General features: G+C 39.5%; 1 protein-coding gene across 2 annotated transcripts; it reads right to left on the minus strand.

The window, feature by feature from the left end:
• Positions 1–9000: 9000 nt before the first annotated feature.
• On the minus strand, positions 9001–106225 carry LOC111147410 (dpy-19 like C-mannosyltransferase 1). 2 transcript variants are annotated; one of them, XM_022503417.1, is made up of 23 exons: positions 105928–106225; positions 87749–87773; positions 87031–87118; positions 83284–83421; positions 81224–81344; positions 80415–80508; positions 59033–59090; positions 51252–51343; positions 49036–49135; positions 46589–46666; positions 39317–39403; positions 37071–37130; positions 36456–36536; positions 31062–31163; positions 26561–26632; positions 24315–24364; positions 21879–21903; positions 20802–20921; positions 19244–19418; positions 18394–18493; positions 16901–17026; positions 11638–11811; positions 9001–10257 (listed from the first exon to the last, which is right to left on the minus strand). In XM_022503417.1, the coding sequence occupies exons 1-22, from the start codon at positions 106223–106225 to the stop codon at positions 11655–11657; spliced, it is 2247 nt and encodes a 748-aa protein (XP_022359125.1). In that variant the 3' UTR covers positions 9001–10257; positions 11638–11654. The 2 variants fall into 2 exon arrangements, with proteins under 2 accessions (XP_022359125.1, XP_022359124.1); XM_022503416.1 differs by having other exon boundaries at positions 9001–11811.
• Positions 106226–136526: the final 30301 nt, after the last annotated feature.

The raw sequence follows: 136526 nt of genomic DNA on the forward strand, positions 1-136526 counted from the left end.
GGGCGGGAGAGAGAAGAATGATAGGGAAGATACTGGCATGGTAGGAAGGCCAGCCAGCATGATTAACAATGTCGCATGTGGCAGGATCCCAAGAAGGAGTTTATTCTCACAGTAAACGGGAGACTGAACTCAGAGAGCTGGCAATAACCTGATCAAAAATTACGATCTCATTTAAACCTCACACCCAGACTGTGAGGACCTATTATCCATATTTTAGAGACAGGAAAACAGAATTGGACATGTTATTGCGTTTGCCTAAGCTCATGCAGCCTTGTATAGAGACTGGTAGAACCAAGCTGCCTACCCCTCTCTGACCCACTCCAGCTCCTGGGCTCCTGGCCAGTCTGCTTGTGATAAAACTTGCACATCCCTAAACCTCACTCTCTATCTCCTTGGGATGGCAGGGAATGCGACTTATTTCTTTTCTAGTGTTCTCCCACTACCTGACATGCAGCAGGTACTCAAGGTGTAGACACTAAGTTGCAACCCCCACCCCCTACCCCCCCAAAAAAAAGAGAAGAAAAAGAAAGAAATAACATCCTATTTAAGTTCTGTCATGGAGAATATTTTCCAGATAGTTCACAAGTTAATTAATTTGCCCGAGATTACATAGCCGGAATGTGACCCAGACATGCCTCAATAGCACATTTACTGTGGACCCTCAGCCAGCCTCCCAGTGGTTGCTGTGGGCAGAGAGATGGCAATTCTTCTCCCCCAAGGGTGAGATCCCAAAGTCAGGGTGAGATAGCAGGCAATGGGAGGTTGGGTGAAGGAAGAAACCAATAAAGGAGTCAGCCATTCATCCAAAAAAAAAAAAAAATTTTTTTTTAGCACACAGACTGTAAATGATAAAGCCTCTCAACTTCAGGAAATTGATTCTGGCAAAAAAAAAAAAAAAAAAATCTTTGTTCAGCTTGATTCTTCAGCTTGATTCCCATGGGGATCTCTGGGTGATAACAAAAGCTCTGTGGGCCTGGAGTCAACAGGAAACAACAGTAATTGTTTTGTTTGCACAAATGTAAAGTGAATGTCCTGTCATCTGGCACCAGAAAAAAATTTGGTTTGAGTCTCAAAAGTAAGAACTAAGGAGCACCAAGAAGACACTGAACTAGAAACCCCAGCATGCAGAGAGCACACCCAGAGAGGCACAGGGCCCTGGCTCTCCCACAGGCAGCGCGCTTCTCTGCTGGGGTGTGTGCGGAGTTGACATTGTCACATCATTTCAGCCTCCTCATCTGCTGCCATCATGGGTAGGAGGAAAGGGAGGCAGCTGGCATTGATTTTACTCTGACTATAAAACGTTCACATACAGTACCTCATGCAATCTTCTAACAGCCATAGGAGACTGGTACGATTTCTACTCCCCGTTTTACCCAAGGGGAAATTGGGCTTTCCAGAATGTAACTGACTTGTGCTGGCTCATAGAGCTAAGTGTCAGAGCCTAGATTCCAACCCAACTTCAGTGTATGATCAAGCCCATGCTCTTCTCACCTTACCCAGGTGACAGGAGTGCCTTGGGCTAGGACCCAGAGAGCTACTTTCTAATTTCGGCTCTCATACTTGAGTAGGAGTGTGAGCTAGGCAAATCGACTTCCCCTCTCAGAGCCTCAGTTTCTTGATTTGAAAACATTTGTTAACCTTGACCATGCCAGTCAACATGTTCTTCTAACAGTCTGTGGTTTTGTTTACCTAAGTGGCCACTGCTGGCTTTTTAAATGAGACACCCGTTTCCTTCATCCTTCTTGTCCCTTCAAATTGAACTTCACATCATGCACAAGTCTTAAGGGAAATCCTATTTACAAATTGTGATTGCCAGAGAAATTGAGGATTTCTTCTCTACTTCCTGTCACACCTATTGGGGATTGTTCTTTTCATGTGGGTTAGCATCTGAGAGTGTCTACCTGTTTTTCCAACATTGAATACTTGTTGACGAATATTTATAAAATGTTTACAGTATAAATAATTACCAGTGGTGCATGGGTGGCTCAGTTGGTTAAGCGTCCGACTCTTGATTTCAGCTCAGGTCATGATCTCAGGGTTGTGAGATCGAGCCCTGCATCGGGCTAACACATTTGGTGTAGAGCCTGCTTACAATTCTCTCTCTCCCTCTCCCTCTGTCCCTTCCCCCTGCTCTCTCTTTGAAAAAGTATAAATAATTATAATAAAATTACATCTACATAACCACTACCCTATTTCAAGGAACATAACCTTCAACTCTGAAGACCCCAGTGTACCCCTCTTCCACCCATCCTTTGCGAGATGACTACTAATCTAATTTTGTATTTATTATTCACTTGATTTTCTTTGTATGTTAGCATGTTTCAGGTCCTTAAAAATAGATTGTTTAACTTTACATGTTATTGAATGTCCTGTAAATAAACTCAAAATTTGCATAATTTCTTATGCAAATTAGATTTTTTGGGCCTAATAATAGTCCCCTGAGAGTCATCCAAATTGTTGTCTATCGCTATTTTAAATATTTAGTAAGACCCTTTATCTATCTGTTCTATTATTTATTCCAGACACATGTATAAGTGAGCTCCAGGTTTTCGGCTATTATGAACCCTTGGCAATGACCTTCTTAGACAATGTCTCCTGATGCACATGTATAAGAAATTTCCTGGGGTATATGTCTAAGGAGTGGAGAAGCTAGGTCATAGTATGTACATTCCCAATTTTAGCAGGTAATGCCATTTATTTCCAAAATAGTGACCTTCTACAAAGAATAAAGGAGACTGTGCTTTTCCACCTGTTTCCCAATGTGTACATTTTTTAAACCAATGTCCTGTTATAAATGATATTATTATGGTTTCACTTTGCATTTCCCTGATTATGAGTAGGCTGGATTTTCTTTAATGATTCTGGCTCATTCACATTTCTTTTTCTGTGAAATGTCATGTCTTCGGTCTCTTTTTCTAATGAGTTATTTGTTTCTTACTGTTCATCAGAGTTCTTTATTCTGGATGCTAATCAAGTATTTTCCACACATTATGGCTTGCTTCGCTTTCTTTATATCTTTTAGTGAACAGAAGTTAATGACCCTAATTAATTGATTTATCCTTTCTTCTAAAGGTTTTTGATTGTTTGCTTTTGTTTTGGAAGTCCTTCTTCTTTGAGGAATTCCTCCTTGAGGGCATGAAGATATTACCCTATGCTATCTTCTAGGTTTTCTAGTACTCTCTCTCTCCTTTTTAGGTCCTTCATCTATTTGCAATGTCATTTTTATGTATGATGTAAGGTAGGAAAATAATTCATTAATTTCCATGTAGATAACTAGTTGTCAGCCTCATTTGTTAAATATATGCACATTTGTTCTTGAGCTATCCTCTTTTATGAGTCAATTTGTATATCCTTGTGCCATGCTTCTTATCTGTTGTGATAAATCTTGTTATCTGATAGGAAAATATTCACCTATTTCATGTCCTTCTTCAGACTTGTCTGGACTGTTCATCCTTGAAAACTTTACATTCAGATTGGAAAGCTCCATAAAAAGCCCTATTGGTATGCTGATTAAACTATAGGTCAATTTGAGGAGAGCTGGAATTTTTCTATCTTATGTCCAATTTATTCTTAGGTTCTTGTTTGTATCTTTGTGCATATAATAAACCTGGACTTCCCTATTACTGCATTAACCCCACTCTGCTATGGGTATTAATGTTATAATCACCTAAAAAAAGGAATTCCCTAATTGTCCATTCTCCATTTGTTTGTATAAGATTGGAATTATCAGTATCTTGAAAGTGTAGTAGAACAGACCTATAAAATTGTCTAGGTTATGTTGTTTTCTTTAAGGGCAAGATGTTTCTTTAAAATTATTAATTCATCTTCTTTGCTGGAAATGAGATTGTTCTTAATTTCTATTTCTTCTTGGGTCAGTTCTATTAAGTTGTATTTTTCTAGAAATTTAACCATTTATCTAAGTGTTCAAACTTACTGACAAAATTGTTCAGAATATCCCCGTTATCTGTTTACTCTTTGCAGCTTCAGTAATTTGCTAATCCTAATATTTTATGCCTCCTCTATTTTGTCTTCATTATGAATGATTTTAAATAACCAACTTTGGCCTTATTGATCTCTGTTTTCTATTTCATCAAGTTCTGCTTGTTATTTCCTTTCATGGGCTGGGGAAAGGGGATACTGCTATCCTTTGTTTATATTTCTGACATAGATAATTGAATTCATTTTTAGTTTAATGTGCATTTTAGACTAAATGGGAAAAAAGTATACTTCTAGACATTCTTTAATTATACTGCACAAGCTGTGGTATATAATTGTTCTGGTTTTTTTTCCTCAAATTTTTTTCAGTTTTTTGATCATGGATTACATAAAACTTTTTGTATTAATTTCTAACATAAGGGGTTTTCAATCATGAGTTTGTTTTCAAAGTGCTATTTGGTTCCACATATGATCAATTTTTTTTTTTTTGGACAAGTATTAAGCACTCATCTATGCCAGGTATTGTTCTTGGTGCTTGTGTTACATCCCTGAACAAAACTGACCAAAAATTCATGCCTTTCTGGAGTTCACATTCTATTGTCAATTCTTGGAAACGTCCCACATGCTTACCTGGAATGTGTATTCTCCCCTTGTTTGGTGCAGTTGTTTTAAGTATAGTCATTAAATCAAGATTCCTTTTCTTATTACTTGAATTATGTATATCCTTACTGACTTTTTTTGCCTGCTTATTATATCAATTTCTAAGAGAGGTAGGTTAAAATTTTCTGGTTTGTTTGTGAATTCATCTATTCTGTTTTTAATTACCACCATAGGAGGTATATCCTGTTGAAAGACAAGAAAACTGATTCTCAAAATGAGAAACATATCTTATCTCACAAAGTTTGTAAAAATGGAGCCAGGATTCCAACTTAGTTGTCTCAATTATGACAATATTATGTCACTGTCATGTTTCATTTAATATCCTCATATAGCAACGACACATCAATCGCTCCCCATATGGGAGGAATTTCCTCTATTATACTTTAACCAAATTCCTAGAGTTCTCTGCTTCTCGGCCAGCAACAAATCTTAAGCCACACAACCTAAACCAGGCCAGTGAGTCCTTCCTCTTTGTCATATTGCTTTTTAAAAATAGTTCTCTGGTGACTAGTCATGTCTGAATGTATCAAAATAACTAGCCAGAATATGTCTTGAAGTTAATTTTTGTTTTGCTCTTTGTCAAGGATATCCTTTCTCCTATATATATTAATCTCATCTAAAGGTACTCTGAATGTCCTTATTATTTCATCTCTGCCTCTAGAATATATAATCTTCCATTTCTTTTAGTTCAAATAAATAATTTTTAGTGCTATATGGAATTTACTGCATTGTTTTTTTTGTTTTTTTTTTTTAAGGTTTTATTTATTTATTTGACAGAGATCACAAGTAGGCAGAGAGGCAGGCAGAGAGAGAGAGAGGTGGAGGCAGGCTCCCTGCGGGGCAGAGAGCCCGATGTAGGGCTCGATCCCAGGACCCTGGGATCATGACCTGAACCGATGGCAGAGGCTTAACCCACTGAGCCACCCAGGTGCCCCAATTTACTGCATTGTTGAATGAAGTATGATTTCCTTATTGAAAGAATTTATTGTTGAATTCAATTTGTATGAATTTATTTGTTGAAGTTGAATGAAGTATAATTTATTTCAAAAACATTAAGCATTACTACATGCCAGGAACGGTGCTAGGAGGCACTGTAGATTCAGAACATAGTTAGATAGTAAGATAGAAGTCCAGGACACAATGCAGTAGAAAAAGTCTTGTTATATGTGTGGAATATAGGGGTTATAGGAGCATGGGCAGTGGGGGCAGGTCACTCAGCCAAGGGGTAGTCTGTCAGGGAAGGCTTCATGAAGGAGGTGACACTTGAGCTGCATCTTGAAGTGAAATACAGTCCAGGAAAAAAGAAAAAAACTGTCTGGGAAGAGAAGAAACATACTTCTCCACACTAATATTAAATGGACAGTGATTTTTAAAGAAAATTTATTTTAATTTTTTGCCATTATATTCCCATTTTTCACTGACGCTCTACACAGGGTTTATGAATATGAGACATCTACTCCATGGCAGGGATCTCTAACTGAACACAGCATTCTTTCCACAGCATTGAGTCTACTCAACATGAGGTTCCATGATTGATAAAGTAGAAATAGTCCAGCATCCTTTATAAAGGAAAGTATATATGAGAGAAACTTGCTGACCATTTCTGATTTGACTGGGTGGAGGAAATGTGGAAAGGGTGGATCCAGAAGTGAGGCAGAGAGGCCAGGTTCTAAAATATCACTTGGACAGTTTTAAAAGTCCCAAATCATAGGCCACACCCTAGACTGATTCAGTCCCAGACTCTGGGGGAGGGAGGAAAAGATTCTATTTCCGAAGCTCCCCAAGTAATTTCCAATGTGCGGCAAGTTTGAGAATGACTGCCATAAGGGGTCTTTGTCAGAAAAAGTCTAATTCATTATAGATTTAAAGGGCTGGAAGAATTACCAAATTGCACTTCCTGGGGATTATTATTTTAGGGCAAAAGGGAGGCCTCTGATCTGGACTCTGGTCAATAAGCAGATACCAAAAGTGAAGACCTGAGGGGTCTGGCCAGTGAGCAGGGGATTGTCACCCAGAGGCAGAGCCAGAGATGTGAACTGTGTTGATAAAACCAAGCTGAAGAGTTGCCTTTGGGCACTTCTTTTTTTTTTTTTTTTTAAACTAGTTTTAGTGGCCTAAAGCCAACTCTACTTAAAAATGGTCATTTCTTGCTTTCATTTCTTTCAATGTTTTTAGAAATGGCTAAGTACAAAAGCTTTAAGGGCAATTGGCATCACAACTGAATGAGCTTAATTTCGCTACATTGAACTTTTTTTTCAAGGCATTAAATTTGCATACAGAAAAAAAGCCCAGGTACTTAAAAATCAATGAAATGATATTATGCTCAATTAAAAAGAACATGCCTGCGTAAACAAAATACTTGGTAGTACTACCATTTATTTGAAAGTCATTTTGACAACATACTGCTTCTTAAAGTAATTAGAATTTGGGGTTAGAGATAATGGAGTACAGAAAACACTGCCTTGAAAGCAGAGCCAAAGTCAATACCATCCTAATCTCTTTGCACAAAAAGGAAAATCTACCTTTTAACTACACTACAATTACTCAAAATCTTAAGAGAAAAAGACTTCAACTTGTATGTTCACTCAGAATTTTTCAATCTCTTATGGAAGGAAAGGTTAAAAGAAAGAATTTTCAAGACCTTCCTATGCCTTAATGTCCTTTTCAACTCCAAATGTAAAACTGTATTTGCACTGATATAGTACTGTGAAATAAAGACCAATTCAAGAATGTAATGAAGTTTAAAAGCAGCTTCTCTTTTCTCTGCACAGGGAACAATTTTACTGATTTAAATTAGAAACTCCTAGTTGTGGGGAAAGGAAAAGGGAAGGCAGAAGAGAGAAACAGGTGATCCGTGACTCAAAGCTTGTCCTTAGCTGCTCTCTAATAGAGGGAGAAGATTGAAGATTTCTGGGGCCAAACAAAGGTAATAAAGTGAAAACTGGAGTTCTAAAATCCACACACATCATTGAATTTATCCATTTTCTTCTAGATAAAGTAATTTTACAAAAGGAAGTTCGATTTTAAGGGATTTCTCTCGTTTTTATTTCTCAACTGAAAAGAAAGTGTTTGAAGCCCAGTCTAGTTTACAGTTTCAAAGTATTTGAATGATCATAGCCACCTGCTCAGCAAACACCATGTAAATAAGCTTCTTTAACATTCTGGTTAAAAAATACCTTATCTGTTCTTCACTCCTCGCAAGTTCCGTTGAGGCAATGCCCCCAAAAGACAAAGAGGGGGCTCTACAAAATTCAGTTTCCAGTAGAGGGACCGTGTAGCCTATCATGTGGGATAAATGCTGTCAAGAAGGGAACTCCCTCTAGAGGCCAGCCATCCACATAGTCTTGCAATCCATGAGAGCAGCCGCTCTCCTGTGGTCCCTGGACCAAGAGCATGAGCACTACTTGAGACATGGTTAGAAATGTAAACTCTTGGGACCCGTCTATTTAGTCCATTTGGGCTATCCTAGAGACAACAAAAATTTATTTCTCACAATTCTAGAGACTGAAAGTCCAAGATCAAGGTGCCAGCTGATTCAGTGTCTGGTGAGAGCCCTCTTCCTGATTCATAAATGCACCTTGTAGTTTTAACTTCACAGTATGGATGGTCCAAGGGAGCTTGCTTGGGATTCTTTCATATGGGCATGATCCTATTAGTGAGGGCTTTACCCTCATGACCTAATCACCTCCCAAATGTCCCATCTCCGAATACAATCACCTTGGGGTTTAGGATATCAACATATGAATTCTTGGGGGACACATTCAGACCACCTCACCACCTGAAGAGAACTGAATCAGAAGCCTCTGTGGTGGGGGGGCAGTGACCTGGGTTTTAACAAACCCTCCAGGTGACTCTGAGGCACACTGAATTTGAGAACCACTAAACTAGAAATGCTTCACTCCCAAAGAGCTCAGAGAAGGAAAGTGTCACTGTGTAAAGGAATTAATTATACAGGCATGAACTAAGCTAAACTGTCTTTCCTCCAAGCAGATAAATAAGTAGATAAAGCTGATGCTTCTATCAAGCAAAAACATGGAGATATAATTTAGGAAATATAGGACCACACTACAGTTTAATTTATGAGAAAAAGCTTTCAGTAACTCTAAAATTATCCCCAAACTATGACTTTAAAGGATAATTGTGTCCCTCAATGTAAATGCTAAAGTAATGTAAATGTGTAATGGCATAAATACAGAAGAGTTTGGGTAACCCCAGTATCTACAGGGCCCCACTGAAGAGGACTAAGCAGTTTCATACACCCCACTGTTGGAACTCTTCCCCACCATTCAGTACTACAGCCTGCCACACACCAACTTCATGGTTATCTGACTACAGAATGACCCTGAACATATTTTAAGGGTCAAGGTAGAAATGAAAATAACAAAATAAAGCCATGTTCTAGATTTTTCATGATCTTTTTTATTGAACATACATAGTACATGTAAAACTGGCATAAAATTCATAAAAATACGATACTTCCATGTGATATCCCTTTATTCCTGATACAGCCTTTCACATTCTCCTTAATATCATTGTCCTATTTTAACACGATACTTTTTCTGCGAAGCATTTTTAGAGGCTTTTCTGCGTATAGAAATACTGCCCCCACTTTGTTTTTTCATATGCCACAACAAGAGCTATTTTTACCACCTCCTTGCCCATCCTTACCTTCCTCATACTAAAGCAAAAAAATATTTTCAAATGCTAAAAATAAGTAGAATACTGAGCTTTAATACTGTTTTGTCATGTATATGGAAACTACTACTATTCTATGTTCCCATAAAAGATACTGATCTTCTACAGCACCGGCTGCTACCAGATGGGACCAAGGCTGAGTATGCCGTGTAACCCAAGTCCTCTGTTCTCAACTGGCCTAAAATACACTCATAGCTCGCTGGTGTAGTTATGTTAATAAATACCGTTACAAAAGGGATTCTCATGGGGAGGGGAACAACCCAAATTGACCACTTTTAACTTTTCCCACCATATGAAACAGTCAAAATGGTATTTTAATGTTTTTCCTGTACAGAATTTCCAATCATTACACGTGACCTCATCAGGAAAGGAATGATTGGAGGGTGGGGAGAAAAGACAGTGACTTTAAAAGTACAATTTTTAAAAAACCGGCAGCGCTGCGTGTAGGTGACAGCCCTGTCGGCGTGAACAGTGGCACAGAGAGCGGAGCGCGCTTCCCTCCCCCCGCCCACGGCGACTCTCAGCCACCTCGGCCTCATGTGCCCTCTTCCCATTTTTCCGGATTGCTGCATCATTGCTCAAATTCTACTCCTAATCCATGACTCCCCAGCTGCTTCCCTATTTTCTGAAACTGGCAGAAGCCCAAGAAATAAAAGTCACGCAGCGAGCGAGGAGGAGGGGGTTGGCACCTGAAGACACTGTCGGCAGCTCCCGCTGGAAGGAGGCTCCCTGGAAGCGGAAGCGCGGGCTGTGGGGCAGGCTGGGGGCTGCCCACTCACCAGCCCAGGCTGTCCTTGCAGCTCTCTGCTCTAAGCAAGCTAGTGCTTCCCCCAGACCAGGCTTGTCCTTGGGCTCTGGTGAGAAGGCAGAAAGGGAACAGCTCTTCAGTGGCTCCCAGGAGTGGGCACCGGAAACCATCTCTGAGGACTCAGGTCTCAAGGACAGTCCACAATGAGGTTAATCTGCCTGTGGTTAATAAAGAGAACACTGTATAATTAAATGTGTAGTCCATCAGAGTCATGGTTTGCTTAGAATTTAAAATCTTAAAACCATTTCTCAGAACTATGAGGATTCACCGTTTTGAAGAATCTCATTTCACACAAATTAACTTCTAAGAAACAAAAATTCATACTAGGAATTCAGAGCAGGTTTGGGAATCTTTTAAAATAAATAAATAAGAAGGAAAAAACTTAAAGAGGAAGGTTGAGTATATTCGTTCTTCATACTGAAATGATAGTTTTGGGGATCAAAATTATAACGTAAGGCTTAAGGCTTTGTCTTACTAAAGACAGGCGATTTAAAAAATAAAATATAAAATTTCCATTCATTTCTCATTATGGGTTTACTTTTTTGACAGAAAAATTAGTCATGTTTTACTGTATCTTAATAGTAAAAGAAAAACTACACATACTACAGTCTACTGTTCCACTGTAATTTGTGTCTATTCAAATACACACTAGTTTGCAGATGCATCATCATATTGGGTCTTTCAAAATAGCTGTTCTTAAAACTACAAACATGAAAAAATTTTACAGTGGTTTAAAGGTACTAAAATATAAACATCTGAGTAATACCAAAAATCAGAAAAACACAATTGCCATTAATTTTTTTTTAACCAAGAATAAGTACTTCCTAAGCAACTAAATGAGTAAATAACACTTATTTGACAAAGAATGCTGGGAGAGAAAGAGGGAGAAAGGAGAGAGAGAAGACACGCTAATGCCACAGGGTTGGTAATTACAGGAATTTGATCCTGACCACTAGATCCAAAAATCTGGATTAGTAATGGGCAGGAAATGCTTCATTAACAAGAGCAACAATAAACAAAAGAACATGAAGAAGTGAAACAGAGAACTCCACATAGCAAATACTCATGTCTGCCCCATCTACTCTTACGGAAGTTGTTGACAGGGGCCCGACATGACGGAGGAGCTTATGACAGTCATGGAGATGTCCAAATGACAAGAGGCAGAAAAGGAAGCAAGGGCCACTAAGAGTCCATACACTAAAATCAGCCCCTACAATGGTCAGAACTCACGATATTTTCATACCTTTCTTGTCATGAACCATCATATTTCTTACACAGGCAGCTTTGCTCACTCACTTTAGCACAAATATTTAAGTCAGGTACAAACATATACTCATTTGCATAGCAAATTTTAAGGGTGCATTGAAAGAGTAACCAACTGATTAAGGTATAAGTATTTTTACAATCAGAACAACATTTGAATTGACGAAACAAAATGTTTTCTATTTGAAAACAGTTACCTATAAAAGTTTTTGGGATTTGAATTAAAAACAAGGCATGAGTTATTAGCAAAACATTAAAAACCATGACTGATGTACTTCTCTGTGGGCAGCAGTCATTCTTCTATAACTTCTAAGACTTTGTAAACACTGTTCTGGAATACAGTGGTGAAGTGTGGCTTGGAATCCTTCACCAACAGGTTACATAAGGGAGGTTTCCCAGCATTAGCAGGATCTTCCACGTCCCAAATTTCAGGCATACTGCACCCAGGCCTAGAGAAATGAAGGTACAGATTACAAATCAAAGTACATGAAGCAAAAGCACACTTTTTAAATTCCTGCCCCCATTTCGTTTTTTCTATGTAAATTAAGTTGGTTAAAAAAATCCCATTGTAGTTATTTATATTTATTTAAGCTGCCATAAATTCTCTTTAGAACAAGGTGAATGCAGCAAAGTTGACTATAAAAGAAAGAAACAGACATACAAAAATACATGAATTCAGTTGGTGGGGTAAGAACCATTTTGCTTAAATTCTGCCTCAGCTACTTAGCAAGAATGTGGCTTTGGATAGCTCATGAAGTCTCTCCCGACATTTGTCAAATGGGAAATACCCATTATGTGGGCGTGTCATGAGGACTTACAGAGAGAGAGAGAGAGAGAGAGAGACTGTATCTAGCTAGTGCTGTGCCTGGCACACGGTAAGAGGTTAATATATTATACTGACTTAAAAATTCTAATTGACAGATATGCTTAGGTCAATTTATGCAACTTCCCACTGCTGTCTCCTAGAATGAGTCAATTTAAAGAAAATCCAGTGGTGTTCAGCTCACATCTTAGCTAAATGCACAATTAAATTTTAAAAGCAATATATTTTATAAAGAATAGCAGAAGTGAAATTGGTATTGTATGATATTTGTCCCAATAACTTCTGCAGATAATTGTAACATTTATTTTCAATCTAAAGCAGTGTTCTAGATATAACTGTTGGCTTTCAGAAACTAGGGTTTACAAATTTCTTTTTTTTCCTTTTTATTTTTTTTTTTGGTTTTTGTTATGTTGACGATTTTTGTGTTCTTATATTCCAAAATGTGACTCTTTTTTAAGGATGGTGATTTTTATGTCTCGTATAAAGAAATCTTCCCTATCATGATATCACGAGAATATGCATTGTGCGTTCTTCTAATGAAAGTTTTAGAGTTCTGCTTTTCACAGACCTATAACTTATCTGAAATTATTTTTTCCATATGGTGTGAAGTAGAGATTTAAAATAATTTTTTCCATAGAGATAGCCCACAGCTCTAGGTCCATTTATTAATTATTATTTATCAAATCCATCCTTGCCCACACCACTCAGTACCTGGTACAGTGCTTTTGAATCTTTATTACCGGTTTTATAATGACCAGTGGAACAACTGATTCAGGCAAGAATCAAGACTGGATGCAAGAGCTAGCTGGTGAAACGCTGTCGAGAAAGAGGACAAACATACAGCCTCTAAGGATCTCCACAGATCTCTTACTAATTCTGAAGGAGATCTGCCTCCTTAACAGATCAAGCGGTCAAACTTAAGCATCACCAATGATAGAACAAAGTGATCTCTACCTCCCCAAGTGACTTATGGACTGTAGACAACCCTTGTGGGGTAATTAATATTTTTGCCACAATTTGCTAAACTCGATCTAGTCATGCTGAAGGAATTAGACAAATCCAAACATGGAACATTCCTAGAAGACCACTGGCCTGAACTCTTCCAAACTATCAATGAAAACAAAAAAGGTGAAAGGGTGTTCACAATTTCTTATGGGCTATTTGAGAAATTAAAAAAAAAAAAAAAAGAAAAATGCAAAACACAGAAGATTACAGAGAATTGGCAATTGTTTAGGTTTTGTCATGGCTGCTTCACTTTAAGAGAAAAAAACATTTGCAGCATGTCCTTTTTATTCCCAAAGGCAAGCCACTCCCCTGCTCTGCACCACAAGGCAAGCACCATGGCAGGAGTACATGTGTTCTTGTCTTCTTAATAACGTCTCTAATTTAAAGGTAACTACCATTCCAAAACTGTCAAAATATAGGCCTATCAAAATAAAAAAAATGAAAGTCACTGTCACTTCCAATGCCATTTCTCAGAGGTGGCCTGTGTACACAATCTAGCACCCATTCTGCAACACCTTTTTAATCCAAGTTCAGACACATGTGCATATAAACGTAAGCACGGATTTATATACGTAGATGCTCCCGGGTTGCTTTTACAAAAATGAGATTATTTTGGGACTCCTCACTTGGCAAGAAAATGTGGCCATTTTTCCACCTCAGCACCTAAATATCTGATTCATTCTTTTTAATAGATGCTAGTACGTCTATGTATTAACGAACTACTCTTTTATGGGTGCATATTCTGTTTCCCATTTTGCCATTGTAAAGTGATGCTGATATAAACTTTCTTGTGCTGGTATCTTTCTGCAAGCTAAACTTCTAGAAGCAGCACTATCACTACACCACAAGGCTATACAATTTTCACTTTGTCCCTGTCAGATTATCTCCCAGAAGGTTTTACTAATGAGTGTTCTCAAGAAGAGTATAGAGGGCATTTTTTACACACCCTCTCTGACATCAGATTCTAAAACACTGAGCACTTATGATACTAAGACTGGGCTTGGGTTTTCTACCACTTAATTTCCTCACAGAGGCCGAGGCCCAGCTGTGACTGTACTGCTGGCCATGGATGGTAAAGAGCACAACACCCCACAGAGAAAATGGCCTAGTTCCCGAGTTCACCTGCTTTCAGGAAAAAGAAAAGGCTAAGAGCTGCCTTCATGAGCTCTTTCGGCCTAAGTGTAACACCCTGTTGTCTTTATCTGAGTTTTCTGAAGCTCCCCCAGGAGCCAGCCAGCTACAGCTTTAAATAGCATTATGGAAAATGGGAATAATTTTCTTCTGAATTCATGTGTTTTAATTTTAATGTCAATTCTATTACTGGAATTAATGAGAAAGAAAGAAAACTAAGAATAAAGCAGTAGTTAATTAAAAACCCATCTACAACTTGCATTTGAGTATATTTTCATACTTGTATTTGAAAACAGGGTATTAAGTATTTAAAGAATAATCAAGCCACACAATTAAAGCCACTGGTACTGAGATCACATAAATATAGTGCTCACCAATGTGCTGGGCACAATTTAAATGATAGATATATACAGAGTCTCTCTTCCCTTTCCTCTCCTACTGAGTCCCCATTTGTTCTCCCTGTTCTGACACACTTTTCTGTTCCAGTAACCTATAGATGTCTAAGGCATAACTGACATGGACAGTGGGGGCCAAAGCATTAAAGATCCTAGCTCTGATAGAAAGTTCTGTCAAGAAACTCAGTTGTGCTACTGCACTAAATATTAGTCCTTCTTCCCTTTCAGTCCCCGGCTTGGTTCCCTGGCAGAACAGAAGGTACAGCTTGTGTTTTGTTTCAAGGTTTAAGCAAGTGCACCTGCCCAAGGTTTCCTGAGATTTATTATCAGTCTGGCTTAAATCTTGCAGTATATGAAGAGTGTTTTTTTAGTTACTGAGGAAAACAGATTAGAAAAAGTCACTTCCTTAGCTTCCTCCTCTCCATTCCTGCTGGAAACAACAGGGGCAAATCCAGGTCCAGATGGGGAAATCGAGCACACACTCCCACCCCAGACTCTCAGTCTTAGTGCCCATAAGTGAGTGCTAAATGGAAATGATCCAAAGTCAGTGAATTCACTGCTGACCTTGTTTAGTGTACAAGATTTATTGCCATATTTCCTAAGTTTGTCTTTCATCCCTTCTGGTATACAAAACAGTGCTCTGCCCATCAGAACATGAGACCACTACAGTGAGGCCAATCCAAGGAGCTGCAGCAACATTTTAGAATATAAAGTGCCCCGGCCTCTGCAATTCCCACATATTCAAAACACTATGCACCGTCTAGAAAATGAAGACTCTTGAATCAAGACTCATCATTAGCTTGGGGACAAAAAGGTCACAAAGCATTATTTTTATGTTCCAGTAACCTATAGGTGTCTCAGGCTGATCACTGAACTAGAGAGTGAAGCCTAAGGCGATAAAAGAAGATCCCAGTGTGGGTGGAAATCTCCAATCTACGTTCTCCTGATTGCAAATGTCAACCCACCATTCATTTATTTTACAATGTTCTCATAAAATTGTTATGAGAGATGCTTGTGACTTTTTTGTCCTAAGTTTATATAACCAAGTTAATTAAAAGTGAGAATATGAATTTTAAATATATTCTTCTGTTCATAAGGAACTAAAACATTTTCTCAATTATGACTCTAAGAACATTTTGTATAGATCCTGATTAAATTCAAGTCACCTGGGACCCATTCATAGGAAAATCATTTAATAATCAACAACTTTGTGCGTTTCCTTGTGGGCAATGCAGACAGCTACTGTATCACAGAACGATTCTCACTCCTGAGTCAATATTTAATTATTTTGTCTTAACATCCTTGTGTATCACTGAAATACATGGTGAATAAGTATGATTAAGCCACAAATACAGCAACCACCAAAAGCCTCTGTTTAGTTAAAGAGTAGTGAGAATTTTTAAAATAATAGTATTCCATAAAATACTCTTGATCTGTAATGAAACTACTCATGCCTGTGCTCCTCGTGGAGCCAGTGCTCTGGTATTTTAATAGCAAGCTACTATCACCAGTTGTCTAGTCACCCAGGTGCAAGATTTCTAAACAGTCGACTTCAAAATTCATATTCGCTTTGAAGATCTTACTAACTTTTGCTATCCTCTGCTTAGTGGATTTCTCTGAGTGGAAATAGTTTTTAAAACTATAAACCCAAGAGAATGTGGGTCACGGTAAAGTTAATTATTTCCCCACTCAAATCAGATGTGGAACAGCAAGAAAGAAGGGTCGCTGTAAGGTGACGCTGGGAGGGGGGGCCTGTCCCTCACAGACACGGTACAGAGTTGTGGCGTGCGACTCTCAGCTGCCTGCCTTACTTCATTATAGTGAGACTCACCATTATTCAGTTGCAGACTCTGCAAGTATTTTTAAAAGAAAATACATCAAACTTTAAGTTAAAAGTTTTTAAAAATATCAAAGGCAAATATGAGCAATTTGGGAAATTGTCAGTCAGTACCAATATAATACATTTAAGGTAGTGTATGCATGCAAATCATTATAAAAGAAACATTTGTAATGACTAGAAAGGAAAGAAATTCCAATTCAAATAATGATCTAAAAAGTTTTTTTCCACTTATACTGCGCTGAATGTTACATATATCTCACACATACGAGTAAAGCACTTGCCAAAGACTGAATTAATTTTTCATGTCTTGTGAATATAAAATACTAACTGTGTTGAATACTCACTTGGATCTTCTTATACACCAGGACTCTTCTAGAATGTAATAATTCACTTGTAACTTTATCAATTCCTGCTTCACTTCTTCGGCTGCTTTTCGACTATACATTGAGTAAACTATTTTCGTTCTGGCTCTTTAAAGAAAAATAATTGGGCAGAAGATTTTCAAAATTAAAAGGATGCAATCAATCTATTTGGAAGAAAGCACTGAACGGGAACAAGAGGAAAGACTCCACAGAAGAGTCATGTCAAGGGGCGCCTGGGTGGCTCAGTGGGTTAAAGCCTCTGCCTTAGGCTCAGGTCATGATCCCAAGGTCCTGGGATTGAGCCCCACATCGGGCTCTCTGCTCAGCGGGGAACCCGCTTCCTCCTCTCTCTCTCTCTGCCTGCCTCGCTGCCTACCTGTGATCTCTATCTGTCAAATAAATAAATAAAATCTTTAAAAAAAAAAAAAAAAAAGAAGAGTCATGTCAAGAGAATTCTTCATAGAATTCCTGCTTCGGGGCATCGGGGAGGTCAAAAGAAAAAGCAGAAGCATAGCATAAGAGTCCTGGGAGAAGAGGTTCGGTTTAATGCATCTCTGCATTTCCAAACTTAGTCTTTCTGATTGTTTGCTTGCTTAGTTTTGTTCTGTATTCTCTGTGACCCTATCACACATGAGAAGATGGCGCGCTGTGCGCAGATGCACACAAACATGGCTACCAGACTACGTTAAGGCTGCAATGCAGTCCCAACTTCGACAGCAGCCAGAACTGGCATTAATAGCTTTCCATTTTATTCCTAGATTGAGGAAACAAAAAACAAACTAAATTTATTCAACACAATTGTTCTGGAAATAAGCTTACTGAATTTAATTTTTAGTGAAAGATTTTTTATTTATAAAATAGAAGTTTCATTGTTACACAAAAGAACAGATTAATAGGATTCACCCAATCACTTAGGAAATGAATAGCTTGACCTATCCCAGAAATTGCATGAAAATTAAATCTATGTCCTTTTCAAAGAGAACACAATACTCTAACTTATGAAAAATATTAAGAATAAAAACCAAGATCATTCTAGTAGGCTATATGGGTGAAAATCAGAATAAAACCCTCTTTGAATGGGATTCCATTTCAACTGACTCCTCAGAATTCAAGAGAAATAGCCAAAAGGAAAGCTTAATAAAAGCTAGCGGCTCATGAATCTTCTGGGGAGCTTAAGGACAGTGATGCTTAATAAGGAACTTGACATCTTGCAGCCCTCTTGACCTGCAGAAGACGGACATGCTATGATTTCATTCTGAAGCCTAGTAGAGAACCCCAAAGGTTGTAGTTTTATTGCCCAATAAACAGTTTTGTATCTGACTCAGTCCTCTTATTTCAGCATTGTTTTCTCCCCTAATTTTATCAATCCCTGTTCACCACAGCCTTCTAGAAACACTCCTCATTATTTTACCAGTTTCCTCACTCAGGATCTATGTGAGAAATTTGTTTTGGTGATGTGAGAACTGTGTACTAACCTTAACCCTGCATCTTCATAGTGTGGATGGTTCACAACGGGCCGAAGCGCAGACAGCTTCACACTTGCCATGGTGGGCATGGCACCCGCAAACACCGCGTCTGCAAAGCAGCAAAGGCAGTCTCAGGAAGACATTCAGTGAGCATTACAAGGTCTCCTTCTGGTCAACGCGGTCACTTCGCAGGTGAGAAAGGGGAGGCCCAGTGAGGTTCACGACTTTAAAGATTCAGTGGAAGACCCAGACTGAAGTCAGCTGGCCGGTAAAATGGCTATCACCCTCCTGGTTTGGGTAAACCATTTCCTTTGGAAGTTAGAGCCTTCTCCTTTCATCAGTGAGGAATTACGGGGTGTGGGTTTGTTTGCTTGTTTGTTTATTTTTGTAATGTCCTAGACATTTTTCCTGCCTCCAGGAAAGAAGTGTTAGATGGACTAGGAAAGTTTTATAGCACCAAGAATTCTGGAAAATGATTTAAAATGCAGTCATCTGATACTCAGATAACAATAAAATCTCCCGTGAATAAAATGTCATTTTCCATGAGTTTATTTCAAGAAGGAATGTGCAGGATTAAGATTAAAAACTCTTTCGGAAAATAAGCACAAAAAAAATTATTGTAAATCATGCCACAGAAGTCTTTTTGAAAAACAAAAACATTAGAATTTATGGGGAAAAAAACCAGAATAGATTACTAAAAAAATATAACATTTCTTTTGCAAACCATTTAAGTAAGATTGACATCTCTCTTTTTCTGAATAACCTAGAAGCAGCATTGCCTACAAAGAGTAAGGTCATTGGAAGTAATGTGGGTTTAAGATTTTGCAGTGGTATATAAAACTATGGAGAAAACACATACCTGGTTTAGTACTGTATTTGATCCATTCTATAAGTTCTTCTTGTGGCAAATTGCTGAACTCCCCTACAATATTCCATTGGGTTTGCAGATTTGCTGAACCTTGTATTGACATTGCTGCTAATACAGCAAAAACAACAGCACCAGGATGTACTTTGCAAAAGAGCCATCCAAACAGCTGAAACAAAATGAAGACTATGTTGATAACTGTTAGTACAAAGCAGCCTGCATCCAATCAACAAAAATTCTTCCCAGAGAAGAACACACTCTCTGGTAGAGTCCCAGATAAAGAACTAATTATCCCGAGAGAAAGTTCTAGAAACAATGACCAGAGGGATTAAAAGAATTTTGCCATTAGCCTTACACAGATGGGACATAATTTAAGAAGCAGTTCTCTCAATTTATTCTAATTCCAGGTTCAGGTAAAGCCAGGACCACCTCCGTAATTTGCCAGGCCCAACGCAAAATGAAAATGTGGAGCCTCTTATTCAAAAATTATTTAGAAGTTCAAAAGAACAACAGAAGAGCATCCAAGTAGGTGTAGGGTCCTTCTGAGGGTGGGCCCTCATGTGTTTGCAGAGGTTCCACACCTGTGAAGCCTGCCTGGTGCAAGGTCCTCTATCTTCAGTCATGGTGCAGGTTGGGATTTAAGAGGCAAGGGTTCCCATTAACCTCATTTCCTGCCCCAGCCTGGAGGAGTCAGGAAGGAAGTCTTCATCCCTAGGTCAGGCCTCAGGTAAGCAGTGCTTCTCTAATACAACACCACCATTCTGACTGGGAGTCTTGAGACTGGCTGATATTTTCATTTAAATAGTCCACACTCAATAACACTTTGTCCCTATCATTCTCTCCTTAATTTCTCTACATGTCTGTTTTTTGAGGGCATATATGTTTTTTTGCTTTTTGATTTCTCTATTTACCATTCTACCCTCATCCCTTGAACATGCTATAGATGCTTAGTAAATATTTGCTAAATTTAAGAGAACTTCTGCTGCTGCATCTTGGCTAATGGTCTGATGAAAAGGGGATACTGTGTAGAAGCATAAATCTGTGGATACAGAGCAAGGAGGCAGTTGGCCAGGAAAAATAAGTAGCAAATAACCAAAATGGCTTACACTAAATTTTAAAAAAGTCAAGTCAGGGATGTGCATACAAATGTATACTCGAGTGAAAAAAAGGTTTTTAAAGCTTGATGCCGAAAAAGAACATCTATTTGAAAGTAAATGCAACTTGAAATCACTGGATGGAATTCTTTGGGGTAGGAATAGCAAAACAATAAAAAATTATTTCTACAATGGAGCTCTGTTTTCTATCAACATCTGTAGAAATCATTCATGAATTCAGCCTACACTACTTGACATTTATTGTATGCCAAACACTACTTTAGAATAAATGACCTTCTTTGGCCTTTGCCCTTTAGGAAAAATTAATACAAAACCATGAAGAACTTTCACTACAACAATTTAAAGACTTTTAACTCAATATTATTTTAGGGCCATTCAATAACAAAGGTGGGGGTAAACTGATCATAGCAACTATAATTCCAACATAACCATCTTACCTGTCTTGAACAGATCAAGGAAGCCATAACACACATGTGTGGTGTCAAGAAGAGTTTTAGTCTCATAATTAAAATACCGAGGACTGTATATGCTAACAGCTGCAATGCATGATAAACTAGCTGAAAGAAAGAGAAAATATTTTTTCATTCCTACTATTTGTGAAGTTTAATATATTGTTAAATAGATGAATATCCAGAAAAGGGCAATTTTTCTTAGTAACAATATTTTGATTTCTGAAATAAGTCTTAAAATTCACTTTCAAACTTCTCCATTTTATTAGAAGCTAAAATTATAAGTCAGTACTGCAAGTGGTTTTAGAATTTTGCTCAGAGTTAAGCCTGCAGTTAATAAAGCCCACATTTCTGAATCAACATTGGTGCTACCATCAGATTAAGACAGGAAAGTGGTAAACAAAAATAAGTACTGTTTAAGAACCAGAGCTCTGCCTTGGAGTAGCCATCAAAACCAGGCTGAAATGTGCAATACAGTATTATTAACTGTAGTCACCAAGTTGTTGCTAAGAGAGTAGATCTTAAAAGTCCTCATCACAAGAAAAAAGATTTTTTGTAACTTTGTATGGTGATGGATGCTAGCTAGACTTATTATGGTGATCATTTCACAATGTACACACATCTGATTAATTATGTTGTATATCTGAAACCAATATCATGTTAATGTCTATCATACATTTATTAGAAGTAAACAAAAACACAGAAAGGAAGGAAGGGGGAATGGGGGAATGGGGAAAGGGGAAAGAAAGAAGGAGGGAGGGAGGGAAGGCAGCAGGAAGGGAGGGAGGAAAACAGGTGGAATCACCAGGAGATGGGAGCAGCAACCATTCACACAATAAACTGGGTTATCATGAGGATGAGCAGAGCAGACCAAACGGGTTTCCTACTTAACTATTTTAACAAATTAATGGTTGTGTTTGTAATAGTCTCATAAAAACACATACAGACCTATTCTGAAGATGATTAATGACAATTACCAATACCTAGAAACTGGAACTAGGAAGAGAAGTCCAAATATACACAAACATTAAAATAAAGAGCATTTTAGTAATATTGAGTCTTTACCTCTCCGTGATCAAACTGGTGTTTCCTGAAATGGAGTAAGAAATACTACTATTGAATCATTACTGAAGCACTTACTTCAATCATTTGCATTATTATCTTACAAATATGAGTGTTGTAAGTTGCATATACAATATTCCAAGGACACATATATGTAAATAAAAATAACAATTATGAACTGAAACTGATGTCACAATCTTTTAAAGGACATTTGATTTTTTTCTAAAGGACAATGTTGCATACCCTGAACATTTGACTACATGGACAATTACTGGGCCAACAAAAGGCACACTATGGTCTATCAGATACCTCCCTGGGGATATTCTGGAAAAAGAGAGAATGATGTGAAGGGAAGCCTGAAGCCTTCCTACTTCCACACCCTTGCTTCTCATCACCAGTGGTCTCTGAGCTCCCCCATAAACTATAACTGCTACAGACATCATTCAGGAAACCACACATAAAAAAATGTTTTCAGCTGGGGCTTTGGAATATACAAATAGCCACAAAATTCCCCCTTTAGTTTTGCTTGACAGTTTTAATTTCCTGAGAAAATATACATGCTTTAATGCCTATATGCCCTCCCTACAACTCCCTCTGACCCCACAACCCCTCCCCCCACCATCCCATTTCTATGATCATCACAGTGATGCCAGCAATATTTTGGAAATGGGAATCTAGTCATGCCAATCCTTACTTAAAACCCTCCAATGGATTCCTTTTGTAATTAGAATAAACTCCCAAATCCTCACTATGCTTCCCATGGTCTTCCTGCTTCTCATTCTTGAAACTCATCATCTACCACATTCCCTCTCAGTCACCATGCCCCAATCACACTAGACTAATCTTACTCCGTCAAACATTAGGGAGACACTCATATTCAGTGCCCCTCTTGATAATCACTCCTATTCCATTTCCCTGTTTTATCTCCTCTAAAGTGTTCATTCATTGGTTTCTTGATTACCAACTGTCTCTCCCTACTAAAACCGACCCCTCAGGACTACAGGGTACAAACCCATCCATCCTCAATCCCATTGAGCCCTGATGGCACTGGAGATCCGGCAGTAAATAAGACAAGAAAATACCTGTCCCCTCACAGAGCTTACACAAAGTCAAGGGAGACTAACAAAAAGCAAATAAGCATATGTCACATAGTGGTAAGTACTGTGGAGAGAAAGGAAACAGGGCAAAAGATGCCAGGAGTGTGGGTAACTGGGAAGGTGTATGTCAAAACATGTGGTCACCAACTGAGGGACATGTGAGCAAGACCTGAAGGAGAGAGTTTGAGATTGAGCATTCCTCAGGCAGACAGAAAGTGCAGAGCCCCATAATGGGAAGGTCCTTAATGGGCTAACTACAAAGACACCATGACTAGAGAAGAGAGAGGTAGGGGGAGAACTGCGGTGCCATAGCAGACAGGCAGTGTACCAGTGTTCAAGTGTAAATGGTGATGAATGCTGAGAGAGAAGATAAAGCATGTGATGATGGAGAATAATAAGCAAGGAGACAAGGAATCTCCTCAGAAGTGATGGTCAGGAAAGGCTTCTTGAAGGAGGTGACATTTACACAAGAATTAAAGGAGTTGGCCACATACAGAGCCAGGCTGTGGGGAGCAGAGGGCAAAGTGATGAACTTAGGGTACAACCAGGGCAAAACCACAGAGGCAGGAAACAGCCGCCATGGCTAAAAAGCAGAAAGGAGGTCCATGGGACATGAGTGCAATGGAAAAGAGGAAAATGAGAATTTCCTTTTCTCTCAGTTGTCTCTTTGTGTCTTTCACTCATTTTTCTAATGAGGTTTTAGCATTTTTCCTATTAATTTGTAGAAGTCCTTTATGTACGCCAGTCATTAGTCCTCTGTCATATACTGTGAGTATTTTCCCCCATTTTTCTTCTTCTTTAAACAATGTTCACAGTATCTTATCAAACGAAAATATTTATCTGGCCAACCTTTTTAATCTTTCCTTCTAGCTTACAGGTTTTATGTCATACTTAACGAGGTCTCTAATCCTAAAATTCTAAAAATAATCTCTTGGTTAATATTGAGGTTTTATTTTGTTCCTACATTTAAATCTTTGCTCCATCTGGAATTTATTCTGTGTAAAACATGAAGTATGGAATTAGTTTTATATTTCCCTGCTCTTCTCTCAAAAGACAGCCCATTGGTCCTAAAACATTTTTTGTTCCCTACTACTGAAGCACAAAGTTGTATCCTTCACGTATAGATTATGAGTAGGCCCACAGTCAGATTGTGCAGATGGAATTTGAAGTATGAATAAGTGATATTCTGAGCTCTGCACTGATAGGCAATAATGAGAAAAGCAAAGACGAGGAATGACAATCGAAAACACTAGTTATCAAATGCTGAGTGTGCAACATCAACTATAAAAATACACTGTAAATATCTACTTACTAATGTAAAATGATTAAATAGCATATTTACCTTATATGTGTCTGTTGTTTAGTTAAGACACCCCACATATCACTAATAATCTGCAAATAGATTTTTTAACACTTTAGAAGAGCTGTGCTGGGAAAAACAAAATTTCAACTAAAGTACCTCTTAAACTTTCAAACATCTACTTAAAAATGTAAGAAGTATGGAGATAAGAAATAATTCGGGAAATAATTATAACACCAAACTCTTCCATTTATACAGTACTTGATCATCTCTAATATCCAACAACCCTGTTCAGGTAGATTACATTACCCTCATTTTGTAAATGAGCAAACAGACTCAGACAGAGTAGATGATCTCCCAGAAGGTGGAGAAACTAGAAATCACTGCGAAGCCCTGAAACCCGACCTTCTGGCTTCCAATTCACATTCAGTAAATTACACCATGCTGAGGTTGTTGGCAATGCCTCTCCTCAATCATATATACTCATATCTGGACAACGAGCTTGGAGACTGATAAGTACAACTAACCAAACACTGAGTTTGCATATTTAGCAGCAACTGGAAGGTCATCGAATCTGAATCCTACCCCAGGGTGGGTGTCCTCTATGACACTGCTCGCAGGTTTTCACCCACCTCCTGGAAGAACCACCCAACTGCTGCTTGAGTTTGTCATGCTTTCCCAGTCTCCAGACTTTTTCTGCTCAAAAATCCTTCCCCCTAGAATTGGCGATGATTCTAAGAAGCCAAAATGAGTATACTCTTATTTCCAAGTGGCAGGCTTTTAAATATTTGAAAATAATTATCCTTTTCCCCTTTGAATCCTTCTTCTTTAAATCAAACATCTGAGCTTTTTTTTAACCTGATGTAACTGTTTTCATCATCTCTAGCCATCCAGGTTGCTGTCTTTTTAACGCATTCTGAATTGCCGGCATCGGTATTCTTTGATTACCTACGGGGTGCACACGCACATAAAGTATGCAAAAGTGCAAAGGAAGCACAGAAGCCAGCATAGAGCAGAAACTGATTGGCAATAAACTCATTAGATTTGAAAAGCTTGTGAGACTACAAAGCTGAACACGACACAACACCCAATAAGGCAGGAAAGGTGCCGAGTCGGTGCTGAGTCTGATTCTTGCTCTTCCCTTGCTTTTTAATGGACACAATGTGAGTCTGGTAACAACCTCTCTGATCTTCTAAAGCTGCATCTGTCAAATTGGGGATAATAATATCCCCGACAGGGCTGTCAAATAAGCAGGGACAATAACACATGCGATATGTTCAGGGAGAGTACAAATATATAATGTGAACAATAATTATAGCACAGAATATTCTACAAATACATAACACTGTGTTAACACAGAGATCACTAACTACAAATCAGAAAACCCTTAGGGTCTATCATCTGTTATCTTGATTACAGATTAATCTTTATTCATTCTCTTAAAACACTTGCAGTTCCAGAATTTGCCAAATGTTAAAAGAAAAAAGAGAATATCATACCTGTTTTTTGCTAAAAACTGGAACTTCCCTGACCTGATTCAAATCTTGGCTTAGAATTTCATTATCAAAGCCAAGTTGGGAGTCTAACAATTTTATCGATGTTGGTAATACATTATTAATATTCTATTTTCTGGATCAATAATAATAAACTTGATCCAGGACTTTGTGAGCAAGGCACGGATGACTTAGAATGGCATATTTTAAATATTTTAGTGAAATATTACATAAAGCTAAAAGTCAGTCAGTAATAATTTACAAAGACAAAAATAACTGTATCTGGGTCAATATGGTCTCTTTGATCATGTCTTTCAAAAATACATGACTATCAAAACTTGAACCATCCTTTTCCTATGTCTATTTTATGCTGGTAGACAGTAGAATATTTTTAAGGCTTGTAAATGTTCATCAAGGGCTAGAAGTGAGAAAATACAGAATATGTTTCAACAAATCCATATAAAACATTGTGTCATTAACATATAACTTAAGATACTTAACTACTACATAGAAACAAGAAAGTGTTTTATTTTAAGAAAGAGCTCTTGAAGGGTACCTGGATGGCTCAGTCAGATGAGCATCTGACTCTTGGCTTTGGCTCAGGTCATGATCTCAGAGTCATGCAATCTAGCCTTGCAACTGGCCCCGTACTCAGGGGGAGTCTGCTTGAGATTCTCTCTCCCTCTGCCCCTGCCCCTCCCCCCTCTAGCCCACTCTCTCTCCAAAATAGATAAATTAATAAAAAAGGAAAAAGAAAAAGAAAGAGCTCTTAAGAAATGGATGTGATAGACCTACCTTTTTAATGATTGCAATAAACACAACCAGAACGACTGGAAGCAACAATGTCTTTGTATACCTCAGTGGAGTCTGAAATTCAGAGATGCTTTGTTAGAGGAAAATATTATTTTCAGACAAAATTTCATTTCCAATAATGAAAAAAATGAATTTTAAAAAGTGTAAACAGAGCCTTCACCCATTTGAGTCCATCCAATATACCCACTGACTTGAGTCCCATCATAAAAATGAAGATGAATTACCATAGAAACAAACTTCCCCAAAATGTTGAGTTGAAAACACAAATACAGTCCCCAAACACTTGTAAGTATAAAATATGACTGGGACTGGAAAGATTATTGTTCCTTCTTTGTACACTACTTTTCTAACTAGAGAATTCAACTTAATATTCACCTAAGATCAGCAGAACTCCTTTAAATGGCATGAGCTTTTCCTGTACATTTGGTGGGGGGTAAAAATCTTAACCATCGTTCCAAGACACACACACACACACACACACACACACACACACACATGACCCATGTTTACAAGAGAAATAAAAACATTTTTACCTTTCCTTAAAACTACAGGAACAGTTAATAACAAACCCCTACAACTGCAATCCTATATATTTCACAATCATTTGAAGTCATAGTCTTAACTCTAGGCTTGAAATTTCTAAATTGCAATTGATTTGTTTACCACCAACATTTACCCTCACAAAAATAATCCTATATCATTGAGTTAAATAATGTACACTTTCCCAAATGTTTATCAAGAGACATCTAGTTTCAACATATTAACAACACTGCTACATTTTAATAATATAAAATATAAGTAGTATTTTCTGATTTTCCCTCTCATTAGTCCACTTTTCTTGCTTGTTATCCCATATTAAACAAGTAATTTTGATAATTTATTAGCCCCCAAATGCATACTTCACCGAAGTCTCATTAAAAGGAGACTTTTTTGTTTTTATTTTACTATTTACCTGTATAAACATTTGCACAATACTTATACGTTTAAAATATATTTATTTCTATTTTGTAAATTTTTAATTGTCTTAACCTCATAAAAATCATATAACCAAAAGTATTTTATTATTCAAAAATTTAGACATTTGCTAATAACAACTAACAATAAATGTAAGAAAAGTTGTGAGATTCGGGTGTTTACCTTAAAAAGGCAATGTATCAAAATTGCATTTAAAGTATTTAACAAAATTTAACAAAGAACTCAAACAATTTTAAAATTATATTCCAAAACTTTGTTTTAAAAATATTTTTTAATATTTTTCTTAAGATGAAAAAATCAGACTAGCATCAAACTTCGACAGCAACACTTAGAACAGAAGATGGTGGAGTAATTTATTTAAGACAGTCAAGGAAAAACACATGAGCCAAAGATTTTGTATCTAGCCAGAACTTCACATATAAAAGCCACTGATAAAATATTTGAACATGTGAAAACTCAGGGATTATGGATCCTATGGCCCTTCCTGAGGAATCCAATGGAGAGTAAGCTTCACACAATCAAGAAATAGGCATGAGAGGCTTCTGTCCCAGAACATGCAGCATTAAAAACACCACCTACAGAACTGTGACAAGGGCAGGGATACAAAGGTGATAGAACAGCATGAGTGGTTTCGTGTCTAGATACTGAAGGTGCAGTGGGACTCCTACAGTGGGGTCAGAGGGGAGAAGTAAAATAATGTAAAATAATGTCACTGGTGACTATATGGGAAGTAAAATATTGTCACTGATTATAGTATTACAATAAATTAGAAATGGGGGATAAGAAGTGACTAAGTTCAGTGTAACTCTCCGTAGGAAATCAACAGAAGGGACTCGAGTTAGTATATAAAAGAATTAATATAAAGGAAACAAAGTATACAATTTCCTCAATTCCAAAAGATCCAACAGGGAGAGTATAGGCACATGGACAAATACAAAGGAAACAAACCACACAGGGAAAAGAGTAGGCGTGTGTGTACATGTGTGTGAGCTTTAGAATTATAAGCTCCTTTTCCACGAATTTTTTTGTTTTATTCTAAGCATAAAAGTTATACATGCTCAATGTAAAAATTAAAAAATGCAGAAAAAATAAAGATGACAACCAGTTTCACATTTTAATCAGTTATCAAAATTTCTTCCCCAATGAGTTTTCTGTTCATATCCTTCCCCCATTTCTGCATGTGTGTGGGAGTGAGGATGTATTTTTGGTGGTGGAGAAGGGTAGAGTCCTCGGTAATTTTTACTGATTTGGACAATCTCCGATACTCACTACATTAATCCCTAGTTTCATTTGTTATATTTATGGCAAGAGTCATCCCAGTTAGTCATTTGCTTTTTAATTTTTATAATATTTAATGTACAGATGTTTTAAGTTACATGCAGTCAAATCTATTAATCATTCTCATATGTGCTTTGGACAGCTATTTGCTCATTAAAAAATGAAGCTAATACTCATTGAAATGTCTCTCAAATTTATTTTTCAGGCTTCATTTAATTTTGACACATTAATTAACTGAATTGAAGTTTATTGCATAATGTGACATAAGGCTTTAACTTAACTCCTCACCCCAAATCCCATTTTTCAAGTATTTATGAAATAATACATTTTTAACTGTTTATCTGTGCTTCTCTCTTCATTTCATATCAAGTACATACACATAAACACAGTTAAGTACATACACATGGGTCTATCCAAGCATTGTCTATTTTTGGCCATAAAAATGTTCCTTAGAATTGCTGTACTTTAAATAGTATTGCTCACCATTTCTATATCTAGAAAGGAAAGATCCCCCTCTTTGTTTTTACTCAGTCAGTTAAACGTCTGACTGCTGATCTCAGCTCAGGTCAACCTCAGGGTCATAAATTCAAGCAGAATACAATTAAAATATGACTACTGCATAAAATTTCAAAGATGCAAATTGCAAAAAAATTAATCATTAATTATCTCTCTAGTCAAAAACCACTGTTAAAGTTTTGCTCTCTTATATCTTATTCTATGCATGTTAATTATAGGTAAATAAGGGCATACCATTTGTTCATTCCATGATACATGTCTTTCCATATCAGTATAATATCATGACAAACTCTTCCTTTCTCCCAGTGTTTGGGTGTATCATACAATGGATGCCTTCTCGGAACAGGCACCACACTGTCTCTATAGCACAGCCTTGGGAAGATACCTACAGAGATGTGGAATACCAGGCTGCAAACAGCTTTGCTATTTTCTTCAAATTAACTGAAGTCACGCTATGCCTCAATAAACAATTTCTTCTATTATCTCACTGATGCTGCATACTATCAGGTTAGAGTGGCATGAATATCCTCAATAACGCCAAAGGACTTCCGCCATATCCTCCCGCTCTACCGATATTTACCCTCTACTTCCTTTACCACTTGCTTGAAGGAGTCTTGATTTTCTGTGAACATGCATTTGAATGTCTCGCAAGACACTCTTCTTTAGTATCTTCCGGCAGGCTCAATACTATCATTCATACACTATATATTAGCCATTATCTGTCAAAATTTGCCAGAATCTGGGAATGAAGACTGACAGGTCACTGGAACAAACAGTACATCTGCAGGACGTGCTCAATTCAGAATGTCTGCTTGGTAAGAGTGTGCAATGGGGTACACTATCATCCCCTGGTCTGTAACTCAGGACACAGACGTAGCCACCTAGCAGGATCAGGGGAACTAGAGTATTGTTTGTGTGTGTGCAAGAAATACACACACAGAGCTTTGAAGGAAAATGTCTCATAGATAATAAAATATAATAAAATTGGGGCCACACGGGTGGTGTTAAAAAAGACACACACATCTATATATCTCTATCTATATGTATATCTGTAACTATATATACATAGACATACATGTTTGTTGAACCAAGCCAGCTCACTGATCGCTATGACATATTTTATACAAAATATCATTAAAATGTCAAAATCCTTCTCTACATATCTCATTTGGTTCTCACAGTATCTTTTCGCAGCATACCACTAGGAACTAGTAAGCCATGACAGAAGAACAAACGAGAGTTGCTTGTCCAAGAACCTCAAGTACTCTTGCAGACTTCCATCTCACAACGCCCCACGCTACTCTCTGCTTTCTTTTTAAACATCTGAATACAGTTTTAGAAAGAAAAACACTGTTGGAATGAAAAAGTTGTACTCAATGATATTTCAGAGCAATGAGATTATTCAAATCAACAACCACAGAGTGAATGGAAATGCGAGAGCTCGAGAGCAGCATCCCTGAAACGAGGCTACTTGAAATGCCTCCGTGTTTACTCATCCAAAACACTATTGCTAGTCTGAAGGCATGCTTCTCAATTATCAAAATGAGAAAAGACCATACTAACAGTAGTAGGGATGTCCTCCTCCAAGCCATCACTTTCCTTTCCTTTCCACTGAGGTAAGAGCACAGAGGAGAGTCTGAGATAAGAGGAGCGCCCTTTATGAAAAATGAATGGACCAAAACCTGAGGAAGGAAAACTAGAAATTGCATCTTACCTCCTTTTCCATAAAGTCAAACTCTGCTGCACAGGTATACAATAAAGTATCAAAATCCTTGTAACTGAAGAATTTTGATGTTAATAAGTTGCCAATATGAGCCTAGGAAGGAATAACGTGGGGTACCATTAGATTATGCCATATATTGTAGTAACGCACTTTAATCTTCATAGTATCTAAAAACAGCTTTCACTATATCGCAGAGCTCGCTGTTCCCATGCTAGACTTGCTTCTGTTAAAGCACTGCAACTTCATGGTTCCCCTTCTTTTGCTGGCAAATGATAGCTCCAGCAACGCCCGCCTTCCACGATCCATCACCAGCAGACCAAAGGCTTTTTTCCCCTGGGTTTTCCCTGCTCAGTGTGCTGAACCTGACAAAATACACTGTACAACACCTCATCTTCCTTAACCTACCATGGGGAGCAGGCCTGGTAACACACGCAGACCTCTGTCAATCCTAAGGGACAGAGTGCAACAGAGTGAAAGAAAAGAAAACATTAATATCAATTTCTGAAAGGGGATTAAGGGATGCCTGGGCGACTCAGTCAGTTAATCGTCCCACTGTTGATCTCAGCTCTGGTCAACCTTGGGGTCATAAATTCAAGCACCACCCACACTGGGCCCCCTGCTGGGCATGGAGCCCACTTTAAAAAAAAAAAAGACTTTGAAAGAAGTAGAAAATGGGCAGGCTTTGGAAAAACATCCACCTTTAAATAACGATCAGTTATATGTGTAATTCTTTACATGCTACCCAATACAATGACTGCCATATATGTAAAGACCTTAAGTTCACAGATTAAAGGACAGTTGCTCAAACTGGATTTCAGGGAAAAAATTCAAATTTTATATTGTCTACAAGACACATGTTTAAAACAAAAGTATGTAGAAAGGTTGAAAATGGAAGAGGATAACAAATAAGATAAAATTGAACCAAAGAAATCTAGGTTAGCAAACGTTAACATCTCACAAAACTGAATTCAAGCAAAAAATAAATGAAAAGAGACAACAAATGACATTCTATATTCATAAAGTGAACAGCAAAGACGGGTCATATGTATCATGAACATATCTGCAGTTCACGGTATAGATTCAAAGGGTATAAAGAGCTGAAAAAACTGTAGGAAGTAGGATAAGTTGATCGTGGTCACTGCAAATGTTAAATATTTCCTTTAAAATAGAAAAAGCAGATGACTGTTAATATAACACCTGAATATTATTATTAATATGCTCATGGAAAACACAAACTTCACAAACAGAGAATACATGTTACTTTTGAACATAAGTAAAATATTTTTTAAAAGTTCATATACCATACCACAATACTTTTCAAAGAATCAATATAATACAAATTATTTTTTTTTCTAATCATAAATGCAATAAAATTGTAAGATGACTAGAAATGGCTTTGAAAAATCTTTTTGGCTAGAAACCAAATAACATAAAACTTAATAACCTTCAGACTAAAAAGAAAATCTCAAAATAGTTTGTAAGACACAGAAAAAAACACTACTAATAGGGATATTTATAGCTCTAAATGAATTTATCAGAAAATAAAAGAGGTTGAAAACAAAAGAGCCAAGCACTTTCCCTTGAGCATTAGAAAAAGCTACAGAACAAGCACAAAGACATAAGAAACAAGGATGACACAACTTGGTGACAAAGAGCAATTCGGCAAAACCAGAAGACTCAAAAAAGGGTGGTACTTTGAAAATATGAATATAGTAAATAGAAAGCAGGAAAAACAGCACACAAAAAAAACCCTCAAAAACCAGCTCTTTATAGGAGACTAACACAATCTTCATTCTGAATCCAAATAAGGAAGATAATAAAAGAATGTAAAAGACCATTTCACATACATGCAAAAATTTTAATAGGAATTTTCACTAAGTGAAACCTACAACAATTTTTCAAAAAAACATGATCCATTTGATGACATATATGAAATAGGTAAGTTTCCTCTAAAGACATAAACAACCAATAACTTCCTAAAGGAAGTGGATTTGTAGTAGAAAATTTTCTAATGAAGAAAACTCCAGGCCCTGAAGGCTTCACTGTCAAATTCTACCAAACACTGTAGGAAGAAATAGCATCACCTTTATATAAATTCTCTTTGAAATAGGAGATTGGGTGTGCTTGGGTGGCTCAGTCGGTTGAGCAACTAACTCTCTTTTTTTTTTTTTAAAGATTTTATTTATTTGAAGACAGAGATCACAAGTAGGCAGAGAGGCAGGCAGAGAGAGACGGGGAAGCAGGCTCCCCGCTGAGCAGAGAGCCCGATGTGGGGCTCAATCCCAGGACCCTGGGATCAGGACCTGAGCCAAAGGCAGAGGCTTTACAACTTAGCCACCCAGGTGCCCCCCAACTGTTGATTTTAGCTCCAGTCATGACCCTGACCCTGACCCTAATCCTAACCCTAACCCTACGGGTTAACCCTAAGTCATGAGCTGGAGCCCCATGTCCGGCTTCACACTCAGTGGGGAGTGTCTCCTTGAGATTTTCTCCCTCTGCCCCTCCCCTGCCCTGCATGCACTCACACACATGCGTGTTCTCTCTCTAAAATAAATAAATAAATTTTTAAAAAAAGAAATATGAGATTGAACACTTCCCAAGAATTTAAGGAAGCTAGCATTACCTTGAAACCAAAGCCAGACAAAAACATTGTAAGAAAATAAAACGACAGACTAATAACCTCCCTTATATAAAAATCTTTAAAAATATCAACAACCAATCCAACAATCTATAGAAAGAATAATATATCATGAGCAAGTGAGGTTATCCGAGAAATACAAAGATCAACACTCAAGAATCAATGAAAATGGGGACTTTACTTCCTAATGGCAGAGGTGGAAGCTGACAAGTCCCCTCCCCCAATAACACCTATAAAATTAGAAAAAAACTGTCAAAAACAACCATATCCCATTTTAGAAAGTGACCAAAAAGAAAACAAATTGAGAAGCACTCATCCCTACAAAATCTGATTAATTCCGAAGGGAAACAGTGGGTGTCGGTGGCATTCGTGCCTGGAAGGCTCCCATCCACCCTCAGCAGCAACGACACTTCCCGGGGTTGGTAGGCCCAAGAGGTCCACAGGGTGGGGCTGGCTATGAGAAGCAGAACCTTTGCTACGGGAGGGTGCTGACTTGTTTGGGGGCGGGGAGCAAAAAAATCTATACTCAGAGACACTGTTAATAAAAGTGTCAAACAGCAGGCAATGCTTTGCCAGCCTAATGCTGCATCATCCCTGCAGTGAACAGCCCACTGGCAGACGAGCTAGAGACTTTACAGAGATTCTGGAAATGGGAAAACCAACAAGGGGGTAAACCAATTCTCCCATCCCTGGTGGCCTGGAAAACTGCACACATAGGCTGAGGGATCCCGGAGCCCAGCTTCTTCACAAACCTATAACTGGCTGGGAGGTGGCATGCAGATTCACGGAAGACAGAGAGTGGAAGAGAGGAAAAGATGGGGCAAACTTGATGTTCAGATGAGAGTTAACATAGTGAGCCCGATGCTATCCTTGAAAAATCTGCTTTCAAAGCTGGTATTTGGCTGGCATCAGGGAACTTAGATTTCAGATGGCTCCTACCAGCCTAAGTGAGAAGGAGCTATGGCTCCCTGTACCTAAAACACTCTGGTTTCTTCGGAGCACCCACATTCCTTCTGGGAGTCTGGAATTTCGATACATGCCAGGCAGAAGGTGCCTATGTTACCAGCCCCCAGCAAAAACTATGTGTCTCTAAGTACTGACTAAGCTTCCCTGGTAAACAACCTCAGACATCTACCAAGGAGAGTGTTGACAGGAGCAGGGATGGGAAGTCAGGATGTACTGAGAAATGGCTCACGTGGTTCCTAAAGAACAGGGCAGTGTCTAATTATCTTAATAGAGAAGGGTGAACGGAAATGCTTCTTAAAGGCTGTGTGGCCTTGCCAGTCTCTTACTTTAACCAATGTCACAATTCAGAATTTATGAGCTGATGTCCTTGATCAGTGTTATAGATTTCTAGAAATACTGAAGTTGCAATTGAATTACTTCTAATTTGTTTGGTCCTTGCTAGAACATCAGGGTGTGACAGAAATCACAACATCACTTTTACCTGTATCAGTACCATAACTGGATAGTCTTCCCCAGAGAGGAGACAGATTCCACTCCCCTCGAACTTGGGATGTCTCCCTTTTCTTCCTACTCATTCTCTGTATCCTCACTACTCAATGACCTTGTAGCGCTCCTCTTCTCAGCAGACTTCCAGGAGCCTTCCCTGACTCTTCTCCTGTGCATTCCTGCTTTTATCACAGCGTTTATTACATTATATTAGAGCTGCTATGTATGGTCCTGAAATCCCACTAGACCGTATCTTACTCAGTTCTGTATCTCTAGGATACATTCTATCACCAGGTACATACTGAATAAGTAAATAAGTAACTTTAGACCATAGTTTTCTACTTTCTACAGGTTGTAGATTGCCCAATGAACAACCCAATTGCTTTCAATCATTTTAAAGCAAAAAATTCCCTTGTTCAAATGAAAAGCTTCATAATTGCCCAGTGTGTGAGAAATTAAAGCACAACTGCCCTGGGTGAAAGGCTGCCAGGGAGGTTGGGAAGTAGACAGACCCCCACAGAAGGTATGCAAATTCCAGGACTTCACAAAACCCAGTTTCAGAACTGTAGCTTTAATCTATTATGAAGGAAAGATAGCAAATTAAAATAAATTACAGAAAAAATATGAGGTTTGCTTTACTTTATGTTGGTTGTTGTGCTGCTTCTTCTTAAAATTTAATCAATGTGTTTACTAAAACACCAAAATAAAATAGGCAAAGAATAATTATGAATGAGAAGAATCCTTAAGGTTATAAAGCAGAATTCTTCTCATTTTATTTTCTCTCCTACCCAAACACTAAAACAAAATAACAACAAAAAACCCTTCTCTTAATAAGACTAACTTGGATTACATTACCTATAAATAAATCTTTCACAGCATCGACCAGGAAACGGGCTTGGGGAAATAAGACTATAATATGGTCTATAGTTTTTAAAGGCTCTGAAGATGGTATACTGATGTGTTACCAAAGGATTATAAAGAAACCAGAGAAAAATGACTGTATATACCTTAAAATTTGAGCTCATCTTTAGAGCTTTCTTGCTTTAAAATTTTAAAATCCCTGTGATACAGAAAGACCAATTAAAATAACAGGATTGAGTCAAGAAATTAATATTGGAGAATAGAAACTATACAGTTATATTTGCTTTCTATTATCATAACTATATAAAATAATAAGTGAATAGACTTCATATTAGAATTTGGCTTAAATAGTGGTACTTTAATAACTCAAGTAATTCATTCTTAGCCTGTATGATTCTTCACAAGTCTTCCAGGTTAAAGAAAAATGTACTTACATCATCAGCAATGCCAAAGATTTTAGATGTCAAATACTTGAGCACGATGGTTCCAAACAACCAAAAACATCCTTGGATAACCTAAAAAAGGAAAACAAAACAAAACAAAAATAAACTAATGCTTCATACAGACATTCCTTAGACATAGCCAAGGAAGAAAAAAATCAATGCTTTAATCACATGTGAAATAAATATTTCCATACCCCCAAAAAAGATGCTAAAAAATGTAGCTTAAAGAATGTTATCCAAAATCAAGGGGCTATCACCAAAAATAAAAATATGTACATATGATACTATCAAAATTATAGATTTACACAGCAATTGCAGTTACATTCCCCTTCTACTAACAGTCTCTTACACATGCGCTGCTCCCCAGAAAAAACATAGATGATAAAATAAGTAAAACCAGAATACTTCACCTACCCAATATTAATTTTAACTTGCCACATGAAAAGGGCAATTTGGCACATTAAAACTGAGCCCTAATTATGTCATAAAGTTGTTAGATCTCCTGGATTACATAAGAATAGCTAATTTCCTTAAAAGTAAGACATAAAACTGATGATATATTTTAGGAAAGGAAAAATTTATGCATTCAAATAGATTGATTCTTACCCATAAACTAAGTTCGGATACATTTATTTTCAGGAAATACGGTTTCATTTCCAGTATACCCTTCATGGAGAAAATAACATAGCATACAGAAAGACCAATTAAAATAACAGGATTGAGTCAAGAAATTAATACATACTTACATACATAAAGTACCAACAAACATTTCTAAATAATAAGACTCTCAAGAATCTAAAATTCAGCACATTGTCAACGTTCCATATAGCATTACAACAAGCTCACTGACTTTAAGAAATAGCCGTGTTTTATCCAATGTAGATTAGAGCAGTTAGTGACTTCGTAAAGTTGAAAACACAATTACCAAATATAAATTTCTATGATGGGATTTTACATCTCAGATTTACCTCAGAAGTAGTATCATTCATACACACACACGCGCGCGCGCACATGCACGCGCCTGTGTACTATTATATATAGTATATAATAATTTTAGACAGGTGTCTTATAGTTGTAAGATTTAAATTAAAAATTATCAACTCTTAGAATAAACTACAAGTGAGTTTTTAATGGATCAACTAAATACTCCTCTTCTACCAAATCTTTTCTCTCTCTAGGAAATTAATACACTCCCACATATGGTACCTATAAGGAACTAAATCTACTTCAAACTTGGCAAAAATATGGTTGGAGATCAAAACAGAAATACATGAACTCAAATTAAATCTTTTCAGAAGTTTCTGAATATCTGAGAATACAAAAAGTATTATGATTTAGGTTTCAAAGAGATTACTACAAATAAAAATAGGCAAATGTGTGTTTATAGTTATACATGCATACATTCTCTATATTCTGTAACCGTTGGCATCATTTATTTTTATACACCCAAATATGAAATTTACATAAATATGCTTAATTCATACCCAAGACACAACTTACTGTCAAGCACCTAAAAGAAAACCTGATACATTATAGGTCCTGGAATGAAGTTTCCTGCCAAATGTACTTAGGTTAGATTTCATTGGCACCTGAACACAAGTTTCAAGAGTCACGTACTTTAAGTAATAGCAGGACTTGCCTGTGAACACATGTAAATAAAGAACCGAGTGTACTGTTACATTTCCTGATTACAAACAGAATTCACTGACTATAAGAACTATCATTAATCTCAAAGCACAGCAACTCCATTAATGATTTTTTTGGCATTGCTGAAAACCCCATATGCCCATATGCTAACTGCTAACATCTGTGACTAAGCATACTTGAGCCACACAACATGAAAAGGGAAGCAGTCCAGACTAGGAAGAGGCATATTCTTGGGAAACAGGATCTTAAATATTATTTGTGAAATGGGACAAAGAAATACAAATTTCCCAAGTTGTTCATGGGTTCTAGAAATCAAGAAAACCAAAATAATCTGGGTAACTTAAACGATTATTCGAGAAGCAGAATATAGTTCAATTAAGACAGTACAATGCACTTTTGTCTTCAGGAAAGCAGCCTAATACTATAGCATGTGCACTTGAAATATAGGAATTTTTTTTTCCTTTTAGGTTAACAAAACCTTGTAATGGTGAAGCCTATTCATAAAAAAGCCATACCCACCTCTGGAAGTCCTTAAATTTAGGAAGACTTATATTTAAGTGATCCTGCCAAAAGTGGCAGGAGTTAGATGACCTTTTACCTTTTGCTCTAATTCTAGAAAACAGTCTCCCAATTATTGAAATCTGCTCTTTGCAGTGCTTTAGCAAAGCATAACGGAGTCATCACCTGATTTAAACTACCTTAATATTTTACACAAATAGACACAAAGAGTTAAAAAAAAAAAACAAAAAAAACTAAGAGAACCCAAGGCCCCAAGCCTCTGATCACAGCGAAATCAGGAGAGACTGCTATGAGACACCACAGGGAGGCAAGGGGGTCAGAGAATGGAGCAGAAATAGGAGAAAAACTGCAATGGGGAAGAAACAAGAAAAAGAAGAAAGCACAAAACCTTTCTAAAATGAACCCTGGACCAAAATTCATGTGACAGAGAAGACAAGGAAAGAGAAAGGGCAAAGTAGGGGCCGAAGGCAAGGTGCTATGTTGCTATGTTCATATTTCCGGTATGAACTCTTGTGTTCCTTTCCTGTTGGGGAAGGGAATACTGGAACACTTTATTACATATATACAAAATCAGTAAAAATGCCTGAGATAATTCTTATAAAAATCCTTCACCAATCCCAAGCCAGTGATTAAAAACTGGTGAACCATTAGTTTCAAAAATAGCCATGTACTTAAGAGACACTTACCCAAATAATTACCAAAGAGGAAGCATAATAAGAAGTTAATAACATTGAGTTTCCAAACATCAAAACAAAACAAAGTGCAAGAGAAATCTGGAAAAATCCAAGAAAAATATAATTAATGCACATAAAAGAACACAGATTTTTATTCTGAAAATTGCACATGCCCATGATGAAATTCAAACCATATAAAAGGGGATATACCATGAAAACAGCCCACGTCCTATCCACACTTAAAACCCAAAAGATCGCCACCATCAACAGTTTCCTGTGCATCCTTCAACACATTCACAAGTACAAAGTCTAGTTTGAATTTTTTAAAAACCACAAGTGGAAACCTGGCCCATACACGATGCTACTGCTTGCTTTAACTCTGTTTCAGAGAGTTTTCCGTATGAATCCAAACCAACCTAATTCATTCTGTTGAATAGCTGAAAAAAGTACAGCACTCTAGAGTCATACCATAATTTACTGACCAGTCCTAGGACTACTGCTGAACAGGTAAGTACTTTCTAGTTTTATTTTGCTGTTATATGGTTTTCCCTATTACAAACACCGCTATGATAAACATCCTTAGGTGTGTATCTTAGATACATGTTAACACACTCATGAGATAAATTACTAGAAGTGGAATTGATGGATCAAGGGTATACACACTTTGAAATCTGAAAAAATATTGACAAACTGCCATAAAAAATACTATACCAATTTACTCCTTCACCAGTAGGACATGAGAGCTCCTGCTGATACACACTCTTATCAATTCTTTAAAATGTTTGACCATCTCATCCAAGAAAAACATCACTTCACTGTTTCACTTTTCCATCCTTTTAATACTTGGTGAGACAGAGCATCTTTTCTTCTATTTGTTGTTTTTATTGTGGGTCTGAATTGCTCATTCCTACCACCCATTTTTCTATTGGGTTTTAGCTATTTTAAGAGCTCTCTTTATATGTTATGAAAATATCATTCCTTATCAGGCAAATACATTGTAAATATTTTTCTGAGTTCATTTTTATCTTTGTGGTATTTCTGTATTAAAGTTATTTTCCAAATTTTTATGTTAGTCAAATTTATCGTTCATTTCCCTTAGGTCTTCTATAATTAGAAAAGTTTTTAAAAATAAAATAATCCATGTTTTCTTCTAGAAGTTTTATTTTTGATCCATATATTTGAATTCCCATCTGCATTTCAGGATCAGCTTAAGGTTCAAAAGCTGACATATTTATTAGAACCACTTTATTCAATAATGTACATCATGTCATATTTAGAGTTCTATCTGTCCACTGTTGAATCTTTACATCCAAAAATAACACATGTTGTTGCCATTTAAGTGTTCCTTTACATTCATGGGGGGGTGCAAAATTTTCCTCGTATGGATCCTGCATATTAAATTTATTTCTAAGTGTATTATTTTTGTTATTGTATCGGGAATCTTTTCTCATCATATTTTCTTTTTTTCCCCTTTTTTAAAAGATTTTATTTATTTATTTGACAGACAGAGACCACAAGTAGGCAGAGAGGCAGGCAGAGAGAGAGGGGGAAGCAGGCTCCCTGCTGAGCAGAGAGCCTGATGCAGGGCTTGATCCCAGGACCCTGGGATCATGACCTGAGCCGAAGGGAGAGGCTTTAACCCACTGAGCCACTCAGGCACCCGCCTCTCATCATATTTTCTGACTGCATATGGAAACATTATGTTAAATACGCAGAAATGAACACACTCATTGTTTCTAGTAGTAATTAGTTTATTAATTTTGGTTTTTTGGTATTCGAAATCATATCACCTACAAACAATATTTCTTCAACTTCCTTTCAAATTTTCAAAAGCCTTATTTTTTAGTCAATTGTATTAGTTAATATTCTTGGAATAAACCTAAGTAATATGCATGGCAGTGGCATATTTGTCAAGCTTCTGGCATTAATGGGAATACAAATATTGATTCATCATTTTGTGTGATGCTACTAGCTTTTGAATTGACGTATATGTATATATTTAAGATTGCAATGAAACACTCATCTATTTTCATTTGATTGAGATCTTAAAATCAGAAATAGCTACTGACTTATCAAATGCCTTTATAACATCAAAGGAAATGATCATATTGTTGATCTTTTTAAAATATATTGATGGGTAAGTTATATTGATATAATTTCTAATGGTGTCAAATCATTCTTGCATTCCCAGGAACGAACTTAACTTTTCATGGTATGTTATTCTCCTGTACTTATGAACAGGTAAACAACTAAATCCTCAAAATTTTATAACAATAGCTTTTTCCCATAAGAGCTGAAATTTAAGACAAACTCTAAACTTTCCAAATCAATTTTGGCAAAATTTAGCAGAATAACATCACTTTGCATAAATAGATTCATAACCAAGAATCAGGTAAAGCAATGCCAAGGGTATTCAAGAAAAAATATAAGGCAGTATCAAAAAAGGAGGTGCTAAAGGTCTGGAGAGAGATTTGAGGTCCATTCCTACCTCAGCAGCCAGTCTGGTCAGTGCGGTGCTCAAATGCTCCAAAGGTTTTGATTCTCAAGTTAAGGGAAAGCCAAAAGCCCTTCCCACACCTCCAGACCCTCTAGGGCCTACCCCACTAACATCTGGGACCTCATTTCACATTATTCTTCCCCATCTCGCTCCAATCCAGCCATCTTTTGCACATCCTAGAACACAGCGGGTACACCCCCACGGCAGAGCGCTTCTGCTTGCTGTTTCTCTTACCCTAATGGCTGGCTACCTCAACTTCTGAATCTATCTCCATGTAACTTCTCAGAGCGGCCTTGTCTTTGCACCCTTTTCAATTCCGACCTCCCCTACATACTCAGCAAATCCCACACTCCTTGTTCCTCACTAATGCCTACTAACATTTAACGTAACTGTTTAACTTACATATTTGTTTTTTTGTACTCTAGAATATATGCTCCATGAAAGAAGGGTTTTTTTTTTCTCCTTTGTATTGTTTTTATCACTGCCGTTTCCTTAGAACCTCAGAAATGTTTAACAAACAACTGGGTGCTCAAAAACATGAGTGAATTTAAATTCAAGGAAGTAAATTTGAAAATTAATAAAGAAAATTGAGAACTTAAAAGGTACAGAATCGAGATTATTACAAATTATTTAGTATTTGTGTCTTTTTTGAGTATCTGTATTTTAGCAGGTTCAAAAACATAAGACAACACTGTGAATGACTTATGTTAGCGAACTTTAAAACTTAGGGATAATTCCTAGCAAAATAGAAGTTACCAAAAACTACTCAAGAAAAAATCTCAACTGTTCTATTATTGTGAAATAAGTTAGATCAATAATTTAAAATCTGTCCACAAAGAAAACAACAGACCCATATAGTTTAGCAGACGAGAGCCACCAAACTTTCAGGGAGTATTCTTTCTAATCTCACACAAAATCTACCACAGAAAGGAAAGGTAGGGGCACTTTACAATTAATTCTATAGGGCTAAAATAAATCTGATACCAAATCAGCCAAGTGTAGCCAGAAGATCTTGGGAAAATGGCAGGAATCTATCTCCTCACCTAGACAACAACTATGTTGCCCAAACTTGTCTTAATGGAACTATGTGGGAACTCAGGAGTCTCCCAAGACTTGCAACTCCCAGGAGAACGCTTCGATGGGAAACTGAGCTATCTGCAGTGAATTTCAGCTCTTATCTCAGCAGCCGCTGCCCATCCCTCACACACCAGCCCAGATGTAGACAGTCCTGCACAAGTTCAAAAGCATAGTCAACAAAAGCAAAATAAACAAGTGGGACTGTATCAACCTAAAGAAAAAGCTTCTGCACAGAGAAAGAAATGATCCACAATAGGAAGACGCAACCTACAGGATGGGAAGAAAATATTTGCAAACCATCTAGCAGACAGAGTTAATATTCAAAATATGTATGTCATTTTCACAACTCAATAGCCAAAAAGCAATCAAAAGCCCATATAATCCTATTAAAAATGGGCAGAGGACTTGAACAGACCTTTTCTAAGGAAAACACACAAATGGCCCACAGGTACATGAAAAGGTGTTCAGCGTCACTCATCATCAGGGAAACGCAAATCCAAACCACAATGAGCTGTCACCTCACAGCTGTCAGAATGGCTATTATAAAAAAGACAAGAGGTTAGTATTGAGGAGGATGTGGAGAAAAAGGAATCCTTTTTCTCTGTTGGTGGGAATGTAAATTGGTACAGCCACTATGGAAAATAGTGTGGAGGTTCCTTAAGAAATTAAAATTAGAACTACTATAAGATCCAGCAATCCCAAAGAAAATGAAAACAAGTTTTCGAAGAGATATCTGCGCTCCCATAGTCACTGCAGCATTATTCACAAGAGCCAAGACATGGAAACATAAATTTGCATCAGTGAATAAATAGATTTTGAAACAGTGGTATGTGTGTGTATATATACATACACACACATATATACATGATGCAAAAATTATTCAGCCATAAGATAGGAAATCCTTCAATTTGCATCAGCATGGGTGGATCCTGAGCACATCAGTATGCTAAGTAAAAAAGCACATTAAGAAAAAGACAAATACTGCAGGATTCCACTTACATGAGGTACCAAGCAGAGTTAAAATCATACACATAGAAAGCAGAGTGGGGGTTTCCAGGAGCTGGGGGCAGTGGGAAGGAGAATAGGGAGTTATTGTTTAATGGGTATAGAGATTCTGTTTCCCCAGATGAAAAGAGTTTGGGAGACGGCACTGGTGGATGTAAACACTGAATGAATATACTTAATACCACTGATACGTACACTTATAAAGATTAAGACAGGAAATGTTATGTGTATTTTATCACAATAAAAAAATGTGAAAAAAAATTCCTTTTTGGAAACAATTCTGTATTTTTTTCCTTTATGTAACTATAGGGATTTAGACATTTGTAAAGGGATAATGGAAGAAGATATTCCACAGTAAGAAACCAGTTCCATAGTTAGTAAGTCATACCGTAAAACATAAACCATTCACCCAAGATAGGTCCTACTACAAATTAAACCTCTGTAATGTTAGTACTTTTATAACTGTAATTGAATCAAACAACTCATCCACAGTTACCTATGTGGCCATGTGGCTGACTGACTCTAAATGCTAACCAATTATTCTGATTTTTTACTGCAATGCAAAGGAAAAAACAACAGCCATATTAGACAGTTTTGGGGAAAAAAAAGCCAAGTGTAAAGGAAGGATAATTACTGTCCAACCCCGTTCATGAACAAAGATTTAAAAATACCAACAAACAGCAGCAAAGTGTATCCAGCAATATATAAAAGTTGTGTTTAGCCCAGAAAAGCAAGGTTTTCTTAATGCAGAATATCAATTAATATAATTCATCGCAGTAACATATTAGAGGGAAAAACACATAGGATCACGCAACCAGACACGGAAAAGTGTTTGAGGAAGCTTAGCTTTTATTAATTTCTTTTAAGAAGTGCTCAAAGATTGAGGATATGTTAAAAGGACAAAGAAGCCAGCTTAAAGCAGCTGGTCAAATCAGGAACAAGTCAAGCATAAATGCATAAAAATAAATAATGAAAACAGTAGATTATACTGCAGCAAATAAAACAGATGCCATTTTCTCTTGGATATAAGAGAGAAACTGGTAAAATGAATTGAATAGGAACGCTACAAAAATAGGAATGTCACAAAAAAGGAAACACAAAGGGCCCATAAACATATCAAAAGACCTTTGGCTTTATTGAGAATCAGAGAAAATGCAAATTAAGGCCATAAGATACCATTTTATACTCACCCATTTTATGATAAAATTTTAAAAGAAGATGTACAAAAATATGAGCTAAAATATTATACATTACTGTTCAAGGTAGTCCAATCATCTTTGCAAAACAACGTAGGATTAAATTAAAAAGATGAACATGGATATAATTTACCACCCAGGAATTCTACTACCAGGTAAAGACCCTAGAGAAACTCTTAGCATTTATGCCTCAGGAGGAATGTGTGACAACATTCAGTGTTATTCAAAGAAGAAAAAAATAAGGAAAAAAAAAAAACCCTAAATGTCTTTCAACAAGAAAATGGACAAATAAACTGTGCTTTATTTATAGAATGTAAAATATAAAGGGAAGAAAATGTCTGAAATCCGTAGCATCCAAATCTCAGAAACCTAAATAAAAATATAAGTCTGATAAACAGATACCATTTTTACAAAACTTAAAAACAATACTAATATTTAATAATAAAGATGTATTATTTAGGAATACATATATGGTAAAGTCATAAAGAAAAGCAAACTAGTTATAATTTAAAAGGTCAGGATGGCTGTTCTCTCTAGGAGAAGTGAGGGGACATCCCCAGGGCACACAAGGGCTTCTAAGCAGTGACAGTTCTAGTGTTCAGTTGGGGGCGGGGCTCAAACTTGTTCATATGATAATTTTGTTCATAACTTCCCTATACATATTATAATGTCCTTTTATATGTATCAATTATTAGAGAATAAAAAATAATGTGGCATATTATAATAACATCAAAATTTTAGGAAAAAGAAAACATCAAAATTGTAGAGCTAATGACAAGAAGACATGTTTTTAAAGGGTAAACATTTCCCAAAATCAACCATCCAGTCTTAGTACCAAGAATATTCTTCATGACATCTACTTAGCTAACTACCCCCTCTCCCCCCAATCTTTGTTACATTCTCCTCTTCTCAGTAAGACCTGCCCTCACCACCTCATTTGCTATCTTAATCCCCTGCCCCCTTACACTGGCCCTCCTGATCTCCCTGGGGTACCATGAGTTGTTCTTTTCTTTTTTTTTATCATCCTTTATTGCCTTCTAACATACTATATATAAGTTGCCCATTTACGGTGTTTATTATTTATCCTCTGTCCTCTCACCTTCCTCCACTCTACCAAAGTGTGATTAACATGTATGTGGGGATCCTTGTATTTCTATTCTGCAGTATGACCCACACACCTGGATAGTTGGTGCACAGCAAACAAACATTCTGTTTCATTTTAACAGAAGCCTCTTAGATAATATACCATTCCCTGTTTTTCTCTCATGAATTATCTCTTTTACTTATAGCAAGTCAGGCACAATCTCAAATCAGATAATATGACCCAAATTAAAATTTTCTGGGTGGCCTATTTAAAACATGGCCTTTAATTATATCACAGCATTTGGATGACACTTGTTTTAGTTATGGAATCCTGTCACAACTAGTTTCAACCATGTGCAATACAAATACTAATCAGGAGTTTGTTTTAAGGTCAAACTAAATGGAAAAAAAAATTTAAACCATTACCATGTGTATATAAATGATCTTCCGTAATTTGCATATATCAATGTATCCCACAACATATACTGCAAATAATGAAGCAATCTGAAATTTAAAAAGAAGTTAAATTACAAATAAAAATTACATATGTAATGAATAGCTATAAGAATGAAAAAAAGATTATTTTTTATTGTTTTCTCACACTGATTTGTATTTATAGTCAAAAGGAATTTTTTTTTCTCTCTCTCTTTTTTTTTTTTTTTAAAGACTTCGTCTACTCAACAGAGATCACAAGCAGGCAGAGAGGCAGGCAGAGAGAGAGGAAGAAGCAGGCTCCCCGCTGAGCAGAGAGCCTGACGTGGGACTCAATCCCAGGACCCTGGGACCATGACCCAAGCCGAAGGCAGAGGCCCCAACCCACTGAGCCACCCAGGCACCCCTCAAAAGGAATTCTTTAATTTTCCTCTGACCTGTCAAATTATTACTGAATATAGTCAATATATTAATATAACAAATACAGATTAAATTTTTTTCTTCCATGAACAGCTCTCTCAATTAACCTTGTGAATTATCTACTTTGTGGATTATTCAAAAACAATACTCACTTTAATGTCAGGGTGACTCTACTGCCAACATGTACAATTACAAAGTGCTTTTTGCCCCATCAAGAAATATGAAAATTTAATTATAACAGATGACAATTAATACATAATTGGGAAAGGTACATTAAACTCAAAAGTAATTGCGTAATGCATGTGTGTAAAAATGCATTAAGTTCTGCTCATTAGTCATTCTTTACAAGAATCTCCATTAGTGTTCTTTCATTTATATAAACATTCAAGTATTCGTTATAATCAAATTTATCAAATTTCAAATTAGAAGGAGTACTTTCATTACTTTTAACTTTCTTTAGAGTTTTGAAGAAACCTATGTAGGTGTTGACCAAGAATTCAAAGAGTACTGGAGTTATTTAGGTGAATTAATTGATTAAATGATGATGATGTACCTCTTAGTAAAATGTAGTTACTATGCCACACAATGCCTCTCCACCCTTCTTCGTGGAGAAAGCAACTCAGATTAAATCCCATGCTTCCCCTGCTACACAAACGTGGTATAAATAAGCAGCAAAGTAGCTGAATACTTAAAGATATAACTTAAGTTTTATTCATTCTTTTTTTTTTTTACCTCCAAGCAATCTAAGACAGTTTTTCCCATGAGCAAGAAAAACAAGATTTCCCTTTCCCCAGATTTATCCATGGGGAACACTGCATTGCTGAAGGAGACTCGTATGACACTGTAGCTGTGAGGAAGTGTGCCTTGTTACTCGACATAAGCCCCGCACTCCATGAAACACCTTCTCCCACTCACCCCCCCAAAACTCAGGTCATCACCCCTAGCTGGAAGACATGGGAACTGTCCCTTTCTACCCCAGGACCAAGCAATACACTGTGGACCTACAAGGGTAGAATCTTTAAGAAGTGTCTTTCAGGGACCTTTTTTTGTTTCATTTTCTTTTCAGGGACATTTTTAACCAGGAACATTTAAAATGTCACCACGCTAAAGAAGACAAAGGAATCTAAAAGGTAGGATCAAAGAAAGAATTAAGTACAAATAGATTCTTTTTTAAAAATACTGAAAAAAGCAGCTAACCTTCCTGACATCTTGCTAAGTACCAGCACTGCATTCACTCTTATACACATTTTCTCATCTAATCCTAACCCAGTGAAGCAGATTCTTTTATTTTCTTTATCTCACCAATGAGAAAACTGCAACTAAGCACAGCTAAGCAGTCTGTCCAGGTCAAAGTGCTAGTGGACAGAGTTAGGATTCAAGCAAGACATGTCCCAGAAGATTGCAGAACAACTCCAAGCTGCTTTATGTGAACATGAATAAGGACAGCAGAGCGAGGAAGCAGAAGTTGCTGGGGGTGGGAGCAGCACAGGGAGAGCCTGGCACACAGTTTACTCCCTCTCTCAGCAGGCACCTTCACCTAGCTCCAAACACCTCTACTTGAAGGGAAAGGGAGGCAAGAATGCACAGAAAAATGACAAATTACAGACTGGTAGAGGAGTTATATGAATAAGAACTATTTATTTGTCTTATGTTATCCTACATGCATTTATCCTATGTGTAAGAATGCACAGCATTCGTCATAAAAGAACTACATTTATTTAAGAGAAATGCTTGAAGTTATAGCGCTAGTCCTCTTTTAAGGACACTAACAATACTGAATAACAAAGGATTCTTACTGATTTGAATTCAATAAATGCATTCTACTAGTAAGTAAATAACTAATATTCACTAGTAAATAAATCTCACGTATTTCCCTACCCTGAACTTTCTTTAAAAGTGTTAACTGAAAACATTTTAGGACTTAGAATCATATAAGATCTCAGTTCTATAATTTTACACAAATGAGTTCACAAAATAAAATACACCAAGCTTAATTCTGCTTAAAAATCCAAGTACCTTACCTGAGTAAGAAGTACAAACTGAGCAAACTGCCATGGAAGCATGAAAAATACATTGGAAATGCAGAGTGCAATCAAGCTTCCCCTGTAAAGTTTTGTAGCCCTTGGGAAGAGAAAATAAATATCAGTAAGTTTGACCACAGGGTATTCTAGCATGGGCCCAAACTGCTGCAAATTAGGATCTCTAAACATGATCTCATTATAACATAAACCAGACATAAGAAGAACCAGTGGGTTCGAAATTATACTTCCTGACACTCAATTACAACAACTTTCCATGAAAACTAAATGCCCATTATTACTGTAAAAACAAAGCTTGCCAAAGACAGAGAGGGCAGCTGGGTCAGTACATCCATTGAATTTTGTCAAACTCTATTTTGGTAAATTCATAATCAAACATATTTAATGCTGCATCCAATAGCTTCATTTGGAGAGACAGAGAATGTCTATAAAAAACCAGAGAGAGCAGCATATTCCAAGTGTTAGCAATGTTCTGCAGACAAAGAGAATTGAGAATATGGGCCGAGCAGTGGGCAACTCCGTGGAGGATGTGAGGGGACAGCTGGGTCCTGCACGGAAGAACACACAAAAGAGAAGAGGTGGCAAAGGCCAGGGGCCAATCTGGAGTCAAGGCCTCTCTTTGGTCCTGACTTGCAGTTTAGGGGGTTTTTAGAAAGGTGAGGTAATTTTATCTCTCATGCTAGTTTTTTTTTTTTTTTTTTTTAAAGATTTTATTTATTTATTTGACAGAGAGATCACAAGTAGGCAGAGAGGCAGGCAGAGAGAGAGAGGAGGAAGCAGGCTTCCTGCTGAGCAGAGAGCCCGATGTGGGGCTCGATCCCAGGACTCTGAGATCATGACCTGAGCCGAAGGCAGCGGCTTAACCCACTGAGCCACCCAGGCGCCCCTCTCATGCTAGTTTTAAGAAGTACTTTTCTCCTAAATCGCTGAGCTCATGTGAAGCCCCCAAAACACTTAACGCCTTCGCAAAGTGAAGTGTATATGCAGCATCTCAAGGTTACTAGGTCTGCACCTTAAAGAAAAGCTCCTCAGGATAAACCTACTGGGGCACTAAGCACCACAAGATGCCTTTCTTTACTTCCCTAAGTATCCCTTCTCCAAGGACATCCCCATCTGCTATTCTAATCCAACTCTTTCTATCATGTCCCTCAATCAAGTCTTTTTAAAATCTAGGTCACCTATTTGTGAGCTATGAAATCACTTTATTAGATAAAAACCCGAAAGTTTTAATGGAGTGAGTACATCCCACATTCAGAGAGAGGCCTGTCTAGAAATACTACCTAAGAGACAAGTCCACATAATTGCTCTACTGCTGCTAAAGTCAGCACAGGGGGAAATGGACCATCCAAAGGGTTTGGTGTAACAGACTTCCACCAGCTTCTCCTAAATTCTGCAGATCTTAAAGGGAGTTCTTAGTCTGAGCCATCTTCAGATTCTCATCATGCTTCATTCTAATTTTTTCCATAGTCCCCATTTTGTTTTATTTTTACCCTCTGAATCAAGGTAGCATCTGTCCAAACTCAGTATTTGTCGACAGAAAGGGGAGCGAACTGTTTTCAGTCCTATTCTCTTCCACTCATATGGTGCTTGAATCTCTGTAAGGTCTCTAGCTGAAGGCCAGATGAACATGGGAGAACCCAATCCAATCCTGAATTTCCAGCAGGAGTTTTCCTAGTTTAGCTCTGGTCTACTGAGTGGTTTCTTTCTAAGCCTACTATCTGATGCTCAAGGATGCTAAGCAAATATAGGAAAAAGAATAACATGTTAACATACCTCGCCACGATTACTCTACAAACTGTTCTTTCCTCTGAAGGACTCTATCATACAGGTCACTCTCTATTGCCATCAGTCTTCCCCCTTCCTCCTGCCTACTTTCTGGGAAGCTGTGATAGTGGCAGAGAATGACATAGGAAAGTGGAGATGGCAGAAGTGAAAGCAAATTTGCTGCTCCTTGAGCAGCTCTGTGGGCCACTAAGGAAAAAGGAAGAAGACTGGAGGGCAGACGAAGGAAATGTTTTCGGTAGTAAATATTTTGAAGTGACATGCTTAAAATAACCATGAATTCAACTTACCAACATCATCTTAATTTTTCTTAATTACACTGACTGTTTTTATTATGGAAACTTAAAAAAAATCCTAGCTTAAGTTTACTCAGTGCAAAACAAACACACCAAAGACCTAAGGAGAGTCAAAGTTACCTGAGAATGTGAGTCACAAGCAACATCTGAAGTACGAGGAATGGGTAGGAGAAGCTTTCCCGGAGGGGTGGTGTCCACATCACACGAGTGCACTGAAAACACAATTCGTAATGTATGGTCTCTTTGTGAAATTTGTTAAGTAAGACATAGTAATCGAAAGCAGCTATTCATAAACACAAAAAAGTTTTTCACACATAATTTAAATGGTACGTTGGAAAACAAGCTGCTAGGTTTTCCACCAAGAGCAAAACTGAAAAGTGAGAAGGAAACATTATTGAGAGGGAGACACACATGGCATAAGATCTTGTAAAATATTAACACGAACTGTCGACAGCAAATACCAAAAAAATTTAACTAGAGCCTAAAAGGAAAGTAGGGAAAGTACCAGCCAGAAAATGTTCTGCCAAAACTAAAAACATTTCACTGGAATTGGTGTATAAACCAGTTTACTTTGCCCTTCCACTTGAATTTCAGCAAAATATCCATAACCAATACTTGAAAACTCTTTGCAGTCATCAACGTTAGCATTTCTATTCACAATGCTCCTAAAAAAGAGCACTCGATTTCTGTTTTTACTTCTCCTTTGCCCAAACTACCCTGGGCTACGAAAATTTAAAAGGGGAAGTGGGGTTCAAATACAAAATAACAGAAGTCCTAAAATGTCATGTACCATCTCTACTGAAGAACTCACTTCGGGCATAATTAAGTAATGTTGCATCCCATTCTCTCTCTCCCTCTGCCCCTCCCCCTACACACACTCATGCTCTAAGATAAGTAAAATGAAAAAAAAAAAAAAAGTTCCATCCCAATTTTAGCAGTGTACCATTTTTTGCATCTACACTAATAAATTAATAAGTCTACCTTTCAATTAGAGGAACACTACACTGGATGAAATATAAATAATCTGATATTACCCCAACTAAGCTAGTCACACTAGAAGAAATCACGACATCTTTCAAGTCAAGCAGTTAAAAACTATATGGAATTACAAAGACCATACTGGAAATAAGCCTTTCCTTTATTTTAGCTCTATCTCGGACTATTAAATCTTTCTACTATTGCTATAGAAAATTTGAGCCAATTTACTTCTCTTTTTAACCAAAATTCACTATCCTCTATGAGATTTAACATAAATATTTATAAATGAAGTATACACACAAGAGAATTCTGAAAAAATTGAAGAAGTCTTTTTTGATGTGTATTTTTTGTTACTGGAACACAATTTTAAAAATCTGTTGGTTCACAAAATTAACTAGAAATTTCAATATGATTGATAGTAGAGATATATAACCACAATTTACAAAGTTATCAATCTCTGCGCAAAAAACAAGAAGAGAAAATATTTTAACCCTGTAATGTACAATTAGAGAATTTTCTTCATACAGACTGTTCACTCACATTGTTTTGTTACCCAATTTCAACTATGTTGCCATCCCTTAGAAATTTGTTTCTTTTAATAGCTAAAGGCACTCAATTCTCTCAAATTCAATCACACCCTTTGTAAAGTAGGATGAGAAGGCTAAATTACAGAATTGAAACAAAGAGCAAGATCTTTCGCCTCTACAATGTTAAGAGTGAATGAACGTAAATATGTGAAAGCTTCTTATTGTTTCTCCAATAACACAACGTACTTCACTAGATCTGCTACAAACATAATTGCTGGTCCAGATGACCCCACGTAATCTGAAAACAGTAAACAGATTTGCTTTAATCATACCTTAAGCTTCAACAAATAAATATCGTAATTATAATACAGTTCTCTATATAGGTGGACAGTTCAGAACGCCAATGCCTTCTAAAGGCATTATCTTGAAATTCAGGAATTAAAGAAGGGAATAAATGTGCGAACTCCTTCACAAGGCATTATATCACTGTATGAAGCACTCAGGCAAAATACAAGACATTCCTCAATGGTGAAAATGAACTCAATGAATATCTGACTTTCCTTTAACTGTCCTCTTAGAGTACATAATTTTTAGCACACATTTCAAAGCACTGAATAACGCTGCGGCATAATACTGCCTAGATATTGATAAGAACAAGCTCCTATTGTCTCCTTAGAAAGCCTGAATTTTAAATCATTTACTCGAGAATCAAAAACCAAGGAATTTTAGTAATAGGGAGCTTCATTTGTCAAGCTTTACTTTCAAAATAGCTCACTTATACTATTAGAAATCTACCATAATGTAATATACTTCTCTCCTTAATGTAAAACTAAATAGGGGTATAACTAACTACTGAATTATAAATTATAGTTAGCATCAGAGAGATCATATTTAAGGTTTGTTCCAAGAGTTTTGACTAGAGGAGACATTTGTAGGATTAGTTATAAATTGCTGTTGGTATAATGTTTAGGTTTAAAACAAACTGTCCCACTTCTGAATGCTACACAGACTTACTAGTTATAATAGTAAGGAATGCTTTACATTCCTTAGTGTTAACTACAATACTGTGTTAAATCTTGCACTTACAAATGCTTTCAAAAAAACATATGTGGCCAACATGGAATTAGATCTTCAAAAAAGAGAGAAAATGGGAAAAACAAAATATATGAAGAGAAGATACTGGTTAAAATTTTTCCAAAACTGATAAAAACAACAACAACAACCCATAGAACAAAGACGTTCAGTGAGCTGTCAACGGGGCACATACAAAGAAGACCACATCTAAGTTTATTACCATCAAACAAATAAAAAACGAATATAAAAAGAAAGTCTTCAAGCCACCAGAGAAGAGACACTCCACATGCAGAGTGACAATAAGAACGATAACTGACGTCTCATTAAACAACGGAAACCAGAAGACAATAGAATGACATTTAAAGTGCTGAAAGGCAAAGATACCAACCTAGAATTCTTACCCAGCAAAAATACACTTCAAAAAATGAAGGCAAAATACAGACATTTTTAGACAGGCAAAAGCTAAGAGACCTTGTTGGCAAGAGATCTTCACCACAATGTTAAATAAAGTTCTTAAGACTGAAGAGAAATTATACCAGATGGAAACCCAGATCAGTAGGACAAAAAATATTACTGAAACCCAAACACAAATATCCAGATGTGAAAGACTAGGTGATAAAAAGGGAAGGAAGTATGCAGGGCAAAGGAGACAGTGTGTACCAAAGCCCTAAGGAAGGAAAAGGAATAGTCCTCTCTGGGAACTAGAGAAGGAAGGATGGTGGGACTGAAGCAAAGAAAACAGCCTGGACAGCAGTGAGAGAACCAGAGGGGCCCAGGTCATGAAGTGGGCTGTAGGCTAGGCTAGTTCTACTACATTCTAGGCAGTTTTCATCTAAGCAATACATATATACTCATCTAAGATCAGCACACTCTTTTTTTTTTTTTTTTGTGGACTTTTGGAGTTAATGCAAGTTTAGTGTAAATTCACAAATCCATAAGCACACCTCTCAATAGCTTGAATAAATAATGCATCTTGCACTCATACTATTTTCCAAATTAATGTAAAAAATAATTTAAGCTGCATCACTCTTCTGCATGTAACCCTCCAATGGCCTTTCCACCTTCTTCAAATGAAACTTACAATGACAAGCAAGGACTAGAGAAAAGGCTCCTTCCATATCCCACTTCCCATTACTAACTGGCCTCATTTCTTCCACTCTCTGCTCCTGTCACAAAAGCCTCCTTGCTGCTCCCCATATAAGCCAGTATTCCCCCACGTTAGGTAGAAGATGGTCCCACTTTCACATGATTATCTACAAAGACAGGGATCTTTGCTTTACTGACTTATCAACAAATCCTAGGCATCTACAAGTACCTGGCATTCAGTAAGCCCTCTGTATACACTGTCTTTATTGAGCTGAATAAAAAGAAGAGCCAGAATAAATGTCCTGGCCCAAATGGGACCCCACAAGAAAGTGAAAAAAGAAAGGGACAAAGGGAAGGAGGGAAGAAGAAGAAGAAGAAGAAGAAAGAGAAACAGAGAGAAAGGGAAGAGAAAAAGTTTCACAAATTAGCAAGGAAAGATCTCTGTACTTTTCACTTGTGAAAGATAAACCGTGGTATTATCTTTGAAATCCTGCTTCCCTAAGAACCATCTGTGCTGAAAGAAGTTTGGAGAGATTACTGATTAATCAGGAAACTTAGAATCCTGTCCCGGCTTCACAACCTTGATTCAAACACTTAACCTTTCAGTGCTTCCAATTATTATACAAACTGGAACATTATTATTTACTACTTATCTACCATACAAGAACATTCTAAGGATTAATGAGACTCTCTTCAAAGTGTTCTAAGAATTGTTTTCCAAATCTTACATAAATAACATAAATATGTCAATAACCAATTAGAAACAAGGACAATTACATGTACATTATCTCAGTTCAGTTAAAAAATACTTAAGAAACTAATATGGGTCAGAAATATGTTATGGGTAACAAAGAAAGGTTAATTAGATATGCCTCTAATATGCCTCTTTCATATACTACTTAGATTTACTTAGGTTTCAAAAAAAAAGGGGGGGATTTTCCTCCTCATAAATGTGCCTATCTTTTTATCTGTGAGCGTATTTTATATAAAACACCATCAATCTTGCCTGGTAATAACTTTTCTAAAAATCTCATCATGAAAAAGTTAAACAAAATTACTTCACATATAATGAATTTTTAATAGTCAAAAATTAAAGATAAATATTATATCTCATTTTTTTCCATATACTCCTCTAACTGCTTTCCAGTCAGCATGATAAAAATCCGACAGCATCAAGCCATGGAACATACATCTGATCTTGTAATAAGGAAGGATTTAAAAGGCAGAGCAAAACTTTTGGCGTTTCTCTTAGCAATTATTCTCAACAGGGACAGAGTCAATATTTAATAAAAAAAGCTTGATAAGTGAAAACATCAACATAATTTTTATTATGAAATGTATAGCCTCAATATTATTGATCATTACTATGAGCAATCAGTGAGTTCTTCCTTACATCTTCACAGGTTCCAGATTTGAAGGTTTCAACTTCTGTTTTAAATCATTTGATTAATCCCTTTTTATTACACATCTTGCAGTTCTTTTGTTGAGGCCAAAATTTTCCCTTGTAAAACCATCTGAGTGAAAGAGTATTTTCAAAAGTACATCATAGTCTATCTTAGACTCAAATACAGAGTGAACTGAAAAATGGAAATAGAACTTAAAAAAGCAAGTAACAACTCACAACTATTTTTTGGTATGTAAACCACTCATTGGCATGATTAGCATAACTCTCTTAAGAAAAAGGGATACCAAGTACCAGTCAGTAACCCACCAGCAATTTCAGTGAGTACATTGTGACACTCGAACAGAGTTCACTAAATGTGGGAATGGGTACTACCACAGCAGATACTTCCCTCATATAAAAATTATAGACTTGGGGCAACATTTTTAAAATTTAGGAAAATAATTGGGTCTCAATCTCACAGTCTGAAAACCAAAATAAATATTAAATTATTTTAGTTACTTAAGTTCTTATTTTACCCAAAGCTACAGTTTATTCCCTCAACTTTAATGTCTTTACAAATGGTCCCTTTTCTACTCGAAAGCTAAGTTACTGATATAAGTATGATTCTCTACTTGACTATTTCAGTAAAACTGAAATTCTAATTCTAATCACATTAGTCTACCCTCTCCTAACTAGAAAGTGATGTGCAAGCATGTCCAACTTCTGCATCAACATGGATAGCACTGGAGGAGGTCATGCTAAATGATGCTAGATGAAATAAGTCAAGCAGAGAAAGTCAATTATCACATGGCTTCACTTATTTGTGGAACATAAGGAACAGCATGGAGGACATTAGGAGAAGGAAGACAAAAATGAAAGGGGGGGAAATCGGAGGGGGAGATGAACCAATGGACTCCGAGAAACAAACTGAGGGTTTTAGAAGGGAGGGGGGTGGGGAGATGTGTGAGCCCAGTGATGGGGATTAAGGAGGGCACGGATTGCATGGAGCACTGGGTGTTATACACAAACAATGAATCATGGAACACTACATCAAAAACTAATGATGTACTGTATGGTGATTAACATAATAAAAAAAAAGGGAAAATTTTTTAAAAATTAAAAAAATTGTTTTAATTTCCTAAAAAAATAAAAAATTTAAAGATTTTGAAAAAATAAAAAAAATAAACAGACCAAATAGCTGAAAGGTATCCAAAAAAAAAGTCTATCAACCTGAAAAATGAACTGAAATAGTCCAAATTTCACTGGTATAAACTGAAAAGACTTTGTAAGGAATGATGCTCATGCTACATGAGTATCAAAATTTTAAGAAAAACGTAAGATCAGGAATTGACAGCCTCTAATTTAGACTGAGGATAACACAGTAGACCTTTCTGCTTCACAAATAGTTGTCGTTAAAACTGCAGACCTTGACTTCAAATTTTTCTCTCTTTCCTCCAATGTCTTATTGCAAACATTCAAAGCTGCTCCTTTCCTTCACTCTTAAGAAGTTACTTCCAATTTCTTAGGTCATTCTCACAGGATCTGAACCTCCACAAGTTCTGTGTCTATGCTATGACATTCAAAAGCATCCACAGTCAAGAAGAGGCAAAAAAAAAAAAATCCTTTTTTTTTTTTTTCTGTAAAAGTCAGACCATGCCATATTGCAATGATTTGTCTCAAATGCTCTAATTTATAAGACCATTTTAGCTTTAAATTTCTGTGATTCTAAATATTAAACATGTGTTGGTTCAATATCCATTAGTAATCCACTGAACAATAAAAAAGAAGTTCAACCTTGACTTTACAGTTCAGTTTTATTATGATTACTCTTAGGCTTTGTAACATGTGCATATTCAAATAGTATACACACTGAGTTTATAAATGCATAAGGATTAATTTACTTCACACAAAACAAGCTGAAGACCTTTCTTCTCTTTCTCTCACACAAGATTTACCATGAAAGAAAACCAGGTAGAGATATATTAATAAAAATTCATTTACAACTACAACTGATACAGTGGAAGGATTTCATTGGTATTCTGAATTTTTATTAGAATTTTATCTAAATTAAGTTATTAATAATAATATAAAGTAACAGTTACATAATGGTTACTATGTGCCAAACACTGCTCCAGGCACTTTACACTTATGATTCATTTAAAGTCCTCAAAAATCCCATAAGATAAGTACCATCATTACACCCATTTACAAAGTGGAAACTAAGGCAGGTGAGGTTAATGATTTGCTCTGGTTACAGAGCTGCCTAACAGTAAAGCCGGGATTTGAACACAGGTAGCTTGGATCCAGAGTCAATATTTTTTACAATAGTGTTCTCTTTAGAAAACCCTTGGATATGTGCAAGTTTACAGGTATAATATAATATTCTGAAAAGGAGACTTAAGAATACAACCAAGTGTAATAAGATGCATTAAAATAGAAACATACTATATAGCTCCTACCAAAAAAGTTATTCCCATACAAGTAAATTAACTTTATCCATGGTCAACTTATTTCTATTATAGCTAAACATGAACGTTCACACTTTGAAATTATATAAAGAATTGACCCAGAGCCACTATTACTTCAAATCACTAAGAGATACATCACATAAAGGATATAATGTTCATGCAAAGTTAACTTAAGAAAGTACTAGTGTTAAAATTTGAATTAAAATAAGACCAAACATTTAAAGAATGCTACCATGGACTACATTTAAATTAAAATTAAAAAAGAAACCTGTAGTTCTGGAGGTATAATCTCCTAAAATTTTTAAAGAATATTTGACTTACTACTTCAAGAAGAAACTTGTATTTCTAAAAATACAATTTTGAAAATAGGTGTTGACAACCTACCTCTCCATGATTGAAAAAGAAGCACAACACTGTAACCAGGCCTCCCAATCGGCTGCCGCTAGAAAAGAAGATAAAGAACATAACTCAAAGAACAAAAATCCAGGTCGATCCTAATGAAACCATGAAATAATAGAATATGACAAACTTCTAGTTCTACACAAAGTGTTAGCCACACTAGAATTCTACTATGCTTATTTACAAAACAGTTTATTTCCTTTATAGTATCATTAGTCAAAATAAGTTTCATTTTTAAAAAGGCATCTTCCATCTTCTAAAAAAGACAGTGAATAAAAAATGGTGACTAGTCATGTTACCGGGCATCGTGCAACCTGACCTTTTTCTTTCTCTCTTTTTTCTTCTTTAGTGCCACATATTTGTGTCCTCTTGCAGTTCCCAAACTATTTTTCTAGGGACACATGATATACATTCAGGAAAGAGGACAGAAGTGCAGAAAAAGTCTTTGTGGTCATAAAGGTAGAAAACACCACACTTGGAAATTCAGAAAGCAAGCCAGCACATTAAAGATTTAATTAATTTGGTATTTCCCAAGACCCATCCCAAGCTACTTTCCTATAGAACATGCTTGGAGAACACAGTTTACAAAGTTTCATCTTTCATCTGTTTTTAGAAACGTGTAAAAGTACACAAATATCAAAATAGGACCATCAGGCTTCTAACTCTAGCTAAGAAATCACAATGCCATAGTTTGGCTGTCCTAACAAATAAACCTTCATTTGCTTGGGTAAGAGTAATGCAGGTCCCCCACTCTCCTCCCACCCTGGCCAGAAGCATCTGGATATAGGAAAGAAAGGCTGTTCTAGGTTTGTTCTGTCATTTCTTTCACTTTGCTCTTGAGATCTTCTACTCTCTTTAACTCATGCTGTTTTCTCATTATTTTACCCAAATATCCTTCCTTCTTTCTACACAAGCATGTGTAGAACACAGACAAGCCAGGGAGGTAACAAGGAATCAGACACAGGTATTCTAGGCTATGCTACTTATTCCAGGGGATGTACAAATGAGGAAACACGGAGGAGATAGAGGAGATGGCTGGGCTAACCCATGGAGAGAGCACACACCCCTTCCGCATCCCTCCCAGCCTCCCAGGAGACAGGGGGGCTGGCAGTCCCAGCACAGGGGGCCGGTCAGGCTCAGCACAAGACGAGGGGTAAGTCTGCATGTTCAGCAGCGAGTGGTTTATGGAGTTGCCATTTTCCCTACAGAGTCTCCAGCCCCTTGCTGCTCTAGAGAAGAGATGGCAGCACGAGAAGTTTGAGGAAGGGGGTTGTCTGAAATACCACCTGCATTTAAGGACAGAGGTAACAAGGGAAAACAGAAGGGCTGCAGAGTCGTGTTAAGGGATCATGGGAAGCTAGAAGACCACAAATTTACAGGACACTAATGGAACAACTGTGCGATTTTTCTTTACTGATTATCAACCTAGACCAGCACAAATGAAATATAAAGGGGCAAAGAAACAACATTTTGGCCAGAAAATGGCTGAAGTGATGAATCCACAGAAATAAGAGGGACAGATAAAGGAGTCAGAAAGTCATACAGGCTGGGGAGCGGAAGACAGGGCTCTCCCCTCAGAGGCCCAGCACACCTTAAAAAATCAACCAACAGGCCAACACCAGGCTTCATGGCAAGTCATAAGAAATTAGTTAAGTGTGAGTTATGGGTTAAAATAAATAAATAGTAATGTTTTGAACTTATGCCAACAAGGCAGAAAAGTGCAAAGGTCTATATATTTTGAAAATTGTTCTCCTCATTGCCACCCTTCTCTCAATCCTATTCATCCAAGATAATCAATAACATTTCTGTGTGTGTCCACCTGCCCAAATCTTTCTCTATACCCATATATTAATGTGATCACATTATTAACACCTCCTTAAAATTTGTTTTTTCTAATTCATCTATTATAAAGATTATTCCTTTTTTTTTTTAAAGATTTTATTTATTTATTTGACAGATACCACAAGTAGGCAGAGAGGCAGCAGGCAGAGAGACAGAGGGGAAAGCAGGCTCCCTGCTGAAGCAGAGAGCCCGATGCGGGACTCGATCCCAGGACTCTGGGATCATGATCTGAGCGAATGCAGAGGCTTTAACCCACTGAGCCACCCAGGCGCCCCTGAATGCTTATCTTATGCCAGGTTTTGGGGCTACAGTGATGATAGACATAATCAAAGTTCTTTTTTTTTTTAAAGATTTCACTTATTTATTTGACAGAGAGAGATCACAAGTAGGCAGAGAGGCAGGCAGAGAGAGAGGGGAAGCAGTCTCCCTGCTGAGCAGAGAGCCTGTCCGATGCGGGGCTTGATCCCAGGACCCAGGGATCATGACCTGAGCTGAAGGCAGAGGCTTTAACCCACTGAGCCTCTCAGGCGCCCCTGTAAAGATTATTCCTAATCAATACACATAACCCGAGGCATCCTTATTAATAGATGTCAAACATTGCATAGGACAAATGTACTATAATTTGTTTAGACCTTTCCCTATTATCAAACATATAGATATTTTTAAATTTCTTACTATTACAGAAACATGTTAAAATAAATATCCTTGTACATGTAAATATTGTTGTTTTTATTCCTACAGGACAGACCTAACTGTGAGACTGCCAAGTCAAAGACTGTGAACCAGAAAATGCCATACTAGTCCACACACCCCCCCACACACACAGTGTATGAGGTGTCTGCTTCTCCAGAACACATCATCTGATGTGTCCAGACCCTTTCATATTTTGCCCATTGGGTAGGCGGAAACTTTTTTTTTCACTGTTATTTTGATTTGTACCTCTTGCCTACTAGTATGGGGCATCGTTTTTATGGGTTTTGGGGACAATGTGCATTTTCTCTTCTGTGAACTGCCTGTTTACATTCTTGTCCATTTTTCCATTGGATCGTCTATTTCCCTATCCAAAGATTAAGAGTATCAATTTTTTGACTGTTATATGTGTGATTAAGTCTTTTGATATAAGTTATGGTGTATTCTGCCAAAAAGAAATTTTAAGTTTTATGTGGTTAAATGTCAATATTTTCCTTTATTTCCTCTTCATTCCTTGTTTTGTCTGTGAAGATCTTTCCTACCTCAAAATGACACAGTGTTCTAAATCTTCTAGTATCATTGTATTTTACATTTAAATCTTTCACCTAGAGAAATGTATGTATAAAGCCCTAATTTTGTTCTCTTTGAAACAGATAGCCAATTATGCTAAGACCATTTATCTAATAAACATTCCTTTTTCCAGTGTAATGAAATTCAGCCTTTATCATACATTAATTTCTCACAATACTAGAATCTGTTAATTCCAGTCAATTGATTTAATTCTATATTTTCTATATCACAATGTTTTCATTACTATAATATTAACATATGATAAGGAAAATTCTCCACCCCTAAGTATTCTAACATTTTATTTAATTTTTTAAATTTTTTATTTTTTTGTTAATATATAATGTATTATTAGCCCCAGGGGTACAGGTCTGTGAATCGCCAGGTTTACACACTTCACAGCACTCACCACAGCACATACCTTCCCCAATGTCCATAACCCCACCATCCTCTCCGTACCCCCCTCTCCTCCTGGCAACACTCAGTTTGTTTTGTGAGATTGTTTTGTGAGATTATGGTTTGTCTCCCTCCTGATCCCATCTTATTTCATTTATTCTTTTCCTACCCCCAAACCCCCCCATGTTGCTTCTCAACTTCATCATATCAGGGAGATCATACAATAATTGTCTTTCTCTGATTTACTTATATCGCTAAGCATAATACCCTCTAGTTCCATCCACGTCATCAAAAATGGCAAGATTTCATTTCTTTTGATGCTGCATAGTATTTCATTGTATATATATACCACATCTCCTTTATCCATTCATCTGTTGATGGACATTTATGTTCTTTCCATCTAACATTTTTTAAAAATTTTTATTTTTTAAATTTCTTTTCAGTGTTCCAGAATTCACTGTTTATGCACCACACCCAATGCTCCATGCAATATGTACCCTCCATAATACCCACAACCAGGCTCACCCAACCTCCCACCCCCCGCCCCTCCAAAACCCTCAGATTGTTTTTCAGAGTCCACAGTCTCTCATGGTTTGTCTCCCCCTCCAATTTCCTCCAACTCCCTTCTCCTCTCCATCTCTCCATGTTCTCCGTGTTATTCCTTATGCTCTACAAATAAGCGAAACCATGTGCTAATTGACTCTCTCTGCTTGACTTATTTCACTCAGCATAATCTCTTCCAGTCCCGTCCATGTTGATACAAAAGTTGGGTATTCATCCTTTCTGATGGAGGCATAATACTCCATAGTGTACATGGACCACATCTATACTCCATAGTGTATATGGACCACATCTATCCATTCATCCATCGAAGGGCATCTTGGTTCTTTCCACAGTTTGGTGACTGTGGCCATTGCTGCTATGAACATTGGGATATAGATGGCCCTTCTTTTCATGACATCTGTACCTTTGGAGTAAATTCCCAGTAGTGCAATTGCAGGGTCATAGGGAAGCTCTATTTTTTTTTTAAATTTTATTTTTTATAAACATATATTTTTATCCCCAGGGGTACAGGTCTGTGAATCGCCAGGTTTACACACTTCACAGCACTCACCATAGCACATACCCTCCCCAATGTCCATAACCCCACCCCCCTCTCCCAACCCCCCTCCCCCCATCAACCCTCAGTTTGTTGTGAGATTAAGAGTCACTTATGGTTTGTCTCCCTCCCAATCCCATCTTGTTTCATTTACTCTTCTCCTACCCCCTTAACCTCCCATGTTGCATCTCCTCTCCCTCATATCAGGGAAATCATATGAGAGTTGTCTTTCTCCGATTGACTTATTTCGCTAAGCATGATACCCTCTAGTTCCATCCACGTCGTCGCAAATGGCAAGATTTCATTTCTTTTGATGGCTGCATAGTATTCCATTGTGTATATATACCACATCTTCTTTATCCATTCGTCTGTTGATGGACATCTAGGTTCTTTCCATAGTTTGGCTATTGTAGACATTGCTGCTATAAACATTCGGGTGCACGTGCCCCTTCAGATCACTACGTTTGTATCTTTAGGGTAAATACCCAGCAGTGCAATTGCTGGGTCATAGGGGAGTTCTATTTTCAACATTTTGAGGAACCTCCATGCTGTTTTCCAGAGTGGCTGCACCAGCTTGCATTCCCACCAACAGTGTAGGAGGGTTCCCCTTTCTCCACATCCTCGCCAGCATCTGTCATTTCCTGACTTGTTAATTTTAGCCATTCTGACTGGTATGAGGTGGTATCTCATTGTGGTTTTGATTTGTATTTCCCTGATGCCGAGTGATATGGAGCACTTTTTCATGTGTCTGTTGGCCATCTGGATGTCTTCTTTGCAGAAATGTCTGTTCATGTCTTCTGCCCATTTCTTGATTGGATTATTTGTTCTTTGGGTGTTAAGTTTGCTAAGTACTTTATAGGTTTTGGACACTAGCCCTTTATCTGATATATCATTTGCAAATATCTTCTCCCATTCTGTCAGTTGTCTTTTGGTTTTGTTAACTGTTTCCTTTGCTGTGCAAAAGCTTTTGATCTTGATGAAATCCCAATAGTTCATTTTTGCCCTTGCTTCCCTTGCCTTTGGCGATGTTCCTAGGAAGATGTTGCTGCGGCTGAGGTCAAAGAGGTTGCTGCCTGTGTTCTCCTCAAGGATTTTGATGGATTCCTTTCTCACATTGAGGTCCTTCATCCATTTTGAGTCTATTTTCGTGTGTGGTGTAAGGAAATGATCCAGTTTCATTTTTCTGCATGTGGCTGTCCAATTTTCCCAACACCATTTATTGAAGAGGCTGTCTTTTTTCCATTGGATATTCTTTCCTGCTTTGTCGAAGATGAGTTGACCATAGAGTTGAGGGTCTATTTCTGGGCTCTCTATTCTGTTCCATTGATCTATGTGTCTGTTTTTGTGCCAGTACCATGCTGTCTTGATGATGACAGCTTTGTAATAGAGCTTGAAGTCCGGAATTGTGATGCCACCAACTTTGGCTTTCTTTTTCAATATTCCTTTGGCTATTCGAGGTCTTTTCTGGTTCCATATACATTTTAGGATTATTTGTTCCATTTCTTTGAAAAAAATGGATGGTACTTTGATAGGAATTGCATTAAATGTATAGATTGCTTTAGGTAGCATAGACATTTTCACAATATTTATTCTTCCAATCCAGGAGCATGGAACAGTTTTCCATTTCTTTGTGTCTTCCTCAATTTCTTTCATGAGTACTTTATAGTTTTCTGTGTATAGATTCTTAGCCTCTTTGGTTAGGTTTATTCCTAGGTATCTTATAGTTTTGGGTGCAATTGTAAATGGGATTGACTCCTTAATTTCTCTTTCTTCTGTCTTGTTGTTGGTGTAGAGAAATGCAACTGATTTCTGTGCATTGATTTTATATCCTGACACTTCACTGAATTCCTGTACAAGTTCTAGCAGTTTTGGAGTGGAGTCTTTTGGGTTTTCCACATATAGTATCATATCATCTGCAAAGAGTGATAGTTTGACTTCTTCTTTGCCGATTTGGATGCCTTTAATTTCTTTTTGTTGTCTGATCACTGAGGCTAGGAATTCTAGTACTATGTTGAATAGCAGTGGTGATAACGGACATCCCTGCCGTGTTCCTGATCTTAGCGGAAAAGCTTTCAGTTTTTCTCCATTGAGAATGATATTTGCGGTGGGTTTTTCATAGATGGCTTTGATAATATTGAGGTATGTGCCCTCTATCCCTACACTTTGAAGAGTTTTGATCAGGAAGGGATGCTGTACTTTGTCAAATGCTTTTTCAGCATCTATGGAGAGTATCATATGGTTCTTGTTCTTTCTTTTATTAATGTGTTGTATCACATTGATTGATTTGCGGATGTTGAACCAACCTTGCAGCCCTGGAATAAATCCCACTTGGTCGTGGTGAATAATCCTTTTAATGTACTGTTGAATCCTATTGGCTAGTATTTTGGCGAGAATTTTTGCATCTGTGTTCATCAAGGATATTGGTCTGTAGTTCTCTTTTTTGATGGGATCCTTGTCTGGTTTTGGGATCAAGGTGATGCTGGCCTCATAAAATGAGTTTGGAAGTTTTCCTTCCATTTCTATTTTTTGGAACAGTTTCAGGAGAATAGGAATTAGTTCTTCTTTAAATGTTTGGTAGAATTCTCCTGGGAAGCCGTCTGGCCCTGGGCTTTTGTTTGGAGATTTTTGATGACTGTTTCAATCTCCTTACTGGTTATGGGTCTGTTCAGGCTTTCTATTTCTTCCTGGTTCAGTTGTGGTAGTTTATATGTCTCTAGGAATGCGTCCATTTCTTCCAGATTGTCAAATTTGTTGGCGTAGAGTTGCTCATAGTATGTTCTTATAATTGTCTGTATTTCTTTGGTGTTAGTTGTGATCTCTCCTCTTTCATTCATGATTTTATTTATTTGGGTCCTTTCTCTTTTCTTTTTGATAAGTCTGGCCAGGGGTTTATCGATCTTATTAATTCTTTCAAAGAACCAGCTCCTAGTTTCGTTGATTTGTTCTATTGTTTTTTTGGTTTCTATTTCATTGATTTCTGCTCTGATCTTTATGATTTCTCTTCTCCTGCTGGGTTTAGGGTTTCTTTCTTGTTCTTTCTCTAGCTCTTTTAGGTGTAGGGTTAGGTTGTGTACCTGAGACCTTTCTTGTTTCTTGAGAAAGGCTTGTACCGCTATATATTTTCCTCTCAGGACTGCCTTTGTTGTGTCCCACAGATTTTGAACCGTTGTGTTTTCATTATCATTTGTTTCCATGAATTTTTTCAATTCTTCTTTAATTTCCTGGTTGACCCATTCATTCTTTAGAAGGATGCTGTTTAGTCTCCATGTATTTGGGTTCTTTCCAAATTTCCTCTTGTGATTGAGTTCTAGCTTCAGAGCATTGTGGTCTGAAAATATGCAGGGAATGATCCCAATCTTTTGATACCGGTTGAGACCTGATTTAGGACCGAGGATGCGATCTATTCTGGAGAATGTTCCATGTGCACTAGAGAAGAATGTGTATTCTGTTGCTTTGGGATGAAATCTTCTGAATATATCTGTGATGTCCATCTGGTCCAGTGTGTCATTTAAGGCCTTTATTTCCTTGTTGATCTTTTGCTTGGATGATCTGTCCATTTCAGTGAGGGGAGTGTTAAAGTCCCCTACTATTATTGTATTATTGTCGATGTGTTTCTTTGATTTTGTTATTAATTGGTTTATATAGTTGGCTGCTCCCACGTTAGGGGCATAGATATTTAAAATTGTTAGATCTTCTTGTTGGACAGTTCCTTTAAGTATGATATAGTGTCCTTCCTCATCTCTTATTATAGTCATTGGCTTAAAATCTAATTGATCTGATATAAGGATTGCCACTCCTGCTTTCTTCTGATGTCCATTAGCATGGTAAATTCTTTTCCACCCCCTCACTTTAAATCTGGAGGTGTCTTCAGGTTTAAGATGAGTTTCTTGTAGGCAACATATAGATGGGTTTTGTTTTTTTATCCATTCTGATACCCTGTGTCTTTTGATTGGGGCATTTAGCCCATTAACATTCAGGGTAAGTATTGAGAGATATGAATTTAGTGCCATTGTATTGCCTGTAAGGTGACTGTGATTGTACATTGTTTCTGTTCCTTTCTGATCTACTACTTTTAGGGTCTCTCTTTGCTTAGAGGACCCCTTTCAATATTTCCTATAGAGCTGGTTTGGTGTTTGCAAATTCTTTCAGTTTTTGTTTGTCCTGGAAGCTTTTAATCTCTCCTCCTATTTTCAATGATAGTCTAGCTGGATATAGTATTCTTGGCTGCATGTTTTTCTCGTTTAGTGCTCTGAATATATCATGCCAGCTCTTTCTGGCCTGCCAGGTCTCTGTGGATAAGTCTGCTGCCAATATAATATTTTTACCAGTGTATGTTACAGACTTCTTTTCCCGGGCTGCTTTCAGGATTTTCTCTTTGTCACTAAGACTTGTAAATTGTACTATTAGGTGACGGGGTGTGGACCTATTCTTATTGATTTTGAGGGGGGGGTTCTCTGAACCTCCTGGATTTTGATGCTTGTTCCCTTTGCCATATTGGGGAAATTCTCTCCAATAATTCTCTCCAATATACCTTCTGCTCCCCTCTCTCTTTCTTCTTCTGGAATCCCAATTATTCTAATGTTGTTTCGTCTTATGGTGTCACTTATCTCTCGAATTCTGCCCTCGTGGTCCAGTAGCTGTTTGTCCCTCTTTTGCTCAGCTTCTTTATTCTCTGTCATTTGGTCTTCTATATCACTAATTCTTTCTTCTGCCTCATTTATCCTAGCAGTGAGAGCCTCCATTTTTGATTGCACCTCATTAATAGCTTTTTTGATTTCAACTTGGTTAGATTTTAGTTCTTTTATTTCTCCAGAAGGGGCTTTTTATATCTCCCGAGAGGGTTTCTCTAATATCTTCCATGCCTTTTTCGAGCCCGGCGAGAACCTTGAGAATTGTCATTCTGAACTCCAGATCTGACATATTACCAAGTCTGTATTGATTAGGTCCCCAGCCTTTGGTACTGCCTCTTGTTCTTTTTTTTGTGATGAATTTTTCCGCCTTGTCATTTTGTCCAGATAAGAGTAGATGAAGGAGCAAGTAAAATACTAAAAGGGTGGCAACAACCCCAGGAAAATATGCTTTAGCCAAATCAGAAGAGATCCCAAATTGTGAGGGGGGAGAAAGGGGATAAAAAGAGGTTCAGAAAAAAAAAAAAAAGAAAGAAACAATTAAAAAAAGAAAACCAATAAAGAAAAAATATAAAAAGGAAAAAATATATATATATTAGATAAACTAGTTAAAAAACGTTAAAAAAAGAAAAGGGTAAAGTTAAAAAAATTTAGCAGAAGAAGAGAAAAAAAATTGAAAAAGAAAAAAAATTAAATTAACTGCAAGGCTAAAGAATCATGGGGAGAAAGCCATGAGTTCCATGCTTTGCTTTCTCCTCCTCTGGAATTCTGCTGCTCTCCTTGGTATTGAAACTGCACTCCTTGGTAGGTGAACTTGGTCCTGGCTGGGTTTCTTGTTGATCTTCTGGGGGAGGGGCCTATTGTAGTGATACTCAAGTGACTTTGCCCCAGGCGGAGTTGCACCGCCCTTACCAGGGGCCGGGCTGAGTAATCTGCTCGGGTTTGCTTTCGGGAGCTTTTGTTCCCTGAGCGCTTTCCGTAGAGTTCCGGAGGACGGGAATGAAGATGGCGGCCTCCTAGTCTCCAGCCCGGAGGAGCCGAGAGCCCGGGGCCCCACTCCTCAGTGCGCCCTCAGAGAACAGCGCCCAATTACTCCCGTCACCCTGGCCTCCGGCCGCGCTCCGAGCTGACCGAGCCTGCGACCGGTTCAAGGTAACCCCGAGCTCAGAGCTCACTCCTTGGCTCTGTCTCTGTAGCCGGCTTCCCCCTTCTAATACCTGTAAGCTCTGCGACACTCAGACACCCCCGATCCTTCTGTGACCCTGCGGGACCTGAGGCCACGCTGACCCCGCGTGGGCTTCACCCCGGTTAAGCCTCTGGAGTGATGTCCCTCAGCGGAACAGACTTTTAAAAGTCCTGATTTTGTGCTCCGTTGTTCCGCCGCTTGCCGGGAGCCGGCCCCTCCCCCGCGGTCTATCTTCCCGTAGCTTTGGATTCACTTCTCCACCAGTCCTACCTTTCAGAAAGTGGTTGATTTTCTGTTTCTAGAATTGCAGTTCTTCTCTTCGACCTCCCGTTGGATTTGTAGGTGTTTGCAATCTTTAGATAAGCTATCTAGCTGATCTCCCGCTATCTGAAGTAGTCTCAGCCTGCTACTTCTCCGCCATCTTGACTCCTCCCCGGAAGCTCTATTTTTTTTTTTTAAAGATTTTATTTATTTATTTGACAGACAGAGATCACAAGTAGGCAGAGAGGCAGGCAGAGAGAGAGAGAAGGGGAAGCAGGCTCCCCGCTGCCCAGAGAGCCCGACGCGGGGCTCGATCCCAGGACCCTGGGATCATGACCCGAGTCGAAGGCAGAGGCTTTAACCCACTGAGCCACCCAGGCGCCCCCGGAAGCTCTATTTTTAATTTAAGGAATCTCCACACTGTTTTCCAAAGTGGCAGCACCAATTTGCATCCTGCCAACAGTGTAAGAGGGTTCCTCTTTCTCCATATCCTCTCCAACATGCATTGTTTACTATCTTGTTAATTTTGATTCTAACATTTTTTAGGTAATTCTAACCAGTGCCCCCTCTCACACACAAAACACACATAAAAAAGTGCTGGATTTCTGATCAGAAGGTCATTAAATTTACATATAATTTTGGAAGAACTGTCATTTATGTGATGGTAATTCTGCCCATTCAGTTGGATGGTATGTCTCTCTCCATTTATTCAATTCTATTTCTTGAAATAAAAACGTTATGGAGAAGCAATACAGCCACCAGATATCTAGAGCTAAAACTTCTAAAAATATGGGGATATGATAAAATCTGATCATAGTATAGTATTTTAACACTTTCAGACTTTGGCAGGTCATATAAGCTAAAGAAAGCATACTAAAGATTTGAATGAGATTATCAATAAACTCAATTTTATAAATCTATATAGTATTTTGACTATATATACAGAAAATATACATGATTTGTATAGCATCTGGAACACCTGGCTGGAAAGACTCCTCATTCTCTGGTTATAATCCAAAAACAACCTACACAAGAGAAATTAAAAAACAACACCACCACTTTGGGAAATTAATATAAAATTCCCTTTTAAAAATGTCCTGAACAGAAAAAGATTCAAAACTGAAATTTTACAAGATCGAAAATTTTTTAATGGCAGAGTAAAGAAAGGGACAGGGATAAAAAGAGGACAAGGACAGAAAAATCCCAAGTCCAATTTCCCAACCAGATCTCATGATGAGGTCTGCTCAAGAAGTCTTTGATCCATACTCGACTGCCATATGACCTGTGGGGCTCTGGGACTGGACATCTTCCCAAAGGTAGAATCAGTGTGACATCACTCTCTGTTCACTAAGTAACTGCCAGACAGGTCGTCACCCAGCATCTTCCACAAACACAGACAGCTTTGCTTACCTAACCAGGGAGGCAGATTTTCTGGTACACTTTCATGCCCTGCATAGCTAGGAGGGGAGAACAAAATTTGCTTATCTACAATAAATATCTGACTTACGATCATTATGAAGTGGTGTGACTTAAAATAACTCTAAAATAGCATCCCCAGCATTTTACCTCCTTTCCTGCCAATCCTTATAGACTAGCACATAGGTCATTTTATTTTGCTAAACAGAAAAGATGTAATAATCAGAAAACTTAAGACTGATTTTTTTTTTCCATCATAGTTCATCAGTTGATATTTCAGCATTCCCTAGTGGTTAAAAAAAGAAGATTCTTCGGCAATACTACCACCATCAGAAAATATGAAAGCTCCCATTGTGCAAATTTTAAAATAGTCTAAGTTTGCACATTTACTCATCCATCTCATTCACCTTTTGAGCCTCAATTTCCTTGGGTATAAAATGAAGGGGCAAAAGATCTTTAAAAAATTTTCAATTCTGACATTTAATAATTTACAATTCTCTTCTTTCTCACATCTCTAAGTATCATGGATTCAAATCAATCATCATATTTTGGCAGGCTTGGTTAATCACTGATACTTGTATCTCGATTTACCAAAAAATCACAAGATGTACAAAGTTCAACATTCAAGGAGAAAAAGTAATCACAGTTACTTCAGAACGTTATTAAATAACTCTTGGAGTGAGTTAAATTAAATAACTTCTGCTGCATGAATGCTAATGAAAGAGAAAATGAAAGAATAATGTAGAAATAATTGAATTAAGAGAATTCCAGTCTCAAGTTTGAGAGGTAAGGCACAAGCACCTTGCTAGCCAGATGAAAAAGTGCCCAGCAGACCTGCTGAGAGCTAAGCATCTTCCCCTAAATTTACACATGGATCCTCTGGCTTCTCTAGAGCATAAAAGAAAGCTGCAGAGAGTAAAGGTGAGGAATAAGAATGATAATCAGGAAGGCAAGAAAAGGTCTCAGCTTAGTCCTTCCAGTCTAATCAAGTCCTTCCAGGCAACTAATTAAGGCCTTTAATTTAACTCTTTGTCCACCAGGGCCAAGAAACAGATGATTTTATTTACTAGACTGAACTTCCCAGGTCATCATCATAGCATGCATAGTGCCTAATACTGGGCCTGAGCCTTGTCTATGGCACAGAGTCAAAAAGTATCTCAGCAGTAAATGAAAACATAAAAACTATCCAACCAAAAGTAGGCTGGCATTCCTTTTTGAGGAGAGGGGACACTGTCAGACAAACACACCACACTTCTCATCACTGCCATCCTTGATCACTGGCCTGGACACACTACCTGCTCATCATCAGAGCCATGGGTTCAGTGGAGTGTCTACTGTGACCCAACCACCACACTGCTTGACTCCCCATCCAGACCTACTACTGTGCCCTCAAGAAGCTCCATTGCATGGGGAACAACTTCCTTCCAGGAAACCTTGGCCTCTACTCAGATGCTTCCTTCTCCTCCTACCATGAAACCCTACCCTCCTCTGAGAAGAAGTTTCCCTTTCTCATGGCACCATGCACCTATATGGCTCAAGGCCCAGAGATAAGGCTGAAGCTTCCTCTATTGCTACTTTCAGACATCATCTGGGACCCTTCATGAAAGCCTGCTCCTCTGAGCTCATTTCTCTCACTTGCCTCCTCACAGAAGTTCTCTCCTAGTACTCCAGCTCATTCTCCATAATTCACAGCTGTTCTCCTTCGTCAAGGGCATGTCTAGAGTCTTAACTCACAGAGTCAGGGTCCAGGATCCCCTGTTCCTCTTCTCCATTCCCTCTATTGCACTGAGGTGGCTTTTTGAGAACTTTCTAATGATCCTTTTTATGAGCTTCTCTAGACTTAATGTCTGCTGCTCTGTATCACTGTGACCACTCTGATCTGTCTCTGATCTTCCTCCTCTTGAATATTTACCTTTCTCTGTCTCCACTCTGTTCTCCATGGCTTCTCAGCTCTTGTCAGAAAATCCTGCCCATTCTTTTGTAGACACAGCTAGTCATCAGAAAATGCCTTTTCTTCCATAGGAGGAACCAACCAGTCACCGAGCATAATGTATTCATCTTCTGATTTTCTACTCTATTATTTTCTTTGGTCATTGAAAGTTCACGCTTCTTTGATACCAGAAAGAATTTTTTTAACTGTATTTTTTTTAAGATTTTATTTATTTTGTTTATTTGACAGACAGAGATCACAAGTAGGCAGAGAGAGAGAGGTGGAAGCAGGCTCCCCACTGAGCAGAGAGCCGGATGCGGATTCCATCCCAGGATCCTGGGATCATGACCTGAGCCGAAGGCAGAGGCTTTAACGCACTGCCCCCCCAGAAAGAATTTTTAACTATTTTATTTGTAGATGTGATCCAGAAGCCCTGAAGGCATTGTAGATTAATCTATATGCCAAACCTTCCTTTAAATTTTGCTAACATTCTCCTTTCTATCCTGAGTAGTGAGAGTGAATAGTCAGTTAATATAACCAGTTTCTCTATTTTCTTCTCATGATCCAGCCAAAGTTATCTATGAAGTGACTCAGTGTCCTTTTTAGACTCTCCGGCAGAACAGAGTAGCTTTTCATGTCAATTATTTACATCAATCAATATACACCTCCCCCTTCCTGTACCTATTTTAAGGCAAAGCTGAACTTCTTATTCTTTATGCCAATTTAGCTTTGCTTCCATTGTTTTATTTGAGATTTGTCTGTTGTTCATGCTTCATTAAAATATCGAGCATTACTGTTTATGCAGTCTGGATTTTTGGCTAAAAGCATGTCTTAAGTAAGCTATGAATTACACCTGCTCAAACTTTTTCAACTCCGTGTTGCTGTGGGTTGTTTAGTTTTGTTGTTTTTTGCTGTTGGAATGTTCTATTAACTCGGCCTTCTAGCGCATCTTTAATCATTTGGTCTAACAGTTGTATATGAATATTTAAAAGACAAGTATTTCTCCTTAGTATGCATAAATTGATGAAAGTTATTGGTTGAAAATACTGGCATCTTTTCTCTAAAACCTGTCCCTTTTTAGGTCATTATCTCAGCAAATGACATTTAACCACACCGTTTGCTGCCCAAGTCTGACCTCTAGGATCAGTAACTTTCCTGTGACTCTGTTTCCTCAGAGTTACCTTTTAAAGTGCTAGATACATATTTCTTCAGTAAATAAACAATCTTAAGACTAGAATCTGAAAAAAAAAAAAAAAGTGGAATCTGCAGAGTAAATGCTTCAGATGAGTCCCTGAAAAAAATATTTCCTAAATTAGTAAAATTCTAACAAAGCTTATGTGACAGATAATGTATCATTTTTGTGTCTTTTGTAAATAATAATCAAGGGGTTAGGCTTTTTTTCCCCAATAATTTGTTTATTCATTTCATTCAATTAAAAACTACTTTCTGAAAGCAGGCATTCTTCTAGGTGACTTGCAAGCATTAATTTATTGTATTCTCACATAGAAGACAATGTCTCCTACCTCATTTAGGTGTTTTCCCTCCAACCATGGCGCTTCTTAAAAATTCTATAATTTTGTATTCCAGTTAACTTATGAAACACTTCATTTCCCTATTACAACCCTGAAAAACCTTTGTTACATTAAATTTTCTTTTACATCCAAAGGCAAACCAAAGAACTGGCAGTCACTCTAAGTTCTTCCCACATCATTTATTCAAATTATATAAAAACTCAATGTTAACAGGTTCCACCCACAATCTGGAGCTCCCATACAGCTTTTTGTCCTCCAATCTCAATCATGAAAGCCTAGGATAGCCAGATAGCTAAGGGAAACTTCTAACATGGTAGGTAAAGACCAAAAGAATTAAAAAAGTGAACTAGAAGATACCAAATTATTTAGGGAGGAAAAAAATCACTAGTATCCTCAGAAAGAAAGATACTGAATCCATGAAACAAAAATAAAATACTGTTTTTTTTTTAAAAAAGGAGCATTCAAAGAACAAATAAAAATTCTTGAAAATTAGAAGATAACAAATGAAAAACTGAATAGAAGAGTTGGAAAAATAAAGTTGACAGAATTTCCCAGAATATAGAAGAGCAATGATATTAAAAATGGGAAAATACATGAAAATTAGAGGATCAGGAAATGCAATATCCAAATAACAAAAAGTTCTGAAAGAGAAAACAAAAGGACTGAAGTAAGTGAAGAAATAATCCAAGAAAATTTCCCTGAAATTAAGGGCATAAGGTGCAAGACTGAAACAACATGTCACATGCCCAAGATAATATGGGAACAGACAGATCTAGAGCGAGACTTGTTGTGAAATTTCAGAACCACAGAGACAGAAGATTCTACAGTTTTTCAGAAAAAAAAAGGGAAGAAAAGGTCACATACAAAAATTTAGGATTCCGAATAATTTAGGAATGCCTGAATAGCACCACATGAAGCAGTAACAGTGTGAGGACTTCACAATTCTGAAGGAAAATGATTTCCAATCCAGAGTTCAATACTCAAGCAAAACTATCAATCAAACATGAAGACAAAATAAAGGCATTTTCAAACATACATGGATTCAAAAATTTACTTTCCATCAATTCATTCTCAAAAACTTCTAGAAGATGGAAGATGTGCCAGAGTAAAAAAATAAACCAAGAAAGAGGAATACATAGAATATGGCATAAGAGATCCCATCATAAGGGATAGTGAAGGAAAATGCCAAGGTGACAGATGTACACCAACAACAGAAAGCAGTCAGACCATAATCAAGTACGGACTCGTGCCCAGATCCTCATGTTTTATTTAACCTGAGAATAATGCCCCAGTGAGCCTGGACAGATTGTTGTCTATATTTTGTCTTGGCTTCTACATGCCTTACTGCTGGCATCAGCTAAAGACACTCATTTCACCTACAGAAATTGTTCTGCTTTGGTATGCTCTTGAGAGCCAGGGTACATAGTGGTGAATTTGGAAACAGGGGACAACTCTTCCCATCACAACATTTCTGCTGGACATTCAGGACCAGGCCCACACTGCATTTCTTCCAGATCCGCCTGCCCTACATGCCAGGACTAGCTCATGACCTTGCCTACTAATGTCCTAGGTAGTTGGACTCCTGATTAAAAACCTATATATGATTTCTGAGGCCCAACCATACACAATGACAAAGGTTTACCTGACAGGCCTCACTGAGACAGCTACCCGCTTCACACACACATGGTTCATGGTCAGTACAATGCAGTCTCTGAGGACTCAGGATGCCCTGGCCAGTCATGCCCTCCACATCTTTGCATTCCTAACCCCAGCACCTTCATTTCTAGGTCTCTTTATCTGAGACTTTGGGTGGAAGTCCACTTATGGAAGGGTAAAAGGGGGTAACCCTGAAGACACTTTTCCCCAGTCTGACTCAGTACCCAGTACTTTTCCATTCCTAGCCATTTTCCCCTCGCCTTCCCCCCTCCTACCTCAGTGTCCATAAAATGCTGGAGCCTTTTGTTCAGGGCTTCCTCAACAGCGAGATGACCCCCATGTCTGCACTAATCCCTCGATCTCAGCCCGGGTACTGTTCCAGAGGGGGAAGTGGACCAGGGGAGTCTGTGTTTTTTCCAATTTTAGAATCTTGTTACACCATCACAGTAAGTAATAGAAGGCTAAACTCCTTTGTTTTTAGCTTATTGCTTTAAACGACTACCCCAGTACCTGGAAGCTGAACTCCCCATCCTACCTAGCTCAGCGGAGCTCCTAACAGTCCCTGAAGGTTCCCTCCGGGAGCCCTCCTCCCTACAGAATAGAGACTTACACACACCGAGTCTTAAGAAACTGGCCTCCAGAAACTGTAGCTGACACATGTCAGGGCATCTTATAAAATAAATAACTATAATCATGGATTAACAACATGGCTTTTAGAAAATAATAAAAACAATGTGTTTTGCTTTTAAAAATACTAAAATACTGAGAATTCCAGAAAATGAGGTACAGCATGAATAAGTTGTATTTGCAAAAAAAATCTGACTTCATCTCCTCAAGTCAGAGCTTGGCAGCCCAACCCCACTTCACCATTTGGCTGTGTTTTCTATTTTCTCTTCCACTTTCATTTTCTGTGAAATGGATTGGCTTATCTGACTTCAGAAAACTTATATCTGTACTATCTTAAAAGAAATATGCTTCTGGAGTAAAAATGTCATACTCAATCTGCCTGTAAATTTATATAATACAATTTATAAAAAGATTCTAACCACAATTATAGATATCCTCCTCTTTATTCTTAACCCACATGTTAAGAAGTCTGCAGCTTCATCCCACTTTAAAAGTTAGAAGGGTGGCAAAACTAACCACCAAGGAAGAAAACAATAAGAATTACCTAGCAATTTTGTCAAAATACCTAGTATTTTGAGACCTCTAAAAATACTCATGTCAAGAACATTTTAAAAAATGATGAAAAAGACTGATTAAAGAAGTGACAGAAGATTTTATTCAACAGAGTATAAAGCAGGATCACCACTGGAATCTAATTTACACACCCACCCTCCTCAAGGCACAGGGCAATAGCCAAGGCTCCCGAGAATACAAGGGGCTCTATAATGTGGGAGAACTGGATGCTCATTTGGGGCTGGAAGGAAACGAGTTTAGGATGTATTTGGATAGAGCTAAAGTAATTAACCAGGGTTAAAACAAAACAAAACACTAGCAAACGGAGCAAAGGGAGAACTAGAGAAAGAGAAACCTGTGCCACTACTGCAGTGTCTACAGCCCAGCACCGGCATATGGCAGAGCACCCCGGAGGGCCTAAGAGTCAAGGACACCCGAAGGGGGCCAGCAAGGGACCAGAGCAGTCAAGTGGGTGAAGCTGAAACAGGTTACAGCCTTCTGAGCCAGAAAGAGAAACCAAAAAACAGCTCTCTGGAAAGGCTCAAATGCCTTTTGTTTTTGTTTTTGTTTTTGTTTTGTTTTGTTTTGAGAGAGAGCAAGGGTTAAACAAGCAGGAGGGGAGGGGCACAGGGGAGAGGGAGAGCGAGAATCTTAGGCAGTCTCCACACCCAGCCAGCACAAAGTCAGACTCTGGATTCGATCTCACAACCCTGAGATCATAATCTGACCCAAAATCAAGAGTCAAACGCTTGACTGAGCCATCCAGGTGCCCTAAGACTCAAATGCTTTTAAGCAAAGTCACCCCTCTTGCTACCCTAAGCAGTGGTCTACAGATCTTTTTTCTACACTCAAACTACAAGAAATGAGACTTTACACTACAACTCAGCATATGCACATGTAGACATGTATATACAATCAACAAACAGAAGTTGCATTAAATAACACCCATCTTAGAAAGTGTTGTGTACTCTCTTATTGATGTTTATAATCTCTTCTTTTTCTTGTTTAAAAAAAAAAAAAAAAAAAGGTCCTGGGCCAAACCCATTAAACTGATTCTAAAATCACCCTGCAGTTTGGCAGACAGCATGCTCAAGTAGTCACTGGCTAACCTCGGTGAGAGGTGAAATCAATGGTCTCATGAGATCATAGTTCAGCTTGAATCCTGCCCCTCTATTGGTCAGATTTCTGATTCCTCTCACTGGCTCTGGAATAGTCTCAGACCAGCCAAGGTCATTCGTCAACCAGCCCAACCCATTTTTTCAGTCTTCATTTTCTACAACGGCCCTCAATAATCTGTATCCTAGCAAAACTGATCCGTTCTCTACATCCCAGGTTGCCCACCTTTGCTTCTCCCTAGGATTCTTTTCTCCCCAACCTATCCAAAACGCTCTGATGCTCCAAGACACAATTAAAGGAACCCTCCACACAGAACAAATGTCTCCTGCCTCCAGCATTATAAGCACTTTCTCCTTGCTGTCTATGTCCCACTGACACACACCCGGCACGGCTCCAGCTCCCATCTCACCCCACCACATAGTGGTGCCATCTCCAAAAGAGGCCACCTGGTCTGTACTTTATGTTGACTAGACAAATGCACACGTATCTCCTATGCAGGGAGAAAACTGCTGTCAGGGGACTGTTGGGGCTGAAGACCGAGAAATCCGAGGTCAGGGCCCAAACCACCTAGAACCTCTCAGTCAGAACCAGGGCATCAGGCTCTCCACAGCAGACGGTGTACCTTTGGCCTTTGAAATGATGGCTATAACAAGCACTATAAGAAAACGATACTGAATGTTTAGTAAACGTTTAGAAATTCTTCTTTAAACTTTCTTTTTTTAAAAAATAGCATAATATATATCAGCGATTTAGCAACATTGCCATGTTCCATATTTTAACTTCTCTTACTCAAAATCAAATCTCCCAAATGTAGAAAAGCTATCCATTAGTAGACCACCCCCCCCCAACCACCCAGCCAAAGTAGAGACCTTTGGCTCATCATGATACCAGGCACACTGGCCTTGCAGTCTTTCAAGTCAGCTTCCTCTTCTGATTACCGTATACTTTTGGTTATCTTTGTGTCTTGTTTCAAAAACAAAAATTTACCACTTCATCTTTTAATCATGCATTTTCATTTCCGTCTCCCCCAGTTACATAATTAAAAGAACTTTCTTATAGCTAAATCAGAAATACTAGCATCAAAGTATCTTAAATCTATATGCAAATATATTCTAAATTGATCTTCTAATAACTTCCTCATTTGACAAATATTTAACAAGTAACCGTTACCTGCTCAAACACTGAGCTAGGAATGCAGTAGATCTTTGAGGTACTAAACTGAAAATGCCATACTTCCAAAGCAAGTATAATGGAATAATAGTAGATTCAAACTCATTAACCCAAGTTGAAAATCATATACCTATGCTCATACTTCTGTACTAACAAGAAATCAGTAAGCAATTAAAAAAAAAAAAATTCTAAAGATACTCTCAAGTTAAATATTTAAACAAGTGTACAATGTAACAAATTGTCAAAAGAAGAAGAAACATAAAAACCTTAAAAAATTTGTCAATCTTTTTAGTTTAAGGAATATTGCTGGACTATGATGTTATTAATCAGGTCAGATATTAAATATCTGTATAGAATATACTTCCATCTTAATGTCAGCAAAATAGTCATTAATACCATTTGATGACTGGTCCTTATATTTTATGCAAACAATATACTGTTTATGTTCAAAAGCCTGTGAATATTTAAAATTTATCCAATATTTCCACCATTCTCTTTATTTAAGCATCTAAAATTATTTTAAGTTTAGCTGACTATGCCAATGGTGAAATCATTCAAATAGGAAAGAATTTTATAACTATAAGTAGATGTATTAGATATAACAGTTATAAAACTGAACTGCAAGTTAATCTTTATCTCACTATTTTTTGTACATAGTATTATAACACATACCAAAATATTCTCAGTGAATGGTCTTACCTTAAATATGTGCCATATATGAAGAATAATGCCATCATTAGTCCATTTAAAATAAAAATTACAGCAACATAAAAGCAAGCAGGATCTCCCAATCCTTTAAAAAAAAAAAATTATGTTCTAACTATAAATTACTTTGTATGTCTGGCAATTTATATTAAAATGTGCTTATTTTGAAAATGGCACAGATATATTAAATGGTTGCCTTGGCTCCCATACGAACACGTGACACTAAGGCGGAACAAAGATGAGAACACGGCAGGAGCTGCGGTGGTTTTTAAACAGGGCTACAAACTCATGGACACGCCTCCTGTAAAGGGAGGGGGGTGTGTCTCTGCTCCTGCTTTTAATGACGGCTGGGTTGGTGACTGCCTTAACAGAAGACGTCAGAAGTCATACATGGGATTTCTAAGGCTGGAAGTGGCCAAGCAGTGTCCAACCTGGAGCCCATGAAGAGCCTGACTACCCTGAGGTACATGCTATACAACAGCCCAAGGTGTGCGGAAAGGGCGTTATGTAGGTGTCCCATTTGAGAGTCCCAACTGAGCCCAGCCTCGCAGGGACCCCAGCCGGGAGCTAGAATGTCAGTGAAGCAGTCTCCAATTAATTTCAGTCTTCCCAAGCCACCTGATTCTAGCAGAAGCCTCTGACATGGTGGAAACAAACCAACCCTGCTATACCCTGCCCAAATTCCTCACTTGCAGAATCCATAAGCACAATAAAATAGTTTTTTATATCACTAAGTTTGCAGTAAGTTTAACGTGCTCCAACAAAGAACTGGAAAGAAATTGGAAAGAAGGAAAGAAACTTGCCTTCACAGCTTTCAATAGGACTGAGTCCTTCTCCTCTGGTCACTGTCCAACATATCTTGGTTTGAAGACCAATCAAGTCCATTATTTTGGTATAAATTCGATACCAGCTGGCTAAGATTACCTATTTTTAAAGAAATAAAGACATTTTTTAGATTTTTTTAGAGAAAAGATATTATCATCAAGTTTCATTACTAAAATATTTTTGAGATATTTTGATAGTTATCAAATTTTCCTTCCCTCTACCATCTACTTAGCTCCCTTTAAACCTAGTAAAATAAGCCTCACAATCCCCTACACAGATTCTTCATTGGTCAGTGTTCAACTCTCCACCGATGGGTAAGAATAAAATATAACACGAAACACACAAGATTTATATTTTTGAAAGATATAAAATTCTAGTAAGGTACATAAAAGAAGAGTTGAACAAATAAATACTCTGTCTTCTTGAGTAGATCTAATTTCTCCAGATGTGAATAGATAACAGCATTTCTATACAGAAAGAATACATACAGATCACACACAAAGTTGAAAGACAAACAAAAAGCTGGTGGGAAAATGTTTTCCCATATAGCACAGTATTAATATCTGGCATGGAATAAATGAGCTCTTCCTTTCTACTTTAATAAAAATATAGACAAAGGGCATAAGCAAGCAATTGCTTTTGAAATTTCAGATGTATTTTTAATGTATAGCATTGAATGAAATACATATATACACAAATATATAGCAATGAACGAAGTATATCCTGTGATTTTAATTTTTTTGTCTACCAAATTGGCAGGGATTCAGGGAAATAAGCATTTTCAAAAACACTGCCAATGGTAACTTTGATTAGTATAACCTATCTAGAAAGCATTCTGGCAATACATACCAAAATCATTAAAGTATATATTCTGTTGAACTAAATATAGTTCCACATCAACAAATTTATAGTTTAAAAAACATAAGGCTATGTACAGAGATTTAGCTTCAAGGATGCTTATGGCAGCTCTAGAATATTTTAGAAGTTGAAAACAATGAACATTTTCACAAAAGATGGACTAAATAAACAATAGAAGACTGTATATATAGCCACTAAAACTGATCCTGAGGAAGAAAAGATGACACAAGACTGTTAAAAATATTCTAAAAGACAAAAAATCACTTATAAAAAAAGATGTGTGATCCCATTTCTGTAGCAGTAAATGTGTACAGGGTCATAGAAAGTACTCAGTAAACAGTACGTTAGTGAACCAATACTGCACCTTGGTGGTTATTTATTTGTCTCTATTTCCTCTATCTCCATCTCCTCCTTAATCAATCAGCTTAGTCACTGATCTAGACGGAAACAGGACTTCTCTCATTCAATGGGAAATGCCTGAGAGCCCCAATAGATAAGTTGAGGTACTGAGCCTGGGCTTGAGATCCCCAGAGACCAAGACAGCCAGAGCCCTGGCACGGGACCTGCTGTCCAGCAACATCAGTAAGCTAAGAAGGGGGAGTCACGGGGACAGTGTGTTAACAGATGACCCTCATATCAAGTCAGGGAGGATCTGGCTGAAGAAGTCACCTCTCAGCTTGGCCCTGGAAAATGCTTAGGGATGTGTCAAATTAGGGCAGGGATGGTAAAGGAGAGGCCAAAAAAGTTACTGATATCACTGCCTTCCTCCCTCACCTCCTGGGTGAATCCCCTTTCCCCCACTCCACCCAAAAAAGAGCATTCAATTAAGTAAAGAATCCCAGAGAGGGAACAAACATTATTTGGCAAATGACATGTAATGGTGCTTCCTTGCTATAATCTCTACAAACACACCAAATCTAGATACTTTTCAAATTTTCTAGACCATGCAATCGTAATGGTTTCCATGAAATCAGTTAAAGCCCACCACAATTAATAATAGTCTTTTCTCCATATTCCTTTCCAAGAAAACATACACATCTTTCTTAAAAAATGAGGTGAAATATAATATATTGAAATACATCTCACATTTAGAATCAGTATTTAATGCAATAACACTTTTAAAAAGTAAAAACAAAACAAAACAAAACAAAAAAACCACACAATTGAAAAAGTGACTTACCTCAGGGTAAAGATTGAACCTTTTCAATGTGTTAATAACAAGGGGGTATTCAGTCAGCTTATCATTCATAATCATCCATACTCCATTCAAAAATGAAGGTGCTTCCACGATAGTCTTAAAGTAGGAATAATACAGTCCCTGAAACAAGCATATGTTATAGTTATAATTAAAATGCATAATTTCTATGCCTCTTACCAGCTTAAAAAATTAAATACACTGTTTTTGAAAAACAAAGCAATCAAGCAAATAATAGCTACAATTATTCTCATGGTGTTTGATCACTAATAGAATCTTGGGTTATAAAAAAGAACTACATATTTTAGTATAACCTTGTCTTAATTAAAATAATTGAACTCAAAATATCTTCAAAAAGAGTTTCAACATTTAAAAGTAATATACAGGGGCACCTGGGTGGCTCAGTGCATTAAGCCTCTGCCTTTGGCTCAGGTCATGATCTCAGAGTCCTGGGATCAAGCCCTGCATCGGGATCTCTGCTTAGCAGAGAGCCTGCTTCCCCCTTCCCCTCTGCCTTCTTCTCTGCCTACTTATGATCTGTCTCTCTCTCTCTCTCTCTGTCAAATAAATAAATAAATAAATAAATAAAATCTTTTTTTAAAAAAGTAATATACATAATTCAGACAACATATGTAACTTAAGAAAACTCCATATCCCTACTAATTTAAGTGTTAGAAAAGGCTATCTTATGAACAGGACAAGTGAGTGGTTTACTATGGAACTTAAGTTACTGGGATCCAAGAAATCTCCCCTAGCCAAAAATGTTTCCCCTACTACCCATATGAATCCCCAAAATGTTGTTATCAGTCATCCTTCCTCCAGATTTACATGTAAAAATTCAAATATATTAGGAAGGCTACATGTTAATATATTACATGTAAGTTACATTCAGATGCCAACTAATTTTACAGACTATTTTCCTTCCTTCCAGCTCAGAATAAGGTAAAAATCCCGGAGGACTGGGGCTGTGTGAATCGGGGAGGAGTGCAGTAGAGGTACTCTCATTTTAAGGGAATTCAGACAGATATTAAGATTGGAATAATGCATGGATCAAAAAAATAAACAAGTACTAGTACTTGCTCCCCTTGTGAGGGGGTAAGCAGCAGAACAGGGTTCGACAGATGAACACAAGAAACAAACTTCACCTTCTGTACAGTGTTGCCTAGAGCTGCACTAGTAGCCAGCACCCATCAGCTGTCAAACTCCAAACTGAATTTAAGGCTCATCAATAGGAAAGCAATTTGCATACCCAATATTTATTGAAAAGGAAAAAAATGGTTCTTGATATTAAGGTGTTTAGCTTTCCTATCAGTATTTTTTAAAATATTTCCAACTGTATTAGGTTGAATAATATCTCCCTGAATTTCATATCCACTGGGAACCTGGGAATATGAACCTATGTGGAGTAAGTTTCTGGCAGATGTAGTCAAATTAAAATGAGGTCATCTAATATAAATGGTATCCTTACAGTAAGAGGGAAATGTAAACATAGAAACAATGGGAAAAGTGCCTCATGAAGACAGAGGCACAGCTTGGAGTGATAGCATTTCCGATGCCACCCAGGGCACACCAAGGATTGCCAGGAAGCACAAGAAGCTAGGAAGAGGCAAGGAAGGATTGTCCCTAGAGCCTTCAGTGAGAACACAGACCCGCCAACACTTTGATTTCAGACTTCTAGCCTCCAGAACTCTGAAAGAATAAATCTCTGCTCTTTAAGCCACCTGGTTTATGGTATATTTGTTACAGCAGCTGTAGAACACCACAACAACCTATCTTGTTTCGTAGGTTTGTTTTGGAATCATGTAAACATCTTATTTAATTGTAAAATGAAAATTTTTAAGTCCCTAAATATCAAAATAAAAATAAAATAGAGAAATTAACTATCAAATTAGAAGAAGATTTCAAGTAACTTTAAGATATAGTAATTCTACTGTACATCCCTAATGGCACATATCCCAACGTCAAAAAGGAATGCAAGAAAGTTTTAAAATGTTTTCAATCATCTTAGTTTTAATAATCTTTGGTACTTTTATTTCACAAAAATAAGTAATATGAAACCAAGATTCTTGGGCTAATAGTAGATACAAATTTAAAACAAAGTAAGTAAAAACCACTTAATCCTAAATTTGAATTGACCCTAGAACAACACAGGTTTGAACTACACAGCTTCACGTACACCTCGACTTTTTTCAATAAATAGAGTACAGTACTATAAATTTATTTTCTCTTCCTTATGATTTTCTTAATATTTTCTTTTCTCTGCCTTACTTTGTTGAAAGAATATAGTATAGAATACAGATAACATAAAAAATATGTGTTAACTTACTATTTATGGTATCAGCTTTTAGTCAATAATACGCTACTAATGGTTAAATCTGGGAAGAGTCAAAAGTTATACATGGATTTTGGACTGCACGGGGGTCAGCACCTCTAACCCCTTGTTGTTCTAAGGGTCAAATGTAGTAGCAATAAAGATCTCTAGCACCAAATTTGTGGTCTCTGAATACCATCTGCCACTGAAAGAAATTGGGGCTTCTTGGAAAACGGGAGGATTCCAGGTCTATAGAGAAAATGTCTTAATAGTACTAGAAAGTAAGAAAGCTATAGAATACTAGTGAGGTCATATCAAAAGGACACAGAGTCAATTGCAAAGGCTCTCGTCAGCTAAAGATGGGTAAGTTCACAAAACATGCTAAAATCCATTAGATAATAATGATAGAATCTGAAAGAAGGTACTCAATTGGTTACCAGAAGAAAATGCTAGGAAACCAACTCATTTTTCCAAAAAGTGATAAATAAAAAGAAAAAAATCAAGTATTCTCCTCTCATACCTGTACGAATTATACATCATAGAAACCAAATAAATATTATGGGAAAATTCTTCTTTATAGAAGAATTGCAGTTAACAAATGGAGGGGAAAAAATAATAGAATAGATAATTACCATTTGGTAATCTTAATGAATTACCTGATCTAGGCTGATAGCTAGGCTATAACAGAAGGACCAACATGACAATACCTAAAGCCACTGATCAATCTTGACATCACAGAAAGTGAGACAATCAGATGTGGTGTGCCTCTTTGTATGGTACAGTAAATGCATATTACTTATGAAATATTCCTGCCAAAAAAAAATTGAGCCTTCAGCTATCAAGTCTTTTATCTATCAATTTTCAGGGAACTTTGGACAGTGAACATAATAAATAACATAAATTACTACGGGTAATTCTATAAGACAAATAACCTGGATTCTTCCATAACTAAATAGTAAAGCAATAAAAACAGGAAGTGGAATTTATAAATTAAAAGACTTAAGAAAAGCATCAACTAGATGAAATGTACAAACATGGTTTGAATCCTGATTCCAGACTATAAACACACCAACTATAAAAAGAAAAAAAAATGCCAATCGGTCATTTAAACAGTGGCTGACACTTAACGGTATTAAGAGATCACTATTCATTGTTTTCAAGTGTGCCAATAGTACTGTAGGTAATAAAAAATTCTTTTCTTTTGAGATACATACAAAAGTATTTACTGATGAAATGGTATGATGTCTAAGGTCTCCTATGTGTGGAGGTGTATACGAAGGAAAAATGGCTGTGTCACCGGTTGTTGAAGCTGCAGAATGGGTAAGGGGAGGTGTCCACTCTTTCTTTTTTGGAACATCTTTGAATTTCCATGAGAAAATGCTTAAAAGTTTTTAGCCCAAAAATATCACATAAAAACTAACCATTTCAGTGCGAAAAGCCATCTCCCTTTCCAATGTTGAGAGGTGAGAAAAGTGACGATCATTTTCAAAGAGGTGTGTTATATGGCTCCTGTAAAAACAAAAGGGTGACAAACCAAGTGTTGACGCTTATACTCAGTATTATTTTTAAAAGAAACTCTAAGAGCAAAAATAAAGGTATCTAGAAACTTGCACATAATTTTGTAATAAACTTCAAACACAGTGTATGTGTATCTATTTTTCCACTCTGTCGTAACATTCCACTAAAATTTCTAATAGAAAACACATTCAAATGAGATCTTAAAATTAGAATGAACCAGAATAACAATAATTTAAGTCAAGTACAATAAAATTATAAATTGAACTATAAATGTCATTGGGTTACCATCTCAGAAATGTCTGATTAATGAAATTCATATTTCACTCTATCCAGAAGATTAAAAAAATTAATCTTCCTCTCAACATGAACACTATATTAACGTTAAGTGAAATAGAGTCTCAAATATAACCTCTTTAATAATGGATCTCTTTTTTTATTAAAAAATTACATTATTCTGACCTTGATTTATCAATTAAACTACTACTTCAGACTATTTTGTTGCATGTAATAATATATATTCACCCTTATCATCCTGAAATTATTTCTTTATATATACAAGAAATTGCTTTGGTGAATTGTAACCATCTGCATAAAATACACCAGAGGAAAAAACAATCTTACCAGTGCAACACTGCTGCAAAGGCAGCTGAAAGAAAAAAAAGAAATTTAAATTAGTATGCTAGCATAAAGAAATGTTTTCACTTTATGGAAAAGCATTATAAAGATAAGCATTTGGGATGATGTTGGACTCTTAGCAACTGGGGAAAGAGAGTGACTCTTTGAAAGAAACCCCAGGGCTAGGCTTAAAATCCAACAGCCTGGACTATAAAAGAATTAGGCATATATCTACAAATTTCATTCATTCAGTCAATCAACAAAATGGGGGCCTACTATTTGACAAAAACTACACAAGAAACCTTCAGATGGAAACTTCCACAAATAGCACTGCCACAGGGACAGAACCAGCGGTGAAAGGTAACTCTAGAATAAAGAAATATGGTGACCTCAGGGTACAGGACTGGGGATGAATAAAACGAGAGCTTACCACTTTTTGTATATTGTTGCAATATCTGGATTTTTATGATAAGCTTTCCTACTTTTTTAAACAAATGTAGAATGAAATAAAAACAAGAGATGGAGGGGTTGTTGATGCAAAACAAGCAAACATTTTAGAATCTCTAGAAGTAGGAGCTTTACTAGAGGCCAAGTTAGGACAGCTGCCCAGGAAACACACTCTTCACAGGGAAGAAAGTGCTTTGTGGAATAAACAGGTTTTACTGTTATATACTTTTTTACATCTTGTAAAAGCTCAAAAGATTATAGATTAGCATACAGGCAGGCAACACAAGTTTTAATGTCAAGGAATGCAGGGAGTAGGAGCACTGATCGATATCTTAAAGACAAGATGGTTTTCCTTTAGGCTACTCATTTACGAAGCAGGTGTATAATGTATGCGTGGCAGGCCATAAATCAGGCTTTTGGTTTAAACCAAGTTTATGTATAGTCATGCTGACTTAGAAAGAAATCTAAAATGACTTCCCTTATATCTCAGGCCTTTAGAGTTTTTTTCTCTTATCAGGGTAAAAGGAAGAAAGAAAGAAAAGGTAAGGAAGAGAAAACAAGGTAATAATAAAATCAGTCTCATAGGAAAATCAATAGTTGCTTTCTGTCCAAGTAAAAAGAATGTACTTAGAAGAATCCAGAAAATACCAATTTTCTTATGCCACAAGATTCATCTTACTGCAGGCTTCTGATTAAATAACTAATAAGGAATTGAACTATGAAAATGCGCTTAGAAATGAAAACCAGTCTGGAACTTATTGCCTTTATTCTTAAAGAAATATTCATATATATTTTTTAAGATTTTATTTATTTTTTTTTTTAAAGATTTTATTTATTTATTTGACAGAGAGAAATCACAAGTAGGCAGAGAAGCAGGCAGAGAGAGAGGAGGAAGCAGGCTCCCTGCTGAGCAGAAAGCCCGATGCGGGGCTCAAACCCAGGACCTGGGATCATGACCTGAGCCGAAGGCAGCGGCCTAACCCACTGAGCCACCCAGGCGCCCAAGATTTTATTTTTTTATTTGACAGAGATCACAAGTAGGCAGAGAGAGAAGTGGGAAGCAGGTTCCCTGCTGAGCAGAGAGCCCACTGCGGGGCTTGATCCCAGGACCCTGGGATCATGACCTGAGCCAAAGGCAGAGGCATTAACCCACTGAGCCACCAGGCAGCCCAAGAAGTATTTATATTTTAAAAAATTAAAAAATACACTCTACCTAGGAGATCTTAATGATTATACAAGACAAAAGTTACTCTTTCTAGATCACTACAACTGCAAATATTTAACCATGTTTGTCATTTGACATTTGCTTATATATGGTACTTTGAGCTTTCAAAATTTTGATTTTTTTTGTTGTTGTTGTTGACAAATTTACCATCCATTTCCTTTTTGGTTTCTACCTTTAAAGACTTAACCCTGCAATAATGAAGTTTAGGCTTGATTTTCTCAATAATCTATTGTGTTCTGAATAAATCATTCTCCTCTCATAAAATGTAAATGCCATCTTTATCATATATAACACTTGACACTAATACTTTGGTAATCCTTTTGAGATTATAATTGGGATTTCATTTATAAATTAATTTGGAAAGAATCTACACATTGACAGTAGGAATCCATATGTTTATAATCATAAACATGGTATATACCTTCAATTATTCAACTCCTTTTTCCATTGCCTTGACAAAAATCTTATCAGTAGAATTAATATAGCTATTACAGTTTATTCATATTTCTTAAGTCTTTCTTGTAAGTTTAATTAACATTTTTCTACTAAGATCCATGAAATCTTTTTTTATACTTTATTAGATGTTGTTAATGTATTTATTTTTGAAGTGTACTTATTTTGCAATGTACTTGTTTTACTCATTTACTAAACTATCATTAATTCTTAGAGTTTTTTGGTTTATCATCCTCAATCGTCTATTTGGAACGATATTATTTAAAAATGATAATTTTGCTCCTATTTTATAATTTTGCTGTTGGTTTCTTGTCATTTGACAACAGTAATACATTTCTAGAATAATACTAAGTAATTCTGGTAAAAGAATGCATCAGGTCTTCTACTAAATTCAAGGGCAATGCATTTCACATATGCTTTTAAGTTAGACTTTAACCTTCACAATTCCAGAGTGATAAACAGGATTTCTCAAGGCCATCACCTCTGTAGTTCCTCAGAATACCACAATTCTGCAGAAGAACAAAGGTACCAAGTGGCTTTTGGTGCCTTCCTTTAATTCAATAGCTCAAGTACTAAACAATTCTTAGAGTTCTGGGCTTTTGAATGGAGCTCTTTCACAGCCTCCAGGGTCAATTCATAACCTGCCCAGTAGTTTTAATTTCTTTGTTCATTTCAATTTAGTAGTAATAATAATAAAGCAGTTAACATTTGCATTCTTATTACATGTCAGATACTTTTTAAGTACTTTACCAGAACTAACTTGAGTAACTTGTGTAAGCAAAGTGAGCAGACAGAGAAAGCGAAGTTGAGGACAAGAACTCTTACAAGAAAGCCTTACACTGCATGGGCCCTTGAGGAGAATGGGGTGGGGCAGGGGAGGGGGGCTGTGGAAAGACAAAAGCCAGGCTTCCCCTTACCTTAAAGTGTCTTATTCCCCTCCTTCTTCCCCCCCCCCCAAGATAAAAGGAAGGGAAAGTTGCAATTCATCTACTGATATAAACAGTATGTTTTACAGAAACTACTAAGTTTTATATATAAATGTAGAGGGGCGCCCGAGTGGCTCAGTTAAGCATCTGCCTTCAGCTCAGGTCATGATCCCAAAGTGTTGAGACTGAGTGCCACATCTGGCTCCCTGTTCAGCAGGGATCCTGCTTCTCCCTCTGCTCGCTGTTCCCCCCTGCTCATGCTCTCTCTAAAAAAAAAAAAAAAAGAAAGAAAAAGTAGAGTTATGGGGCGCCTGAGTGGCTCAGTCTGTTAAGCATCCTACTCTAGATTTCGAGTCAGGTCATGATCTCAGAGTCATGAAATCAAGCCCTGTATAGGGCTCCATGCTGAGCATGGAGCCTGCTGAAGATTCTCTCTCTCTCCCTTTGCCCTTCTCCTCCTCTCTCCCTGCCCCTTCAAAGAGAAAAAGATATTAGCTACGCTTTAATTAATTCAAAATTGAAGTAAGTACATGTGTGTATATCTATATGTCATTTGAAAACGAAAGCCCCAGTGAAGCAGATACAGCCTTGTGAGCATATAATTTAAGCATAAAGACATAAAATGACAAAAAATTCCTAACGGCACCCCTAGAGCTTTTCTTGCTTCCTTGCCTACAGAAAAGATTATAAACGATTTTCTCTAAATTTAGTCCAGTGATTACCAACCCCATCTAGTCTTTTGTGAGTGTAATAAAATTGATAATCCCTTTTTCCATTTTAATACATATGCTATTTTTTGCCATTCTAAGGGACTATGGTAAATATAGCATTTTTTTGGTTTTGTTTTAATCAGAACATTACAAAAACAAAAACAAAAATTAAAAAACCAACACCGAAATTTCAAAAATCTAAGCTTATCCCATAAGAAAAAAAGCATTCAAGGAAAGGTTTGCTCTAATCTAATTCAAAAGACTGCAATCCTATGGCTGAGAATTCTGAAAGGTTCTTAACGTTTTGCTGGAAGCACCGAAATTACCAACACTCTGAAACTAAACCAGACACTCCTTCCACTTTTTGATTAAAGAAATTTTATACCAGATTATATGTCACAATGTATCGATTTTCAGTTTCATAGGATGAATAGCCTCTCCACTGAAAATTGTTTTCTTCCTGTTATTAGAATCTCCTTTAAACAAACTAGAATGTAACTTCCTGAGGACAGAAACAATGTTTATCAGAAAGTTATACTATGGTATTTAGCACAAAGCTGAGCACAGAGCTCAATTCAAATGTTTGCTGAATTATGGACACAACCTGATAAAATTAAGGAGGAAAATGAAATAATCTAAATCATGTCTTTTCCTCTGGATGGCCCCACACCAGCAAGTACAGTGCATTGGGAGATTAGGGAGGGGATGCCTCCTGCCCCTACCCCAATGCCTGGCCCACAGTGGTCAGCAGCAGGAGGGAAGGCAGGAGGAACAGAAAAGAAGTGGGAGAGGGGGCTTTTCCATAGGTTCCACTCAATCTTCAGGGGCTCCTAAACCCTATTCTCTCTCCACCCAGCACCCAAACCCTGCCTGCACTCACTTCTTCTCCCAGCATCCTCCCTTTCCTCAAGTTGCCCCTCCTAAGAAGATGACTGAAGTCTTGGGCTTCTTTGTGGATAACCCTCACACTGCCATCAGGATTGCTGGAAAGTAGAGCCACCTGTGATTTACATTTTTAAGATACCCAACTCAGTTTCATGCACTCTAGGGCTAGAGACCCACTGCCCTTTCTTTCTTTCTCCTCCTCAAGGGAGGAAAGCAAGAACCACAAAACCATATAACCACAAAACCAAAGGGCCTCTCCCTTTGCCCTTCTGTGGTAACCCCAGAGGAGACTCGCCTGCAACTGCAACCAGCAATAGGCATTCCTGATAAGGACCACGCTATCCCATCCAGGTTACGTTTTGCCCTTATGTGTGTACTTCCTAACCAGTATTTGACTTGAAATTCAGAGCCAACTTCACCAACTCTCTCATTTGATTCTCACACGGCCTTGGGGGTATTTATCCTATTTTACAAATGGAAAACTGGGCCTTCCAGAGGTCATTTCCCCCAAGGGAAGGCACAAAGCTAATAAATGGCAAGAACCACCTGGCGGCAGATGGTTCTAATTCAAAACCTCTATTTTTTTCCACTGGGGAAGAACTGCCTCCTCTCCCACATGGGCATTTGATGACCTCGTCTTGTAACAATGTTTATATGGAAAAATATATTCTAAGTCCAAAATGACTTGTGAAATTTAATATATTTTATTCCTAAATCGAGGTTAATACATACTTAAAGCATTCTAAAGAGTATTAGCCTTTCTAACTCTCAAGTGACAAATGACAAAAAGAGGTTAAGGATCCTCCCCTTAAATCTATTGGACAAGGTTTCCAAGTCAACCTTGACAAGTTCTATACTCAACCTCTTCCACTGAGAAGGGAGGGAAATTTCTTGTTTCTTATTTCTCAAGGATCTATTCAGAGTCTAAGAGTTTCTTTCCAAATGGAAAAGACACCAGTAAATAGTCTCCTTGTTCCCCATCAACAATCCATCCTACAGAATGAAGTCAATTTCTAAGTGTACAGGTTAAAGCATCTCATCCCCCTCTTTGAAAAGTTCCATGGCTTCCCATAGCTCAGACCATGGAGCCCACATTCTAGTCAACTTCCAGTTAATCCGCACCACACACCCTTCCTGCCCTCTGCACTGGACAACCATTCCCTAAAATACCACATGTTTTATGAGGCTACGCCTTTGCTTCTGCCGGTAAACTCCTATTTCATCCTTCAAAGTCACAGGAATTCAAACTTGGCATTCTGTGAAGCTTATCCTGCCACCCTAGCTAAAATACCTTTATTATAGTACCTAAATAGCTAGTCATGCACACAACAGCTTCCTCTGCTAGAATGCAAAGGCCTTGAGGCTGAGCTTGTGTTTAATTCATCTTAATATCGACACCCTTAGCATTATGCCTGGCACCTCACTGGGTTGAAATGTTAAATGATGATCACTGTGTAAGAGAAACTACAGAACATACTCAACTAAACAAAAACGTACATTCCTAAAGATAGTATCTAAGCATTCCAAACTGCTCAAAGGGTTCCCAGTACATGAAGGTATATATATTACAATAAAATTAATATTCGAAGAAATCATATTTTCAGTCTATAGTACCTAGAATGAAACAGAGGCCAGTTTCTGTGTAGTGAAGCAACAAGTGAAAAGACATCCTGTAGGACCCAGTTTAAAAAGGGAAAAGAGTCATGTATACACAAGCTCAGATCCCATCTTCTTTCTAGCACCTAGAATTTTTGAGAGTTATAAGTGCTCTAAAGTCAACAAGCATCTAAATGCCAACTAGATGCATAACGCATTTTCCTAGAAACCAACAACATTAAAGAAAATTAGCCAACATTAAAAATAAAACCTTTGAGAGATAAGATTTAGGGATATAAAATAATGAGAGAACACATTAGGCACTGAAGCAAAGGGCACAAAGTCTACGAACTGCAAAAAAATCTGAAAAGGCAGATTAGTAGTGACCTTCTCAAGGCAGGATCTATTAAAGTGGGATGGGAGGGAGGGACAAGGCTCAAGATATGATTACTATCTAGGTGAGGATTTATGGTGGATAGCCAGAAAAGAAGACAGCTACAGGAAAGCCGCATGTAGCCTGGACTCCAACATGGAAAAAAAAAACCAAAACCAAACCAAAACAAACAAACAAAGAACTCCCATCACTAATACACAGTACAGAATATAAATGATAAAGGCAATAACAAGACAACATTTACTGAGGGCCTACTCACTACACACACACACACACACACACACACAAACACACACACACATATAGTGTGCCCGGCTCTCAGAGCTCCGTGAATACGAGGAACGCAGTTTACAAAGCTTCTCAACCAGTGGGGCCTGGAGTGCTAAGGATGAGAGAACTAGAGTCCCTGGGGGCCAAGAACCTCCAAGCTCTGAAGACACCACTTCCCCACTCCATACCACATAAATATTCTTATTTTCCATGTGTGCCATGATATAAAAAAGGTTGGAAAGCACTGAGCCACTCAATAAAAGACCAAAGCAAGTTTCAGAGATTACATCACCATGCAGTAATACGGAGTCATAGTGGTCTAAACCCTGAGATTGCATTAGAATCATCAGTGGCACTAAATAAAACTAGAGATACTTGAGTATTAACCCAGAGCCCCTATATCTAAAACTCCAGGGACTTTTTTTTAAAAGATTTGATTTATTTATTTGAGAGAGAGCGAGAGAGCATAAGCAGGCAGAGGGGCAGAGGGAGAGGGAGAAACAGACTCACGGCTGAGCTGGGAGCCCCATGTGGGGCTCAATCCCAGGACCCTGAGATCATGACCTGAGCCAAAGGCAGAGATTAACCAACTGAGCCACCCAGGTGCCCCAGGAATTTTTTTTTTTTTTTAATTCACAAGTGATTCTGGTGTATAGTCAAGGTTAATTATCATTGGTACAAAAATGACAGGAACAAAATGTAGGTGGTACTTCACAAAATTTAATGTGAGATTGGCTCTTTGTATTCCAAGTGTCCTCCAGCAGTAATTGTATCACCTGAGAGCTTGTTAGAAATGCAGACTCTCGGGTCCCATCCCAGAAACCTGACTCCAAATGTACATTTTAACAAGGCCCCTTAGATGATACAGAAACTCTTTTAAGGACAATGTGTCAACATTGACAGCACAGTGAAGTCACCTGGGAGCTTTGAACATTTGCTAGGTTTGGCACAGGGGGTGATTCTAATGTTCTCAACTAGGGTTGAGAGTGTTTATCTAGAAGAGGCATATTAAGACTGCATTTGTGGGCCCCCACTCTCAAAGACCCTGATTCAAAAGCTTTCAATTGGGGCTTGGAAATCTACACTTTTAGCAATTTTTATTAGGAAAAGGCAAATATTAGTTCAAAAGACACTCCGAAGGAGAAATTGTCAAAATCCTAGAGCAGAAAACAATGATTAAGAAAGGGAAAAAAATTAAAACTAAAAATCAAATCCTTCTTTACTTCCCCTGGCAAGAAAGTCACTCTTAAAAAGAAATAGGTCCCTGGATTTTTTTTAAGACTTATAAGTTATTTAGCCTCTCTGAGTCTCATTTTTACCAAATGTGAATAAGCATTTTTTCCTCAGTTATCTCTCTCCCTTGCACTTAAAGACCTTGTATAGCTACAATTACTACTAATACATCGGACTTCACACTCTCCAAGATGCCTGCCTGGTTATTTTCTGTTTTCATTTTGATCTTCCTGCTCCCTAAACTAAAAGTCTTTGCAGGTTTGGCCCTTTTAATTTGTTTTCTTTTTTGAATGGAGAAAAAAAGAAATGCACTCAATTTGTTACTAGAGATATTGAGTCCCAAGGACCATGACTGCTTTAAAATTCAGTCATGTACGAAGACACTACTACCAAGTTCTAGAATTCAGGGGTCTATGTGATTATGGCAGCAAGGCTGATTTTTTTTAGTTCATTTGAATCTCCTCCATATATTTGGCATTAACCAAAACAGTACCTTATACATGGAAAAATCTAGGAAGCTCTCAATTACAATGACAATGTCTAATATCTGTTTTTCAGTTGCAGTTTACAGAACACTTTCACATATTAAGTAAAACGATCCGGGAGTCCTCATGAGTCTAATATGACTCTTATTTTCCTAGGAGGTGCAAGGTCACATGAGTGGGACATACTATTACCTGGAGGAAAGCCTGGATTCTGTGACTCTGACCACTGATGTCCTTTGAATTAGAAGCTTGGGCATGAAAATATTAATAAGCACATTTAACCAAAAGAATGCATTCACATATGGAAGGAAATTCTTCAGAAATAATTTAAAAATCAAGGACAAAGTTTTATTTTAAAATGAATATATGAAAACAGAGTATAGAAAATGTATATCATCACCCTCAAAAAGAATATAATTAGGCTTCTAAACAGAGAAATATACAAAGTAAATTTTCACATTTTTAAACATTTATGCATATACATATATTAAAGTAGGGAATACTTAATAGAACAATTACCCAGCATATGGGTTTTTACAGCAATAAATTCTAACTTCCTTTAAAATCTTATCCTCACATAATGTGAACACAAATATTTCAAAATCAAACAGTAACCTACATTACTAATCTTCACAAAGTAGCTTTCTCTTTATTGAAAGAAAGGCATTTCAGTGTTTTAAGTACAAGTAGCTAGATAAATATAGACCCAAAATAATATGCTAGGCCATTAAATGCTTCTGAACAATGATAGCAAAACTGCAAAACTTTAGTAAACCTAATGGAAAAAGCGTAGAAGCTGCAGCTCTTCTTTAGAGGGGAAAAAGGACCCACACATATACAATATAAACCCAGGCCTATCACATTAGGCAAGAGATTTTAACAAGTTCATTAATCAAGAAATCATTCCAGGGTGCCTGGGTTGATCAGTGGGTTAAGCCTCTGCCTTCGGCTCAGGTCATGATCTCAGGGTCCTGGGATCGAACCCCGCGTTGGGCTTTCTGCTCGGCAGAAGCCTGCTTCCCCCTCTCTCTCTCTGCCTGCCTCTCTGCCTACTGGTGATCTCTCTCTTTGTTAAATAAATAAATAAAATCTTTAAAAACAAAAAATCAAGAAATCATTCAAATCTTCAGGTTATAGAGTCCCCCACAAGTTGCAAACTGCCCTTGGATATCCCAAATACCCTATTCCTTAATGGTTAAGAAAACCATGATACCACTGATTACTATTTTACTCTGTTTTATACTAATGCCAAACAACCAACCAATACAAAATAATTCAGAATCTAGTCGTTTTAAAAAAATAGTTAGGAAAAACAAAATGGAAACTAACAGGTTAACCATAAGGATATAACAGAGTGATTCCCCCAAATAAGCAGAAGCCAGCAAAGTAGTGTTCTTGCCAAGAGAGTTATCAGGTCTTAGAATATAGGAGGTCATCTTCCCATTAGTGTATCTTTAAAAAAAAAAAAAGATTGATTATTCATTTGAGAGGAGGGGGTTTGGGGCCACCAGGGCAGAGGAAGTCCTAAGCAGACAAGGCACTGAGGGCGGAGCTGGAGGCAGGGCTTCATCTTGGGACCCTGAGATTTCCAGCTGAAACCAAGAGTGAGACACTCAAATGACAGCACCCCAGGCACCCTGCATTAATGTATCTTTGATAGTTTTTTGACAGTTGCCTAAAACTATAGATCTGAAACCTACAATTTGACAGATATGCTCAACAAGCCAAGAGACCTTAACTTAGATCTCAGACTTCCCCCTGCAAACTCACTAATGATGTCAGGCCACTCACCTGGCCTACTTTACTTTCTTCACATGTAAAATTCCAGTAACTAACATTTCAGTTCTAGATTTTTTATGATATTTCCATGGAGATCAAAGATGACAAAAGAATGAGGAATAAAGTCTTATTAAAAAAAAAAAAAAAACTTTTAAATGTAGTAGAAAACAGTGGCACTGTGCTAGTTACATAAGTTCTTTATAATTATTATTAAAATGTGGAGAAAAGATTCTGAGATTTGACAACTGAAGCAGTGAAAAGCTGCATTACAAAAAGCAGTGATTACTGTTAGGAAGTAATAGACAAATCCAGTGCAGAGCAGTAGCATTTTAGGCAAATTTGAGTTGAGTTGTATAAAAACATGACTAAAGCCTCACTCTTCTCAATTATAACAAACTTCCCAAGTTAAAAATTTGTCAAGGTGGCAAGTTTTCAAAAGTAATTGGCCAAGTAATTTATAAACTGTGTTTAAAATACAGTTGGTACTACTATAAACTAGAAGAAAAACTCACCCCATCCTTGGTCAGTTCAATGAATCACAATAGAACTTCTGTGAGTGATCTTGGTGACTAGGTTATTATGTTAATATTTGCTGCTAGAAGTTAAAATTACAAGATGCTGCCCAAGCATTGATCATGTGCAGTGACAAACTTGAAAAACACACCCAGCAATTGGTTACTTTGGAAAGGAATCAAACATGAAAGAATATTCCGGACAAACGTGAAGATGTGTGAGCTGCTCATTTATGTATTCAGGGGGGAATGTATTCAGGGGTAAATGTATTCGGGGGGAAGAATAACAATGCTGAAAAAATTAAAAAAATAGTATTGAAGCGGGAAAAAAAAGTTAACAATAGTTGTAGATTTATGTACTCTAAAAATCAATTCTTCCACTTTTAAATTTATTCCTATTCAATGATTCTTGAATTATGAAAGATCATTCATGGAGAACTGATCTTTCCTATGAATGAGACTGTCTTTTATGGAATTAAACAGCAGCATAAAGGTCTTGACCTAGAAACAGATGTAATTTTTACCAGCTTTGATGATTAATACCCTTTAGAATGGTAACCAAAGAAAACTAGCAAACTCATCCCTGGAAGAGTAATGTTCCAACGATTTGGGTAAAGTATAATCTGATGGCAAAAGATAAACTAGCAAAGCAGGAATTTAGGACTAAAGATGTAAATTATAAAGCCTAAAGCTACCCCACTTAGAAACAGGCACACAGACTTACAGTCTCTGCGATAATGTAAATCTCATTAAGATAAACTTTAAGAAACATTAATACAGCCTAACAGGCTAAGTGTATAGAACTTATAAAAACAGCTATAGTTCAAATTTTAGCAACATCTAAATATGCATGTGTATAATAAAGTTTTACCTGCTTTTAGTATTGATGCCATATTATAGGCCAAAAATCAATCACAAATTGGTAATATATCCTTATATTTACACAATCTAAACTCATCACATTCGTTATTTGAGCACACATGAATATAACATATTCAAAACCCTTCTAATTGTTTAGTTTAATAATAAAGCTGTTTAAATTATTATAAATAGTTCTTTAGAGTTAACCAGAAATCTATCTCAGAAAGAAAAACACTGGTTTTAAACGTTGAAGAAACTCTTTAAATCCCAAATTCCCATTTCATTCACTGGCTTTCCAGGGAAATGTACTGGCCCAACATCTATGTATTACTACACCCTTAGCACTAATGCTCAGTTGTAGCTAAGTGTTTGTTTGAAAGCCATCCCACTAAGATGGCCAGTGGTCCCTGTGTCTTCACAGTTCCTCAGTTTTTCTTGTCCCTTATGCCACTCCAATATGCCCACTTCTTATTCCCATATCTCTATGCATGGTCCCTCTTTTCTTTATTTCCCCTAGGAAGGAACAAGAAAGCTAACATTTATTGAACACTAAAGTTGGCGGTTTCTCTGAACTGAGTCCTGGGGCTTCATTTCTTCTTTTGCTATACCCGCCCTAGAGAAGGTGAAATACAGCATAGCAGTTAAGAGCATGAACTCTGAAGCCATATTGCCTGGGTTCAAATCCTGACCCTTCCACATTCTAGGGATGATCTTGGCCAAGTTATTTAACATTTGTGTGCCTCAGATCTCCTATCTGATAAAATGGGTATGACAATCACAAAGTCATGGTCAGGACTGAGTTAGCAGTGAAATGAGTTTAAGATAAATGAGTTAATCTAAAGCACTTAGAGCTATGCCTGGCACAGAGTAAACCTGGGATCAGTAAAAGATGCTAATATCAACTCCCATTAATTTAATACCACCCAGTTGCTGGTGATGCCCTATTGTGTTTTCATTCTGACATCTTCTCTTATGCCCCACGGCCCACTTGACAGTTTTACTTGGACACCTCACAAAATGTCTCAAAGGTACCATAACAAGGATAGAATTCTCAATCTTTCCTCTCAAACCTATGCCCTTACCCATGCCCCTCATCTTCACGATCTCACTGAATGTCACCTTGTTTTCCCAGTTACAGCAACCAAAACCTAGAAATGATTCATAACTCTTCCCTTTCCTTCAATACAAGTCCAATTCATCAGCAATTCCTACCATTTCTCTCTCCAAAACAGATCTCAAATCTCCTCTCCTTCATCACAGCCAACCATTCTCTTACAGATCCCCGCCAGAGCCTCCCCTGCCTGGTTTCTCTCTGCTTTGCCCTTGTACTCCACAACCCATTTCCCCAAGAGTGGATTTCTCAAAATAAAAATTAAATCATGCTACTCTCCTATCAACACTCCTCAGTGGCTTCCCATCATACCAGGAATAAAACCCAAGCTCCTTAAGGAGACCCAGTCCGTGCCCCTGCCGTGTAGGACAGGCTAAGCTGTGGCCTACCACAGCAAATGCTGTGTGCCACATCCACACTGCCCTTTCTCTTCCTCTGGACAGTGTGTTTCTTCTCTGCCTATAGGGCTCACTTTGAAGGCTACCTCCCCAAACACTTTTCTGATTCTTAAGCAGGTATCTCCTGTTTTTTTTCTATCTCAGCTACTTTTTCTTTCCTCCACTGGACTTACTGCAAGGTACTATTACTTTTATTTGTCCCTGACCCTTTTAGAATGGAGTTCCATGGAGACAGAGGCTACAACTGTCTTCTTTTCCAACTTACTCCCCTAAACTAGCATCAGACGTAGTAGGCATTCAGTAATTGGTAAACACGAGTAAAGCTGCAGTTTACATATATTATTTATTCTTTACCATAACCATGTGGGGCATTTATCAACCCCATTTTAAAGATGAGGCAGCCAAGAGTCAGAAATATTAAAGGACCTATAGCTTTTAAGTGTAGAAACAAGATTCAGATGCAGGTCAGTACGGAGATGTCTATGCTACTTCAAAGCCAGTGATGCCGCTAACCATCCCACAATGCACGGGAGAGCTTCCCCCGCCTCCAGCCAAACAAAGAATTACTCAATCCAAAATGTCCTCACGGTGCATATGAGAAGCCTTGCCAATAAAGGACCCACTTACAGTAGGGTGAAGTTGCCATTGACTTTAGGAACCAGACACGTAACAAACGAGTCAAACAGGACAGAGGTAAGGGGAAAAAACAATAGTTTTCATTATCTGTCTCTTCCGTATTCAGGTTACAATTTTATTATGTTTTGTAGACGACATCTTACCTTGTAACCTTTCGCCACAGGCATGCTTTATTTGCGTGCTTAACATGCATATTCTTCACTTCCGCCAAAGAAAGGACTCCTTCCATTTCTCTTTGAAACACAGAGCCCTCTCCAGTTATCCTTTTCACTACCCTCTTTTGATAGTAGACATGGGTACAAAGAACTCTAAACTAACAGCCATATCAGACGAAGAATGGCAACTTACAGCCCCAGGTTTGGGAAAACAACAGAGACTAGGAGAAATGGGCAAACTGGACTGTCTGCCTTAAAAGAGGGGAGGGGCACCTGGGTAGCTCCCTCGGTTAAGCATCTGTCTTTGGCTCAGGTCATGATCCCAGGGTTCTGGAATCGAGCCCTGCATTGGGTTCCCTGCTCAGAGGGAGCCTGCTTCTCCCTCTCCCTCTGCCTACCACTCTCCCTGCTTGTGCTCTCTCTCTGTGTCAAATGAATAAATAAAATCTTTTTAAAAAATTTTAAAAATTTTTAAAAAATAAAATAAAATAAAAAATAAAAGAGGGGGGCGCCTGGGTGGCTCTGTCAGTTAAGCATCTGCCTTTGGCTCAGGTCATGAGTTCAGAGTCCTGAGATCGAGCCCCATATCGGGCTCCCTGCTGAGCTGCTCCCTCTCCATCTCCCCGCTTGCTTGTGTTCCCTCTCTCAATATCTCTGTCATAAATAAATGAAATCTTAAAAATAAATAAATTTAAAATATAAATAAAAGACGGGAAGCAAGGAGCACTTAGTACTAGGGGGTCGCTGATATGTAGGAATGTCAGCCCCGTGATGCTGGACAGTCTGCTTCTAAGTAGAGGCAGGACATAGGGCTTTAAAATTACTGACACTTCCCTCTACCTAACCTTACCCCAGATTCTGACTTAACTGGTCTGATGTCTGGCTTGGCTATCAGGATTTTTTTGTAAAGCTTCCAGGTGACTCTAGTCCAGTTTTGCTAAGATTGAGAGCCACCAGTCTAATCCAGGCCTCCCATTTTTACTTATACACAAACTGAGGCTCAGGGAAGCTAAATGCTTTCCTCAGGCCCCCAACTAGTTTAAAACAGGTATAGAATCAGAAAAGTTATTCTAAGGCAGTGTTTTCGAACCATAAGTTATAATACTGTGTCATAAAACTCGAGAGTTAGTAAAAGGCATTTCTTTTTAAAAAATGACAGAATAGGAAATCAGAGTATCCCGCACATTACAGAAGTAAGTATCATGACACGACACTTGTTTCAAGTATACGCACATTTCTACGTCTCTAAATCCATTCTCCTCCCTTCTCTGCCTTATTCTGAGGCCTACAGAATGCTTCATCTGGGTCCGTTGACAGAGGGGTTCCACTTGGTCAGCCAGTGAGGGGCATGAGCAGGAAAGGAGAAGGTGGGAGAAGAGGATCTGGGGTCCCTCTTCCTGGGAGATCCTGCTCCCATAGCACAGCCCTCCCCGGGGTCAGCTCCTGATGAAGCACGCCTTCCCCTGGAGGCCCAGAGGCGGTAGCACCTTCTGACTGCTGACAGGCAGGGATGTTTCAGTGTCTTTTATGGGTTACTTAAAACTGTTCACTTCTAAAAAGAGTCCATTTATTAAATCTGTTTCCTACCAGGACACCGACATACCTAAATGGAATATCAGACACGTGCATAAATGTACTGGGTTGTACTTCCAGAAGTGTGAGCAGGTTTAATGTGCATTGTATTGCTTACTGTGAGTTATGGTCAATAACGTTGGAGAAACAGCATCATGGTTTTTCTTTACTATATTGCTGCTCCCCTTGACTGATACAGGGAACTGTTAGAGTGACACTTCAAAAAACAAACATTTGAAAAACAATTCTTTATGACTGTTACCGCTAAGTAAATAGAAATAAGGTCTAAAAATAGGAAAAACGTGTGTTTGTTAAGTAGATTTTTTTAACAGTGCTTAACACTGCCCAACAGCAGAAAGGGTCATCATGGTAGGTAGTGAGTTCATCAGTGCTTAGTACATATGGAAGAGATGAAAGAAACCGAAACCAGAACCTCTAGTCAGTTTCTAACACTTAAGTATGTGTACTCTCAGGGAGCTTCAAGTTTTAAAATTTCTTCCCAAACAGAAATGAAGCCATTTTTGTAACAGCAAAATCCTACACTAAAGACTTGCATGGTGTCAACTCAATTCACACTCATTCTGCAAAGAGCAAAAAGAGAGGGAATGAGGAAGCCTTCAAAAATGTCTAAACTCTGCTCCTTCCTGCAGGACCCAAGGGTACAAGGCCAGAGGAAGAACCAAACATCCTATGTCCATTCATTCTCCAGAATCCGGTAGATGGCCTTTTGTAAATGTAGAAAATCAACCAACCTCCATCCAACGACCAGTGTCCAGAGTACACCCAAAAATGTGAGACAGCTCCTTCCCTGTACCTCTTACCAATACCCAAAGGGGAAGTCAAGTAAAGTGCCACAGTGTTCTATTAATACAAAACTGCACTTAGGTATAAGCATTAAATATAATGCTTACTAAATCCAAAGCTAAGCCATCCAATAAAAGATTCAAAGTAAATGCAATTACAAGAAAACTGCAAGATGATTATCCTATGGATGTTACTGTAACCTCCCTGAAAAATAAGTGGTGCCCTTCCATATTTCACTATGAAGTGGTTAATGTCTACACTAGCCACTCAACAAAAATGCAGCTTCATTCTGTCACAAATCAGTATTATGCATGTGCTTTTATAATAGCAATTAAAACGTAAGGGCTTTAGACACAGAATGCCTTCCCATATATTAGCCACCCCCTTTTAGTTCTACTCAGTAAGTAGGGGAGGTGATACTCTCAGGTCACAGAGAAGGAAGGGCTCACAGAGGAAATAAATTGAAACTTAAACCAAACCACAACTCTGCACAGGATTTGGAGCTTGTCTCATCCATTGTACCATGCTGCCTCCCCAAGGTGAACTTATCTAACCTGCACACTGGTAAGGTTTTTCAGGCTCGCTACTGAAAAGAGGAATATACTGAAAATACTGAATTTTCTTGGCTTGAATCTACAATACATAAAAGTATCCAAATAACAGTATCAACCTTTCTGAGCCCATTAAAACACACACACACACACACACACACACAAACGGAGATGACTCTGGCCTTTTATGACTGAGCGGCTTCTAGTGGTGGATGGAAGCCGAATTGCTGAGTCCTAATCCTTAGCCTATATTGAAATCCAAATTGTTTTGGGCCACTAAGGGAATTTGAAAGGATAATTAGGCATTAATCACCAATAGTTAAATAATGCAGTAGCCAAAGCCCATTAATGATATTATATAGTAAAGGCAGTATTACATTTTACTGGCTTAGAAAAATTAGGCCCATTACCCAAACTGCTACAACTCGCCTTATCGGAATGTCAGTCAGGAAACAAAGGAAACCTAAAGTCGGTCCACAACCTGTGACTGTTTCAACTTTTTTTTTTCCCCAGCACATCGCTGCACATCATCCATTTGGTGCATGGCAGCGGAAAAGGAGGGAAGTCCTCCACACCAAATGTTCCCAGGTCAGCAGAGAGGATTAGAGCTCCAGTGCCCAAAACACAACACAACCTGGAAAGTGACGTGCCGAGAGGAATCACTAAGTACCACCGGCGGTGTTCGCGGCCAAGAAGGAAAAAAGCACGCTAAAATTTAATTGTAAGTTTAGCAACTTTCTAGGACAGGGAACGTCCTTCTGCTTTGAGCTCCACTGCATTGCTTCCAACCAAAAGCAAACCATCCTCCGGCCACGGGCCGAGATAACGGGAAAGCGGCCGGTCCGCGCCAATCAGCGGCGCCCAAGTCTCGTTAGCGCAGACCTGTCAGTTCGCCGCCAGGCCGGGCAGCTGTTGATCTCGGGGCCATTTTTTTTTTTTTTTTTTTTTAACGGAGACGGAGAGCGGACGGGAAGGGAGCGAGGAAGCCTGAGCCAGGCGAAGGGGGAGGGGAAGAGGAGGTGAGGACGTCCCAGGAAAAGTCGGAGAGGGCTACAAACTGGCGGGGACCGGGCGGCGGGGCTCGGCGGCGCGGAAGTGGGAGGAGAGTCTAGGGGAGGGGGAAAGGGGCCCGCGCCTCAAAGTTCCGCGCCCCGGCGGCGTCCGCGCTGTGGGGCTGCTCACCTAGCAGGAGCGTGGTCCAGGTCCCGCCGCGCCCCGCGCGCCGCAGGCCCAGCGCCCCGCGCAGCCCGGCCACCAGGCGCCCCCCGAGCCCGCCCCCGGCGGACGGCGCGGCGGGCTCGGCGCGGGGCCCCTTCCTGCCCGCGGCGCCCTTGCGCCCGGGGGACCGGGGCGCGCGCTCGGGCCCGGGCTCCCCGGCGCCGGCGTCCGGCGCCCCCCTCAGCGGCGACTGAGAGGCGCGGGGCGGCTGGGGCGGCTTGGGGGCCGCCTCTCGGTGCTTGTTCCGCGCCTGCAGGACCATCTTGGCATAGTCGCGCCCGCTCGCTGCGCGCGCCCGGACGGCGGCCGAGGAACGGCGGGCTGGCGGGGCGGCCCAGGCGCCGCTCACTCTCCGGCGGGCGGGCGGAGGGCGGGCCGTTCCCTCCCCGCGGGCCGGGAGGCGGGGAGAGCAGCAAGGCCGGGCGGCGGCTCCTTGCTTTGGCGGTACGGCCGGGAGGCGGCGCCGGACTCGCGCGCCCGCTGCCGTTGCCGCCGCTCCGGTTGTCACGGCGACCGCGGAACGCCGGGGGGGCGGGGGCGGGAACACCCCGTGAGCGGCCACGGCCCCGCCCCCGCCGCCCCTCCGCGCCGGACGCGCGCTCCCGGCTGGCCAGCGCGCACGCGCGGACTTCCGGCGCGCGCTCGGTAAGACCTGGCGGCCGCCCCGCGACCCCCGCCCTGCTCGGAGCCCGCGTGGGGTTCTGTCGGGGCTCGGGCGCTGAACGCCTTCCAGGAGCGGCCGCCCCTCCCCCTGGGAGTGGTTGGGAGGAAGCAAGGGCCGTATCGGGGCGGGGGCTGTCGGCGAAGTTTCGGACCCCATTCAGGGTGCGCGTGGAGCCCCGCGAAGCCCGCGTGGCCCTGGCTGCTCGTGGCGGGAGTGGACCGGGCGGGGGAGGAGGCTCTCGGGAACGACCACGGCGGGCGCTGTGCCGGCGCTCTGCAGCCTCCGGGGCCCCTCCGCGGCCCCTCCGCTGGGAGGCGAACGGAAAAAAGTCAGTGGTCTCCCGGACTCCACAGTGTGTGGTCTCTCTGCTAGAGGACGCTGCCCAGAGCAGTTCCCTCCACGGACTCGATCGACGGTGCAGCCCGATTTAAAATGGCAGCAGAGTATCTCCGGGAAAGTGATAAGCGTGGAGGCACAAGTAAGTGTGTGCTTGACGTTGCAATCCTAAAGTGAAAACCATGGTGGGAACCCAGGTTGAAGGTGATCAAACTGAACGGCCCGAGAAGGAAAGATTATCAACAAGTATGTTCTGTAAGTTTCGCGTGCTGTGATCTCGTGACTTAAAGCAGAGAAACTTTATTTGCTGATAAAATACAAAAGTTTAGTGAGAACGTATTTTCTCTAACAGAGCACGGAATGCGTGAGTAAAGGAAGTCCAGCAAGGTTAAGAAAACCAGGCAAACCCCAGTTTCCCTCCTCCCTCTATTCCACTTAACTCCCAAATTCTTTGCACAAAGCCCTACAGCTTTATGGGTTAACTAAAAGATTTCCTACCTTGCAGTGTCCGGTGGGCTTGTTCCAGAAAGTTGTCCTTAAATCCCAATTTTGTAAATCAAGTCACTTTTGATTATTTCCATTATAATTCCAGAGGCTTCACGTGGCTATGGATCCTACCCTTAAGTTGCTCCACTAAGTGACATCTTTATTAGGGAAGTTAATACAGGCATCCATTCACTGTTACGCCTTTTTAAGCGACAGAGAATTCTTTTGTAAAGGGAAAAAAACCGTTGCCATGCTAATTGGTAATCCCTCATACTCTGTATTTTGTGAATTAGGATTTACAGCTGTTGTTTTTATTGGAACAGGGAACAACTATTTTTAGACACTTTTTCAAAAAAGTGATTGCAGGTGAAATCGGAACACTTGAATTCTTTTTTTTTTTTTTTCCAATTCTTGAATTCTGAAACAATGTGTCAGATGGATCCAATGTTGTCGTCTTGGATTAATTTTGAATTGATGATCAATTAGATTAAAAGTACCCTACTTCAGTGTCTGTTAAAGGTAATACAAATAATTCTTGACTAACTGTTTTTAATGATTGGAAAAACACCTGGAAAAGGAAGTTTAGTATTTGAACAACAGGATTGCTTGTCTGTCTCCTATACATGGTAGGCTGGATTCAGGAACTGCCTCCCTTCAACTGGTACCATTTCACCCAAGAAAATACATGTTGAATGAATGAATGAGTAAATGAATGCAGGAAATGATATAATCAAATGATGATTGAAAACCCTGTGTTCTGTAGCACAGTTGAAATCACCTTGTTCTAGCTCTCTCCTACAGTCTCAGATTTCTAGAGGACAGTCTTTTCTATTCAGTTGCATATTGAATAGAACCTAACCTGCAGAACCTAACCCAGAGCCTGACTATGGAAGTTTGTTGAATTGAATTAACAGAGGACACCTATATTTAAGATCCAGCCAGTGGATTTTGATCAAGTCCACAATGGCTGATGAGACCTCTTCTTTGCTTAGAGACCATGCAGAGAATCCCAGAGAGGAGCAGTGTGGGATATTGGTCGGAAACCTGGTGATTTTAGGCCAAAGTTCCAGCCTTTGTTCTGAAATGTGCCAGCCCTATGACGTTGGCCAATTTCCTCATCCCTAAAATGGGGGTAATGAAAACATCTGTCCTACAGGTTTGTAAAAATTAAATTAGACAGTGTATGTAAAGTATCTAATAATTACTTCCATCAGAGTAATTGGTCAGTAAGTGTTCAAAGCAATGGATGGTGAGTAAGGAAGATGGTAGGTCCTCTGCCCTCCCAGAGGCTGACAGTCTCCAATGGATGTGAGGAGGTGGGGGAGTAGATCACAGAAAAGCAAGGACAGCTGTGTGCTCTTTGGACCAGTCGTACACTGGATGTGATTCCAGCTTCTAAGCCACCTGAGGAGTTGACCTTCCTTGAGGTTCCTGCTTCCACACAAGCTCTACAAATAATGCCCATGCGTGGGGCATTAAACCTGGATAAAACAGTATGCATATCCTCTTGCTCTTCCTCCCTCCATCCCAACCCCCAAAAAAGTATATTTCACACAGGGTAGGTGGTAGAGCAGAAACCAGAACAGTCATGGAAGGTTACATGCCAGATTTCATTTTGCATTTATCACAAGAGCCCGGAATGCACTGTATTCATATTTGTATCTTTAGGCCAGTGCCTGCCACATAGTGGTGGATGCTTTAAAAAAACAAACAAACAAAAAAACTGAAAGTTGCATTTTAAAAATTGTTGTGCACAGATGATCCCGTGAATCAATTAATGATTGTAATGAATATGGATTAAGCATTATAGTCAATGGCCACCTTTAATGTGCTTTTCTTTTTAAGAGTTACAGATGCAGCAGGAAGGTACTTCCTTATGGGACATTATAGAAATACTGAGCCAAGGCAGACAGATTCCAACAGAGCAACCACTCATGAAGAATCCCTAGTCTGGTCCCCAGGATGCAAACCCAGTCCCTTTCTCACTAGAAGCTACACTTCGGGCATTTGAAATAAAAACTTCTACTTAAAAAAATAATTTATAAAGACTTTGGGGATGGAGAGAGAGGTAATTAAAAAGGGGAAATGAGCATAAAAGAGATGACAAGTAAATGCCCCAAAATAAAGCTTAACAATATTAAAATAAGCAACCAGTGAAACACGTTAAATAAGCAATGAAAAGAAAAATTTGGTCAAGGGAAGACTATGCTGAGAACCGGTTTCCTTATTTCTCTACGCTGGCATTTTAAAGGCCCTTTAAAACTTTCCGATTTCCCCCATTTCCTCCCACTTGCTCTCTTGCCCACAGAGTGAAGCAAAAGGAGAATCTTGACTATGGCCTCTATTTCTCATTTTCTTGGACTAGGTCACTTATATCTTTACTGGAGAAGTGTGTTGGGGGTAAGTTCTAGATTTCTCAGCAGTAGCTCCTAACAGGAAGAACCTGCAAAATCCCAGCCCACTTTCCCAGAAGCCTAAAATGGGTGGGTGCAACAAAGTCTGTGTAACAGTCAACTTTCAGCAAAGCTCCAACATTAATTTGTCAGTGTGTTATAATGTATGCTTTTAGTCTCTGGGGAGAACAAATGTAAATTGCTACTTTATTGTTTTTCAGATTTTATCTTCCCTCTTTCTGGTAGCTGACCTTATAACTTAAACTGTTTCTGCTCAAATGGAGTGTTCCCGGGAAACTCAGGGAGCGCATTATTAGTTTTACTTACGGGGCATCGTGGAGAACCACTCAGGCTCAGAGGTGCACGTTTCCCTAAACAGCAGGTCCTGTTGCTGAGGGCTTGCTGTGTCCTTGGTGCCTTAGTAGACATTACAGACATTAAAAATTCGTATACTAAGTCTCCATCCCCAAAGGGTTTACAGCTTAGTTAGAGACACAGGGTAAGCTAGAACGAAATGTATTTCTGTAGGAAAATATGTGATCCAGAGTGTAAGTACTCAAAGAGCTCCAAAGAGAAGAGCCCATGGCTGACATGACTGGGGAGTTCGCAGGGAGGAGGAGAAACTGGGTCTAGGCCTTGTGGGAATAATAGATTTTGTCTGAACGGAAGGAAACACGGAGAAGGCATTACAGGTGGGGAATAGCGTGTTTTGAAACCCTATGTGGCTGATATGCTGTATAGTAGGTACTAATAGGAACATCTTAACACCTTTCAGAGTGAGGAAGGGAAGAAACAGCTAATGTAAGTATCAGGAATAAATAGACGGATTAAAGAATGAATAAATGAAGTAATGATTGGAGTATGACATGCCCAGAGCACCCCAACGTGGCTCCTGGCTCTCAAAGCCCCATAGATCTATCTAGACCCGACCAGGCTCCTCCCTGAAGGATGCTAAGCAACCCTCACACCCAGGGGCCTTAGAAATACTGAGAGCCAATGAATTCCACCCCCAGGCTCTGATTTGGGCCCGGAGTTACTCTCGTCTGGCAGGCCTCTGTTGACCCCTAGCCAGAACACTGAGTCTGTCACCTGCCTCCAGCCACGGATCAGGTAGGGGACTGACTTAGACTCCTGTCTCAAGGCTCCAGGGGAAGCACCTGGATGCATTGCACAATTTTGCCTTTCACCCATAAACTGTTGCCTCTACCCAACCTTACCTTGTGCTCCTTGAGGCCATCAGTCCATCCCTGATACACTCCGTTCTTCTCAGTAGTCTCCAGAAGCCCCTTCTGCAACAGGTTCATTCCTGACAAGGCCACCCCTTCTCTCCTCAGAGCTCCTTTCTGCCTCCTGGAGAGTTTCTCCGAACTCCAAGGCAGCTCTACCCTTTGTCATAGCTGTCCTCCATGGGCATAACTCTAGCCCTGGCTCCAATCTGCTCAGTTCCTTCCAGTGCTCTAAGGGACTACACCACCTGTCTAACAACACCCAGCCCCTCAGTTCCCCCAACATCCTCTCTGGTGAACTGTACTCCTACTCCGTGTCATCCACCCACTCTTAAGGCTCTTCTGGATCCTTGTCATCACCCTGACTGGCTGTGCTCTACATTTAAAATTCAAACAACCCAACCTCCAAGGCCTCTAAGTCTCTTGGTTATTCCATTTCGAGTGCCAAGGCCTATCCCTGCAGCTCTGTCTGCCAAGATCTCCACCTCCCCTACTGCATGTCCTCCTCTCCCACCAATCTGGCAAAATGGTACTGTCCAACTTCAGATCTGCACCCAGTGCTGCTGAGGAACACTGGAGAAATCCCACTATGTGGAAGGCAGTAATCCCTAGGAATTCATAGTTTCCCTCAGCAGCTGGACCCTAAGTGCTTCCTGAAATCCTTCCATATTCTCCTGGTCCCATTCTCCAGAACAGGTGCAGCAAAAGTTCACTAATGCAAAGGAGTGTCCCTAAAACAGAATTCACATGTTGAAACGTAGTCCCCAGTGTGGCGGGGTGTTTGGAGGTGGGACCTTTGGGAGGAGATTAGATCATGAGGGCGGAGACCTTGGGGATGGGATTAGTGCCCTTATTAAAGAGTCTTAGCAGGCTCCTCTGCCATCTTCCTCCATGTAAGGACATGCTATAAAGAAGGGTGTCTGTTAAACCACGAAAGAGACCCTCACCAGACACCAAACCTATCGGTGCCTTGATCTTGGACTTCCCAGCTTCCAACTGTGAGAAATGAATTTCTGTTGTTTATGGGCCACCCAGTCTCCATCTTATCATCTGACCACACCCTTCCTTTGGTTTCTCTGACCCACACACATGGTTTTTGTGTCTCTTTGGCTGTTCTTTTCCAATCTCCCTTAAAATTCCCCCTTGTTCACTAATGTTGATCTCCCCCAGGTTCAAAAACCAGCTTCTCCCCCCTTTTATGCTACATATGTTCCCTGAACATTTTCACTGCTCTCTGATGAATATTTCCATCTCCAGCCCAGATCTCCTTCCGGAATCTCAGATCCCTATACACAACTACACATTCGATATCACTCTGGCATGTCTTTTTGGCACCTTAAAATCCCAAATCCGGGGGCGCCTGGGTGGCTCAGTGGGTTAAAGCCTCTGCCTTCAGCTCAGGTCATGGTCCCAGGGTCCTGGAATCCAGCCCTGCATCAGATTCTCTGCTCAGCAGGAGCCTGCTTCCCCCTGTCTCTCTGCCTACTTGTGATCTCTGTCTGCCAAATAAATAAATAATCTTAAAAAAAAAAAAATCCAAACCTGTTTCATTTCTAGTGTCCTAATCTCAGTAAATGGCACCACAATTCCCTCTATCCTCCTATTGAGGAAGTCATTCTTATTTCTTCTCTCTCACTTCCATCATCCCATCAATCACAGAATCCCACTGATTTGTCTCATGAATGTCTCCCAAATAAATTCCTTTCTTTCCATCCTTATGGCCATGATCCACCACTCTTTTTCACACGGCCTTCAGCACTTCCTAAATTAATGATTTTGCATCTTCTCTTGCTGCCCATCAATCGTCCGGAGAATGTGGTATGCAAATTTGACAGTGTTGCTCCTTAAAAATAAAAAAGGCAAAAATCTCAGCCCTCCCAAATTCCTCAGCATGACGTACCAGGCCATCATGATCTGTGCCATACTGTGCTCTCCCACTTCTGTTTCTTCTCCAGCCCCATCCCCGCCTTATCCCAACACTCTGTGCCCTCAATCCCCCCGGACCTATGCATGCGCTCTTCTCCTGAACTGTCCCACTCCTGCCTACCCAGCCCCTAGCAATTCTCCAGAACAACTGACTCATCCTTCACACCTCGCTTAGAAACCAGTTCCTGTAGCAACTTTTCTCCCCCTCCCTCCCTGTCCCCTGGGCGATACATGCAGTAACCTAGACTCCCTTCTTTCGTATTAGTTACCACACAGTCTCTGCCTGTTTATTGCTCCACCTTCTCTGTTAGACCATACGTCTCTTGAAGGAAAGCTCTGTAGTAGGTCCTGTTGCCCAGGAAGTGGACTCGGAGGTGAGAGGGCACATGCAGGTGGTTTGTTGGGGGGTGTTCTCAAGAACAGAACCTGTAAGGGAACAGGGAGGGAGGAAAGCTCGACTGGGCAGAAGAGGCATTGATCCACAGCGCAGGTGCAGTGAAGGCCTCAGCCAGCCCAACAGGGAGCTCTGGAGCTGGGATGGCCCTTCCAGATCATCCCAGATTGCGGCAAGAGACACGACCCTTTGATCACACATCGACAACTATGGATGCTAGCTGCTTACAGGGGGGAGGGGATAGGGAAAACTGAGCAAGGCAGCTCCGTAGAGTGTGCACACCCAAGGGCAAGCCCCCAATTCCTGAAAAGGGGCTCAGCAATAAACCCTCAGCAGCCTCCACTCCAACCTCTCCACCCACCCCCCACCCCCCACTGCACACAGCACCCATGTCCACACCAGGTGGTGGTGTCTCAGGGCCTGACGCACCACAGGCACCTATTCTAGCTTTTGCTTCCATTTTTCATTTTTTGAAGACAAACATTTTTCTCAAATTCCTCTTTTATTATTAATAACCTGTGCATTTGTGAAGAAGACATTCAGGAGAAGCATACAGAGTTTGCCAGTAGGAAAAAAAAGTGGGAAAAGCAATAGAGATACATTTTTACAAAGTTTACCCTTCATTCTTTTTTTTATTTTTCTTTTTTGGAGTCATATTTTGGAGAAATAGCTCTTGAGTATCCCTAATAATTCTTCTTTAGTAGTTTAAGATGGATCTTGGAAACAGGTCTTGAAAATACTGCCAAAAAAAAAAAATGAGGTAGATAACAATAGACCATGTACTATTTATAAAACTTTGTTAAAAGGTTACACAGATAGATGATTTTGAGTTCTATGGGAGGTGTCTTTGGTGTCACCTGACCCTGAAGGGTGAGGGGAAGAAGGCGTGGGGGAATGGCCACAGCTGGTCAGTGAATAGCACAGTTCAGCCCGCTCCCATCCCTGGAGCTCTGGCAACATTAACACTACCAGGGAGCCTTTAAGAAATGCCAGTGCCCGAAGACATGAACAGACATTTCTGCAAAGAAGACATCCAGATGGCCAACAGACACATGAAAAAGTGCTCCACATCACAAGGCATCAGGGAAATACAAATCAAAACCACAATGAGATATCACCTCACACCAGTCAGAATGGCTAAAATTAACAAGTCAGGAAATGACAGATACTGGCGAGGACGCGGAGAAAGGGGAACCCTCCTACACTGTTGGTGGGAATGCAAGCTGGTGCAACCACTCTGGAAAACAGCTTGGAGGTTCCTCAAAATGTTGAAAATAGAGCTACCCTATGACCCAGCAATTGCACTACTGGGTATTTACCCTAAAGATACAAACGTAGTGATCCAAAGGGGCACATGCACTCGAATGTTTATAGCAGCAATGTCTACAATAGCCAAACTATGGAAAGAACCTAGATGTCCATCAGCAGATGAATGGATAAAGAAGATGTGGTATATATACACAATGGAATACTATGCAGCCTTCAAAAGAAATGAAATCTTGCCATTTGCGACAACATGGATGGAACTAGAGGGTATTATACTTAGCAAAATAAGTCAGTCGGAGAAAGACAACTATCATATGATCTCCCTGATATGAGGAAGTGGAGATGCAACATGGGGGGTTAAGGGGGTAGGAGAAGAATAAATGAAACAAGGTGGGATTGGGCGGGAGACAAACCATAAGTGACTCTTAATCTCACAAAACAAACTGAGGGTTGCTAGGGGGAGGGGGGTTGGGAGAGGGGGGTGGGGTTATGGACATTGGGGAGGGTATGTGCTATGGTGAGTGCTGTGAAGTGTGTAAACCTGGCGATTCACAGACCTGTACCCCTGGGGATAAAAAGATATGTTTATAAAAAAATAAAAAATTAAAATAAAAAAAAAAAGGAAAGAAATGCCAGTGCCCAGACCTCACCCAAAATCATGAAATCAGAAAGAGAGGCCACAGTACCTCTTAGAAGCTCCAGGGTGATTCTGCCAAATGGTGAGGCTGAGACCCCTCAACCCTCGGGAGGAAAGAAATTATGTGTATTCCTTGGTTACATGATAGACTTTCAACATATATTAATTTATTTTCTGTAGGATCTGTTTGGTAAAAGGAAAAAAAAAAACAAAAAACAATGAGGTAGGGAAATGCAAGATGTCACTCTGTTTAAAGCCAAGAGTGGCTTTCTCACATCAGAGGCAGGCTTCTGTCCAGGACACCATCTCTATTTGAATCTCTCTTCTGCAGCCTCTCCAACACTTAGACCTGGTCACAGATACCAGCTTAACCCACAGCACACAGTAGTACACCACGCTGGTTGGGAAGTAGTTGGGAACTTCAACTTGGAGTGCCAGGGATTCGCCTCCTAGACTCCTTTTCCTCTCCCTGGCCCAGACCCAGCTTTGCCACAGTTTGGAAAACCCGGAGCAGGAATCTCCTCTCTCCCCACTTCCCAGAATAGCCAGAAATAGAAAGAGCTGAACAGTGATGGATGTAGGGAAGGAGAAATGAATCAAGGTGCGAGTGTGAGCAGCCAGTGAAGGGAGTCACGAAATATTTAGAAGAACAGCTCCTTGTGCCAGATCTCGGTTTTCCTGGAGCTACCCAAGCCCAAGACATATTTCTGGAGGTAGCCAAGGAAGAGGCCCATGGGATTTGAAGTATACTGAAAACAGAAGAAATCCGGGTGGAGGCACCCTATGTAAATTATGTGCAGGTAGTATTCAGCGCAGGTATGATGTATTTGTCCTTTATGCCCAGAGACCAAACTACTGGTCTCTGGGCATCTAGGAAAATCCTCAGGAAAGCAAAAGCCTCCCAGTAATAAATAGCAACAGCTACTCTAAAACTTGCCTTTACTAGATCCCTGGGCACTGTTCTGTGTCTTTCCTACAAATTATTTAATCCTCACAACATCTTGCAAGTTGCATACTTTTATTCTCTCCCAACTTACTAGGGGGAAAGCAGAGAGAGGCTCAGCGACTTGCCCAAGGTCAGGCAGCTGGTTAGAGGTGGAACTGGGATATGAACCCGTGGTGGGGGGCGGGAGAGGGCACCCTGCCCAATCCTTAAATCTGTACTCTCTTTGAAGAGGAACGTTCATGAAAGGCACCATGAGTTGTGGTTTCCCTTAAGAGCTAAAAATTGCTTCCTTGAAAATAAAGCCTATACACACCCATCCAACAATTACGGGCTTTCACAAGAGAGTATGTCCAGGGTGACTGAGTGTGACATATCACAGGGATTAACTTGAGTTCTGTTTAATTCATGTATTGTAAAGTAAGTTGTGTGTAGACTTTGGGACTCTATTTTTAGTAAGACATGACTTGCTCTAGGGCTGACAGCCCATTGCACCCCCCGGGGGCGAGTGGGGGGTGTGTGGAATTGCAACACCACCATTTTGGGAAGCACCAGGCTGGCGAATAGACCTAAATGGAAGGATATTTATATGACTGAGTTGGAGAAGGTAGCTGAAAGATGCATGAAACTAGATAGCAGCAGTTTGCGTCAGACCTCCCAGCTTCATGCCTTTCTGGAAAAGTGGGCAAGGAAAGTAGCTGGCAGAAGAGCAAACGTCACCGTGTTGCAGTTGAGCTGCAGAGATAAGCTTCAGGCCATCCTGCTGCCTGCCAAGACTACAGGACAGAAGTCCCAGAAGCCGCAGCTTTTATTGCGTAAGATTAAATCGCTGCTGGCTCAGAGTTCTCCTCTTTAAAACAGCAAACGGCAGGCTCTGGGGGAAGAATGAACCCCTTCTCCCAGGACATCCGCATGCCCGGATGTCTTGCTCCCTTGATGCTTCGGGTCAACGAGGTGACTTTGGTCAAGTCACTGAATATTACTATGAAAGTATAAAATGCGTGCTTCCCTATGTCCCTTCTTACTCAGAACCCTGTGTTGATTTGATTAAAATGAGACTGGTGCAGACTTTTGATTCCCTTTGAGAAGGGCTAGCTTGAATGCTAGATTTTCACTGTGTATTCTCCTCCTGCCTTCAGTCTCTCCCAGTAATCCACCTCAGTGTCATTTTCTTTTTCATTTCCAGTGAAGAGATTTTGCAAAGCCCTACTAGTCTGTCTCTGGCCCACAGACTCTAAAGCATACATTGCTTGTACACCAGAATGGGGGATGCCCCCCGCCCCCACCAACGCCTGCAAGCTTGCAGCTGCGTTCTGTGACTTGACCCTTCGCCCCAGGTGAACGGATGTTGACCCACACGGGGCCAAGCATAGCCTCTCCACCGAAAATTCCGTCTAATTTAGTTTGGACAAGCCTGCTGAATGGAGGACTCGAAACAGAAAATGACGGAGCAGCCTCCTTCTGCTTGTCGCATCAACCAAGAAGTAGGAAAGATCTCAATCTGCGGGAAGAGTGGAATGCAACAGACAGCGCGAGAACAGGGGAGAGAGGGAGGGAAGGAGGGAGGATGGATGAGTGAATGGGTCCTGAAGAACCATACTTCCCACCAGTCGCTGCTCTGCTCGCAGACCCTGCCTGAAGGCCGGCCATGTTCCAAGGCTCCCGGGCGGGAGGTGCCCTGCAGTTCTTCTTCCTGTGAAGTCTGCTCGCATTTTTTTTTTTAAATGCTTACAACCAAGAGTTCTAACTCCTAAATGAGTGAATTGTCATTAACGTGACAACTGAAATGGGCAAAGGTGAGGTAGGAAAGCAGAGCAGACTCCATGTTAGAATGGCTCTGTCTCCGCTGGTTTTCTGCCAGGCCCCATTTACTCGTGTTCTGTATCTTGCCTCTGAATAAGCCAAAGAAGCTGCGTTCCCACTTCAAGGGGGAAGCAAGAAAGTGAATCATTCTCTAACTTCTGTCCTAGGCCCCCAACACCTGATAACATCGAGAAAGAGCTGGATCCCAAACACGATCCAGCACATTCTCTGCTAACAAACCCGGCTGATGCTGGTGTCAACAGTCCTACCTTCAGTGACTTAAGGAACAACACCTTTTGTTCACTTCGCATTTGCTTTTGGTTGAACCCTATCCTGGATTCCTGGAGGAACACATACACTAGACCCCTTTCAACATAAATCCCAACCCCAAGCAAGAGTGAGACTTATTCCCCTTTCCTTTCGGAGTCTCCCAGACACTCCGTCTGCTCTTCTGTTGCTCATGCTTGCACTTTCTCCAGCTTGCATTTGATTTCTATCCTGTGCAAAGCCAAGAGCCCTCTTGGCTGGTCCTGAGGGACACCCCCTGGGTCCTCAGGCTCAGCTGGTCTGCATCAAGGGATGCTACATGTAGAATAAAAATAACAATCATATTTCATGAAAAACAGGCCAATGACCGTTCTGTTTTTGTTTCTAAATTCTTTCCTTTATAAACATTCATACTCAGCAGCAACATATTTGCAAGACATTGAGCTTGACAATGGGGTTAACAAGATGCATAGCAATGTTGGGCAACCTTATTTTGATCAAGGGCAAATTCAGGAAAAAGCACAAATGCTTACAGACTATATTTCTCTTTCATTCAAAATGGCTTTGTTGTTGATCCTATGGGAGAAATTATATTCTTTTGGCTTAGGTGATCTGTTTATTGAAGAGAAGAATGTCAATGAGAAAACTATGCTTTTCAGCCTTTGAAATATTATAATATGGTCCAATTTGAAAATTAGTAACACCAGACAGCTTTTTCTAATTGTTCATCTTCTTTGTTTGGACAGTGCCTTAACTTTTGCCACCTGAGTTCATCTGCATTAGACCCCTTTATCCTCCCATCCCTCCTCCCAAAGATCTATTCCAAGGAGTAATAGTATCCTGTTTAATGTGGATAAACTGAGGCTCTGTGGGGCTTTCAAAACATCTCTGTAAATTCTTTGACATTCTTCCCATCAAGAAGCGGGATCTACATTCCCTCCCCTGGAACATAAAGCAGGACTTTCAAAGGCCTCCAGGAAAACAATGTCGTGAACCGGTCACTGTGTGGCCTGTGAGGCCGGGTCATAAAAGACGGCCGCCTTCCACCTGCCTCTCTCTGGGGACGAGCGCCCTTGTGTAAGAGCGCCCTTTGTGTAAGAGGTGCAGCTGCCCTGAAGCCGCGGTGCTGGAAAGCCCACATGGAGAGACCACACTGTGCTAGGGACGGGTGTCCCACAAGCCCGAGATGTTCCAGCCCCAGCTCTTTAGGACCTGCCAGGCCAGACAGCAGACCTGTGAATGGAAAGGTTTTCGTGCGAACCCTAGCCCAGCCACCGTGTAATGATAATTGCAGAAGGACCCAAATCTCCCCGGCAGGGCCCTGTGGACACCCAAACCATGGAAGATAATAAATGCTTATTTTCATTTTATGCTACTAAGCTTGGGGTGGTTTGTCGTTCAGCAGGTTCCAAGAGAAGCCACTTTCCCAGATCCCTCAGGAACCTCCCAGTGAAGCTGGGGCTCGAATCTGTGCATTCCATTCAGTAGAGTAGTCACCAGACAGCAGTGAGCCCTGGGGGCCCAGAAGACTAAGGCACGGCCCTAGCTCTCCGCGATCTGGCCCTTCTCCTTCCCTCCTTCTCACAGCAGCTCTGGCCTCCTGGGGGTGAGCCCCACCACAGCTGGTTTCTAGAAGAAAATGGTTCCAGGGCATAATGGCTATTCCTCTGCACCACGCCGTGTGCAGGTGGCTTCTGGCTCCAAGAGTGGCCAAGTCCGCTGCCAGCTTGGCTTTCCCTCCAGTCTTCTGGGCTTCCTCCGAGGAGTTGGCTGGCTGTGTTTGCATTTGAAAGCAGGCAGTGTTGCAAAGGTAGGTGGGTGCCCTGCACCCTGCCTGCAGAGTGTTGCTTGGCTCTGACGAATTAGGCGCAGGCCCCGGTCTCACATTTGGCTGCATCTACAGAAAAAATATGTGTGTTCTGGGCCCCAGCTGATCTTTTAATCGAGCTTCTCTGTTCTAAAATAAACATTCTTTGTTAAAATTGTAAATGTTCATCTGCTTCTTCCAAAGAGATTGGTAAAAAGGCATTAAAAATATAAAAATCATTTTTCACTTACAATGAACTGAGGGCTGCTGGGTGGCCGGCCCTCAGTTAGTGTTCCAAGAATGTCCTGTAGGGGGCGCCACTTAAAATAAAAAATTAAAAAAAAAAAAACATGGGCTTGGCGCCACCTGGGATATAGCCTTTCTGTGGTACTGTGTGCTAGGCAAAAATAAGTCATCTTTTTCATTTCTGGGGCATATGCATTTTCATTTAACATCTATATGTTTCATGAATTGAATTGACAAATATTTACCAAGTGTTCACTTTTTTAAATAGGTTTTTTTTTTAATGAGAACCTGCTTATTTTTGCCTGTTGTAATATCCAAGTCCAATGAAAAGATTCATTGCCAAATTTATATTTCTGCTTCCTAGGTTTCCTTTAATCAAGGCATGCACATATAGGAAGGAAGAAGGAGGAGGAGGAGGGGAAGAAAGAGGCAGAGTTTCAGGATTGTGATGAGGACTAAATAACATGGTTAGAACATTAAGCATAGTTCTGGCCCAAGATAGTGGCTCCACGAATGATAACTACCGGTCATTACTGTTCTTGCCTTATCTTTCCAAGGCTTCTCCACCAAGCAGATAAAAATGAGGTCAAACTAGGAAGACAATTTAAATTTCACCGACTGGCTGCTTGGCCGATATCTGCAGGACCTTCACACCGCCTCCACCTGTGAGTTGCTGCCCAGTGTTTCTGGGAAACTCCAGAAGGTGTGTCACAGACGGGTAAGCACCAGGCTGCTGTCTGCGCCCTGCAGGCCTGCATATGCCCTGTCCGTCACCAGAACGCCCTGTCTGCAGGGCTGTCCCAGCCGGGGAAGCTCCTCTGGTGGGAGGTACAGCCTTTCTGCCTCCCACCTGCAGATGTCTACAGAATGGGGCCGTGATCCCCCTGTGACACTCAGGTGCAGGGAGAGAAGGACCAGTGCTGCATGACTGGCTATTGGAGGAATGCCAACAAGGCTGGCTTGTGACCCCCCCTGAGTTAAAATTTAAAGACAGAACTACTCTTTAAAGAAACATGTAGTGTCTTTCCTCTTCAGAGGAAACAGACAAGGACCTGCTTCCCAGAGGCTGGGCTCGGCCAGGGGTGTGTGAATGCCTCCACCCTGAACTCGGAATCCCCACTTCCTTCAGCAATGAAGACTTTGTTACTGGGCTCAGCTCATTTCCCTCATACCCCTTCTCTTGAGAGGTCTTCTACCCTGGAGGTCTTTGCGGCTCTCTACAGAGTTAGCCCCATAGTGGGCCCCGCCTGCGTCCTCTCTAGGAGGTTCTTCCTCAAGTGCAAACAGGCTGCTGTGGGGCTGCCCACCAGTCCACCTGTCTCCCCCCACTTCCAGCCTGTTCTATGGAGCACCTCTTCTAGATCTCATCCTCCTCAAGGGACTGGCCACCGTGGTGGCCATGGGTTCTGCTGGCTCCTGCTGGGCTGTGGTTCTTTCGGCCATGTTTCTGACACATGGCCTTAGGTAGCTTGGCTGCTGAGTGGGGGAGGGAGGAAACCAGTGTATCGTGAGCACTTTCTAAATGCCAGCCATTGTGGTAGCTACCTTCTTTCCTAACTATACTAGGATCCCTCTTTGAAAGAAAGGGGTGACAAGAGCTGACTTCTTCCTTGCCTCCAACCCAGCTCTGGCCAAATCAGGTCATGCTTCTCACAGACTCTCTGTTTCTGTGTCCCCTGAGGGAATCTCTGCTTATAAACACTCATGCCTCATGGTGTCATGAGAAAGAGTAGAACGCCCTCAAGAGCTAGGCTGAACATGACTCGGGACAACACAGTTCTGGCCACCATGTTTGTTCCTCCTACATGGCCTTTAAGCTGACCCCAGACCCTGGCTTACCCTTTCTTCACTCTGGCACCATTCTGAGCCTGCAGTTAATGACCCACAGCCCCTCCTTGAGTGTGTCTCTTTATCCTGAGGTCTAAAGTCCTGATAATCTCCTCCAAGGAACCTCTAGTTTCTCTAAGGGACCCAGCCCCTGAGGACAAGGGTCTCCTGGTATTCCTTCTCCTAGCAGTATCTTCTCTTTCATTCCTGATCCTGCTAGCTGATGATCACACACACAGGCTCTCTCTCTCTCTCTCTCTCTCTCTCTCTCCCTTTCTTGGTTCCTCTTTCATTGATTTTTGCTCTTACCTTCATTATTTTCTTCCTTCTACTTATTTTGGGTTTAGCTGATTCTTTTCTAGTCTCTTAATATGTAAGCTTAGATTGTTGATTTGAGACTTTCTTTTTTAATATGAGCATTTTGTGCTGTATTTTTTTCTCTAAGCACTTCCTACAATGGCCAATAAGCTGTGTTTTCACTGTTATTCATTTAAAAAATACTTTATTTACCTTGAGACATCTTTCCACTAGATAACCAGAAGGCTATTTAGAATTGCCTTGTTTAATTTGCAGATGTTTGGGTGTGTCCTAGATACCTTTCTGTTCTTGTTTGTTTTTTTTTTTTCTCTCTAATTCTGTTGCAGTCATATGTATTATTGTTAACAAACTTGGTATGCTTTCAATTTTTAAAAAAATCTAAGGTTTATTTAATGTCTTAGAACACGGTCTATCTAGACACTTTAAAAGAACATGAATTTTGCTGTTTTAGAGTGGATTGGCTTTGGCTGATAGATTTTCCCTTGAGAACTGGCCATATTTTCTTGGTTCTTTGCTAACTCACTTTCTATTGTATTCTAAACAGTTTATTATGATGTTGTAAGACTCTGGGTCCTGTTAAAATCCTTCAGAAATTGTTGGATTTTTTTTTCCTCCAGAGAGAAATCTAGAGAATGCTGGTTTTGTGTGTTTTCTTGCTTTAGCAGCAATCAGCCTAGTTAGATACAGATCAGTTCTGTGGGACAGAGGCTTCCGATCTGAGCGGAGGCCACACTGCTTTGGGTCTGTTTTCATGCATATGCAGCTTCCTCACTAGCCCAGGCATCCTGTTGGTTTGTACACAGAACTAGAGCTTTCCCTCCTCCAATTCTAACCTCTCCCAGATTTCCCTCCCACTCTCAGGTCCCCAGGAATACTTGTACCTGGTTCTTCTGACCAGAAGGACAAGTTCTGAGAACTTATTCAGGCCACTCTGTTATCCAATTCCTAATGACTGGTGCTGCATTCTGGGCAAAATGGTGAGGGGGAAAAAAGAGTGAAAACAATAATAGAGACTTCTTCCATACTCTTTGGACAACTGGGCACCCTTCTGCCAGATTCCTCTGACAAGAGAGATTAGTCTTTCCTCGGTATTAAGGGCTCAGGCCCATAGCCACTGCGGTGAAGTTCCAGACAGGGGCCACTCCTGTGTGAGAGGTAGGAGGGGGAAGAAAAGCAAAAAAGTCAGTGTGTGGCACACTCTTCAGCTCATGGGGCCCCCTTTCCTGCTCTGGTCAAGAAAGGAGTTTTCTCTCAGAATTCTGATGTCTGTGTCTGTGTGCCATTCCATAACTGGGGCCACGATTAGGTCAAAACAGTGACATGAGGGGCGCCTGGGTGGCTCAGTGGGTTAAGGCCTCTGCCTTCAGCTCGGGTCATGATCCCAGGGCCCTGGGATCGAGCCCCGCATCAGGCTCTCTGCTCAGCAGGGAGCCTGCTTCCCTTCCTCTCTCTCTCTCTCTCTCTGCCTGCCTCTCTGCCTACTTGTGATCTCTGTCTGTCAAATATATAAATAAAATCTTTAAAAAAAAAAAAAACAGTGACATGAAAGAGGAAAAATAACCTCAAATATCCCAATACTGGTTTTTCTTAAATTTTGTCTTTCCTCTCCAACTTACCTTCCACTGTTTGCTTTTCAGATTCCTTAAGGAGTTGAGGTATTTTGTATTGGCTTTTAGCTACAGTTTGTGGGAAAAATAGGCTGAGGGCTCACTTCATCTTGGCCAGAGAAGCCAGCCTCAGTAATATTCAACATCTAACAGTGAATTCTATATACAACTTGGATTAGGAATGCTGGTTATGTGGGGATTTTAGAGACTTTAAGGGAATCTGATTTGCTTTGTTTGTTAGTCTGCATGTGACTCATTTGCATATTGGTAGCTTTCAGCCTTTCAGAAATCATAATGATCCAGGGTCCCAATTTTATGTTCCTGTACTGGAAACATACCCTACTGCTCCTACAGTCATTACCCGTAATACTTAGTGTCATTGTTGGTTTGTAGGTCTGTTTCCTCCTAGAGGTTCCTTGAGGGCAGAGAATTTTTATCTGCCTTCTAGGCTTCTTTCAGTCTCTGGCACATAGCGGAAATGTGATTTTAAAAAAATGTGATTTTTAATTGTCTGACTTTACCTTAAGATTGACTTCCTGATTCTTGGCATCATGAGTGATGCCAGTGAGTGGTATTTTTCTGGTTAATACCTGTCTGCTAACAACAATATACCACGCGTCCCTGAGAACTGGCCTGGGACAACAGTGGCTCATCCCTGAGCAGGTCAACACTTCACAACCATGAGCGTCCTGGAGCGAGTGGGAGAGGTCCCCGTGAATCTTGGCTACTTCAGAGACAGGTAAACTAAAGCAGCGGGAAGTCAGTTGTCTTTCCCTTCAACCCACAATTATTAATCACCGTGAAGAAATTGAAATGGAGAATCTGAGTCAACCCAGACCCATAATGGCAGTTCTGATTTCAATTTCCCTCAGCTGCATAGCGCACAGCTCAATAGACCTTCAGAAGTCATTTACTTTTACTTTTGCATGAAGACATCATTTAAGAATACATTTTCTGCCTTCCTCAGTGTCTCTGACTGCATTAATAACCAAGTACACGGAGTGCCATGCTTCACCGACATCACTGGGCTCGGCGCTGCTGTAGCATTTCCATTCTAGGGTGGAACAAAAGCCTTCAACTGGTGTGTCTTTTTCTTTTTTTTAAGTTAAAAAAAAAAAAAGCATTTACATTCTACTGGTGTGTGAGTGCAGGCAAGGCAATTTCGTGTTATTTTCCAAGGCTTTTCCATACTTGGGGAACTCTGCATCCGAGAGGTACCAGCAAGATGTCACATCAGCCATTCACCTGCATGTTCCAAATTGAGCACCTGCCCTGTCTGGCTGAATGAGACATTTATCACACATCTCTGGGAACAGCTCCGCACCCTCAGGAACTACACTGAATCACACACACACACACACACACACACACACACACACACAGCTCACACTGTCACCAAATTGCTTCAGATGGGAGTTTGATTTCCTCCAGAGAATCTTAAATTCCAGCAAATGGGTGCCTGTAAACAAAAAACACTTCAGACACCTGGGCCATAGACTTGGGCTTCACGCAAGGCAGAGGGGCTGAGGTTACAGGGGATCCCTGTAGTCTGGAGAGCAGAGACCTGAGCTCCCTGGACGGGAAGCAGGATTTTCTTCTTTGCTGGTGAGCCCGCCACGGGCCAGTGAGCTGCAGGACTCCATGAACATCTCTGCAGGTCCCTGCCAATTAGCCATTTCTGTGAGTTATCACTCACAGGAGTGCCAGTGCCTTCGTTCTCAGCCAGCTCTTCCTTGTTCATTTCCTTCCCCACCTGGTGGTCAGTGTCCCAGATCTGGGCCTTCAGATTCCTTTTAACTGTGCACAGGAAGACACGCGGCCATGGCGATGACTTTCAGGAAGAAAGCTCATGGCTCCCCAGCGGAGGGGGCACCCCATGCCACGCTGCGTGGGAAGTACCGAGGCCAATCAGGAGGTGGAGGAAAGTGGTGGGAAATGTGGGCAAAGGGGGCTTTACTGTGGTTTCTATCGGAGGAAATGGGTAAGCAAATGTAAGTAAGTTTGGAATTGGTTAGTTTGGGGTAAAGGGGCTGTGCCTAGTTGCCTGATCCCTGGCTCTGGTGGTCAGAGCAGGTGGGTGATGGCCTGGGATGTGGGAGCATATAAAGTGGGTGGTTGGGGAAGGGGCCTAGGGATTGGTTAGTGTGTACATGAAAGGTGCCTTTGTAGATGCCTGTCATCTCCAGGAATTAGCTCACTCGGAGAGAGGCAGTCCTTCCAGGGTCAGCACATGCCCAGATGTCAAAGTGCTAAAATCCAGAAAATAAAAATTGTGGTTAATATGCTGTCTTTACCACTGCACCTTCTGTCACTGGCTGTGTGAGAGGTACTCACAAAGCACTTCACCGAGTTAAACTCAACTGAATTGGGGGTCTGAATGTGTTGTCAAGAAATCACCCACTTCAGCTTCTGGAACTCCCTTGAAAAAACACTGAATGGAAACTTCCCTACTTTTCAAATGATGCCTACGCTGCCCTCCAGTCTCTTTGCTACCCATTTTTGCTTGTGTCTATCAACCATAACTATTTTAATTATTTCACCTATGTCCTCAAATTTCTTGTGCTCATAGACCTCTCCAGAACTCCAGGGCTCACATTATTTCCCACCCCACCCCCAATCCAAAAGCTTTGGTCATTTTGACATTTTTGTGTGTTTTTAGCTGCTTCTCTTTTCTCCCCCCTCCCCTGAAGGAAAAGCGTTGCTGCCAATGAGTCACACACAGAACATGGGCTTTTTTAGAGCCAAAAGGCCCTTAGAAATCCAAACTAGAGCGAGTTGCTTGCAAGAAAGGTGTTCTGCTGGTCAGGCAGGAGAGAAGCAGCTGCCAACGGGAAAGATAGATATGTGTCCTCAAAGAGTGGACTCCATCAGAGCAACATCGTGAGACGCTCAGCTACTTTCTTCTTTTAATTTCAAGACCCCCACTGATTTCCCTTATTTGCCCAGTTCCGGTTCTCCATGGGAACCATGCATGTGGGATCTGTTTGAAATGAGAAATTTATTCTGAAAACATTTACCAAGTACTTGTGAGAAGCCAGGCATTGAACTGGGTCTCAGGCATGCCAAGAAATTGCTTTCCTATTAAGGCGCATTTCATACCCTCAAGGAAAATGTAAGTAAGTAGAGAGTAAAGGCACCAAAATGCCATTGATTCTGCAATTGGAGTCTTTATCAGCATAGTGGGGACCTAAAACAAGAAGCGGAAATTTTCTTCCTGCCTATTTTTCTGATCTGGAGAACAAAATAGGGGATATTGTAGAGAGTCTCTATACTTTTGCTATACTCTCATATTTATCTTCTAATGTCTGATGTATCCAGAGACTCAGTTGAGAAAATTGTTATAACACCAAATTTCTTGCCTTTACCATGGTGACTATATTAATTTTCCCGCAGGAGGGAAAGGTGTTGACAAAAAGTCTCTTCATGGAGGGTCTCTTTCTACTTCTCTATGGCCCTGCTTCTGGCATACTGTGGACCTATTGAATAGAAGTATGGGCGTGTGTGTGTGTGTGTGTGTGTGTGTGTGAAGATTTAAAAGTATGAAGGTATTTGACACAGAATATTTTGTTATAGGAGTGTATGTGATTCCATAATTATAAACCACCTAATATGAGACATGGCATTAGCTAAAATATTCTGAAATTGATATTTAAGTTTGTTTTTTTCTTGGGTGGTGATAGTAGTGGGAAAATACTGTCCAGAGAGAATCACCTGTTATGGTAAGTAAAAGCCATGGTCAATACAGAGAGCAGAATACAGAAAATCTGAGGCAGTCCAGACTGACTCTCCAACCTATGTGGATGATCTTAAACCCCAAGTGTCCTACTAGAAATGTCTGCATCGTGGCTCTACCCAATAAGAAGTTCTGGGAAGCTGTTCCAACACGGTGCAACCCAGACACCTACCATCTGCCAACCACCAATACCCTCCCTTCCCCTCCACATCTTCTCTCTTCAGCATTCCTCCCCTTATCACCTTGTTTGAGGCAGTGGGAGTAGAAGGTAGGAAAAAGCAACAGAACCACTTATTAAAGAACCATGCCTGGGGCACATGAGTGGGTCCGGGGACGGAGCCCCAGGTCGGACTCCTTGCTTGGCAGGGAAGTCTTCTCCCCTCCCCCTGCTCATGCTCTCTCTCTCTCTCACTCCCTCTCTTTCAAATAAATAAATAAAATCTTTTTAAGAAAATGAACCAAGGCACGAATCTTTGCCTCTGTTTGCCTTCTTGTTTTCTGATTCTGTGAAGGTAAAATCATCTGCTGTAAAAACAAATTTAGAGAAGCATTTACAAAGTCCCACCAAGAGTAAACAGAGAGAGCCACCTCCCCCCACCGCCGCCCCATCCTCCACTCACTAGGCTGTGACATAAGGTAAAATTTGTGCACAGCACCTCAACTCCCTCCACAGTATTTAGGTTCGTTTCCAATTGAGAAACAGTCATTTATCTTTTTCAATTTGCTTTGCCTTTACTGGTGAAGAGTTTGTCAGAAGCCAAACTCCAAAGGTTGTATTGTCGTGTTTCTTATTTTATACTTGGAGGAAAAGACCACCTGAGAAGAATCAAAGTTATTTTAAAACTTAAAATACCATTATACTATAGCCATCCGCTGTTTTGCCAGATAAGCTATAGTCATATATTTAGGCTGTGTGCATTTTCTGAGTCTACCATAATGGCTTCTTCAAATTAAAGATCTAAGTTAGCCCTCATCAGAGAAACAACACCATTGCAAAGCTTCCCCAATTGGCCTTGTGAGGTGTTGGTAGTAGACTCTAGAGGGAACGGACGGTCCCTGAAGAATTAACAAAGTATTGAGTGGAGACTGGAAACCCAACCCAGTCAGCAGGTGCTCTGTGCTGATCTGACTTTAGCAAGAACAAGGGCAAAAAGAACAACAGAAAGCATCCTGCTGGGCGCTTACTCTATTTTATATGTTTTATGGGTATTATCTCATTTTTTACTTCAAAAGTTCATTTTGAGGGATACCCCTTAATACCTCTAGTGTGTACAGAGAAAAATTTTAAGTGTCAAATGAATAGCTCAGTTGGTAAGTGATAGAGCAGGGATTCAAACCCAGTCTTAATCCACATCCTAATATTTTGTATTTGTTCCTCAGAACATCCAATACGGTGCTGGCTACCTAAGGAATAAATAATATATTGAATGATTTTTGGATAAGTTAGCCATGTAGTACAGACAGAAAATAGAAAAATGACCCAAGGGGATCACCAACCACCCTATCTCTGTTTTTCCTTTTAACCTGACCATTTTCCACATTATACCTTCATGCAACATTTACTGAGCATCTCGTATGTTCTGGGTACGGTGCTGGGTGGAGGAACCCAGAAGTAAATAAGACGTACATCCTGTAAGTGGTGCGTAGCTCAATAAGAGGCTTCGAAGGCAAACAGATCATTTTTAAGCAATCAGACAACATGGCAAGTGGCATGGGATTAGCAGACCACGGAGGAACTGGGCAGGACCCACTTCCAAGAAGAAGGGACTTCTGGGCAGAAAGGTGACGGATGAGCAGCAAGAGGAAGCCAGAGGACAGGGGAGACCTTATTAGATTGAAGGGACGATGTGAGCCCAGGTGGGACAAAGAGACGCTAGAGATTTCCGCAGTTCGTTATCTCTGAGTGAAACTTGTGATGTTGGCAGCACCTGTGCTGTTGGACAGGGAGGCAAGGGTGAAAGTGAAAGAGAAGCTCCAGAGGCAGAAGGCGGAGGGAGAGAGACGGAAGTCATAGTGCAGACGGGGTAGGACAAAGAAGAGCCAGGAAGACTGTTCTATCACCGTTTGCCGACATAATCACAACTAAAAGTGCAGTTCATGTCTGTGAGTTCTCTTTGTTTCTCTCTGAATTTCTCCTGTTACCTGTTAAACGCAAACTCGCTGCTTAACAATTTTTGTATTTCATGACAGATGTTATGACACATCACAGCCAGCAGATGGCACTAAGTATATATAAAATGAATTTCTGCACACTTTCAGTGGGTCTTATTAAAAAAAATTAATAATCCAGTTTTCATAATACAGTAAACCTTTTGATAAGTGTGGGGAACAAACAAGTCTGTATTTCAGATTAAGATAGTTTTGCTTTTCACAGTATTGTAAAGAGAGTCTAACAAAGCCTAACTCATCATTTAAAATAACTGGACTAGGCTAGATTAATATCCTGACCAAATTTCAGCATTTAACTTTTCATCTGCACAGTGTGAATGTACTGTGCCTTAATGGCTTGAATGCCTGGCCTCTACCTTTCTCAAATGACTTTTCTCCATTTGGAGAACCCTGAGATCTGATGAGGGTCCGGAACTGTGAGAAAAGACGCATCACATGAGCTTAAGGTCCGGTCCCCTCTCGTGGCAATAGCTGCTGTGCGAAAAGGCTCCTAGGAATTGTGGGCTAGCAATTGCCTAGATGAGCTCATGTCTGTAAGGGCCTATGTAGCCAGAGCAATTCCATCTTGGATTAAACAGCCATTTTGTTGTTTATGCAGTAAACTTAAACTGACCCTGCCTCCCCCCAGGGGACTTACTTAAAAGCAAGTCCGGGAAACTAGTATAATATGGTCGACCAGTCCCAGGTAACAGAGCCCCAATACAAAGGTGGGTCAGGTCAGGTGGAGATAACAGAGCCCAGAGGCAGGGATGAGTTGCAAGGAGTGTGAGCCCCACCTCTTGGGCGCCAATTCTGACCAAGGTGATAGGCTAGTTCAAATAGCTACTATGGGGTGAATTGTAATTCAATTGGCCACACGTGTGTGACCTAGCATGACTGTGCAGCTTTCTCTGTGTGTTACAATCTCATTCGTCACCTGTGTGTGGCCAGGCCCAACCACATGGCCTTTGCTCTATAAAAGTTAGTCTGTGAGGCTTGGAGGGGTCTCCCTCTCTGTAAGAGGCACCCCCTTCCCACCGGTCGGTTTGATTCTCGATGCTTGGCGCAAAATAAAGCTTTGCTTGACCTTCGCTTTTTATCAGTCTCGCTCCTTTGATTAGGGACCTAACAATGTCCTCCAGGAAACAGAAGCTGAGATGGAGAAAGGAGGGCAAGGGGCTTGATGGCAGATATGGCCCTGAAAGGAAGTGAGTTGGGTGAGGAAGCCTGACAGCTGCGAGGACCATTCCAGACCCTGGAGAGGAGGAGCAAGGGATACCTGAGCACATCTGGGCTGACATGAGGAGCTCCAAAGAAGAGGCTGCCTGTTTGGGGGAGTCCAGCCCTGGGCGGAAATGGCCAGGCCCTCGCACCCGCCATGCTGTCACCCCTCAGGACTGCTCAGAAGAGTGGGGCCTCTTTGAGGCCAGGTCAGAAGCTGCCGGGGCTCAGGTTGGGGACGGTCGGCGAACTCTACTCTGGCCTCTGGACAGTAAGTTCCTCCCTGGAGGACTGTCCCAACGGTAATGTGCCTTTGTGGCTGCCACACAACACTAATTTAAAAAGACTTATTCTTGGGGCGCCTGGGTGGCTCAGTGTGTTAAAGCCTCTGCCTTCGGCTCAGGTCATGATCCCAGGGTCCTGGGATCGAGCCCCGCATCGGGCTCTCTGCTCAGCAGGGAGCCTGCTTCCTCCTCTCTCTCTCTCTCTCTCTCTCTCTCTGCCTGCCTCTCTGCCTACCTGTGATCTCTGTCTGTCAAATAAATAAATAAAATCTTTAAAAAAAAATAAAAATAAAAAGACTTATTCTTGTTAAGATCCCCTTTGTATCCTCTGGGCCTCTCCGATGACGCTGTGTGACCAAGCTTCCCCCCCCCCCCCCCCCCCCAGCCGAGGACCTATTTTTCCATAGACGCCAGTTCCTACATCCTTGGGGATCCGATCAATTCAGTGTCTTCCATGAAGGGCCTTTGCGACTTCATCTGAGTCATCTCAGTATCTATCCATGCATTAGCACAGCTGTTCCGAGGAATTTTAAAAATAAGGGCCATTGTCTATACGCCTTCAAAGGGTACAAATGAGTTTTAATCTCAGCCAAGCCTAATAAGTGAGTTCTCTTTGTTTCTGTCTGAAAAAGCTCCTCTAACATGATTCAAAGCCGAATGAAAAGGATCTTGTGATTTGCCTTTTCGGATTACTAATACCTCTCAGAGCCGCCTCCTGTGCATGTCCAATTCGAAGTTGCCTCGACGTCTTCAGGAGTTAAGATGGACCGTAAGTATACTACTGGATGACCCACTCCCACATGGGGTTTCTTGCTGGATCCTCACGATTCTGGGAGGAAGGTATTATAAAGTTTCCAGAGACATGGAGCCCCGGAGCTGCCAGACTGGAGAGTAAGGGCATGGGCTCCGTCTTCCCACGGCGGAGGCAGATTTCCCTTAAACCCTGCCACTTGCATGAGCTGCATGTCTCTGTCCGGTTTACAGGAGGCACCTCAGCCTGCCCGTGCTTTCACAGAACCAAAGTGCACGTCCTGGACTGAGCCACGGGCCTCAGTGGTTCTGGGCTCTTGCACGTGCTGCTTCGCCTTCCTGGAAAGTGCCTTCCCCCTCCCCCATCCCATTGAGTTACTTACTTCTTACCTTCCCTTTAAGATGTAGATCAAGCAGCATCCCTGGGAGGAAAGTCTTCTGTGAAGTGACAGGGTCTGTTCAAATATCCCTTCAGTTGTGCCAGGGCGTCGGTCAGAGATGGTTATCACCAGTTAGCATCTACGCTCAAAACTGGATACTTGATTAGGCCTCATTTCAAAGAAAAGCAATGTCTCCTGTTCAATATTACTGAAACCCAGGCTAGAAATTTTTTTCTTTTGGAAAAAAACATCTCTTTATGGATGTGTTATTAAGTAGGTTCATTTTGTATTTCTTTCTAATTTTGGTATTTAATCACCAGAAGAGGTAAAAAAAAAAACAATTTAACATGATTCAAGAGAAACAGGGAGCCTAATTTGAAGTCCTAATCAATGTACTATCTTCAAGTTGGACAGTAAAAATCTTGACATTAAAAAAAAATCCATTTTGTAATGTTTCTATATATTATACAGAACATGGATATCTAACAGACATAGGCTATCAAATCCACTGTGCTCGGTTGCAAATACAGAGTTCTCATCCTATGGAGGCTATTTTAAGGCCACAACAAAGCCATTATATTGCTCATCTTGACAACAAAATGAATTATGAATTGTAATACAATTTCTATGAATGCTGTCTTTCTTCAAAGTCCAATGAGCCATGATGTGGCAATTTTTAAAAAGCTGTACTAGAAAATCATCTTTTTTCTTTTCACTACTATTCAGGATTTTTCCAACTTTTCCTTAGTGCACGTGAATTCCTTTCATAGAAAAAATTTTTAAATAATCAAATTTCCATCAAAATTTCTATTACGTTTTTGCTGTTCAATAAAGGCACTGTCACATCATCTGCTGTTTCAAGAAACTAATAAAACACAGGAGTGGAAGCTCAATGAAATCTACAGTCTGACAATGCTTGGCCAGCTAGACCTCAGTCATCAGAACAACTCCTGATGCTTGTTTAAGCACACGAGGGCTACTGAAAGAGAATCTGATGTTTAAGAACCATTGGTATATCAGAGCCATACTTTGAAGGGTGTAAAATATATCAAACATTATAAAGCATATGTAGATCTTAAAGAACTATAAAATGAACACTTACCTACTTAACACCCAGTCAAGAACTTGAACAGGATGGTTGAAGCAGCCGAGGTCCCTCCTGGATTGCGTTCTCTGCCAGAAGTGATCACTAGCCTACGCTCTGCATTAATCGTGCCTGTGTTTTTACTGTTTTGCCATCGATCTTTGCTTTTAGGCTATATATAAGTGGCGTACATATTTACACACGTGTCCCATGCCTGATAACTTAGTTTTTTATTCTTAACACTGTATTTGAGATTCAGTCTTCCTGATACATGAATAGATCATTTTCACTCCTGATGTGATATTCCATTTTATTTGGTCTATTGGTGGTCCTTTAGGCTGTTTTCAGCTTCTGTCCTCCCAAGATAAAAATAATGCTTCTATAAATATTCTTTTTAAAGATTTAATAAGTTTACTTATTTATTTGTGAGAAGGGGAGAAGGAGAGAAGGAGAGAAGGAGCATGAACAGGTGGGAGGAGCAGTAGGAGAGGGATAAGCAGACTTCGTGCTGAGCATGGAGCCCTGGGCAGAGCCTGATCCCATGACCCCAAGATCATGACTTGAGCCAAAATCAAGAGTTTGACACTTACCTGACTGAGCCACCCAGGCACCCAATTTCCATAACTATTCCTGTAACTGTTTTCCCTTGCATATTTGCACAAGCATTTCTTTAGGGTAAAATTGTAGGTTGCAGGGACTGCATATTTTTAAAATTTGTTAGGTAATAAATTATTTTCCAAGAGAGCTGTATCAATTTGTCCTCCTACTACAGTTTCATGAGTTCCTGTTGCTCCCTGTTCTCACCAATTACTATCAGACTTGTATATTTTGTCATGTGGTTTTAAATTGCATTTCCCTATTTCCTTCTAAAAGTTAAGTTTTAGAAGTTCTAAGTTCTTGACCCATCTAAATTTTATTTTTATGCATTAAGTTATATACATCTCTATTCTTTTCAAATTTTCCTTTTGCTTCTCATGGTTAAAAAAGAATTTTCAAAAAGAGATTTTTCTTCCCCTTATCTCTAACCTTCCCTCTTTCAAGGAGACTCAATGGATTTATCAAAGAATATGAACAGAGCTACAGAGAATATACTTTCTAAAGATTAAGAATATAGGGAGTTTTTATTGGACATGAAACTCCACTAGTTCACATGAGGCCAAAACTGTTAAAAATTTGCTAATCCTGCTTTCTATGTGCTATAAAAAGCAACCCAGTTTAGAGCAAATGGTTTCAGAAATTTCATACATAACTTACAAAGTTGTTGGCCGTGAATTATGATCACTGCATCTATTTAAACAGGTGAGGTGGGACGCCTGGGTGGCTCAGTCATTAAGCGTCTGCCTTTGGCTCCAGGGTCCTGGGATGGAGCCCCCATCAGGCTCCCTGCTCAGCGGGAGGCCTGTTTCTCCCTCTTCCACTCCCCCTGCTGTGTTCCCTCTCTTGCAGTGTCTTTGTCAAATAAATAAATAAAATCTTAAAAAATAAAATAAATGGGTAAGGCACTGAGACTTTGAGACTTGGTATTTAATATTAAATATGACATATTGAATATGGTACAAATTATAAACTACTTTAGACAGCTGAAGTATAATCTCCAGCCTACAGAGTAGTAAGAATGTCCTAACTCACATGGCAACTTCAACAACATTATTGAACAATGACAAGACAGACTCACTAAAAAATCAGTGTCTGTAACACAGACAATCTCTGTGCTGGGCTAGTCACATATAAATGCAGATGAATGAAAAGAGGCAATACACAAAAGGAAATGCAGGCATTTAACAGACATGAATAGGTACCCAACCTCAGAAGCCATGGAACAAATGTAAATTAATGAATAACTCTGAGTGTCACAAATTAGCAAGAAGTAATTTTAATAAGCCTGACCAATGTTAATGAGAGTGTTGTGAAATGAGCATTGTCATACATGGACTTCGGGCGGTGTGTATAATCCTTTTGCAAAGGTAATTTGAGGTAAACTGCATTGTAGGCTTTAAGGGTATCCACATTTTTAAAATGAAATTTAACTTTATGGAAACAATCCTAAGGAAATAATCTGAAAATTTAAAAATCTTACTGCACTAAGATATCCATTGTAGTGCTGTTCTACATACACATACATGCAGTATGGGTATCACTCAGTAGGGTCCCCCCCGCCAGCACACACCTGATGGGATATTAGGTAGCCATTAAAATAGTCTCTGTAAAACTTTTTCACATCTGCTCTCTGTGTAAAGAACAAAACCTGAAGCGGTTTAAATCATGTTAAAAGAAAACAAGCAAAATATGCCTACCAGTTGGAAGAAAACAGAGAGTAATTGTGCTTGTTGAATATTTATCCTACTTTCAAATTGTTTTTGAAAACAAAAATTCCATGAGTTTGTATTTCTTGTATAATAGACACTTATCAAATGAAATATAGTTTTATTATTAAAATCGACATGAGAGGTGCCTGGGTGGCTCAGTCCATTAAATGTCTGCCTTCAGCTCAGGTCATGATCTCAGAGTCCTCGGATCAAGCCCCATGTCGGGCTCTCTGCCTAGTCGGGAGTCTGCTTCTCCCTTTCCCTCCCCCCACTCCTGTTTGCTCTCTCTCTCTCTCAAATATAATTTTTTAAACAAAGTTAAAATTTACATGAAAAATACTCAGTGTTTTTTTGATGTGGTGTCTATTAGCAGCAAAAGAGTAGAAGACACATATTGTTCACTGAAGCTGTACCTCAGATTCTGACAAGCAGAAAATGGGGGGGGGGTTGTTGTAGCTTGTGTGCAACTCACTTCTAGCCAGTTTCAAATAGGTGCACATAAATAGGAGCA

Source organism: Enhydra lutris, unplaced genomic scaffold (assembly GCF_002288905.1).
Source record: "Enhydra lutris kenyoni isolate GAN:26980312 unplaced genomic scaffold, ASM228890v2 scaffoldscaffold16, whole genome shotgun sequence".
NCBI classification, from domain to species: Eukaryota; Metazoa; Chordata; class Mammalia; order Carnivora; family Mustelidae; genus Enhydra; species Enhydra lutris.

What these genes read in the sequence shown, in the direction of transcription:
- LOC111147410 (XM_022503417.1), bottom strand. Translation starts at nt 106,225, where the DNA reads ATGGTCCTGCAGGCGCGGAACAAGCACCGAGAGGCGGCCCCCAAGCCG. An exon ending in TATCCGAACTTAGTTTATGG is followed by an intron (nt 36,537 to 37,070) that starts GTAAGAATCAAT and finishes TTCCTTTTTTAG; the next exon opens with GTTATCCAAGGATGTTTTTG. An exon ending in CCTTGATCTGTTCAAGACAG is followed by an intron (nt 19,419 to 20,801) that starts GTAAGATGGTTA and finishes ATTTTGTTTCAG; the next exon opens with CTGTTTGGATGGCTCTTTTG.